Source organism: Pteronotus mesoamericanus, unplaced genomic scaffold (assembly GCF_021234165.1).
Source record: "Pteronotus mesoamericanus isolate MK-2021 breed Mesoamerican mustached bat unplaced genomic scaffold, CSHL_Meso_final scaffold_21, whole genome shotgun sequence".
NCBI classification, from domain to species: domain Eukaryota; kingdom Metazoa; phylum Chordata; class Mammalia; order Chiroptera; family Mormoopidae; genus Pteronotus; species Pteronotus mesoamericanus.
The window spans coordinates 5,499,907-5,636,336 of record NW_026555310.1 but is presented as its reverse complement, the minus strand read 5'-3'; the positions used below and the strand labels follow the sequence as shown (position 1 = coordinate 5,636,336).

General features: G+C 51.1%; 8 protein-coding genes across 10 annotated transcripts in view; 1 reads left to right on the top strand and 7 right to left on the bottom strand.

Annotated features, from left to right (window-relative positions):
• Positions 1–7,068: 7,068 nt before the first annotated feature.
• Positions 7,069–21,751, bottom strand: ARF3 (ADP ribosylation factor 3). Its single transcript, XM_054591164.1, has 5 exons — positions 21,614–21,751; positions 9,223–9,460; positions 8,270–8,380; positions 7,927–8,051; positions 7,069–7,460 (listed from the first exon to the last, which is right to left on the bottom strand). Exons 2-5 carry the CDS (start codon positions 9,368–9,370, stop codon positions 7,299–7,301), a joined length of 546 nt encoding a protein of 181 aa, XP_054447139.1. The 5' UTR covers positions 9,371–9,460; positions 21,614–21,751; the 3' UTR covers positions 7,069–7,298.
• Positions 21,752–26,677: 4,926 nt separating this feature from the next.
• Positions 26,678–30,387, bottom strand: WNT10B (Wnt family member 10B). The gene is made up of 4 exons (XM_054590866.1): positions 30,314–30,387; positions 29,919–30,181; positions 27,790–28,163; positions 26,678–27,136 (listed from the first exon to the last, which is right to left on the bottom strand). The coding sequence occupies exons 1-4, from the start codon at positions 30,385–30,387 to the stop codon at positions 26,678–26,680; spliced, it is 1,170 nt and encodes a 389-aa protein (XP_054446841.1).
• An 8,342-nt stretch (positions 30,388–38,729) lies between these two features.
• Positions 38,730–41,698, top strand: WNT1 (Wnt family member 1). The gene is made up of 4 exons (XM_054590865.1): positions 38,730–38,833; positions 39,562–39,815; positions 40,474–40,739; positions 41,210–41,698. The coding sequence occupies exons 1-4, from the start codon at positions 38,730–38,732 to the stop codon at positions 41,696–41,698; spliced, it is 1,113 nt and encodes a 370-aa protein (XP_054446840.1).
• An 11,820-nt stretch (positions 41,699–53,518) lies between these two features.
• On the bottom strand, positions 53,519–56,047 carry DDN (dendrin). Its single transcript, XM_054590864.1, has 2 exons — positions 55,839–56,047; positions 53,519–55,442 (listed from the first exon to the last, which is right to left on the bottom strand). Exons 1-2 carry the CDS (start codon positions 56,045–56,047, stop codon positions 53,519–53,521), a joined length of 2,133 nt encoding a protein of 710 aa, XP_054446839.1.
• Positions 56,048–58,988: 2,941 nt separating this feature from the next.
• PRKAG1 (protein kinase AMP-activated non-catalytic subunit gamma 1) lies at positions 58,989–71,868 on the bottom strand. 3 transcript variants are annotated; one of them, XM_054591161.1, is made up of 12 exons: positions 71,767–71,868; positions 67,253–67,301; positions 61,884–61,993; positions 61,606–61,687; positions 61,450–61,508; positions 61,261–61,306; positions 61,104–61,158; positions 60,723–60,849; positions 60,453–60,618; positions 60,260–60,297; positions 59,847–59,993; positions 58,989–59,709 (listed from the first exon to the last, which is right to left on the bottom strand). In XM_054591161.1, the coding sequence occupies exons 1-12, from the start codon at positions 71,773–71,775 to the stop codon at positions 59,605–59,607; spliced, it is 993 nt and encodes a 330-aa protein (XP_054447136.1). In that variant the 5' UTR covers positions 71,776–71,868; the 3' UTR covers positions 58,989–59,604. The 3 variants fall into 3 exon arrangements, with proteins under 3 accessions (XP_054447136.1, XP_054447137.1, XP_054447138.1); XM_054591162.1 differs by having other exon boundaries at positions 61,884–62,025; positions 71,767–71,843; XM_054591163.1 differs by lacking the exon at positions 71,767–71,868 and having other exon boundaries at positions 61,884–62,022; positions 67,253–67,275.
• A 147-nt stretch (positions 71,869–72,015) lies between these two features.
• KMT2D (lysine methyltransferase 2D) lies at positions 72,016–112,581 on the bottom strand. The gene is made up of 56 exons (XM_054591160.1): positions 111,949–112,581; positions 107,553–107,638; positions 107,163–107,289; positions 106,753–106,976; positions 106,518–106,627; positions 106,178–106,340; positions 105,676–105,841; positions 105,463–105,577; positions 105,165–105,322; positions 104,810–104,955; positions 102,995–104,671; positions 101,799–102,907; positions 100,951–101,064; positions 100,496–100,606; positions 99,786–99,890; positions 98,804–98,985; positions 98,461–98,625; positions 98,257–98,366; positions 98,107–98,154; positions 97,258–97,479; positions 96,902–97,021; positions 96,695–96,808; positions 96,350–96,480; positions 96,109–96,256; positions 95,844–95,909; positions 95,561–95,671; positions 95,230–95,367; positions 95,048–95,132; positions 94,555–94,796; positions 94,380–94,453; positions 94,123–94,173; positions 92,187–94,001; positions 91,901–92,083; positions 91,687–91,823; positions 89,611–91,466; positions 87,231–87,354; positions 87,005–87,089; positions 86,833–86,899; positions 86,491–86,723; positions 83,515–86,391; positions 83,238–83,378; positions 82,950–83,117; positions 82,633–82,792; positions 81,724–81,799; positions 81,358–81,533; positions 81,131–81,261; positions 80,292–80,424; positions 80,087–80,214; positions 78,792–79,932; positions 77,785–77,921; positions 77,555–77,685; positions 77,025–77,072; positions 75,609–75,894; positions 75,304–75,377; positions 75,070–75,178; positions 72,016–74,922 (listed from the first exon to the last, which is right to left on the bottom strand). Exons 2-56 carry the CDS (start codon positions 107,599–107,601, stop codon positions 74,830–74,832), a joined length of 16,890 nt encoding a protein of 5,629 aa, XP_054447135.1. The 5' UTR covers positions 107,602–107,638; positions 111,949–112,581; the 3' UTR covers positions 72,016–74,829.
• Positions 112,582–116,548: 3,967 nt separating this feature from the next.
• On the bottom strand, positions 116,549–118,556 carry RHEBL1 (RHEB like 1). Its single transcript, XM_054590863.1, is given in 8 exon segments — positions 116,549–116,658; positions 116,826–116,907; positions 117,253–117,300; positions 117,504–117,560; positions 117,650–117,732; positions 118,008–118,075; positions 118,441–118,523; positions 118,525–118,556. Coding segments are annotated over 8 exon segments (543 nt in total). The 3' UTR covers positions 116,549–116,568.
• Positions 118,557–133,399: 14,843 nt separating this feature from the next.
• DHH (desert hedgehog signaling molecule) overlaps positions 133,400–136,430 on the bottom strand; it is a 4,125-nt gene continuing 1,094 nt past the window's right edge. Inside the window, exons 2-3 of the mRNA XM_054590862.1 lie at positions 134,291–134,552; positions 133,400–134,025 (exon numbers count right to left, since the gene is read on the bottom strand). Coding sequence (XP_054446837.1) covers positions 133,400–134,025; positions 134,291–134,552 — 888 coding nt within the window. The remainder of the gene's footprint in view (positions 134,026–134,290; positions 134,553–136,430) is intronic.

Sequence of the window (136,430 nt, the reverse complement as noted above, 5' to 3'; positions counted from 1 at the left end):
GTCCTAACGTCATAGCCCAGTGCGTTCGTGTTTGTCGTGATGCTGATATAAGCTGACTGCACTCCCAGTCATATAAAAACACAGTATGTACAATTTTGTACAGTATATTAATACTTGATAATAAATGACTGTTACTGGCTTATGCATTTACTATACTTTTTATAGTTATTTTTTAAAATTTATTGATTTGAGATAGGGAGAAAAAGAGAAACATCCGACCTGTTGTTCCACTTATTTATGCATTCATTGGTTGATTCTTGTATGTATCCTGACTGAGGATTGAACCCAAAACCTTGGCATATCGTGACAATGCTCTAACAAACTGAGCTACCCAGCCAGGGCTTTATCACTATTTTAGACTGTGCTCTTTCTACTTATAAAAAAAGTTTGCTGTAAAACAGTATACTATGTTACACCAGCAGCAGCCTCATATGTCTCCTGTTTACCGCATCTCGATTACATTATTTCCTCTTGTGCATGAATTAATCTTGTGTTGTTGCGTACAGTAACATGCTGTACAAGCTTGTAGCCTAGGAACAATAGGCTGTACCATACACCCTATTAAGTGGCACATGACTATATAGCAATGCAAGAGAATCTGCGGGAGCTGTTGAGTGAGCTGTGCTAACAGAGCTAAAGGATCCAGACCAGGGGAAACAAAAGTCCTTGTCATTAGAGAGGCCACAGGCAGCCACATAGATTTTAAAGGAAAGTGGTATTTCTAAACAAGTGAGAAACGGGATAAAGGCAGTGAGCCACATATATGGGGAAAATGAATCAAAGCGTATGGCTAGTGTACAGGATATAGCTATGAGAGCAGAGAGAGGTAGGCAGTTGGAGAGGAAAATAAGAGCTAATTGTGGAGAGCCTTCAATGTCAGACTGAGGCAGTGGGAACCCATTGAAAGTTTCTGAGCAATGGGGTAACAGTACATACTGTACTGACATATACTAGCTAACTGGAATGGTGTCATGAGGAAGGAAGGCTAGTGTCCAGTTCTGAGGATCTGTTTGAGACTCTGAAGGGGATAGGGAAGTGGGGGTAAAGTGAAGAGGATGGTAGTGGGAATGGAAAGGACAAAACTAAAATAGCATCACCCACAGAGGGCAGCACAGGAAAGCCTTTTCTCCTTGGATCAAATTAGGAGGAAGGTGAAAGACAGAGAAAGGCGAGATGGTTCTGGCCCAACCCCAACTGAATATACAACTTAGTTGGAGAACCACTCCTGGACAGGCCTACAACCTCAAAGGTGTCTCTTTCAGTAAGTAGAGAAAACTCCACCACCGCCCCCTGCTTTCCAAAACTCATGGGGTACCCACCATACCCAGCTTGGTTAAGGACAGCGACATTCATTCATTCATCAAAAACGAGTGCCATTGTGTGCCAAATAGTAAGCAAGGCGTTGCTTTTTAAATGTTTTTAACATGTTTATTTTAAGCAGACTGTTAATAAATAAAAAGCCTGTGAGTCAGCATATGCAAATGTGGAATCAAAATATAATGCCATACTTTCAAGGGCATACATACCCTGGGGACTAGATGTTTTCTTTTTAGGTATGGCCGTGCACTCATCCATCCAAGAATGAAGTGTTGTCTCCCTCCCTGCCCTCACCAATGGCTGCTCTAGCCAGGGAGGAATCATCCTTTCAATGCAAGATCTGGCACAGGCGAAAAACAAGATGCCCCAATGCTTATCTATCACCCAAAGCAAAGAAAGCAGCCCTCTTTCCTGTATTCAGAACTCGGAAGTTAACACACAAATCCCTGTGGTCCAGAGATCCAAGCTAAATCCCCCAATACTTAAAAGACCTCATACTCAATTCTGTCCTAGGATGGCTCTTAACAATGCGTGGGATGGAAGGATGAAGAGGGAGGTAGGTAGGAGGAGGGTGCCTGGTAGACAAATTCATTCTGACACACCCCGCCTGGCCTGGACTGACTGGGCAGGCCTCCTCAGAGACAGCTCTCAACACCTGGTCTGGAGGAAGGGTGGTGGGAGGAAGGGTGCATGGGTAGAACTGTTCAGTTCTGGGCACAGATAGCCAGAGTTCTGCCGTGAGTGTCCTCTCTACTCCACCACATCCAGTTCAGAAGCCAGGTTTGCTCCTAGAGTCCAGGTCCTGTCTTCTGCAGCCCATGGCCAAAGTGACACACAAGCAAACACTCACCTCTTCAAGTCTTGATGGCGAACAGTCCTGATCCAAGTTCCTCACTTCCAGACCTCCAACCACTACCTTCAGTTGGCACTGCCCCCTTTACTGTGGTCAAGGCTCAGATTTCCTCAGACCCCAAGACTCAGGAACTCAGGGTCATCCTTACCCCAATCCCAGCAAACAGGGCCAGGAAACCCAGTAAGAATGAAAAACCTGAAGAGGAAGGCAAGTATCTGGATCCTATCACTCCCCAGTGACCAGCATGACACACCATCCCTCCAACGACCAGGTTAGAAAGTAGACAACTGGACTCTGGCCCTCCTACCTCATCCTTCAGAATTGGAAAAGAGCTGTTCTCAGTATTATGACTGCCTGCCCACAGACACCCCTCCCTGCAGCAGCAGGAGAAAGGATACCCCCTACAAAGTCACTACCCAATGTGGTCCACTATGGATACCCCAAAGGATTCTAGAGCACCCCATAAATGGATTCCCAGGTTTCTCCCTCAGTGCAGTGGTTTCACTCCACTCTTAGCACAGGTCTGGAAAAAGAAGGTACTAAAGAAATACCTGTCAACTTTCTGCTCTGACCAATCTAGGCCCTTGGACTGGAAGTGATACAACAAATCCCCAGAGCCTTCAGGACTTCTCCCTCTAATCTGAGAAACTCAAACATTCCCACCCTCATTCTCCCTATCACTGGGGATAGTATTGTTCTCCATCCCACCTGGACCCAACCAAAGCCTTCCTCTGGCTTTCTCCAGGTTCATTTTGGAAGCTCCCTTGCCCAGATAATCCTGAGATCGACCCTGGGCCCAGGTACCCTGACAAGTCATGACTGATGAGTTATTCACGTTGTGAGAAGATGGGGTTGCTATTGTCCTAAGAGCTGGGCGCTAGGCATTTGCCTTCCAAATTAAGTCCCCACCTCATTCCCCCATGTCACCCCAAAAGAAGCTAGAAGGTTTAAGCAACTGCCACAAGAAGACTCCTTCTACCTCCTTTCTGGCATCCTAAACTGAGTGCTCAGGGTCAGGAGGGACCTTGGGAAAGAGGATGACCTCTTTCCCAAGTTTGTTCAGGGGTCAAAAGACCCCCACTGGCCTGTCATCCGGCTGAGGTCCTCTCCACTATCACTACCTTATGAGGGGCTGTAGCTCCAGAAGGTATCTATTTATTATATAAATGAAGCACTTGGAAAAGGAGCTCCTACTTTATCAATAACCTCAAGTCACCACGCAGGACTTTTGAGGACCCTGGAAGAAGTATCATCAGATTTTGAGGGTTAAGTGGGTTATGTTTAAAGTTTATGGGGTTGATAAAGGCATGTCTGGTTGGACTAGTTTAAGGGTTTTATTAGCCCAGAGGCACTGGTCCTTGAGGTGATGGCTTATTTTAAGAACCGGAGAGGGCCTGAGTAGGAAAACTGGAAGAGGAACAGGAAGGTAACTGAATATCAGTAATACACTTCACACTGATACTTAGGGCTCTCAAACTTATTATATGCCTAAATCCTTTCCCTTTCCCACAGCACCAGGATGGGAAGACCTCCATCCCCACAACTTAAAAAAGTGGTAACAGTGGGGAATGCCTGCCTGGCTCACCTGGACCTTACCCAGCCCAAGAGCAGTACCACTCCATTCTTTGCCTGGAGCCAGACAACAGTAGTAGGAGAGGAAGACAGTGGGCTACAAATGGGGTAGGAGGAGGAAGACATTATGAAAAAGGCTTTTTTCCCCAAAAAATGTTTGTGGAATCTCTGGATGAGGCTAGAATCCTGACAGTGGGGAACCATATGCTTGAAGTAGAGGGGATGAGGACCGTAAGTTGTAAGGAGGATCAAGTTCATTCCATGACTCAGAACTTAACTCTTCATGCTTACTCGCTGCCAAAGTCCAGAACTAACTGGGTGAGGGGACTCCAACCTATGGACGAGGAGACCATGTTCCAACTAGAAACACCTGGTGTACAGGGCTGGGGAGATCTGAGAATGGAGGCAATATCCGTCACTCAAAGTTCCGGGCCCTCTAGCCACTGATGTCCCTAAAGTGATAAAGTGTCCCAACAGGTGATAAATATGGTTAAGCAACTGATATATATGGCAAAGTTCAGGGTTAAACCCTTTAAAAATAGAGCAACAAAGTCACACTGCCCTCACACTCCGGTGTCCAACTCACTTAGGCCTCCCTCTGGGGTATCATGGGGAGAAGCAAGCAGTGTGGAAATGAGCCTATAAGCTCCATAAGCTCACTCCCCCAACCTCCAGCACCCGCCCCCCCCCCACCCCCGCCACTGCCATCAAGTGCCCTTTACCCCTCTGCTGAAGGAGCAGTACGGAGACAAGCACCAGAGACAGAGCAACCTTCACCATTAAACCACTGTCCCATAGCTGCTGCACATCAAGGATGAAGGCCTGCGCCAAAGCTGCATAAAACATGTTTAATTTCCAACCATGGTCACAGTCATTGCGTATCCCACATTTGGAGCAAGGAGAGAGAAGGTGAGTTATTAAATGTATATAGTCTACATTCCAGAGGAGGAAAAAAGGAAGAGAAAAACCAGTTCAGAACTTCAGTTACCACTATAACACCACAAACAAACTTTGGGGGAGAAGTGGGAGAACCCCCGGGGAGAAGAAAGGCTGGAACAAAGGAAAGCATAAAATTAAACCCACCAGAGGAGACACAGGGAGGGAGTGGGCAGAAATGGAATGAAACACCCAATCCCAAAAGAACTTTTAGGTGAATGGGAATGTAGAAAGGTCCACCCCTGCCAAGGGCCTAGCAGCCAGGATATGAGAAGAACCCTCACTGCCCCCTGCTGGACATATCTTAAGCAGCACCAAGGCAACCTCCAAGGCTGCTTCCTAATACTCTTAGACCCATTGGTCCCTGGAGCCCCCAAAAGGATGTGGAGGTGGGCCTGAAATGAGGAAAACCTCATTTGGGACTGGTATCTAACTGGGGAAGGCCAGAGAGGGAGTGAGGCGGGAGAGGAGGCAAAGTCCTCATCAACCAGAAAGGTACAGAGTGGGGAATCCTAAGCAGGAAAGAAACAAGGAAAGGGGAGACGAACAGGCAACAGCACTGAATGAGTTAGAAGGCAAAGGAAAGAGTTCAGGGAGAGGGGCAGCAGGAGCAAAAAAAAGTCTGCGGAAGAGAGACAGAGGCAAAAAGAAAAAGTGGGGGGAACCATCTGTGGGGTCAGGGCAGTGAATACATGTTGAAATAGAAGCTCCAGCACCCCACATCTCCCCACCACCAAACACACATATACGTACACACAAAGGTTTAGAGAGCAAGAGAACTGCACACACCCATTGCATCCTGGGTAAGTAAAACATCACTAAGGAACTGGCACTGAGGGAGACACCCCTGGAACCTCTCTTTCACAGTTCAGTCGGGGTCGAGTAAGGGGTATTAATCTGCCTGTTGTAGACAAAGGTGACAGGAAGCCTGGCCCCATGGGATGGGGCTTGGGACAGCCCTTCTGGGAAGGGGGTCCTTCAGCCATGCTGCAGGGGGCCCTGGGCCCTGACCTTAGCAGAAAGGTATGGGCAACCATCTTGGGAGCTCAGGGTGCAGCCAGCATACACAGGAGCCCAGAGAAAAGCCAGGGCTTCAGACACTGTAGAAGTCAGGACCTCAGGAACGAGTGCCCCCTGTAGACAGAGAGATTCTGTAGCAGCAGCTTCTGAACAACTACATAGTACTGATAATAGGGAAAGGACCCTGAAGATCACTGCATCACACCACCAACCACCACCACTTCAGGGTTCTAGTACCTCCACTCCAACCCACAGATTCATTTATGTGGGCGGGTGAAGAGAGCAGGGGAAACGTGTTGGGATGAAGTTGGGAGGGACAGCATAGCAGGATGGTCTGAGGGTTTGGAAACCATAGAAAAATTTCCATCCTTCAGCACATCCTGGACTAGAAAAAGAACTGGAGAACACGGGGATTGATACTGAGGTCTGCTATGCCACCCCCACTCCCCCACTCCCCGGCCCACCACCCAGCCAGCCTGGGACTAGTAGGGTGAGGCAACTTCTGACAAAGGACAGATGAACCACCCAGCCCCCAAGATCAGAAGATTGGGGGGTAAGAAAGAGGGGAAGGCAGATATAGGACCAACCCATGCCTCACTTTCGCCTAAAAAACAATAGGATGAAGATGGAAAACATGAGGCCCTCCCCTGGTACCCTGGGACCCACACATACAACATGGTCTTGTATCTCTATCTCCCCTTCAAGCTCCTGAGGAACAGATCTAAGGATGAGGGGGAGGATCAGTTGAATGCTTTGAGCTGGTAAGAGCGAGTGGGTTCCTCTCTCTTTCCCACATACAAGGCAGGGCAGAATGGCATCTCCATGGGAACAGCCATCTAGCAATAAATGCCACCCTCTGCCCTAAGCAGGGTGAAGAAAGAGGTAACAAGGAAGATGGTGGTGGAAAATCCATCACCTGTCCTATCATCCAGGAAAACCTATCTGCAGAAAAGAGAGGAACCAGTGTAAGACTAGGGCAGCCTTCCCTCCGCCTTATTCCCTTTATCTCACCAACATGGGAGGGGCAGGTGACAGGCTAGAATGGGCAGTGTCCTGGCTCCGAGCCCTGAGCTGCACTCCACCCCCTCCACCCTTCTCCCTGGTCCCTACATACATATCTCTCTATACATGTATATACACGCGCACACATGCACGCACACAAAGAGAGGCCCGTGCAATTTCCACGTAGAACAGGGAGAGGGTGGCGAAGGAAAAAAAAAGATGGTAGGAGAGGGGCCTATAGGGAGAGGGAAGGGACTCAGATGCCAAGAGCACAGCAATCAGAGCCAAATGAAGCAAAAAGACAGACTGCCCCCCCACTTCCCAAACCTCAGAGGATGGGGGAGGCACCCCATGAAACCATAACAACCTTGTTTTGTTTTAAATCTGTTAAATTGGAATGATTCATCATCAGGACAGCAATTGGGGACTGGTCGTGGACAAGGAAAAGGTGGGGAGGCAGAAGAGACAGGCTCTTTTTGGGCATGCGGACGTGATCCCCGGGGCCCTGGCCACACCGGCAAGGAAGGGGTAGGGCTGGGCAGGGAGAGAGTAGGTATGTTAGGGGTGGATGGGGTGGTTGGGTAGGGCTGCCTGGCTCTCACTTCTTGTTTTTGAGCTGGTTGGCCAGCCAGTCCAGGCCTTCGTATAGCCCGTCCCCGCTGGTGGCACAGGTGGCCTGAATGTACCAGTTGCGATGACGCAGAGAATGCAGGCCCAATTTGTCTGTGATCTCAGCAGCATTCATAGCATTAGGCAAATCCTGGAGCACGAGGGAGACACACAAAAAGGATTCTCAGGATCTTTCAAAGGCTTCTAGAGTAACCGTTACCAATGAGGTGTATACCAGTACCCCCTCCTCCTCCTCCACCGTAGGGACCCAGAACAAGATCCTAAGGAGCTGCTTTGGATTTCGTCACCCCAGGACCCCAGATCCAAGACATTAGATTCCATTGGGTGGCGGGAACCAAATACAGGAACAGCAGGAGCCAGGACAGGTCCAGAGAAGTAGACAATAAGGAAGATGAAAGAGGGATTTGAGGTGAGGTCTACCACACCAATCCCTGAGGATGGAATGTTGCTAAGTAAAGCTGTAGTGTGGAACAAGCAGAGGAGCATAAAAAGCCAACTAATCCTATTTCCCACACTTCCAAAATTGAGAGCATAGTCACAGGGTTTTTCTGTATAGTTTGCCTTCTCTCAAATCCAGGGGTGGAGAGAAATCTCACCTGTTTGTTTGCAAAGACAAGGAGCACAGCATCCCGGAGCTCATCCTCTGCCAGCATCCTCATCAGCTCCTCCCGGGCCTCATTCACTCGCTCTCGATCATTGCTGTCGACCACAAATATCAACCCTAGGGAGGCAGAGTGTGGGCTGCACAGAGACGACAGATGAACTTCCCTCCCCACCACCAAAAGACAATACCCTCCTTATATCTTCCAAATATTTACAACATTTTCTCCTCTTCTCCCACCCATTGGAGCTACACCACAGCCAGACCTAGAATGACAGCCAAACTCTGCTCACTCCCAACCAATTCATGTGAGTCCCTGGGCAATTCACATGCCATACCTTGGGTGTTTTGGAAGTAGTGTCTCCAGAGAGGTCGAATCTTGTCCTGGCCACCCACATCCCAAACTGTGAAGCTGATGTTCTTGTACTCCACTGTCTCCACATTGAACCCTTTGGGAAAAAAAAAAACAAAACAAAAAACACCCACAGGCAACAGCTAGTTGGAATCAAAAACCAGGCTAGCAAATGATGCCCCAATGGGCTCATTTGTTTCCTTCAATCTTGCCCATGATTCTAGAAAGGGAAAGAAAGCTAAGGCTTCCTCAGACCTGCTATTCCTTGACCTTGAAGCCTAAAGGCCAAAAAGAAAAACTAAGGTAATAAGTGAAAGAGGATGAGGAGGGCCAATCAGGAGGTTCACAATCGCATGAGTAATGCAAGCCAACCTTCCCTACTCCTCAGGCTTTGGTTCTCCCTCCTACAAAGAAATGACTCAGCCCCACTCCAGTACATTGGCCACCAGAGTCTTTCTCGGCTAAGAACTGGGGCCTGTGAGGCAGAGTGGAGAAAAAGAAGTGAGCTATAGTCCTGGAGCCCCAAATGCAGAACCACCTACACATGATGATCTGGAGCCCCATCCACAAGCCAAATGTTCTCCCTCCCACAGGCCCGTCTTAACCAGAATCAGGGCCACTGAGGATCTAACTGAAGCAAATCCAGGCCTCTGGCAAGAACATCAAAGTCCTTCACCTGCTTTCCAAACAACACAGAGAACAAACCAGCTCAGTACCTGAGGGCAACTGCTGAGTGCCAGGCTGCATAAGTTCCTGCATCAGAGGTCAGGGTAGGTAGGCAAACAGCAGCCCCACACCTGCCAGTAAGCTAAATAATCATCCTTTCCTGAATCCCAAATTGCATGGACTTGCCTGGTGGCCAAGAGAAGGAATCTAGCAATAGGCTCCTTGCCTGGCTCAGCTGTTGCATGAAAACCTGCATCCAAGCCATGCCCTTACCAATGGTGGGGATGGTGGTGACGATCTCTCCCAGTTTCAGCTTATACAGGATCGTGGTCTTTCCTGCAGCATCCAGGCCTACCATCAGGATGCGCATCTCCTTCTTCCCAATCAGGCTCTTGAGAAGGTTTCCAAAGATATTACCCATGATCACAACAGCTTTCTGAGGACAGTAGGGCCCAAGTCGGGGCAGTGGCAATCTGGTTTTGGCCTAGTTCCTGGTATGGAGGACTTGATCCTAGGCAAAGAAATGTAAACTTATTACCACCATCTGCTTGTCAGGATTTCATATAAATGAGATTTGTCAAAGTCAAGGCAGGAGTCCATTCATGACAAACTAAGAACCTGAGGGGACTGTGAAGACGAAGGCCCACTCAGAGACATCCTGAGCCTTTGGGAGCAGGGAAAAAGCAGAGAACACTCAGGACCCCTGCTCTGCCAGCAATCTACATGTGACTTTGGACAATTTTATTTCACCTCTCATATCTGCACCTATAAACAGAAGGACGTTAAAACAGATGATTTCTAAAGTCCTTTCCCTTCTGACAATCTACACTATACCCCAAGGTGTTGCAACATCCCTGATGCACCTCCCTCCAACATCACCCTGAAACTTCTGGAAAGGGTGGGAGAGGAGGGAGTGGAATGAGGAGTGGCTCTTTGTGATTCCCAACAAAGTTCAGGCTTGCCAGTTTCCCAAGGTTTATGTTCTCTGCTCTAATCAAGAGACTGCTTCTGTTTTCATATTTCTGCAATTCCACCTTCCTTCTACACACCAAAATTACTGAAGAAGAAATAAGAAAACAGCACGCCTAAAAGAATCTCATCCTTCCCACTCTGTGAAATGCTGAGAAAATGGTGCCGAGAGTTGAGAAGTGGGGTGGGAAGAGACTACCCCTCACTCCTGAGCCAGGTAAATCCTAGGCTTGCCACGGCCCAGCCAAGGACAGCTGCTCCACATGGCCACCTGCACTGAGGCTTTCTCCCCTAACCCCCTTCAGTCTATTTTAAAATCAAAATTAGGTCATACTGCTCCCCTGTTCAAAACCCTCTCTTGGCTTCATATCTTCCTTTCGTTAAAACTGAAAGCCATCGTACAACACAACCTGCATTTCCCCTGCTTCTCTCATCAGATCTCCTACTACTCTTCTCTTTGCTTACTCTACTTCAATTTCCCAACACTTTTCTGCCTCAAAGCTTTTGTATTTGCTATTCACTCTGCCTGAAATGCTTCCCCTTCCAGACAGCCTTCATAGAGTACTCCCTCCCTTTCTCAGGTGTCTGTTCAAATGTCTCCCTATCAAAGAAGTTTTCCATAGCTACCTATAAAAACACACACACGGGGAACGGGATAGGGGGGTAAGGGGACTAAATGGTAATGGAAAAAAAATTTTTTAATCAAAACACACACACACTCTCTCTACCCCATTTATTCCACTTCTCTTCACCGCATTTATCACCATCTGACACATCACGTTTGTTTCTTGCTACATTGTTTTTCTCCTCCTCCTATAATGTCAGCTTCTCATCTACTTTGTTCACTGCTATGTTCCATGTACCTTGAATAGCGCCTGGCACGTAGTAATTGAATAACTGAATTAACTCCCAGGATCTCTACTGACCTCACTAGCAGCTCACTCAGATCAGATATTTATTCCTGGTACATAGTAGGCCCTCAACAAACACTTGCTGAAAAAAATAAAGGAAGCAGTAAAAACCACTATAAAGGTACAAAATGCCCACCCCAACCACTGTTTCCAGCAGACAGGATCATAAGAGTCACTTATTCCCTCTCTTGTTCCCTCCCTTCTCTATGCCACAGGACAGCCACAGAAATGCCTCTTAAAAACAATGAAATTGGGGTTCAGAATCACGCCTGCCAGCCAGTTCTCTGTGCCTGCAGGAGACATGCGTCAGCGGGCAGCTTATTCAGCAATCACCGTATGCCAGTGCTGGCACTCTCTCTCGAGTCTGGGAACCATAGACACACACACACACACATAGACACAAACCGGCAGGCGCAGGAACAGGTCAAGACAGAGTGCACCCAAACCCAAGAATGTGAAAAGTGGATGAGGAGGAATCCTATTTACAAGCTAAAGCATGGGGCTTTGGTGAGAGTTTAGTTGTTTTTTTCAAAACTATTTCAGGTTTATTTATTTGGGTTTTGGTTTTTTTTTTTCCTATTCTCCTCAGTTTGCAGCAAATTCCAGAATAGTACAAAGGGGCCAGATCAACAGCCCATGGAGGCCAAACTACTAGTTTGTCCAAAAAACAGAAACAACGAGTGCCTATGGAATGTTTCATCTTCAAAGTTGTCCCCAGACACTCACTAATGAGCCAGGCGTGGAGCTCCTGGTAGGTTCCCCAGATGAGCCCTGCCCTTGACCCAGAGGGCTCACACCCCAGGGATAGGACCTGGCTCAACCTTAGGGCTCAACTTCAGCCAAGTCGCCCACCAGCCCTCCTCCCTGCCCATCCTACCTCAGCACACCCAGGCAGACCAGCCAGATTCCCGAGCATCCCTGAGGCAGGTGGGAGCAACTGCCCAGCTTAATATGATCAGATCCCACCAACCTTGGCAACTGGTGGTAGTCATACTGCTGGTTCTGCCACTATCACCTCCAGAAACCTAAACCTTCCCCAAGTCTTCCTAGTTTTCATCTTGTCTCCTACTCAGGTAGCCTTTCCTTCAGCTCCAGAGAGTACTTTTCTTTAAAACCTGGGTAATAAGGGTTGGCCCAATTTCTGAACTGAATTTATACAATGCATTTATCCTGCTGGCCTTCATGTCTGAACTATTGCTTAAATGTTTACCAACCATGAGTACAGCAGTGGCTGAAAAATATCCGTTGCCTCAGAACATGCATACACTTTCCTTTGGCTTGTCTCTCTATGAGGCTATCAGGCTGAAGTCTTGGCTCAAAAGCTGATCCCAGTGTTACACTTAGTTCTCTTTCCTGGCACACCACAAGGCCCCTGAATTTCTGAACCATTCATGTGCCACTTAACCACCTTGTGGACCTTTTTTCTTCTTTTCTAAATCTGTGCATGGACTGTCTTACCAATTTAACTGTGCATTCTCCATGGGCAAGGAGTGTACCTTGTATTTTTATCTGTCCTCACTCTCAGGGTCAAACCCATTGCAGAAGTTCAATCAAGAGCACTGAATGATTTAAGTCTCACCTGAGGATGTCTTTATATTACTTCCTCTGTCCTAGCAGTACTTGGTATCTGTAGGTAATACACAGATAGTTGCTTAGATATCCTGTCAATTTGGTCATTTTCCACACATATCTGACCCAAGGGCTGGTTTGGGAACACCATGAAAGGACTAGAAGACTATAATTGGTAGACTGTTCTCTGGCCACTTGATATGCAATGGGGCTGATGGATAACTGATGAAAAATCCAAGTTACCTGCCATGTGTCCCCTGAGGCAACCCAGGGCCTTGAAATTAATGGACAGTATGACTCCTCTTTAATATAATCAGGAGCTTGATTCCTATGAGCATGCCCAAGTGGGTGTTGGCTTTGTCTTGGCTTTCTCTGCCCCTGCCTATTACCAGAAAGCATGCTGCCCCTACCACCAGGATGGTAATAACGTTCTGCTGTGGGCCATAAACATGAATCTTTGGCCATATAGCCAATTCTCGCTTTCACCATAAAGCATTTCTAGAAAATGCTCTGGGAAGCAGAAAGGCAAAAAGAAAAAACCCCCCAAAACCCTGGACTGTTTCCCTGTGCACTGTATAGCCTGTAGTTACTCTCCTCTACCACAGATTGTACTCCTGTGTGGATAGGGCAAAATGCCAGGGTTCCATGGGCTGGTGGAAACCAGCAATCAGCAGTTAAAATTGAAGGTGACTGGCTCAAGATGAAAAATGGAATACCATGATAATGGAATATCTCTATTAACAAAGAAGCTATCTCGACATTCTATTTTACAGTCACAAACTTTGTTTTCAGTGGTTAAAAAAAAATAGGAGCTCTAAAAATGTGTTTCCAGTACAATCTGTGTAGGACATTGCAGTTCAACCAAGGGCATTGGCTAATTTAAGCTTCACCTGAGGACATCCTCACTGAGGACCATTCCCTGTCCCCAATCTCTGCCAGCCCCCACCACCAGGAAAGGCAGGTTGATGCTGTAACTGGCTGCTCAGCCATCTTGGCATATGTGTTGGAAGAACATGTCTGCCTCACTCTCTAGGTGATTTTGAGAGCCATAGCTCAGCCTGCCCCTCTACGCTCCCCCCGCCTGACTCCAGTAACTGGCTCAGGCATGTGTTTTGAGACAGCTCTGAGGAGATTCCTGATCTAGCACCACCTCCTCTTCTCCAGGCTACATGAGTCCAGGGAAAGGAAGATCAGTCTCTCCTAAACCGTCTACTGCCAGGCTGGGTACACTAAAAAGCAGCTTTGTTCTCAGATAATTTTCAAATTGAGATATCACTAATAGAGATACTATTTTTAGCACAACCAATGGAGCCGGCCAATAAAATTTCAGTAAACAAAAGCAGGGTCAGCCTGTATTTAGTTTCCTTAGTGCAGCTGACTTGTGACTGACCTCTGTAAACTTTTCCAAGTATTTGTCTCAAGAGCACTGTAATCAGCACATAAGAACTCTTAGATTAGTATCACAACGACTTCGACTGGACTCAAAGGTTTCCCAAAGCCAAGACATCGCTTCTGATGTCAGCTTTCATTCATTCATTAAACATTTATTGAGCATACTGAACTAGGGATACAGAAAGGAAGACAGTTTCTGCCTCCATGGAACTCAGTCAACGGGAGAAAACAAAACAAAACAAGTGAACAGAGGATTACAAAACAGTGTGAGGAGAAGAGAATGGTAGGCACGTAGTATTATGGGGACAGAAAGCTGGAGCAGTTAATCAAGACCGGGGGGTAAAGGATGATTTCCAGACATGACATTCAGGTCACAACTGAGCTTACTCCTGAAGGAAAAATAGGAATAAGACAATAAAGAGGAGGGCATGGGGTAGAAGGAAACGCATAAAGACCTGAGTTACAGATGGCACTTTTTACTAGGAAAAGCCAGGTGCAACTGGGAGGTAGTTCATTTGGATGCAGCATGGAGAATAAAAAACATGGAGGCTGGAGAGATAAGGGTTAGATCATGAAGGGCCTCAAAAGGCCATACTGAGTAACATGATCAGATATGCGCTTTAGAAACACCATTCTGGCAGCAGCTTAGAGAATAAATTAAAAAGGGAAAGACTAGAGGCAGAGAGAACCCTCGGGAAATATGGTAATACAGGTGAGAAATCCTAAGTTCTTAACTAGAGAGGACATACTGGAGACATAAAAACAGCAGAATCCATGGGATTTAATGACTGATTACATGTAGGAAGGAAGAGCAGAAAAGTCAACGATGATTCTCAGGTTTCTGGCTGGGTGATTCAGTGGCATGTCTTTAGACTGGAAATAACAAGAGGAACAGATCTGAGAGTGAAAATGTTTGTTTTTGGATTAAACGCTGATTTTGAGGTGCAAAGGTATGAAGCGCAACAGAAAAGTCTGGTCCACATAACGGAATCATCTGTGCTGACGATAAATGAAGCCACAGAGGAACCACAGCGACCAATGATCCAGGATGGCTGCCTACCCAACAGCCATTTTCCCCCTTATTTCTTCTAATAGAATCTCTAGTTTGTTCAGATGTTGGGGCAGGAGGTATGAGATACCCTTCCCCAGCCCTCTGGTATGAAAACTGATCAGGCTAAGGGATGTGGGCATTCCATTTTCCTTGCCAGTGAATGAGTCACAAACGGTCATGTCCTAGTTCTAGCCAGTAAGATGTGAGAAAAGTCTTCAGGGAGCATCTGGGAAAGTTTTCCACGATCTTAAAAAAGGACATATGGCAATGTTCTTCTGTTCAGCCTTTGGGTGTTGATATAGAAGGATGAGATGCTGAAGTAATCTTGAGACCTTGAAGGGACAGACAAAAGAACTCTACAATGTCAGGAAAAAAATGGAGAAAACTCAGGTCCTTAAATACAGTCAATGCCCTGACTGGTATGGCTCAGTTGGCTGGGCATTGTCTTGCAAAGCAAAAGGTCATGGGTTTGATTACGGGTCAGGGCACATACCTAGGTTACAGGTTCAGTCCCCTGTGGGGGTGCATATGAGTGGCAACTGATCAATGTTTCTCTCTCATGTTTGACGTTTCTCTCCTTCTCTCCCTCTCTCCCCTTCCCTCTCTCTAGGGATAACTAAAATCTTAACAAAACAAACAAACAAAAAACACTATCGAACTGGTGAACTAAAAACAAACAAAAAAACAAGAAAGCGCTCTATTCCTAGATGACTTTTTCTGTGTGGTCAAAAAAATAAACAAAAAATGTACCATTTAAACGATTTTTTAAGTGTACAATTCAGTGGTATTAAGTACATTCTCACTGTTGCGCAACCAGAAACTTTATATCTATTAAAGAATAAATCCCATTCCCTCCTTCCCCTGCCTCTGGCAACCACCATTCTACTCCTGTCTCTATAAACTTGACTCTTCCAGGTACCTCATACAAGTGGAAGCACACAATGTTTTTGTGCCCTTTTGTGTCTGGCTTATTTCACCTAGACTGCTTGGTATTTGCTGTAATAAATCCTCTTCTTATTTGAGTCACAGGTGTGTTTTCTGTCTTTTGCTAGCTGATACATTCTAACTGATACATCTAGAGAGGATGTGTGTACAGCGAGACAGGAGGAAAGGCCAAAGGCAGAAACCTGGGGCACGTCAACATTTAAAGCAGTGGGCTGAAAAGGAGGCCAGGAAAGAGAGTAAGAAGCAACTTGAGGGATGGGAAGAAAATCTAGAGAGTAAGACCTCATAGATACCAGTGAGGAAAGAACTTGAAAAAAGGAAGGACGGTCAAAGGCTATAGAAAGGTCAAATTAAGATAAGGCCCAAAAGATACCTATTGAATTTAGCTACCAGGTAATCAAGGATAACCATGTTATAAATTAAAACCTAATCTAGCTAAAATTAGGCTCTACCCGCCCTGGCTGGTGTGACTAAGTTGGTTGGAACATCGTCCCATAAAGCTAAAGGTTGGGGGTTCCATTCCCAGTCAGGGTATATGCCTACGTTGTGGGTTCTGTCCTGTCACAGTGCCATGGGGAAGCAACCCGTCGATGTTTCTCTCTCTCTCTCTCAATCTCTCTTCCTCTGTCTAGACATATCCTTGAGTGAGAATTTGGAAAAAAAAAAAAAAAAAGAAAACCAAAAAAACTTAGGCTCCACTTAACTCAGTTAGTGGTGTTTAGGCTCAGGCCAGTTTACCGTCTAGTCCAAGAAGATGACTCCAGTACAGGACAACCTGAAGGCCACACTACAAACAAAAAGAATCCTAAATCACCATGTCTGATTGAGACCTTGGGAAGGCTCTGGTTTTTCCCATGGGCAACACTCAGCAAGTGAGGCAAAACAGCATCAGGTCTGTTTCAGAATACCCGGCCTATCCAAATAAAACAGTGATCAGATTTTTAAAAGCAAACAAACAAATAAAACAACACTCAATTGTTTCTTTGGAACGTTCTTTGGTACTGCTCTCTAACCAAAGCTTTCAGTTTGCGCTGTTCTTAAAATCTGACCAGCTTATGAATGCTCCATCTCCCCATATTCCAAGGCTTCTCCAACGCCCACCTCTATAGCCTTGAGTATTGAGAACATTATACTTTCCTAATTACAAAATCACTGGAATTCCATGAGTAGTCAGCCTAAAGCCCTAATAAACCTTTTTCCTCAATCTGCTCCCACAGCACAGGTTAAGATGGAGCTGCCAGCGAACAGGAGAAATAGGAAACCAGGCTTTGGACAAGGCCAACCATTACAGAGCGCCCTAAGGGTACAAGAAGACAGGGAACTGACTACCTTGGGGAATAAGAGCTGTGTGTGATCCCTTATCACCTCAAACACACTTCTACTCTAGGACTTATCACAGTATGTTTTATTCATGTTTGTCTGTTTCATTCTCCAGAGCTTAAAATTCCCAAATAATTTGCTTCTAACACACGAAGAGCACCTGGAGATACTGATCCTATCAGGACTGTACGGCCAGGCAAGGCTTAAAGTGACTAGAGCCCTTGCGCTAGCCATCTCGGATTGTAAGCAGCTGTGCCTGTCTCACTATTACCATTTTCTGTGGAGACCATGATGGGAACAGGTTTGGGAAGTACTTCACTAGACTAAGAGCCCCCTGCCAGCAGGGACCATGTCTTACTCACGTTTCATGTCCCCAGCATCCAGCACTACAATCTGTGGCTAGTGATTTGACATTTTTTTTTTTTTTTTGAGAAGCACAGTGCTACAGATGGTGGCAAAACATTTGTGATGATGAGGAAGGAATTATTCTTTAGGTGATCCCCAATCCTTTTCCTGTATCTGACAAACTAAAGAAGTGGTTTCTTTCTTCTCAGAGCCCTAGGGTTCCTTGGATGGTATTCAGAGCCTGCCTGGGGGAAGGGAGAAACTATGTGAGAGGCTCTAATTATGCTCCCCTACTCTCCACCACCCCCAGAACAGCCCCACTTTTACCCACTGTATGTTTTAGACTTCCAGTAAGATTTTACGTAAGGTAACATTTGATTGCTTTAAAAAAAAATGTGACAGGCGGGTTGATACAAAACAACACTGCAACAGAGAGCAAATGTTCTCCTGTATCCTCCCTAAATCATGTTAAAGTTTACACATTCATGCTGGACACCCTTGTGTATAACTTCATAAAGGAAAAGTTATGCCTCACCAGTAATGAGAGAGCTAAAGGTATCATGAGATCTGTGACACCTAGTCATCTAACCTTTCTTCAGGAATATGGTGATAATGGCAGATCCCTGAAATCTCAGCCATTTCCTTTCTGGTCCGTATGGTGCAGCAGATCCTTTGCAGAAGTCCATGACAAAGCTCTAACACATTCATAGAATCCCACCTCAGTTCTTTCCCAGACTATAATACAAAGCCTTCTAACACTCGTGGAACTCTTTCCACATGTTCCCTATGTCTTTTCATTGTCAAAAAGCTTTATCAGCACTCTACCTATATTTGTGACAGATGATGGAAAAAGTATAGTAGACAGAATTAGACAGATATCATAACTCTAGACCTTAATATAGTACATTCTGAAACATACTCAAGAGGCAGACGTTTAAAGGAGACAGGACTGAATGAAAAGTGGCCCAGAAAATGGAGGATATTAAAATGTTCGAGACCTAAATTAATGTAACCCAAGAATCTAAATCCTGACCTAAGTCAGTCAGGGTGCACCTTTATGGAAGAGTCAGCCATTACCTCAGAGTCACGCTGACTCTAACATGAACACTATTCTTCAGCCCCCACATCCTCACCCAAGCTGATGGCTCAGGGCCTCTGCCTTGCTCCAGCTTCACCTCCCACTCAGGCAGCAGGAGCTGCCTCTGTGAAGCTGATGCTGAAAAAAGATTTCACTGCTCATAAGCCTACAACCAGCACAGAAAGTCATGGTAACAATCATCCTTCTACACAGGCACCTCAGGCGGTAAGCTGTTCTTTTATAACCCTTTAAGGCAGCCCTGAGTGCTCATACTATTATGACCACTGCGATGATGAGTATTAATAGCAGTTAACATTTACTTGGGGCTTACTATGTGCTTTGTACAATACTAAGTGCGTTGTGTTTATTATCTCATTTAATTCTCATGCCAACTCTTATGAAGTTGGTACTGTCATTATCATACTCTTTACAGATGAGGAAAATGAAGAGGGGATAAGTAATTTCACCAAAGTCATACAACTAGTAATAGCAGGGGCAGGATTTGAACCCACTTTTGTCTGACTGCAAGGTCCACACTCTTAATTACTATACCGTTTTGCCTCTAAATTCACCTGCAAAAAAATGATGAGGAGAGCCAAACACAGCAATATACTTTGAGTCTCAGGCCTCTTGGCATCCATTTCTAAAGGAATATGGGGAAGCAGACTCCCCAATTTCCCTCAGTTATTTACTCAGCTTTAACAAACATGGTTTTAAAGAAGTTCCTTCTTCTAACCAACAAATCCCACCCACTGTCCTCTGAGTCCATTTCCTCTTAAGACTCCAGTGGAAGGGAGTAGCAGAGATGAACACCCACAATATGACCCTTTGTGCACTTAACACTTCACTTCCACTCTTGCCAGCCTGCTATCTGCCTGCCTTTATACTTGCATTCTGTTTAATAATAGCAGCTACGATTCACTGGTACCAATTCTGTGCCAGGCACCACATACATACATTGGCTCCCTCCTCCGTGAGCTCCAGGATTCCAATCTGCAGACGATACTTTTGAGGACTTACAGCTAATGAAGAGACCCCTTTGCCCAAAATGGGTGAGCAGGAGATCTGGGGTTTCAGATACATAATGACTCTGTGTTTTAAAAATAGTTTTCTTCTTGGGTCTTGGTTTCCATTATCCATGACTGTCTTGTCTCAGGAAGTTGGAGAGACCAAGACTTCTTAATTACAAAGGCTAAAGGCCTTTGTATCTTCGCTCAGCTATCTCCAGGCACTCTCCCTAACAGCCAAGCCATCTTTCTCCTTAAACTGCAGTCAAAAAGCTAGTTGAGTTCTATACATTCATATCCTGTATTCCTCACAAGAGCCTACTATGTGCAAAGGCTTGTGAGAGGAGTGAGATGAACTCCAATCCCTGCACTCAAAATATTTAGTCTCTTTAGAAAAACAAGACATTCACGTAAAAATTCTGACTATGCAAAGTAATAATTCTACGCTGGGAGGCAAGATGTATGTGAATCTGTGATACATGAGGCCCTTTCCCAGATGAATCCGACGTCAATGATTCACTCTGTGAAAAGGTGAACCCAATGGATCCACTTCTTTCTTAAAATGAGCTTTTACAGACATGTTATACAAACACATGTCTAGCCCTGACCAATGTGGCTCAGTTGGTTGGGTGTCATACCAAAAAAACGAAAGGTCAGTTTGATTCTGAGTCAGGGCACATGCCTGGGTTGTGGCTGGGTCTCGGTCTGAGGAGTGTGCAAGAGGCCACCGATAATATTTCTTCCCCCTCTTTCTCCCTCCTTCCCCCTCACTTTAAAAATAAACAGAATCTTAAAGAAAACCCCTCAGGTCTAATGTTCAATGACCAACTCACTGCCCCACTCCAGTCATAGCAAGTGGAGACACCCCAACAAGCTCAAGAAAAAATGGCAACAAATGAGGAACAAGGAAGGAAGTATGCAGAGCCTAGATTCTGGCTTGTTGCACTGACCCAAGCAATCAGACTCCTGCAGCAGATCTCCTACCAATAAAACTTTCATGCCATAGACCAGGGGTGACCCAATCCAACAGCAGCAGAGACAGGTTTTAAGTTTCACTTCTTCACCCGGATGACCTCACTATTTCATCTCACTCCTGACCACATACCACACTGCTCCTGGCCTGGCCAGAGTAAGACTGGCAGTAATACAACCCAGAAAGAAGGGAACTCCCCCAAAAGAGGAGCTACCACTTTGCTAATCAAGAGGACTGTTTTAACAGGGAACTCCACCTCCCCCTCCTTTCCTCAAACATTGGTGTAAGCAATGGCTCCATTTTCTGTTCCGGGAATCCTGGTACTTCCTAAAGAAAGCAAGCGGATTGGAAGACACAAACTCAGAGCCTGAGACAAGACGCTCCCTCCTCTTGTGAGACCGCCCCGCCCCCGCTTTGCCTAGGGGAGGAAGGCACCACCTCTCTCCTCGAAGCGAGAGGAGAGCCCCCCTCCCCCTTCTGCCTCCTCTCCTCCTGATCCCCACCTGCCGTCCTCTTCCAAGGTGCTGTTCCCAAGATCCAAAAGCGCAACCTCGTAGTGCCCATGGGGTGCTCCACTAGCTTGTCCTGTCGGCTACTCCCTAAACCCTTATGCACCCTTGTCCCATAAGAGGTGGGGGGGGGGGGTCACCACAACAAGGCTTCTCTGGGCTCCTATTACTAAGGTGGAGGGGAAGAAGGGGCAGAAAGCAGCAGCAGCATTCCCTAGCCCTTTTACAGGAAAAGGATACAAAACATCCATCACCGCCCCCGCATCACCTCTCCTGGACTGCTTTCCTCCTCCCCAATCCCGACCCCTTCAAAGCCCACCTTCTGCAGGCGAGGGAACCTCACTGCAGCCCAGGTCGCCCCCTTGTGCGAGGCGGAGGACAAATCTGTATGCGCCCCCCGCCCCCACCCCAGCTCCGCGTCCTTCAAATGCGGGGGCAGGCATGAGGCTGGCCCAGCGCCCCCTCTCCAAGCTGTCGGGTGGGAAGGACCACAATGCCCCAAGCCGGGCAGTGCCCGGCAGGGGGCTCTAAAGCCTCAGCCCCCACCCCGAGTCTCTCCTCTACCGGGACCCGCCTTCCCTCCTCAGCCCCTCACCTGTTCCTGCTCCCAAGCTTCGCCGCTGCGGCCGCCGCCTCCGCCCCCGCAGGTTCCGCTCGGCTCCCTCCGGCCCCCCCAGCCGATTTCAACGCGGCTGCTCCCCTTGCCCCGGTCCCTGACTCCCTCCTTCCTTCCCTCTACCTAGCACCGGAAGCCGCGACAGTGACAAGAGCTGCGCGGCGCACCCCACCCCCAGACCGGGATACTTCCCACCTCCCTGATCACGCGAGAGCCGCGCGGCAGCGAGCGGCAGTTCTCGCGAGAGCCATCACCATGGCAGCGGCTGCAGCAGAGGCATCCGGGTGCTAAAGCTGAAGCCGGTTGCCTTGGTGGGGGCTGAAGGCTGTGAGCGGTGGAGGCGGGAGTTGGGAGCCAAGGAATAAGGATGAAGCAGTGGGGAGTGAGATGACAATACAAAGCTCCGGGGCCATAACTGGAATTTAAGGACTGGGGCCGCCTGCTGGCCAGAGCGGAGACCGGTTGAGCCAAGAGCCCCGGGGGCTCCTTGGGGAACTCCAGGAGCATAGGCCTTGCTCTAGCTCACCTAACTCCTCCAGACCTCATCTTTCTTTTTTTAACCATGGCTAACAGCATCCCCCTGAGAACTCTGCTACATCAGTGTTGCTGCAGAACTCCTAATCTGAGACCAAGTTAGTCTGGGGTCTGAATCAAGATATCCTTTCCCATTGGGAAGAGAAGGGAGAGTGATGAATTTAAGAAAGTGAAGGAAGCAACTCTGGGCCAATTAGGAGGGAGAAACGTTGAAGGTTAAAACCTAATATCCAGAAGTGTGGTTTGAGGAGGTGTTCCTAGATGATTATGAATTTTAGTATCCCAAGGAAAATGAGATACTGCATCCATGTTTCTCTATTCCTGCCCTCCTTGACTTTTGTCACATCATTTCTGCACCTTGTCTAGACCTGCAAAGCTGCGTTGGAACACTCTAGGCCGTCATAGAAGGGCACTAGCAACACTAAGAAGAGAAGAAGGTGCTCTAAGTGCCCTCTCTCTGCATTTACAGCAGTATAAGGGAACACATGGCTCTTCCCTAAGCCCTGAGCCAAAATTGTTGCTTTTCTGGATTTTTTTTTCTTTGCCTTGTTTCTTGTCTCCTTCCAAGAAGTAGGCTGGTAGATAGCCACACTATGCCTGCCTCTTATCACCATCAACCCCTGGTGTATGCATTCACTAGTCTCTTCCTCTTATTCCAGTCTGTTTTCTTTTGTATTTTAACCTAGAGAATAACATGACCCTAGAATCTGAAGCCAAAGGGACCCTAATATAAGATGGTGAGGCAAGAGATGAATAACAAGAAACATGTTTCTAACAAAGAGAGTTGTATCTGTATGGGGCTGTTGCCATAAAGGGCCTTCACCTTGCTAAGGTGTTTTTTGTTGGGTTTTTTTTTTTCCTCAACTGAGCACACGCTTATTGCCTTTAGAGAGAGAGGAAGGGAGGGAGGGAGAAGGAGAGGAACATCGATGTGAAACAGAAACACTGATCGATCGGTTGTGTCTTGCAAGCTTCCCCCCCCCCCCCCCCCGCCTCCAACCACCACCAGGGACCAACCCTCGCAACCTAGGCCCTGACTAGGAATTGAACCTGGGACATTTTGGGTTACAGGACAATGCTCTAACCCACTGAAACACACCTGCCAGGGCTAAGCTTTGTGTTTTAAATGACTGAAGAATCCTCCAGTGTTACTACAGACTCGTAGAGTGGGCCCTGTGGCACTACCACATGATTACTTTACATTTCTTTTCCTAGAATTTTCTAGGAACACCCGATCAGGTTATGCCCTACACTGATCATGAAAATTATGCTTTACACCCCCCTTCCCTAGTACCCAGCCATACCAACATGACTTGTGGCAGCCTTACAGGAAGTGGAAACAGTTGATGTCACTGCCCAAGACTTGAGATACTCTCAAGGTTGGGTCTCAGGTGTGACAGAAGGATGGAAATGGTGTCAGCCTAATATGGAAAGGAGCAAGCACCATGGTATTTGAGTCAGAACTGATGGATGGGACTGGAGTATCTCCCATCCCTTCCGTCTCCTTCACCCCTTTGGAGTCTTGAGAGGAAAGTGTCTGTTGCAGCATCACTGGGTGCTTCCCATGGAGCAAAGAAAAGCAAACATGGGGGGCAGGGTGCTGCCCAGCTGGCAATTAGCCAACCACTGCCACTCCCCAGCTTCCCAACCACTTGAAAGGCTAAGGGAGAAGAGCTCATCTAGAGCTGAGGGAGGCAAAGAAGCCTGACTTACAGTTCATTGGTCATTCTCCCTCCCTCTGGCTTCCACTGGAGCTAAGTAAAAGCTGACATTGTAGCCACCCGCTCTGTGGGTTGCACCCTCCCACCCCTGCCACTGACCCCAGGCCTGGGCCTGAGCCCAGCGTGCGTGTGCCTAGAGGAGCAGCGGTGGGGAGGCGGGGGGGTGTTGGCCTTGCTGACAAAATCCATTTGGAATTTCTCAAGGTTGTGGTTTGGGGCTTAAGTTTGCCACAGAGCGTGTCTGACGAAAGAAGAGCGCTCTTTCGTCTAGAGAGAAGGAGCCAGAGAGAGTACAGAGGAAGGAAACCAGAAAAAGCTGAAATATTCTTACTGTGACTCTATTGGAGATTTTCCTCACTCTTCCTGAGTGTGCAAAATTCCCATTCTGGATATTCCTTATCATTATTCTCTCTCATATCCTATGTCCATTCGAGTTGCATCCTTCTCTCTCCCCCACTTTCTTCATATACTCACTAGACTCAGTCAGTGCCTGAAGTAAGGATGAGATACTTTCCTGCCTCCATCAAACTTCTAAACCCAGAATTCCCAATGCTCAAGTGGAAATTTGGGGCATACAATTTTGCCATAAAGTACTACCCTAACCCAACATTCCTCAAAATGTTCTTACTACCCTGGTGCTACCATCATTTCCCCCGACTTTGAGGGTAATTTGGGTAGCTGATACACCTATTGCCTAGAACATGATTTCCAGCCTCTTCATCTCAATGCGACACATGAACGAATTACTAAAATTCTTCAGCACACCAAAAAATATATTTTTTGCCAATTTGACAAAAAAAATATAGTATAATTTTGATCCATTCATACCGGATGGTTATTGTCTTGTTGGCCCACTGCCATTTTTTTACTTGACAACCTAAGGGAAAAGAGGTCAGTGTCTCTGACTAAATAGTCAAGTATTGCCTGGTTTAAAAATTCTCGTGGCACGCCAGTGCACCTCTTGCTGCACACCGGTTGAAAACCACTGGCCTAGAGGAGTAGAAAGAACTAATCTTCCGTATTCTACATTCTAGTTGTACATTCCTTGGCCAAGGAGATGACCTTTTAGAGTCAGCATCTTGCAACCCCATAAACCATCACTTGTAAAGTTCTAAATGTGTGGCGCATGTCCTTTTTTCCAAAGGAAAGATAATGATTTGTTTGCAAAGATATTGGACTAGGAATAGAAAGATTGTAATAGAAGGCATTCTGTTTTCTTTAGCTATGGTTATCTCCTAAAAGATAAAGGACCTATTTCATTAAGATTAAATGCAGAAGAGTTCTGAATAAGGAAGGACAAAATATATATGCAAATAATTCAGAGGAAGAGCATGCTGGTTTTGCTGGTTTCCAGAGCAAAAAACTTCCCTTTCAAGCACAGGAATCCCTTTTATATGTTTTTCATTAGTCTTGTATCTGCCTCCCAAGTTCTCTGATTTGGAGCCAGAGGGAAATGCACCTGTTCTTTTGGGTCCGGGTTCAATGCTGAGACACCTTCAGGATTTGAAAACCTCAGAACGGACATGACCTCATGGTGGGGAGCAAGGGTCAACAAACTATAGCCAGAAGACCAAATCTGGTCCCGCAGTCATTTCTGTGAATTAAATTTTTTTGGACATCCTTTTGTTTATGTATGGTCTGTGGATGCTTTTGATCTACACCAGCAGAACTGAGTAGTTATTGCAGGGTTGAGCAGTTGTTACAAAACCCACAAGTCTAATATGTTTACTATCAAGATCTATCTTTACCGTGGGGGAAAAGCCAACCTTTGTTCTAGGGCAGTGACCAAGGCAAAATCTAGAGTTGAGGCACGTAAAGAGTAAATAGAGACTATGTTTAGATCTCTAGCCCCTCACACCAAGAAATCCCCACTGGTTTTTCACACTAAGAGTTGCCAGCTAAGTCAGAACATTTCAAATCCTTTGCGGAACCAGGCAGGATACATATAAATAAAGTCATTGAGTGTAGGAGGGTAGGAGAATTCACTTGGAAAAGAAGCTATGGACTGGGATCCCAAGTGGGCAAAAATATCACCATCTGAATCCACCGGTCCAGTAATTTAATTTATTTTAGTTACAAACAGGAACCAAGAACAAGTCTCAGTACAATAAATTATCCATTCACACCCCTCCTGCTAAAGAAAGAAAGAGAGGCTCAGAGCTATAGGTAAAACTCTCCCTTTGGAGGGTCTCTTTTAACATCAGAATGGGAGGCCGACAGCTTCCTTAAGGGCCTGCACAGATGACTCTGAGGACTCAGCTGGGAGCACCCCCTAGCACTCTGTCCTGCCCCTAAGAAAAACTTCTCTACTACTCTCTTCCATTACCCCACAAGAGAGGGCTCAGGCTGCAGTAGAGGAGTTCAGGTACAGCAAATGGAGTGAGTGGTTTCTTTCTGGATTTGGGTCTCATGGCTCCACACAATGCCTGGGGCTTACCCTCAAAGGAGAAGAGTGGTCAAACTATAGGGACTCCCCAGCCAAAAGGGGTATGACAAAGGAGAGTTAAAGGGACCCCAGGGTTGGGGATAGGGAAGCAATACAGTGCATTTCCTCTTAGTCCATCCAGGTGAGAAGGAAAAGAAGAGGGGAGACATCTTCCCCTCAAGGCCCTTCAACTTGGGGGAGAGGGCCATACATCATAGACTCCACCTGACCCCCACCCCCCCAAAGCTGTTTCCAGGTAGATACTTTGAGTTTCCAGGGGCCAAGATTGACCTCGGACAGAAATTAGAGCAAAAGGCTGAAAAGGTACCCCTCCCCTTCTCCAGCCTGCCGTGAGGCTGACCCTCACTTACACACGTTGACCCACTCTGTAACCTTGCATTCATCACACAGCACGTAGCAGCACCAGTGGAAGCGACAATGGCAGCGCTCAACTCTTGTCTGCCGGAGCACGTTGTGCCCACGGCCACAGCACAGGCTGCCACAGCCATCCAGCAGGCGACTGGTCTTGTTGCAGGCCCGGCCTCGTGTGCCGGGGGAGCCCACGGTGGGGTCTCGCTCACAGAAATCAGGAGACTTCTCAAAGTAAACCAGCTCTCCTGAGAGGCGACGGGGACGCAGGCGGGGCTGGAAGGCTCCGGAGTTGCGGTTGTGGGTATCAATGAAGATGGCCCTGCCCAGTCGCTCCCTCAGTGCTGCCCCCACTGCCCGGAACTCTGGGGCCGCCCTCCAGCAGGTCTTGAACTGGCAGCTGCCTGACGTGCCATGGCACTTGCATTTCCGCTTTAGGTTTTCAGTTACCACCTGGAGCATTAGAGGGGGAAGAGGTGAAGGAAAGGGCAGCACATGGATGGAGCACAGAGGCACAGAAGAGGGGAGGGAACAGGGAGGCACAAGGAGGGACAAACAGAGGCAAGAAGGACTAAATGACCGTGGAATATCAGAAGAAAAGCAGGCGGGCTGATAGCCCAACTCCCTCATTTTATAGTTGGAGAACTGAATCCAGAACAGAAGGATTTGCCGATCGTCAGGCACTAGCTGGTCACAGAGACTCAGGTGATAACTAGCTGGTAACAGGACTCAATTCCAGTTGTCCCGACTCCCAGTCCAGTGCTCTTTCCAGAGTGAGCACTGCTAAAATGGGGAGTCTGCGCCCAGAGCACTCCTAACTTCCATAGGGAAGACAGCTGTCCTAATAGCTACCATGCAATGAGGACCTGTCAAGGACAAGGGGCTCCGCTGGGGGCCCTACTTGCTAGCCCACTCTTAATGGCGTTGGAAGTCAGGTATCCTCAGACTCTCCTTACAGAGGCAAAGCGAGGGTAAATTCATTGCTCAAGGCCACCCAGATGCTGACAATCACCCATCATATCTCATCCTCTTACTGTGCTGTGCCTCTCAAACTCTAGCCAGGCCTAGAAAGCTAGTGAGACCCGGGCCAAGTTACACATACATACCTGTCGCCCCACCCTGTTGTTGTGGATTCGCATTCGTGCCTGGATGTCCCGGGGAGCTTCCCTGGAATCCAAGAAATCCCGAGAGAACTTCTCTCCAAAGTCCATGTCATGGTTACAGCCACCCCATTCCCATGTGTCCTGGGGGCTAGGACTGGGGCTTGAGCTGGGGCCTGGGCTGGGCAAGGAGTGGGGGAAACTCTTGCCTCGCGACAGTGCCTGCAGCTGCAGCAGTTTGGCCCTCAGCCGGTCCTGCTCGCCACTGCCCTTCCAGCCGCAGCCACAGCTCACCAGCTTGCCCAGGCTGCAGGCGGTGGCTACCGCGTGCATGACCCCAGCAGCCAGCATGGAGAAGGAAAAAGCACTCTCACGGAAACCTGGGGATTAAAGGGTGTGATAGTAGGGGTAAGGGTGACAGGCAGCTGCGAGTAGGGAGGCAGGGGGAAATAAACAGCCACCCTCCAATTCCAGAAATTCCTAACTGAATCCTGACCCTGCCATTACTAACTGAGTAATTTGGGGGAACATAGGATAAGAAGAAAGGAAACCGAAAGGGCAGAGCCTCAGTTTCCTCATCTATAAAGCGAGAGGATGAGTTGAGATGATCCCCGAGGCCCGTCCCTGCTCTGTAAGTCTGGGATGCTCAGGTGAGGATGAAAGCGCCAGCCTAGAGGGAAAGACCCCTGGGGGTGGGAGAGGACTAAAAGGGAGTCCCTGTGGTCTTTGAAGATGTGTTCACTGAGCTCTACATCTGAAAGCCTTAGAAATTCCCCAGCCCTTCAGGGAGCTGGGGTGGGTTGAAGCAGAGCCATTGGGGTTTGTTTTTTTTTTCCCCTTTTTCTTCAGGGTTATTTTAATCAGCCTTTTAACAACATATCCTCTACCACCTCAAAACCCCAAAGCGCTGGAGCTGTGGAGCTGTCCTTCACCTTTCCGGTTTCTCGTTTTATATTTGTCCTTAAGATTGCCCTTTATGTTTATCTTAACCTGCTGTTACTCTATAAAATGTGGGGAAGGGTAGAGGGGTGGGGGTGATTTTCCCTAAGGCCCTCTTAAAATGTTGGCTCCTTTGTTTTGTTTTTGGGGTTACAGAGGCTCAGGATGACAAGCCTTTCCCAGCCTCAGATGGATGTGCTTCTCATTTGGGCATCAAAGCCTTCCCCTACAGCAGTTCTGTGGAGAAAAAGGGGATCCCTCACTTCCTTTTAGGCAGGGGCTCCCTGGAGCCCCGAGAGGATGAGAAACAGCAGCTCCTTAGGGGCCAGGCCTTTCCCACCCTAGGATGCAGGTCTCCTGGCCCAACCTCCTGATACCCCCCCAACCCCAACCCTCCAGGGGTGAAGCTGTTTGCACACGTCTTGGGAATTCCCCCACAGATGGCAGCTGCTTATTAACCCTGTAGTCCCCAAAGTACTGCCCCCACCCTTGAGCTGAGCCCAGGATGGATCATTACACCTCCAAGGAGTAAGCTCAAGAATGGCCTGGCAAGAGGCAGCAATGCTTCCCAGACCATGCCTTCCAGACCAGGCCAGCAGTGACCTGTTCTCCACCCTTCCAGCCATTCCTCACCTGCTCAGGTGGGAGCCACCTGGGGCCCCCACAGCACAGAGGAGGGGGCTGCTCCCCTGCTTCAAAGCCACCAGGGTCTTTGTTCCCAGCCTCAGCTCCTGGGAACCCCAGCAATTAGGAGAATAGGTTTAACCCTTAAACGGTTAGGGGCGGCACCCCACCTCCACTGAGGTTCTGGGGACACCAGCCTGGGCTTGTCCCTCTGAAAGAGAGGGGGGTGAAAATTGGGGGAGTGAATGGGGGGTGTTTGAAGCTTCCAGGGCTGGGGGCATCTCTTGCTCACAGGTGCAACCCAGATCCAGCTGGGTGGAAGCAGGAAAAAGGGGGGCCTTAGGGTAGGGGAGCAGAGACCCAGCTGCCTTGCCGGCAGCGAGCAGGTGGAAGTCAGAGAGCAGAGGCCCAGACGGGTGACCACCCCAGCTCCTAGAGGCTGGAAGGGGGGGGGGGAATTCCCGGAGAGGCCTCTCCCGAGTCGTGAACCCGTCCCTTCCCGCCTCCGCTCGCCTTGGCCTGCCCCCCATCCCCACCCCCGCGGCGGCGCAAATCCATCCGGCCAGGCTCACCACGCTTGAGGATGGCGCTGTGGTGCGGCAGGCGGCCGCCGCCCTCGAGCGCGGAGCAGTTCCAGCGCTGGTCTCGCAACTGGTGCTGACACTCGTGGACCGCGATGTGCAGGCCCTGAAGCGCGGATGCCGTCACGTCGGGGCTGCGCAGGCACAGGCCCAGCTGTCGCTTGCTCAGGCCCGACAGCGTCAAGCACACGGTGTTGGCAGTCAGCGGCGGCTCGCCGGGCAGCTTCAGGCCCAGAATCTCATTGCTTAGGGCCCTGGAACGGAGAAGGCGTTTCTGGGTCTGTGGTCCAGGCCTCGCGCCCCCTCCGACTCCTCCCGCCCTGGGGCGGTGCTTCCAGCCCGGGCTGGGTTGCGAGGGAGGCTGGACGACAGGGGGAACTGCTCACCGACTGCACAACGCCAGCAACAGAAGACCCGCGAGGCCCCAGGGCGGAGGCCGCGGCCGGGGCTCCTCAGGCATGTCGAAGCCCGGGCCCGAAGGCCCCGGTGGACAGATCGATCAGGGCCTGCGGGACAGGGAGACTTAAGGAGGGTTCCGGAATAGGGTGGCTCGCCTGGCCAACCAAGGATGCCCAACTTTGGGCTCCTAACTCACCAGTGTCACCCCACTGACCCGTCTCATCGCTCCCCAAACGACAGTTAGAATCACCCCTTGACTCCTAGAGTCCCTGGGCCCTGGAAGAAGAGTCGGGGCCTCGCAGCTGGAACTTAATGGATCGCCTCTGGAGCCGACCCAGCCGGACATAATGCCAGGCACACGGACACACTCACGTTCAAAGTCAGACATACGTACTCACAAACACCGCTCCACCACCTCACCCACCGCTCCCTCTTCAAGGGCCCCACGACTTCACGACTCGCTTCCTCCGCCCAACACAAGCTTCACGCCCTCACAACGCTAAGGGGTGGGATTGGGAGGGGGTTCCCCACTACCTACAGCGGGTGAGGTGGGGGTGGGGTGGGGAGAGTGTCTCCTCCAGGTGCCGTCGAGGGCAGGCAGCCTCCGGGAGAAGGGTGAAAGAATGGGTTCCCCACCGGCTCTACCCGCCCTTCCTCCGCAGTCGGGAAAGAGGGGAGCCTCCAGGTGCGGCAAAGACAGGGAGGGGACCTGGTTGCCGCCTGCAAGGGAACGCGCAGCGCAGTCTGACTCTTCCTCGTCCGCCACCGTTCCCAACCACACGTTCCCCACCTCCGCGCGTCGCCCACCTGACCCTCACAGGTCCTAACCTCAGTCCCCACCCCTTTGCTCTCCCGTTCAAATCTGGGGGCATTCCTTTATTTGCTGGGTCTTTATCGCTGGCAATATCTCTGGCTCTCTCTCTCTCTCTCTGCATCTCTGTGCCCCCGTGGGCGGATGCGTGTCTGTCTGACTACCCATGTGCGTGTCTCGTCCCCGTGTGCGCGTCCCTGCCCTCCCTGCTCTCCCTGCTTTCCCGGTTCCGATTACCTCCAGCTGCTCTGGCGCGGGGTCGGCCACAGGCGTGGGGTCCGGGGGGCCTTGGCTCAGGCTGCTCAAGCCGTGGGGAGAATGAGTCGGGCTCTGCCCCCTCGGCAGAGCCGCATTCTTCCAGGGCAGGGCCACTCCTCTTCGCCGCTTTCCCAGCGCCGCCGCGGCCGCCGGGAAGAAGGGAGGGAGGAAGGGAGGGAGCGACCGAGAAAGCTAGCGAGAGGGCCAGCAAAGAACTGGGGGCTCTGGCTCTACTCGCGCGGAGCGTACGGGCGGCTCTGCCGCGGCTGACAGAGCTGCAGCCCCTCCCCGAGCCCGGGGCATCCCCACCCCGCTCCTCGTTGCACACCCCCCCCCCTTGACCCGGGGAGCGCAGTCGCTCCCCCTCCTCCCAGCGTGTACACACACACACACACACCCTCTCCCCCGACGCCCGGGTTCAGGCTTGGCCCCACTGAAGGGGAAGGTGGCCAGAGTTCCTCTCACCTGCTCTGGAGTCGCCAAGGCTGCAAGGAGGGTGCAGTGAGCCCCCCTAGGGAGTCAGGACCCTGGTCCCAGGTGGTCATGTCTCTTTGCCTCAGTTTCCCCACGGAGCGCTGGATGGCCCTGGAGGATGCCTTTGACAAGACGAAGAGAGAGCTGAGAACCGACTTTCCTGTTTGGGCAGTTTCGTGTAGAGCCCTCAGCAAGAACGCACCGCAGGGCACTGGGAGCCAGCGGGAGTTCCCTTCTGGGTGGCTTGGCTTCTGCCCACCTCTGAGCCCTGCGCCTGCCCCTTGGGAGGGGTCAGCTTTGGCCGCAGAGTTTGGCCCTAGCAGAGGCTCCAGTAATCCTAAAGATCTTCAGCTGCCCCATCTTTCCCTTGGCTTGCAAGCAACCTTGCCGCGGAGATTTCCTTCCCCTTCCCGGTCTGCACTTTGGGTGGCCCATATTCCTGCTCTGCTCACAGACTTGCTTCCCGTGAAATGAAGAGGACTTCAGGATCCCAAACTGAGCTCAGCCTTAGGACAACCAGGGACAGAACCTGCTCTTGGGGGAGCACAGCTGAGGCAAACCACCTTAGGGAGCTCCAGTGGCAATGAAGGGGTTAGGTGCCACTGCACTGTTGCCTGACTCACCCTCCCAGCTCTAACCACCGCGGGCTATTTTTGCCAGAGAGGGGCCCCAGGCTTCCCAGCCGCCCCCCTGCCCCTGCCAGACCGCAGCCCAAGGCACGGCTGGCCCTGAGAGACCAAGGCTGGCAAGTTGACTCAGAGACAGGCCCCCCAGGGAAGCAGAGCCACGGGGCTGAAACCCACAGCCACAGTCATCTCTTCCTTGGTGGTGTCCGTGCAGCTCTGCTGGGCAGCCAACGTCCGCCTGGGCCGCTGAAGTCCTGCGCCGTGCTGCAGCGGACACTGCTGTCTAGGGGGCAGAGCCGTCTGCAGAGATCAATGACTTTCATCTGTTGGGATATTTATGGACCATCTTTATGTGCCAGGCCTTGAGCAGGCTGGGGAGGTGTAAGTGCCATGGTTCCTGACAATGGACAGCGGACCACAGAGCGCTGCCTTTTTTTTTTTTTTTTTTTTCCTGCTTCCCTACCTAGGGGAGGAGGGGGGAGAAAGTGCCCTAGAGATCTTGCTTCTTCTTCCCAGTTAGAGGCCAAGGACCAAACTATGTGTGGCTTTTGAGGCCACCAGAATCTGCAAGACCTATTCCATTATCTCTCATCCTTACACCTGAATTTGGTGATCCTCACCAGTATCCTTGTCCTCCTTCCTGAATGTCAGCCTGCGACTCCACCCAGGCCGCTAGAGGAAGGGGATGAGGTTTCCCACTCCCCTCTTCTCCCATAGGGACCACTTGGACATTTGTGTGTCTCCATGTGTCTCTGAGTCGCTCTCGAATTTTGGATTGTTTCTTCTGATTCTATCCTTGTCAGGCTGCAGTGTAGTCAGGTGCCAAGGAAGAGCCAGGTCAGAACCATAGATTCCCACTTCTCACTTACCCCGGCAGTCCCTAAGTTAGCTTGTCCCAAATCCAAAGACCCACACTGCTGGTCCCTCTTCCTGCAGAAGCCCAGCTCTGGGGCAGGAGGCCACAGGCAGGCAGACTGGGTGGCCTGAGCTGGCCCCCAGTGCCCTTGCCCCAGTGGCTGGCCTGAGCACTGACCCGCAGGCAGACGGCTGGAGGATGGTGGGGCAGGCGGGGCCTGGAGAGGGCTGCGGGTACACACCCATTGCCTAATACCCCAAGCACGCGGCCAGCTCCAGCAAAGGGGAGGGGCGGGAACCAGAGAGACCTTGACAAGGGTTGGGGCCTTGACTGAAGGGGAAAGTGGGGGGCTGTCATTACTTCAGGGAAGGCGTGTGAACTAGCTGGTCCCCCTTCCCCGTGATGAGAAGAGTGGAGGGCTGCCTTCCCATCACAGAAATGGAGGGTGTAACAGGAACATTCTGGGAAGAGCACTGTGGGGCCATAGAGGGCGGGGGTCAAAAAAGAGTGGGGCCCCTGGAGATTGGGGGATCGAGCAACTGAGGCGGTGGCTCTAAAGCCGAGAGCAGCCTCGGAAAACTCCTTCTCCTCCTCCCGCTGTGTTTGCCTTGGCCCTGGGTCCCGAGTGAGTCATCTATTGCTGAGCCGCTGATAGGGGCGGCCAGGCCCGGGGAACCCAAATTATAGGCCCGGGAGGGATGGATGCGCCCGCAGTGGTGAGCTCAGCTGCGCTGCCCACCCTCCGCCGCTCACGCCTTCTGCTGCAGCACCGTAGGCCACCACCTGGAGGCACCAAAAGGTCCAAAGCCCAACTGTGCGAGACCCTCAGGAAGCCCCTCGCATTCAGTGGTTAGTCCCAACCAGTCTGTGGGATTACCCTAGAGAGAACTTTGTCCCCTTCTCTACCAAAGGCTGATGCCTTTTCAGACCAAGGAAGCAGTGCTGCCTGCTGGTGCTTCAAAGGAAGGTAGGCTCCTCTGCCCACAGACTCAGCCTCGGTTCCCTGTTTCCTCCCCAGACTCTAAGATCAAAGTAAAGCCCCTCTCCCCACCCCACCGACATCTCTCTTCCCATTCCCATTCCAGAGGGATGGTTTGCTATAGATTTATACTTCAAGCCTTTAACGTTCTCTATGATCAAAAGTGATATGGAGAAAAATAAAGCAGGCTAAAGGAGATAGGTAGTGGGATCCCATTTTATAGAGGGGGAGGGAAAAGGAAAGGAGACAACAAACCTATAGGGATATCTGAGGAAGTGCATTCGGGAGGCAGAAAAGCAGGTGCAAAGATCCTGAGACAGGAGCTTGTTTGGCATGTTCAAGGAATTAGCAATTCTTTGGAGGGAGGGAGGAACCCACGGGGGAGAGAGCGGTAGGCAATGACGTTAGAGGACAAGGAAGGGGCAGGGTTCGATCCTGATGGGCCTTGTAGGCCTTCGCAAAGATTCTGCCCTTTCCTTTGAGTGAGATGGGGAATCCCTGGAAAATTCTAAGCAGGGGAATGATATAATCTGACTTTTGTTTTGGGAAGAATGGCTCTGGCTGTTGTGTGGAGAATAGATTGTGTGTGGTGGGGAGCAAGGGTAGAAGCAGGAGAGCTGTTAGGAGGCTTCTGCAATGATGCAGTAGAGGTGATGGTGGCTCTCACCAGTGTTGTAGCCACAGGGTGGGAAGGATGGATCAGATTCTGCGTGTATTTTGAAGACAGAAGGACAGGAGTTATTGATTGACTTGAGGTGCAGTATAAGAAAACAGATGACTCAAGGAAGACTTTAAAATTCTTTTCCTGAGCAACTAAAGGATGGAGTTGCCATTTACTGAGGTGGGGATGACTAATGACAGAGCAGGTTGGGGTGAGGGAAGAATCAGGAATTCAAGTTTTGGACATGTGCATTTTGAGATGCTTATTCAAGTGTTAGATGTGCAAGTGCAGAGTTCGGTGGCCAGAGATGTAAATTAGGGAGCATGAGACTGGATAGTTCACCAAAGGAGTGAGTATAGACCTAGAAGGAGCTGCAGATTGGAGAGGGGTGCAGTCCCAACTTAACTTCGAAACTGGGTGGACAAGGTGGAACCAGAGAGGAGACTGAGAAGGCGAGCAGCCTGGGAGGTAGGACTGGTGTTCCAGAAAACAAGTGAGAACATTTCAAGAAGGAGGCAGGGTTCAACTCTGTGTGATCTTCCTGGAAGGTTGATCAGGAGGAGCCCTGAGAGTTGACTGTAAAGCAATGCGGAGGTCGGGGATGATTTTGACAGGAGGAGTCGTGGGTTCAAAGGTGTGGCTAGGGTGAAAAGAGAGAATAAAGAAAAGAAATTGGTTCTGGGGATTAAAGCAACCCCCTTGAGTTTTGCAGTAAAAGAAAGCAGACAAATGGGACAATCTTGTGTGGTAGTATGGAGTCGCATGAAGTTTGGGGATTTTTAGGGGAAAAATATTACAGAATATTTATATGCTGAAGGGTATAATCCCAGTACAGAGAGAAGCTGATAATGCAGAAACGAAACAGAGAACAATGGACAGAGTGATGATTTGGTCTAAGTAGAAATTTGGGCCAGGTTATACACAATGTGACTTAGTCATATTTTGCTCTTCCTGCCCCTCCCTACTACTTCTTTCCTTTCTTCTCACCTCTGCTTCTCACCAGTGGTCACAGAGAGGGCTTCCCTTTCTTTCGGCCCGCCTCTCGCCTTCATGGGATTTTATCAATCCTCCAGGCCAAAAGACTTGATGAAGCCCCAGTGAGGAGAAACTTCTAAGGGATAAAGGACAAGCTGCCCATGGCACATGTCTATTCAGTGGTCCCCGTCCTTTTTGGGAAGGGACAGGAGGCGGAGCTCAGGCAGTAATTTGAGGGAAAGCCCACTGGCTCACCTCCTGCTGTGCAGCCAGTTTCCTAACAGGCCTAAGCACTGGTCCCAGTTGGGGTGCTGGGGGACCCCGGTCTATTTATTTGAGCTATCTGTTTTGGGTGCCTCTGCAGAGACTACTGGCTTTCGGACCTGTGGGAGGTGACCAGCCAGGATACATTGTCTCTCAGGGTTGAATCCTTAGAGGAACCAGGTGCACTGGCCTGGGCAAAGGGCCTGGGAAGGGCATTCCCCTCAAAAATAACCTCCGTCAGGCTTCATTTGGGTTAATACACATCTCATTTAAAATGCAAGCCCTCCAGGAAGACTAATTAAACTTATCAGACATTTATTCCTTAGAGTGATTTCCCTGCTTTGGAGGAAAGGCCTGGTCGTTTCTGATACTTTGAACTCCTTAGGATCGGCCTGGATACGTTACTCAGTGAGAAGGCACCCTAAAGGGCAAGGGGCACGAAAAAGAGAGGACCCAAAAGGGGGGCAGGAAACTCCTAATGATGATTTTTATTAACCCGTCTATTTTGACAAGGGCTCCCAGTCTGCTATTGCTGCGCAGTCACAAGCAGCTGCTCGGGTGGAAAGGGCATGGGCTTTGAGTTTTAGCCAGTTTCAGCCTGGCTCTATCATTTATTCATTTATCAGCTGTGTGGACCTTGGACAACTACCCAAACTAATTTTTCCTCTGTAAAATGGGAAAAGAGCTGTAAAGGAGGAGATCCTCCCTCCTTGCAGGGGCCACCTGTGTGTGCTGGTGGGGAATGATAGCCGGCTGGCAGCGCCCCCCGCCCCTCATATCCTATAGAGGCAACAGCAGCCATTTCAATAGGAGGCCAGGGTTGTCTTGAAGCTGCATGAGAGTCCCTGGGAGGGAAGAGAAAAGAGTACAGCAGGAGAGGTGGTTGCAGGTGCGCTGGGCCTCGCAGCTGGTGAGAGTGGAGAGATCTAGAATTTGGGGGTAAGAAAGAAAGTTGGCAGAAAAATCCAAAAAGAAGCAAACACATGGAGAGACATGTTCCCTATTCTGGGTTCAGTTTAGCCAAAGGCCCTTCTTCCCCACCCCCCGCCCTGTCCTCCCCTACCACACACACGCCTGACATCTATTCCATTGCCCTTCCTTTCTGAGCTCAGTCCTGAGAGTCAGATGCCCCAGGCTTTGTTCATCTTGACACCACCTTGGTTGCTGGCTCAGCCCTCTCCCTCAGTGACATGCACAGGTTGACACATACCACAGGGTGACACACCATCGGATGACACAAGGTACACAGGGCAAGGGTGACACATGTAGGCATATATAATCTCTCCCCACACACATTGATCCACCCTCCACCCACCTCCACACAGTCCCCGACATCCTCTGTCCCTCAGTCTACTGGGTCTCTCCTGACAGTAACTGTCACCTCCTTCTCAACACATATAAAATGGTGCACTGTCTCAGGTGGCGGCTGTGACAAGAGGACTTGATGATCCATTCCGACCTGAGCCACATTCCAAGATTCTTTAGAAAGGCTTCTAACATCCCACCTCAAAATATGGAGTTCCTACACAGAAGAATACACACGAGTGTGTACACTCAGAACACATTTGCGCACATTCTTACGTGGACTCACAATTGCGTTTGTCCCACATACACACTCCGCACAGACACAGCCACCAGTGTGCACCTTCCGGCCCACAAGCGCAAACTGCCGCTTCCTCAGATTTCTCTTCATGGCCAGGCTCTGTTTAGTTAGCTCACCCCCGAACCCACCCCCGGGATTTCCCTGACCACAGCCCCACCTCCACCCTCTGTCTCCCCCTTTTCCTTCCCTATCCAGCCATCGGGGTTCCTGAGAGGAAAGGCATCTCCCCAGAGTCGCTGCCCAGAACCACAGCTTTCCTTCCTCCACTCTGGAAGGAGGAGAAACGGGAAGCCGGCGGGGCCTGGGGTGACGTCTAGGGGATAGCCCCACGGCCGGCGGCAAAGCGGCTGGGCTCCCGTGTGTTCTTACGGAAAATCCAGAGAGCACATTATCGCTGCGCCCTCTGGCGGACGCCGGCCCCCGACGGGCTCCCGACGCCAACAGGAGTGAGGCTGGCGGGCGCGCGTGGGAGGGCGCCCTAAGGGGAGGGGTCGGCGGCCAGTGCAGGCCCGGAGGCGGGAGCCACCAGGCAGGGGGCGGGGGTGAGCCCCGACGGCCAGCCCGTCAGCGTTCGGCTCAGACGGGCGGGAGCCACGGCCCCGCTCGCTGCCCATTGTCTGCGCCCCTGACCGGTGCGCCCTAGTGCCACAGTGCGGCCCGGCGGGGCAGCCTATCATCACTTCAGCCAGCGCCGCAACTATAAGAGGCGGTGCCGCCCGCCGTGGCTGCCTCAGCCCACCAGCTGGGACCGCGAGCCATGCTGCCCATCGCCCGCCCCCAGGGCTGTTAGAGCCAGACTGCGAACTCTCACCACTGCCGCCACCGCCGCATCCCGTCCCACCGTCGCGGGCAGCAGCCAAAACCGCCCAACACAAGCGGGCAAGGCCGGGCAGGCCATGGGGCACTGGGCGCTGCCGCCTGGTTGGGTTTCTGCTACGGTGTTGCTGGCGCTGGCCGCTCTGCCTGCAGCTCTGGCCGCCAACAGCAGTGGCCGATGGTGGTAAGTGAGCTGGTGCGGGGTCGCCACTTGTCCCGGGGCGCAGAGCCAGGGGCCAGCCCTATCCAGCTCCCACGCTCCGGGATCCATCCGCAGACAGGCTCCCTCCAGCGCTCGGACTTTCCTCCGAGACACCGAGGGGCGCTCTGGATCGGAGTTGCTCCTGAGAATGCAGCTTTGCTGAAGTGGGGTGAACGGTCCGGCCGCCGCAGCCCACGATACTCCAGGCAGGGAGCCCACTCCCATCTAGCACCGCCCTTCTTCCTTGAGCCCCAAATTCAGCCTCACGGTGGTAGCCACACCACAGGTATCCTTGCTTCGGGAAGTGAAGGGCCAGGCGTGCGATTAGAAAGGAGGTGAGAAGAGGGTGGGACTCCTAAGCATTTCACGCCTTAGGTGGGCACGGACTGCAGGCCAGGATTTCTTCCCCAGACTGTCCAGAAGCGCACTCTGAGAGCAAAGGTGGACATCTTTCCTCCGGGTCTCCCGTGCTTCTCCTGTCCAGTGCCCCACCCCAGAGCCCAGAGCACCCCTCGGACTCCAGGTCACACAAAAGTCCGGATGACCAGTCCTTTCAATCTAGTGAACCAGGGAGAGCGGAGTCATTACCTGATTATTGATCTCCCGCCGCTCTTTCCAGGCAAATAGCCCCCAGAAAGAACAGGGTGAGCACGACCTTTTTGGTTAGGGTGAAGGTCCCCTTCCAGAGCCTGAGTTATGCGTCTCACCAGGGGCATCGTGAACGTAGCTTCCTCCACGAACCTACTGACCGACTCCAAGAGCCTGCAACTGGTGCTCGAGCCCAGTCTGCAGCTGCTGAGCCGCAAACAGCGGCGGCTGATCCGCCAGAACCCGGGGATCCTGCACAGCGTGAGCGGGGGGCTGCAGAGCGCTGTGCGAGAGTGCAAGTGGCAGTTCCGGAACCGCCGCTGGAACTGCCCCACAGCTTCGGGGCCCCACCTCTTCGGCAAGATCGTCAACCGAGGTGGGTACCCAGGAAGGCGACGCTTCCGGGACAAGGGGAACGCGGGGTCACCTCCAGGGCATGGGCGGGCGAATGCACGGAAGATGTCCCGGGTTCCTGAAGAGTCACAAGATCTGGACAAAACTCGGTCCACCAAGACGCTTTCACCTCGGCCACAAAGCTTAACTTTTCTGAGCCACTGCCTCAGAGAAAAGGGGCTCTGAGTTGTGGGCGCTGGCGGGCCGCGACTTCCCCCCAGGCCTTTCCAAAGGCGCCTGCCTGGGAAGCTGCTGTCCGCAGGCATGCGACTTGCCTCCAGCCCAGCAAGTGTTTCTTAACTGACAAGGGCCGAGTTTGGGCGGCGCTGAGGTCTTGGCGGCGCAGAGCTCTTCCGCTCCCCTCTCTTCAGTTTTTCTTTCTGGGGTCGCCCCACCTCCACTGAGGAGGCAAAATGCGCTCTGAGTCCCAGTAACGCGTGATTACAAGCGTGGACGTGGTGGCGTGCCCACGCACGTGCTTTCTCTGTGAGACCAGCTTCCCAGCACAGCCCCGTTGCCTGGCTCTCAGGACTCCAAGGGCGGAGGCGGGGCGTGGGACTCAAGGGTCCCAAGCCCTCCACTGAGGGTGCTGGCCGCACAGCGCGGGCCTCCTCGCTGATTCCTGATCCCTTCTCCCATAGGCTGTCGGGAAACAGCATTTATCTTCGCCATCACCTCCGCCGGGGTTACCCATTCGGTGGCGCGCTCCTGCTCCGAGGGCTCCATCGAATCGTGCACGTGTGACTATCGGAGGCGCGGCCCTGGGGGTCCCGACTGGCACTGGGGGGGCTGCAGTGACAACATCGACTTTGGCCGCCTCTTTGGCCGAGAGTTTGTGGATTCCGGGGAGAAGGGGCGGGACCTGCGCTTCCTCATGAACCTGCACAACAACGAGGCGGGCCGAACGGTGAGCAGCAGGCTTGAGGAGTGGCAGGGATCTGCGCAGGGGCTAACCTCGGGCTGGGAAAGTAACGGTCGGTGATAAGGCCAGGGCTTAGGTTGGGGAACCAGGAGAGGGCGCACTGAGGGAGCGGGAGACTTGGAAGGAAGCCAGAAAATGGAAGAGGCTCAGGGATGCCTGGGGCTGAGGACAGGTAGAACCAAATATCTTGAAAGTCATGCAACCGATGGAGCTTATTGCCTACAGCCCCTTCACTGCACAGATTCAAAAAGAATTTAAGCTGAGACTTCAAGACAGACTCTCCGGCTTGGTGTCCAAACCTCTGTGGACATTTTCTGCTTCCCTTCCCCTGGGCGCGGCTACGCCTGCCCCTGTGCTGAAGTCCCAGCGGAGCCCGGGAGAGGGCGGTATCTGGAATGGTGGCTCTGGTTCTGGCAGTGCCCTGGGACAGCACTTTTTCTCTCCCTTTCCCCCAGACCGTGTTCTCTGAGATGCGCCAGGAGTGCAAGTGCCACGGCATGTCCGGCTCCTGCACGGTGCGCACGTGCTGGATGCGGCTGCCCACGCTGCGCGCTGTGGGCGACGTGCTGCGCGACCGCTTCGACGGAGCCTCCCGCGTCCTCTACGGCAACCGCGGCAGCAACCGCGCCTCGAGGGCGGAGCTGCTCCGCCTCGAGCCCGAAGACCCCGCGCACAAACCACCTTCACCGCACGACCTTGTGTACTTCGAGAAATCGCCCAACTTCTGTACCTACAGCGGACGCCTGGGTACAGCGGGCACGGCGGGGCGCGCCTGCAACAGCTCGTCGCCCGCGCTGGACGGCTGTGAGCTGCTCTGCTGCGGCCGGGGCCATCGCACACGCACGCAGCGCGTCACCGAGCGCTGCAACTGCACCTTCCACTGGTGCTGCCACGTCAGCTGCCGCAACTGCACGCACACGCGCGTCCTGCACGAGTGTCTGTGAGGCGCTGCGCAGACTCGTCCCCGGGAGCGTTCTCCTCAAGCCTACCCCCCAGGCAGACTCGCTGGCACCTAAGACCCAGATATGCGCCCACCCAGTCCGTCCAGCCACACCCCCGCCATTCATACGTATTCCGTCGTTTCTTCCACCTCCTCCTAACTGGGGACTCCTGAAACCACTTGCCTGGGGCGGCGGGAACCTTCTTGCCATCCTGAAAGGACCTGCCCCGACCTACCTCCCTCCCTCACCGCGGGAGACTCCATTGCACTGCCCCCTGCTTGGCCAGGAGGTGAGAGAAGGATTCGTCCCCTCCCCCATGGAGAGTCAGCTCCAGACGCTGTTGCTCTGACTATGCCATTGCGCCAGGCCAGCGACCTCCCTGCCTCTCTCCCTCCCTCTTTAACTCCGTTTTCTCCAGGTCCCCCACGTGCCCCTGCCAAGGGTGCAGACCCTGAACACACACCTGGGCATCAGAGCCTTTCTCCTCCCCACCTACAGCTGAAGCCGGAGGCGCCTGGGTTGGATGGCAGCTGCAGCTGTGGTGATGTGGAAAATGAGGTTGGGGGACCCAGCAGAAACACCCCCATCCTCCCAGCCTCTGCCGTGGAGCCATTGAACAGCTGCGATCCATGCCTCCCTGGGCCACCTCCTACCCTTTCCTGTCCTGCCTCCTCATCAGTGTGTAAATAATTTGCACTGAAAACGTGGATGTAAAGCCACGAGTTTGGTTGTTGTAAATAAATCTATTTATTGTGCTGGGTTCCAGCCTGGTTTGCAGAGACCACTTCCACCCCAACCCGACCCCTCTCCATTCTTCTCTCTTTTGCCCTACGGCCTTTTCTGATCCCTCTTCTTCTCTCCTCAATTTTTCAAAGATGCCTTTGCCTACCGGAATCAGTATTTCCTTCCACTGTAGCTATTAGTGGCTCCTCGCCCCCACCAATGTAGTATCTTCCTCTGCAGAATAAAAATATCTATTTTTATCAATGACTTGGTGGATTTTCCTTGAATCCAGAACACAACATCATTTACCTCTCTCAAACAAATAGGGTGCATTGTTGGGGGACTGGTTTACTGACCCTGCAAGAGGACCACGAGATTCTGACCCTGGGTTGACTTTAATGAGGCCACTGGGGATCCAGGTCTCCAGAAGAACCTGGTCAGAAACCCAAAGACCCTGCAAGTTTCTTTTTCCTATTCGAACTCCAACTGCATGTGTGATATTGGGCAAGTGCATGGGCATGGCTGCCACAGTTTCTTTCCTTGCTGAATGGGGTGCAGACAAACTCTGAGCCTGCCTTTCCTATCTGGAAGAGTCAATATGAAAATAGCTACAACTGAGTGATAGCTATGACTGCGTTCTGAAAAGAAACCAAAGAGAGAAAAACCGAAGAAAGGATGCCGCCACCCCTGGTAGGAAGCTATTGGTCCCTGGAGCCTATCTGCTTCAGCTGTGATCAGGGCAGTGGGCAGTGGGGACTTAAGCCAACATAACCAAACCAAAAGGAAACCCAAGTGTGGCCTATAACCAAACCATGAAGCTAGACATTTCCATAAAGTGCCCATTAAGGAATCTGTTACTAACAACACCACGGACGCCTCTGTGTGCAAATTCACTAGAGTGGGAGCACTAATCCTGCCCACAGCCCTAAACCTAGCTCCAACTCTAATCCTTTCTCTGACCTTAGGTTTAAGTGTAACCTTAGCCTTAACCCTAACTTCAAACACTAACCCATTCCTAAACTCTAATGCCTATCCCTAATCCTAACACTTCCCCCCAAGGGAGGACCTGAAAGGCGGGGGGAGCTGTGAAGCCCTCCACCCCCCAAGGGCAACAACTGATCCCAGCCGACTGGAGAATTTCCCCCTCTCCCCAGGACTCTTTTGCTGTTGTTGCTGCCCCCCACCTCTCCCTCCATGTGTGAACTCTGACCCTGTTGGCCTTTGGGATGTGTGGGGGTAGAGAAGTGGATCCAGGAGCTACTCAACCCTGCAATGCCATCCTTTTGCCTTTCTCTCTGTCTGCCAAGCTAGCACCAGCTCAGCTCTGAGAGCAGCCAGGGGGAGGAATAGAAGCCTTATTGAGCCAGGGTAGGAGGTACCTGACATGCTTTGGATTTTCGGGAAGAAAAAAAAAAAGAAAAACAAAACTGCAGAGAATACCCAGTCTATCTTCGATGGCCTATTAGATTCCCCCAGCTCCTAAAACAAGAAGTTAATGGGCTGCTATAGGCAGGAGAGGTGTCTTACGCCCTCGCTGGATGATGTCCAGATTTAGGGAGAAGCAGCAAAGTGAGGAGTAGAAGGGTTGGCAGCTGGCCCCAAACATTCTCACCTAGCTCCCAACTCCCAGAGCGAGATCAGTATATCTGCTTTAGGCCCAGAAGCTGGGAGGCCCTGGGCTGAGCTGACACATAGGAGCTAGAAGAGCAGGAGAAAGCAATGAATCCTGATCTGGCTCGAACTAGCTTTTCAATGAATCTCTTGCTTTCTCAGCCTCAGTTGCCTTGTTTATTAAACAGGGGCGGCTATGGGTACTTAGTCTTCTTCAGGAAGATGATGAGGTTCAGAGGAGATCATGTGTGTGAAAACTCAGGTCATTTGAATACTTGCTGGTACTTCTTCTGTGCCAGGCATATGCCCAATGCTGGCAATACAGTGAGGTACCAGCCATAGTGCCTGCTTGAAGGAATTTACAGTCTTGCTGGGGTATAAAGCAGAACAACACATATTGTCTGTATGCTGGGTGGAGTACAACGAAGGCTCAGGGAAATGCAACACCCAGTGCACACACGTGAGGTTTAAAGACAGATTCCCACACTCAAGTCCTCAGCAGGGGGTCTTCACTTCCTGGGGCTGGGACTTAGAAGAGGAGGCAGGGGCATGTGCTAGTAAAAGGGTAAAGGAAGCCAAGGGGCTGTAGGAACTGCAAAGCGCTACAGAGGACATAATTATTTTGTGATTATGATCATCTGTGCCATCCTCACGCAGACCTTGAGCAGGTAAACCCTGGGGAGAAAAGCAGCCGTGCCTGGAGTGAGGCCTCACTAGGGTCCCAGGGCAGCTCAGGGGGGCTGTCATCGTTGGTCCTATCAGGAATGGCCCTGAGGCCTTCCCTGCCCTCTCCACTCAGGCTATCCTTCCACCCACCTTTGATCTTCAGGTGCCAGATGCCACACACCCAGGGCGATCTAAGGCTGCCAGGGACCCCGGCACATGGTTGACCTCACAGTGAGGGAAGTGCTGGTCTTGAAATATCCAAGGGGAGGGGGAGCGGAAAACCTGAGAGGACAGAGACGGCAGGCCTGCACCGTCCCCAGGGGGTCAGCAAGCCGGCACCACACACACCCTGCCACACGCACCCTGGAAAAACCCTGTCAGTGGGGCTGCAAATACCCCAGGGTCTAGCACCCCCCCCCCCCACCTCAGGCTGGTTCAGTCCTCCTTTTCAGGCCAAAGGGAGAAAAATAACAAAATGAGGAGAAAATAAGCTGTTTGGCTGTGGTGTGAGCAGGAATATCCATGCAGAGCTGCCCACCACTCACCCTTACTCACTCTTTCCACACCCAGCCAGGGCGCCCAGCATGAGACAGACCACCCCTCTGCCCCCTCCCCCGTCTGGGCTAAAAGCAGACGCTGGTGAGCGAGCAGCAGGTTATAAATATGCCTGGGGAACTGCCGCCAACTCGCTCCCTTGTCATCCCCTGGGAGGGGATAGGGTGGGGTGGCTCCTAGGGAGGAGCCAGGGCTGCCCTGCTCCCTGGGGCCCAGGAGGAAGTGGGGCTTCCAAGAGGCTACAGCTTTTTTTTTTTCTTTTCCTTTTGTCCTTTTAAAAGGGAAGGAACCACTGCCACTTCATTTTTTCTGGACATTTGCTCATCTGCTTAAAGGTGGGGAACCTGTCCTTCCTGGGCGATGGCTGGGAGCCCAGCGTGGAAGGGCCCAAGGCCACTCACTTTGAATCATGGTGCAACCCAGCACCATTTCTCTCCCTCACACTCATTTACTCTCAGCAAAACCAAAGTTCATTCATTCATTCAACCATTTATCCAGTATTTACTGAGGACCTGCTGAAGGCCAGGCCCTGTGCATAAGCATACAGACAAGCACACATATATGTGCCTGCACACACAGCAGCCTCCACTCCCATGTGTTCATACCAGCTCCAGCCCCCAGTATGGACTCCTTGGCTTTAACCTGGTGGCCTTATCAGGAAGGGTGAAACGTCTGGCTCCTGGCTCTGCCTCAGGGTGAGGGGTGGGGATGGGGAGCGTTGAGAGCAGGGGCCCTCAACATTCCTGCTTCCCCTATTGCCCTGATAAATGAGAGAGGATCCTTTCTCTCCTCCCTGCCCAATCTTCTTCCTAATGTAAGCACCATTCTAGGAAGAGCGAGCCACTCTGTGGGATGCTGGGGAGCACCTGCCCAGGTTGCCAGAGCCTCCTGCCTCCCAGCCACTGGCCAAGGAGGTGCCAAGCTGCGCAAGAGGGGGCAGTGCCACCCTGGGAAGCTTCCAGCTCTCCTCCCCCAGGGCTGAAACCCTCCCTCTCCCTCTTCCCTATTAATCCTCGGAAGTGAGGCCCCTATTGTGGCCCCTCGCCCTCCTCGGCCGGCGTCTAATTAACTCCTCCTGCCCCTGGTTTTGTGTGCCCCCCTTACCCCACCTTGTCGGCCCCGCCCCTCCGCTCCGCCTGCTCCCCCCCACGGACATTCCAGCCCGGCCGGGCTGCTGTGCCAGGGCAACCAGGGCCGGACCAAGACCTAATCCCCCTGCCGCCTGGCCGGGCTGGGGGAGCCCCACTCACCTCCCGGCTCTCTGGGGGCTGCCCGGCTCTGCTGTGGCGGAGACACACAATCAAGACAAAGGCGCAGCCCCCAGGGGGCTAACTCAGCCTTCACGCCCAGGTTGTGCGGCATTTGGGGAGTTTAATGAATTGTCCATCATGCCTTTCAGGGCCCGCCCGTCAGCCTGGATTAATCTTTGGAGCCCTGGTGGGGTAGGAGACACTAAGCCTGTATTTATTACTCTCCCATTGTCACTAATTGAGGTAATTATCTGTGACTCTGGCCTGGCCAACAATGCGGCATTCACTCCCGAGACCTCGATGGGCCTGGCTCCCACTCTCAGCACCAACCCTCCCTCCTCTCTCAGACCCACCAAGGGCTAAGTTGGGCCCTGGAGCATGTTGGGAAAGTGGACAATGTCCCACAACGCCTCACCTCCCAAACAGTTCTCCCACAGCCACCACTATGGAGTTGTAGTCAGGGAGAGGCCTTGCTCCCCCAAAGTCACTGAGAAAAGAAGGCAGCTTGTCAGGGGACAGGTTTGGCTGGCTGAGCCCTCAGTCCCCAAAGGGGCATGTTTCTGAGGTCTTTGGTTTCCTGGACCTTCCAAGTTTTCATCTCTGGGCTGGGGGTGCCAGGGTCTCACAGGGCCCTTCTCTGGATCCACCCTCATGTCTCTCTAGCCTCCAGAGCTCTAGGCTATTGAGAGGTCCCAACCCAGACCAGGTGTACTCTGGGGAGGTCCCTACAGCTGCCAGACCTGGCAGAGTAGCTGTGAGTATGACAGGGGAGGATGGAAGAGAATAGGAAAGGGCTCACCAGGGACTTAGGGGAAGGGAAAGAAGAGCCATTTAATGGAGCATCCAGGGGTCATACTAATGTGGCCATGCAGCAATCTTAGGGAGGAACAGGGATTTGAAGGGGCAAGCAGTGACGAAGAGTAAAGCTCACATCAAAGAGATGGCTTCCCAGGTCAAGGGGAATGGTCCGCAAGAGCAGGTGTGGGGGGCGGCGGGGGGGGGGGGGCGGAGAGCAAAGGAAGATTTGGTCAGGGCCAGATGGTGAGCTCCTTGACGGCAGGGACTGTCTATGTCTTAATCACTGCTGTTTTTCCAAGAGCCTAACTTTGTATCTGGCACATACTAGGTACTGTAAAATGAATCAGTGGATAGATGAGGCCTACGGTACTTGCGCTGGAGTTGAGGGTCTGCTGGCTCTTCTTTTCCATAGATGCACACAGGCTCTTCACTCTGTCTCAGGACTTGCTGGAAGGAAATGCCTAGGCCATCCATCCAGGGACGGTTCTTGGAGGGGCACTTCACCAAGCTGAAATGTTCAAGACCTTGGAGGAACTCAGAGCTACAGTTGGAACAGCGCCACCTTGTGGAATCTCTTGGAAGAGCTCCTGATGAGACTCCGGCAAAGAAAGAACGGTAATGGCTCCTAAAGGGGTGGGGAATGGGGGCCACACAAGGCAGGGGTCATCCTTCCTCCTATGTATCTGACCCTGAATGCTGTGCCAGTGTTCCTGTGGCACAGTTTTATAATCTCTTCCTTCCTCTGCGAGCATTTTCTGAGAGCCTGCTCCAGGCCAAGCGTGCAGGGGATACAGAGCTAAATCAAAGGCACTAAAGTGGCTCGTGGTCCACTGGAGAACTCCATAAGGTAACAAGACCAGCAAAGGCCATAATCAAGCAGCAGAGACACAGTCTTATAGGCATTGAGGAGGACATTCACAGCTCCAATTTGTCTGCCCCTCACCTCTCCCTCAGCTCCTTTCGCTAAAGATCAGATGTTGCGCCCTTGTTTTCCAGAGGTGCTTCATGACTGGGCTCCCACACATCATTCCAGGGCCCCATCCCTCTGCACCTCTGCATTCCCCAGTGCCTCTGTTCCCCGTGGAAGCTGTGTGCTTTCCCATCTGTCTACCTTTGCCCACACCCTGGAACGCACCTCATCCCAGTCTCCCTTTGTTGAAACCCATCTTGACTGTTCCTCCCTCCGTGAAGCTCTTCCAATTTTCATCGGCAAAGTTGTTGTGCCTCCTGCAGCACTTTCTTGGCAGGGCTTTCACTAACAGCACATACTGGCTGTCCCATGGGTGGTTATCTGTGTATGTCACTCATCTTCCTACTGGGCTTCTAGCTTCCTGAGGACATGGCCTCTGTGTTTTGTTCATCTTCGCATCCCTTGCAGAACTGAGCTAGACACCTCATATGCCCCTGTTAACAGAATAAATGGATGGATGGGTGGAGGAATGGATAGATGGATAAGTCAATGGTTGAATGACAGATTGGTTGGTGGATGAATGAATAAATGGGTGGTTGGGATGTATAGATGCACGCATGCATGCACAGATGGATGAACAAAAAGATGGATGACTAGAGGAACTGTTCTTTAAAAGGACTCACAAAAGGCTGTGTAGAACCAGGGAGGGACCCCCCACCACCACCGTGCCATGACATGCAGAGGAGAAGACAGTGTACAGGCTGAGCTTCCCTTTACTAACATATGCAGAGAGTTGTCTCCCAGAGCCCTGGGTATATTCCCATTCCCCAGAAGCCACAGTCTGGGAGCTGCTCCTTCCTTCTGGCTCCCCAAACCCTCTGGAATGCCTTCTTTAATGTATTAGTTTGTACTGCCTGCACTGTAACGGCTCTGTGGGTTTCCTTTCTACATCCCTTCTCCTATCTCACACACACCCTAGATTTTTGAGCTCCCTGAAGATAAGAACCACGTATGAATCTCTTGTGTATGCCTAGGGCCTGGCATACATGTTTAATGGGCAAGTGAACAAATGAATAACTGAGCAAATTCTGACTCATATCCCACAGACACACTTTGCACACTTCCCATGTATTCATGTTCAGCCATCTCTCCTAGTCCTTTCCTCCTCACACATATACAAACACTCCTGGCCCTGAATCCCCTAAAGTCCCAAAGTTATTGCCTGATTGTTTCCTTTCCTAATTTGTGGTGATTTAGGGAAGTCCCAGGTCTCTCCTGAGAGTCTGAAAGGGGAGGAGGCACTTGGCTCCTCGAAAGCTACATTAACTGGGCTCCATTTGGAATGAGAATAGGGCTTTCCTGGGAAGAACCTGGGTGTGGGGAGGGTAGTAAGGTCTCGTGGTAACCTGAGGGCTGCTGCCCCAACCTGACCACGCCCTCCTGCGTCTGCTGTCCCTACTCCTGACCTGTGACGCTGTCCCAAGGTGGGGGGTGGTTGTGGCCTTGAGGCTGGCTGGCTGGCAGACACAGCCAGATTTAGAAGTCATTTTCGCAGCAGGGAGCCTCCAGCCTGCCACCCACAGGGCCCTGCAGAGCCAGTCTGAGATATGGCTCATCAAGGACTGGCCCCCAGACCTGCGGTCACTCCTCCCCTTCTCCCCAGTTCTTTAGCAGCTGGTGCTGATTCCACTCTAGGCAAAGGTGGAGGAAATCCTGGGGGATGGGAGCATGTTACATTGACACCCTAACCACCCAAGTGCTCCCAGGATATTATTCACCCATTCAAGTGGCTTGTCTCCACCTCAGGGATTCCCTCTCCTCTCGATCTGGCCTCTGCTGCCTCCTCCTCCTCTTCTCCTACCTCTACTTCTCTCTTCACTATCCTCATGTTCCCATACCCCCAACACTAATGAAATAGCCCCAGAGAGAAATAATAATCGAGACTTAACATTTATATATCACTTACTAGATACCAGGCATTGTTCTCAGTGATTTACATAAGGGTGGCCGGTTGGATTCCCAGTCAGGGCACATGCCCGGATTGTGGGCCAGGTCCCCAGTGAGGGGGCACATGAGAGACAAACACACATTAATGTTTCTCTCCCTCCCTTCCCCTCTTTCTAAAAATAAATAAAAAAATATTTTTAAAAACATAAAAATATCCCAGTTTTATAAAGGACACCAAGACACAGAAAGGTTAAGTAACTTGCCAAAGTCACACAGCTAGTATGAGATAGAGGCAAGATTTAAACCCACGCCTCAGAGTTCTTGTTCTAGAACACAAGAACACCGTAGTTCTCTGACAATGGTAGCAGTGGAGGGAAGCTCTTAGAAACTGGCATCCCGGTGTTCAGCCTCCAAGAGGCTCAGGCAGCATGACAGAGCCCACCTCCAAAGCACCAGCCCCTCCGCTATCCCATGCAGCTTGCCTCGTCTACCAGCTGGCTCCGGAGCCCCGGAGGCCCTGGGCTGTAGCACAGTCCAGGCAGATGCTCACGCCCCTGCCCTGGCCTTCCTCTATCTTCCTCCAGGCCTAAAGCCCATCCTCTCCTCAAGCCCAGAGGTCCAAGGCACACGTTCCTCAGCTGGACCAGGCTCACACCAGCCTGGCCTCGGCTTTCATTCCTGCCTTTATCTTCCACAGCTCCCCTGAATGTACCCTTGGCTCCAGTCCAACCAGAGCATTGGCCCCCATCCACACCTCTTATTTTTCCTGTCCCCTCTACTTGGAACCTCTTTCCCCAAATTCAGTCTCCCTGGTTTGACTCCTTAATGTACTTAATACTCACTGCCTCAATACTGTCATTATTTGTGTGTTTTAACCTTCACTCCATTGTCAGGCAGCCCCCCCCCCCCCCCCCCCCCGTCTCTTTCCTGGAGTCCAGCTCAGTTCCTGGTTCCTCTCAGGTGCTCAGTAAATAAAATGCTCAGTGGTTAGAACCTGTAGTAGACAGAATTGTAGGTGAGGGAGACAGACCTCAGGAACCTTTGATCTCTGTCCAAGGTGACCCCCACTTCCTTTATTTCCTCTACCAGGAACTAACTGGAAACCTGGCAGTGTGGGTTTCAGGCAGTTTCTGGGGTAGACGGGTGGGCGACTCTGACCAACACTCTCCCTTCAGGTTTAGAAGCCCAAAGAGGAACTCCCTCCCCCTCCAATGAACCAAGGCAAGGCAGCGGGCTTAGCGTCCAGTCCCAGGGCCTCCCAGGCCACCCAGCCCCCTCCTCATCCTGCTCAGTCTCTCCGGTGCGGGTGGAGAGTGACCTCGAGATAATTGGAGACCAAAACTATAAGTGGTTTGAGAGCAGCGGGACTGGTGATCTGAACGCTGAGCCGGAGTTGGAGTTGGCGGGACTCGGTGGGGGTGGGGGCAGAGCTCGAGCGGAGGGCCCGGCCAGGGCTCCGAGACTGAGTCTGGGCGAAGCCCCCGCGCCAGCCGGGTTAGCGGCTAAATTTACCCAGGCTGACTCAGCCCTTGCCCGGAATGGGGGGTGGGGGGGAGTGCGCCGGGGCAGTGGGAAGAGCCAATGGGGGTGGGGTGGGGGGCAAGAAAGGGAGAGTCCGGACTGGGGGAGACAGGAGTGGGCAGGGAGTTTCCATCTAAGAAAGGTATTCCTCCCCCCGCACCACACACACACACCGCCCACCGAGCGGGAAGGAGCCGAGGAGCCCTGGGGGAGGAACGCTGTGGGGAAAGGGTCTGTGAAAGGAAGAAGAGGCCAAGGTTGGACAAAGGGAAGCTTAGATTTATTGAGAGCCTACTGTGTGCCAGGCACTGTGCAAGGCCCTTTACATACATTATCTCATTAAATCCTCACAACAACCCTGCGAGGTAGGTGTTTATATACCCCCATTTGACAGATGAGGAAACTGAGGCTCAGGGAAGTGAAGTGGTCTGGCCAAGTTCACATGGCTAGTAAGTAGAGAGGAGGTGTCCAACATCAGAGAGAGAAAAGGACGTCAGTGTCTGCGTCCCAAGCCGCTTGCCGTGGATAAGTACAAAGTGGGGCTCGGCGCGCTCCAGGTCTGGATTGCCAGAGGCCTGCTCCTGACCTCGCACGCCTGGAGGAGGCAAGGCGGGGCACCCCCGCGTGGTAACTAGGGCTCAATTGATTAACTGGCAGTACCCGGGTAGGAGCGACCCGCGGACTAGCTACTGGGGAAATCCGCGACCTGCGCGCGCCCCGTAGTGGCTACAGCGAGTATCACATCCCACACCTACAGGCTTTTGGGGACCAGCCTCCCTCTTGCTTCCTCGGCCTGTTCCTGGAAGAGGCAGAGGTGCAAGAAATTCTCAGAGTTCTTTCAGATGGGTGATACCACCTTGGTGGGAAATCGTGGCAATGATTCAAATCATCGCTAAGAAACACTGGGGAAGAGCAAAGGGGAAGGTCTGAAGAGGTCCCAAGCTGATTTATTGTCTGCCTTCCCTCTCCTGCTCCAACCACCGTCCTTCCCTGCCCTGGGGAGCCCTCACCTAAACCTGAGAGGCTGGGATGGGAGCCCTTGCCTATTTACTCAGCTCTTCTGTAAACCCTGGACAGTCTCTAGTCTCTTGAATTGAGAATGGCTATGGGTGACAATGAAGCCACCCCAGGGACCCTCAGACTCTGTTCATCTATTCCTGACTCTTTCTTGGCTTGTGAAGGGGAGGATGAGATAGATAAAAGCTTCCCCAAAGGTTTCAAAACATCAGGGATGGACGTTAGAACTCCTTCATTTTGCATATAAGGAGGACTGCAGCCGGGAAGTGGCTTGCCTAAGGTGCCCTCGTAAGCCTGTCAGAGCTGGGATTGGAACCTGACTTGTGACTTCAAAGTGAGCCCCCTCCCTGCTTTGCTGGCTGCTTCTGGGCCGCTTCCTCTTCTGCTAAGGGCTGTTCTGTTACCTGTTCACCTCAGTCCAAAGCCTCTCTCTCACTTTCTCCCTCCTGCCCAGAGGCCCTATCCTAAAGTTGCCCTCCCCTGACTATACCATCCCTGTCCTCCTGCCTGCGCTTGTCCAGGCCTCTCTTCTGAACTCTGCACTCAGTGCAGCCACCCCGGCTGAAGACCTCGCTGGAGTGACCTGAAAGGAGCAGGCATTAAAGTCTACTGTTCACCCTCACCTCTCCTAATTTAAAAAACAAAACAAAACAAAACAAAAAAATCCGATTCAGCATATGCTCCCTTTCCTTTCATTTGGGTGGCTTCTATTTGGGTTTGGGAACCTGTACAGGTAAAGGGTGCAAGGAAGTCTGTGAGGAAGAAAGGGGACCATTGGACCCAGGGATGTATGGGTTGGGGAACACAAATACAACAAAGGGCCTCTTACTGCCTCTCCCTATTTCCCTGTGGGGTCCTCTTAGCGTCCCTCTCCCCAAAGAGGACCTCCTCGGTTCGGCTGATGACATCCAGAATCTCTCGGATACCGTCGCCCAGCTGTGCCGTCTTCCGGCCTTCCCGGGGCCCGGCCCGCTCTTTCCGCCAGGAGGCGCCCGAGGCTTCTGTGTCGCTTCCATCAGAAGAGCTGCTGTGGGCGCTGAGCTCCGCAGCTTCATCTGAGTCCGAGTCTGGGGCGGTGTGGCGGCGGATGCGGGACACGGCTTCCCGCAGGGCCCCGGCGTAGGGCCCCGGGGTCCGCGCCCAGCCCCGGCCCGCATGCCGCGGGACCGCCGCCACTTCCCCCGAGCTCTCGGCACTGTTCGCGCCTCCCGAAGTCGCTGGGCCTAAGGCTGGGCGCTGTGGGCTACCTGGCTGCGTGGGAGCGTCCTGAAGGTTTACTTCACCCACCGGGAGCCCCAAGATGCGGGAGGCGCGCTCCTCCAATGAGGAGTCCACGGGCTTCCCGCCCTCAGCTTCAAGCCCGCGCCCCCCATAGGGCTGGTGTGAAAGGCGACTGCTCGACAGCAGCTTCTGGCAAGGGGAGGGAAAGACCGCGGTCCCCTCGCCCTCCTTCCTGTTGGACTTCGGTTGGCTGGACGCATCCCCCACGATGCGTGGCGCCCCAGCGGGCAAAAGCTGCACATGCTGGGTTCGAGGGGTGGGGACATACTGGGACCTTATCACCACGCACGTGGCGTCAATGACAAAGACACCTTCTCCAGCAGCGGTGCCGCGGGAAATTCGGGGCAGGGTGTGGGCGCGGCGGGTTGCCTTCCAACCCTCTGAGATTTCGTGTCCGGCCCCCTCCGTAAGACCCAGGGACTTCCTCCATCCCGTGCCTCCTGGAGCCCAGGGTCTGGGGAGGGTCTGGCTATGTCGGGGCGGCTGCTTTTTAAGGGAGGGAATCCAGCCTTTGGGGAGCCAGCTCTGCTCTCTACCTTCTTTCCCTCCTCCGGAGGCCTTGAGATGGGGCCGGGGCCTGGACCTGGGAGCGGGACGCGGGGGGCTCGGAGCCGCATTTGCAGACCCCGTAGGAGCTGTCGCCTTGCCTGGGCTCCCAGTAGCATCGGCTTGGGGGTGGCCGTCGCTACCACTGTTCAGGCCAGAAGCAGCCAGCCCCAGGCTTTTCTCCACGGCCGCGGCCGCGTTGCGGGGCTCCAGCCTTGACCTGGCTGTTCCACAGCCTGGGGAGCCCCCCAAGAGACCCCGCCCCTGACGGAGACCCCAAGCCCCGAGGACGTCCCGGTAGATCCGAGGATCCAGCCTCTTCTTGGTGCACCCTCCCTCTGTCCTGGCTGGAGTCGGAGCAGGGGCCGATGTGGCAGGCGTCTGGGAGGGCTCGGGGCCTCTTTTAGTCCCCAAAGTCCTGTGGGGGCCTTCATAAGAAGGTGGAGCCACATAGGGTGGCGGCCGGTCCCAGCGGCGTCGTGGCGCCGTCCCGGCAGCGCCTCTCAGCAGCAGGTGAGCCTCGTAGCTGGGGGGCCCTGGCCTGCGACCTCCCCAGGGCCCCACCCAAGCCACCCGCGGGTCGCTCTGCGGCTGCGCCGATGGACGGGGCGGTCGCCCCAAAAGTCCCATGTGTTCGGGCCTACACGGAGCTGGGAGCCCTGCAGGCTGTGCCACCCTGGGGGCGTTCCGAGGCTCCGGGCGAGGCCGACCCGGGGAGCTCCTTCGGGCCCCACCAGCCTTGCGCCTTTTTCTCTCGGTCTCCTTGGCCTCCCGCTCCTGCGATGCCGCTTTCCTTTTCTCTTGCTCCCGGACTCGGGCCTCGGCTGGGGGCCCCGCCCGCCAGTTAGTCGCCTCCTGCAGCACCCTGGAGGCCCAGGGACGGCGGGGGGGCGGCTCAGGGGATCCCGGGCGTGGCCCACACCTGGGACAATGAGCAGGAACCCTGGTGAGCAGTCTGTGGGGGAAGGGAGCCGAGGTCCAGGGAGCTGGGAGCACTGCAGACCACTTTGGGCAGCCGTGTGGAGGTGTGTGTGCGCGTGTGTGTGCACGTGCATATATGTTGGGGCTAAAGTCGAAGCGGGATTCCTCGCCATCTCTCCATGCACACTTTAACAGCGTCTGCCCCATCTCACCCCCTGCCCTTTCTCACACGCACTCCTGTTTCCCCAAACCAGCGCGAGAAAAAGTCAGGCCCCAGCTTTCAGGATGGGTGGGGGTGGGGCGCGTGGGGAAGAGGAGGGGGCCGGCGGGGCCGGCTGGGGCCGGGGGAAGTCCGAACCCGCCCCGCCACTCTACCCCCTCACCCGCCTTCACTCACGTGCGGCTCTGGGGCCCGCGGACCCAGTGGCTGGCCTGGAAGTCCATGGGCTGTCGAGGAGGGGCGCTGCGACTATAATGACAGGAAATAGTCTTCACTTGGATCACCAGCAGCTTGGATTTCTGCACCCAGAGGCAGCTTCCAGACTCCTCATCCTGGAGCTCCCGGGGGCTGTCGGGCCCCTCGGAGAATAGATGGCCATCCAGCATCCTGCCCCACCCCACCCCGGCCCCCCCCCCTCCCACCCGCCCCGAGCGCCCCCTCCCAGCCCAGGAAATCGGCGCCCACTGCAGAGCAGCGGGCCCAGCGACTGGGGACTATATATACCCAGGCACACGTGTATGCCTGTGTGTGTGTGTGTGAGCGCATGTGACATGGCGCGGACGTCTCCGCGCTGCTACCTCCCCCATGTGCAGGGCCGCCCCCTGGGACTGGGGATTGGGCGCCCCGTCCCACTGCTCTTGTCCCCCAAGCCTGATGGGACTTGCACGAGTGGGCAGGGAACTTCTTTTTCTTGCCAAGCTGACAATTCCCCCTCCCCTATTCCCATTTCTTCAACCTTACTGCCATTTTAACCCTTCATTCCCCTCCCTGATAGGGTGCTTGACCACCAGGGTTATGCCCTTGACTTCCTGCCTCGGACTTCAGTTTCTCAGACAGAGAGGTGATGCAAATGGAACTCAAGGTCTCTGCCTGCCACTCTCATTGGTTTCCATGGGGTTGGGGTGCAGGAGGGGCCGGGCCACGGATGGGGGCCTATTTTTAGCGACAGTGGCGTTGGGGTGCAGAGAGGAGATGAGTAACCAGCTTCCATGTGGTGGAGGGAGGAGGCGGTGGCTTTCATGAAGCTTTTGTGTGATTCTGGGCATGGGGAGCTCCCTTCCCCAAGCTCAAAAAGGGCGACCCCCATACCCTTAACTGCAGCCCGGAGCTGCGGGCACAGCAACATGCAGGAGTCTCTTTTGGCCAAGAAAGCTGCCCCGCACTCCCATTCTAGATGTTTGTCCTTGGGCACCCAGGGAGCCCTCTCCCCACTGCATGCTCCCCCACAATCCAGGAGCCAGGATTTGGGGGTCATACTGTTCTGTGCCCACACAGATCTGCATAGCCTTATGGAGGACAGACTAGGGTGCTTTCGCATCTGCACCCTTTCAGAAGGGATGAAGGAGGAATGTTGTGCTTCCTTGGCAAAACCAATGCCCGGGCAACTGAGATGATGAAAGCGGCCCATTTCCTGGCGTAGAGCTCCCCGTCACTGCCACCATAGTGCCCAGCTCACTCAGCCCCACCTGAAGTGGTGCTCAAGATGCTCACCTTTTAGGCGCATCCTGTCCTGGGGAGTTGTTGCTTACAACCACATGATTCCTCCCCCCCCCCCGCCCGCCCCTCAAGCCTATACCAGGTGTCCCCTGATTCACCATGGTAATGTTAGTGGCAACACAGCCCACGCGAACCCTTCCATGCAGAGACTTAGCAACCATGCCTGGCAACCATGGCAGCAGTTCCAGTGGAGGGGAGGGGTGTGGGGAGGTGGGGGAAGAAAATGTGCATGGCAATGGTTCCTGAGGAAGAAGGGGTAATTTGCCTCTCCCGAGTGGAATAGGTGAGAATAGAAAGCTATGAGCCTCCCAAATTTTGTTCCTTGTTCTTTCCTTCTGCTCCATCCTCAGACTCTGAGACTGGTTGGGTTTTAGTGAGGAATGGGAGAAGCGAGAGATCCCAATTTGTTTTCCACTAACATACCTGCAGCCCCCTGGGTATAGACCCTTGCCCAGGAGGGCTCGTTGTGGGGCAGACTGACTTAACTGAGAAACAGAGCAACCAAACTCAGGCCTCCTGCTCCCTAACATGGACTTTTAAAGAGAACCCACACACCCCTATACCGCCCACTGAGCCCCCTTTACACATACCAGCTGCACTGATGGCTCTTTGCTTGAAGGTGCTTCCTTCCACCCAGGCCCCACTAGAGTTCTAAGGCTTTTTAAAGCCCTTGCCTCCTCCCTAGACAAACCCTACTTCATGATGGAATGTGACACAAGGAGGCATCTGTCCTTTCCTCCATGCACTCGCCCACACACACACAAACATACCCTAATTCTAATAACTTGGAATGCCTCCCTCCCTCAAGTCTGGGAATGTGCTATGAGAGCTGTGAAGAGGTGAATGCAGACGCAGGGCTTCTTCAAAGCCATGATGTAGCACTGAAAGTTGCCTCAGTGTGTGTCCGTGTTCCATCAGGAAGCCTGGTTTGCAGGGAGCAGCGTGGAGCGGCCAGGGTCATTAGAGTTCTTAGGCACAGTGCGCGTAGGGGCAAGGTGTTACTCTGAAATTGTTTCTGGTCTTGGTATCCAAGATGGAAATCTTGGTATCTTACCTGTAAGGCAGTGGTGAGATGGTACCCAGAATTTGGTTCTTACTCAACAGTCTAGAGGTCCTTATGCTGTTTGGCGCCAAGCACTGTCTTGGCCTATATGGTCTGAGCACAGGGCAAGGGTCTGTTACGGTGACCAGTTCCGCTGCTCCCCCACCGCTTGCCCGCTTGAGTCTAACTCATTCTTATTTTGGAAGAATCACAAGGGATTTGGAGGTTCAGACATACCAGTTCAGCAAAATCCAAACACAGTCCAGCCTTCTGTTGGTGGCCTGTCTACCTGAAGGAGACACTCTGTCACTGCTCTCTGGAGACCTAACACTGTTATGGAATTTTCCTGGGGTGCCAGCTACAGTCCAGGCAGAGGGCAAAGTGGGGTAATGAGGAGAACTGCAGAGAACAGGGAGGGGGACAGCTATGAACAGAGATTTAGAAAGGTAATTAGTCTAACATAGTGATAAAGAGCATGAGTTCTGGAGACAGACTGCGTTCAAATCCTAGTTCTACTTTTTACTAGCTGTGTGGTTTAGGCTAGTTACTTAACCTCTCTGTACTGTAGTTTCTTTTAAATCTATAAAACTGGCATAACATCTACTATTGTTCTGAGGATTAAGTGAATGAATATATGTAAAGCACTGAGAATGGCAATTGACAGAGTTTTCTATAAAGTGTGCTATTATTGTTGTTATTGAGTTGAAGGAGCCATATGAAATAGGAAGGTTGGTGCAGTAGTGTCTATCAACTACAAAAAGCAAACACTGCAATATCATGAAGAGGTTCCTATCTTTTTAATTACATTTGCCATGAAAAGCAATAACTTCAGCTAACCACTCTACCATCCTCCTCCACCTAACCCCACCTCCCTTCATATGAATATAGCACAGGAACCCAAAGCCCTTCCTCCCCACGGTCCTCTCCATTTCCATTATGGGGAGACATGTCCTAAAATGGACTCAGCCTCCTCCATATAGCATGAAACAGAATGAATAAAAATATTTTTATAAAGAGTTGTGCTATTATCTTAGGGTGGAGGGAGTCAGGGGCAGAGACAGCGGCAAAGGCTGGGTGAGGTCTGAGATCTCTTAGAGATCAGAATTTGTCCAAGGGGCATACAGCCCACAGTTCACCCAGAATGAGGGCTATGTCTAAGAGGACAGGGGTTAGGATGGGCTAGGCTGAAAGTTTTCCTCAAGTGTGTGTGTGAGGATGGGACAGCTAAAAATGCATTCTCCCTCCCTCCTCGACACCTTCTCCAGCTCCCAGGTAGAAGGCTGGGGGTCTCCTGGGCAGGGAACAGAGTCACAATTCTCTCAAGGTTTCATCTGCAGTGCCCAGAGCTTTGTGCAGGCAGTGAGTGGGCATAACCCCTGGTGTCACCTGACCCCTTCCCCTAGTTTAGGGCTTCTCTCCACCTCGGAGCACCAGGGCCTGCAGGATGTCTGACAGTGAGACAATTCCCTTGACCACATCATTCTCATCCACCACTACAAGTCGGTGAACCTGCGGAGAGCAGCAAGGGAGAAAGGGATGTTTAGTGCCAGCTTCAGGGGGGAGCCCTTCAAGCCCCACCCTCCTCGCCAAACCCCCACTGCGAAGGCTGCTCCCCTCAGCTCTTCCTGGGTCGCTGGCCCCGCTACCTCTGCTTCCACCAGCCTGTTGATGATGGTCTCTAGAGTTTCATGCAGGTAGCACTTGAGGACACCCTCAAAGTAATGTGACCGATGTTGCAGGGCTTTGGTCACAGACACATCTAGGTTGTTGTAGGTCTTTTCTGCTGCCAGGTTCTGAGGAGAGAGGGGAAGGTGTTTGCAGAGAAGCACGGGAGCCAGACCCCAAATCCTGTGCCCACCCAACCCCAGAGCGATTGAGGGCAGTTGTCAGTTATGCCCACAAGCCACACTCAGCTCATTCAATTCTTTTCAAATAGGATTTGAAAGCTTGGAAGCTTCTTAAAACCCTTCAGTCCCAGAAGAGACTCTCTTCTTTTCCCTCTCCACATTCAACATGCCACCCCGCTTCCCTACCTCCCAGCCCCTCCACAATCACTCACGATAACATCAAACTTGGAGTAGATGTCCACCACACGCCCTAGGGGGACAGAGGCAGCTCAGCAAGGAGGGTCTGGCATCGAAGACTTTCCCTGCCCATAGAATCACCCTCCCGGCTGAGCTGAGGAGGCAGATTTTCCCAGGGCCACCCAGAGTTCCCTGGAGCCCTCCCTCTTTGTTTGCCCACTCTCTCACCTTTTTCATCCACCACAGGCAGGGCAGAGACTCGGTGCTGCACAAAGATACCCAGGGCCACATAGACAGGGGTGGTAGTGCGGACCACAGCAATGTTTGCATAGGTGCCAATCTGTAGCTCTTCCAGAGACTTAGACATGAACTCTGGCTTGGGGAACTCAGTGATCTGAGAAAGGAACCATCACTTTGATTTTCAAGGTCCCCCATACCACCTTTGGATACCCTTCCAACTGAGTAAAAGAAGTAAAAACTGGGCGGAGGAGCACTTACAAACAATTTGAGGAACTTGAGGATGCGCTTATGGGTGAGGATGTACAGGGTGTTGCCCGATTCTGGGTCAATAACTGGCAGCCTGTGAATCTTGTTTCGAATTAATGAAGAGACAGCATCAAACAAGCTGTGGGAAGGTTGGGGACAATGATAAGTTCCATGGTGCTGGGACTGAGGGTGGTTAAATAGCTCCTTAGAATGTGTATATAAACGGAAAACTGGTGGCTGCGGGAGGGAGGGAAGGGGAGCAAGTGTGCTCGTGTCTGTGTTTGGGAGGAATGTCTTCTCTCTTCTGCCCCTGGGTCTTTGAGTGTCTAGTGCTTTAGCAGTGCTGATAGCAAGGTTCTTTGTCTTTTGGACAAATGGGTAGCAGGAACTCACCTGGCATTAGGAGAAATGCAGACAAGTGGTTTGAAGGAGTCCTGCAGGTACACCTCTGAAGGGAAAAGGAGGTTCACAAAATACCACCATGGAGAACCATTTCCCAGGAAAACTCTCTATCCCTTTATCCTTCCACATCCCCTAATTCTCTGCATACCTCTCCAAGTTTCTATCTTGTGTTCTTCCAGCTCATATATCTGTACCTGGAAGCAGAAGCAACAGAACTTCAGACTTGATCTCCCTGCTTTATAATAAACCCCTTGTGGTTTGCTTGGAAGAAAGTAAATGAGAATGAGGGGCTTTGAGCAGGGAAAGTGGTTTTGGTCATTGGGCTAAGGTTCCTTACCAAGGCTGATTTATAGTAGCGGTGCAGGATATTGATGAAATCAGTGATGGTCAGCATGCCTAGAGGCCAAGACAAGAGCTCTCAGCACGGCTCAAAGCTTTTCTCTGTGTCCAACACAACATGCCAGTAATACCGTGTTCAAGAAACTTTGCTTACCCACAAAACTTTGTTTCTTGCTATCCCACAAGGGGGCAGCTCGTACACCATTAGTCACCAAAGCAAAGAAAGCTTTTTTCACCTGTAGCCAAAAGAGTTATATTCACAAAGGGAAATTCACAGGCAGGGCTTTAAAAGAACAGGGGTTGGGTATGTTGGGGAAAACATGAGACTAACCCTATGGAAGGACAAGGATTATTACCCTTGGGATGAGATAGGATGAGAGGTATTGAACCAGAGGCTCCAAGGAAGTGGGAAAGAAAAAGGATTTCACCCACCTGGAGGGAAGTGTCAAACACAACCAATTTGGAGCTTGTGGGAATCAGGTCATAGCAGCGATGAGACTTCATGAAGGAAGTATACACGCTATTGTTGGATTCTGGGGTCTCTGCATAGGGTGGGATAGTTAGTAGCTTCCTTCTAAGCAAAATTCACAATCAAAAAAGGCAGAAAATATAACAGGTGTTGTAGTTGCTCAAATATTCAGAGCATGACTTTTTATAAGGCCCTCTATTTTAACTGTTTTTCCCCCCCTACTGTTCCATTAGGAATAAACCTCTTAGAAATCATTTCATCCAACCTCCATTTCCAGGTAAGACTGTATCTATTGGTTCCTTAGGAAAAAGATGGCTGGCTAAACAGAAAGTCTATAATATCCTTCATAAACCTGTTCTAATCTAAAAGTTTTTTTCTCATCTTTAACTCAAGTTTTCCTTTCATATATTTAGCACATTTTTACATATCTTTTCTCAATTAAGATGTAGTTAAGCTTCTTAAAATTCTTCTCAGACCCACAGAGGAGAAAGTCATGGACAAGATGGGCCATTTCAGATCGACATGAAGTTGGAGCCCAGTGCTCCAGGTGACCTGGCCAAAAACACCCTGAAAGCCCATCTTGGGATGACCCTGTAAATGAGAAATCATCCCACCTATTCCAGACAAATGGGAGACCTTGGTTGTGTTTACCTTTCCAATCTTCTGATTTTAACTGCTTGCTCTAAACTGGAGAAACAACCCCCAAAATAATAGCCCAAATATGCTCATTACTATGCTATGTGGACTTAAAAATACTACATCATTTAATCTTTCCAACAAATCTCGGCAAATATTGTCCTCATTTTTCAGATGAAAAAGGTGGAAACAGTTCAATAAACCACGCAAGTTTCACACCATTAGTAAATGAAATGACAAGACTCAAACCCGATCCCAAAGTTCATGCACTTAAATCTATGCCTGTTGTTTGTCTGTAATTTTTAATTTTTTACCAAAGTCAAAATGTTCTACAAATTTTGCCAAGAAAAACTGATGTCCCTGGGACCCACTTCCCTATAATACACCCACCCAGACATAAGACCTCTTTTAGCTGATTATTTTGGTGCTTTTTTGCTTCTTATTGATTTTCCCATTTTGGGAATCAGGTATTATCATATAAGGAAGATGAGAACTTTTTGTTCCCTTTCCTGCCAGGACCTCATCACAAACATGCACAACCCGTCTCACCCCAGTCTTCCAAAAGTTAAAGTGTAATGTTGGTTACAACAATATTTAAATAATTTTGACTAAATATTCATTATTGACAGCTAGGCCAAACAGTAAACTCTGATTTTTTTCTTTCACAACTTTATTTTCCCTGGAGCTAACAATTTTTCTTGTGCCTTCATTTGCCTAACTTTCTATGTATAGTATTTATAACTAATTCAACCCCCAAACTCTTCACCAGTTCTCTAAATCTCCTTTTAAGAAGTTCAGAAGCATGAGGTAGTCCATTACTTTAAACTACACAAAGAAGTCTCTCTGGAGCCTTCTGACCTGCTCGAATCTGGGCTGGTTTGCCTGGTGTACACTGCTGTCATCCTGAGATCTTCCTTCATCACCATCAAGGGGACGGACCCCTGTCACGACTCCCCTGTATTGGCTCTCCTTGTGTCCTGTATCCCACGCTTTCATCTGACTACTCCCTTGTTTTGGTGAAACACATCTTCCAGTAGCTTCCTGAGAAAGGGTGCAAGGGAGGTCAATTTTTTGACACCTTGCAGCCTGCAGATATCTTTATTCTACACTTACCTTTGGTTTAGAATTTGAATGGATACAGAATACTAGACTGGATTTTGTTTTCCTGCAGGAAATTGAAAGCACTGTTCCCTTGCGTCTAGTTTCTGGTGCACTGAAAGTCCGAGGTGATTCTGATTCTTTGTATGTGACTTGTTTTACTGCTCTGGAAAATGAGGATCTTCTCTTTGTTTACAGTGTTTCAAAATCTCATGGTGACTGTGCTTTGGGTGGGTCAATTTTATCCACTGTGCTGAATATTCAATGAGTCCTATCAATATGGAAAGCTAATGTCCTTCAGTTTCAGGAAATGTTCTTCAATTATTTCATTGATAATTTCCTTTGCTCTGTGTTGCTCTTTCTGTAACTCCTTTTATTTAGATATTAGACTTCCTAGACTGACCATGTAAGATTTTATTTTGGGTTTTTGGTGAGTTTTCGTTGTTGTTTTTAAAATCTCTTTTCTCTCCTCTTTTCTACTTCTTTGATTTTTAGTTCTACTTCTGGAGGATTTCCTCAATTTGATATCCAAATCTCCTACTTAGTTTAAAATTTTTGCTATATATATTTTAAAAAGAAAGATTTTATTTATTTATTTTTAGAGAGAGGGGAAGGGAGGGAGAAAGAGGGAGGAAAACATCAGTGTGTGGTTGACTCTCTCATGCCCCTAACTGGGGACCTGGCTCTCAACCCAGGCATGTGCCCTGGCTGGGAACTGAACCAGCAACTTTTGGTCCACACGCCAGTGCTCAATCCACTAAGCCACACCAGCCAGAGCAATTTTTGCTATATTTTTTAATGTTCAAGAGCTCCTTTTTGTTTTCTGAAAGTTTAAAAAATACTGTTAACTTACACTTGTTTCATGGCATTAACATATTATTTATTCGTATACTGTTAACTTTAAAAGTTTCCTTTCTTATGCATTGACTTTTTCCCTCTGTCGCTTTTTGTTTCTTTTCATAAGGGGGGCATTTTGTATCACCTTAAAAAATTTTTTTTTCTTTTATTGATTCTAGAAAGAGAGGGAAGGAGGGAGAAAAAGCAGGAGAGAATCATCAATGTGGGAGAGCAGCAGTGATTGGTTGCCTCTTGCATGAGGTCTGACTGGGGGTGGAACCACAAATCAGGCATGCGCCCTGACCGGGAATCCAACTGGTGACCTTTTGTTTTGCAGGACGATGACAAACCAACAAAACCACACTGGCCAGGGCTTTTTTCTTTTTAAATTCTCACCTGAGGATACACTTTTTAATTGATTTTAGAGATAGAGGAAGGGAGTGATAGAGACACAAAAACCTCAATGTGAGAGACCAACATCTATCGGTTGCCTCCTGTATGCGCCCCAAATGACTGGGGTATGTGAACTGACCAGGAACTGAACCCACAGACTTTTGATACAGGGGATGATGCTCCAACAAATTGAGGCACCTGGCCAGGGATGGATCACCTTTTTTTTTTTTTTAAATGTTAGAAGCTTTATTTAGATGTCTGATAATCCTTGGTTTGTTTGGTTTTTGTTGTTTTTTAAAAAGATTTTTTATTTTCAGAGGGAGAAAGAAAATGGTATGTGAGAGAATCAGTCGATTGCCTCTCGTACGCCCCCAACTGGGGGACCTGGCCTGCAACCCAGGCACGTGCCCTGACAGAGAACTGAACCAGGAACCTTTCAGCTCATAAGCCAGTGCTCAGTCCACTGAGCCACGCCAGCCAGGGCTGATAATCCTTGGTTTAAAGGAGGATTAAAATCATTTTAAGAGTGGAGTCTTTAAAGCTGACTGGAAGAACGAAGTGTGTAGGCCAGCCTTACTGACTGTTAGCCATTTAGATGGGAAACACTCAACACTTAGATTTGTGGGGCTTTTCCCTCAAGAGGCTTCTGGAGAGAAGGATTACTCATTCAAGTCCGTGCCTGGAGGGTGAAGTGTTTTCTGTAAGCATTCTGGAAACTGGAAGGGGAAAAGGACTGGGGTCTCAGTCCTATTAAGTATAGTTCACTTCACCCTCCTGTGTTTAGTACAATACCTCAGTCGGGCCTAAGCCTCTCTCCAGACCTCCAGTTTGTCAAAGTCGGAAAGGGGAGTTGCCCAGCTGCACTCAGTGAACAAGGGAGTCTTGGGATCTGACTGCTTCTCAGACCGTCAGTGCTTCTTGGCTTTCCCCACTGTTAGTTCATAATTCAGTTTTTTCAGGGCTGCTAAGTCATTTACCACTCGTTTGCCTGCTTTCCAGCTTCCAAAAACTCATTACTATTGCATCCTTACTTGTTCTTCCTATTTTGGTGGGTTTGTATCTTTTTTTAAAAAAAATTCCTTTATGGTTTTTTTAGTGGCTTTTTGTGAAGGAACGAAAGTAGATGCATGTATTCAATCCACCATCTTTTACTAAAAGCTCACCATTGTTTTTCAAATTTGAAAACCCAGACTCCCAAGAACATGTCTTTTGACATCAGTTTAAGACACAGTACACTGATAGTTAAATATTATCATTTTAGGCTACCGGCCTACGAACATATTTGATTTGGCTTTCCCAGTGTTTTAAAATAAATCAGTTGCCAAATTTAAAAAATCTGGAGATTTACATACAAATCCAAATTCTTAGTTTCTTTTCAAAATCAGAAGATCTGACAAAACTAGGCCTTGAATTCCAAAACAGTAACAACTGACCAGAACTAGACAGTTGCTACCTCCTTTTAGATGTGACAAGATCTACCACTGGTTGTTGTGTCATATTCACCCATCACTGCTTGGTCCGTGTAGATAATATGAGTTTTTGACCCCTGCCTTGGTGTTAGTGAGGAAGTACCCAGAAACAAAATAGGCACTACCATGTGGCAGTACTCAATTATGAAGAGTCATCCAGATAATTCAGAACAACACTGTAACAACTTTTTTGGATACCAACAAAATGAAAACATAAAAAATTCCTGTGGAGAACTCATAGACCCTTAATAATATGTCCTAGGATCTCAGCCCATGTTTCAATTCTCTGAGAAAGTGTGTACTCTTAATTAACGTGTCCTTAGAAGACTTATGTGTATTCCAAGGCAAAATCCTTTACCTGAGATGCCTGTAAATTCTACCTCTTTCTAGATGACTTAGAGTTGAACCATTTCATTCTACCCAGGTATCTGAGCAGGTGCTGGAATTGCCTGGATTTTAGAGTTTGGTACCTCTATTACTAGATTAGTGCTAAGGGCTTTCAAGGCCTTTCTATGATTTCTTGTGTACACTTAGTGGCTTTAGTGAGCTTGCTGGATAATAAAATCCCAGTGGCATGACTTCTGGGCTACTCATAAAATACCAGGGACTTTTAAAACTTGGTTAGCCAGCCTCAAGTTGCCTGTGGAAGTTTCCCTGTACTCCAAAGGTTTCCCTCAGGTGATCTGAATATTGAAGATATTGATCATCCCTACCTTGCCCAAGATTTATTCCTGGGTGACTTTGTCAAATTATTGTTCCTGGTTTGTATGGTTTTGTACATTGTCTGGCCTGGCTTTGATTTTTCCAGGGGGGACCCTGGGAGAGGTTCAAAAGCAATTGCTTAAGTTAGGGTCAAGCTAATGCTTTCATACCCAACTTCCTTTCTTCAGTACACTTACCTTGAGGATGCTCATTTTCCAGAGCCAGGGAGCTATCCGAAGAAGTGACCTGGAGAGACAACAGAAACAAAGATTTAGCCTATCCTAGGCTCCGTCCTCTATAGTCCAGCATTAGGAGAAGGGCTGGGGAACTAACATCTTCCTTTAAAGTGCTTCCTTTAAAGATCTCATGTAATCTTCATAACAACCCTGAAGTAAATATTACTGTTAGCCTTATTTTCACAGATTAAGAAACTGCGGTTCCAGAAATATTAACTTGCTCAAGGTCACATGGCTGGTAAGGGACGGAACAGGGATTTGAACACAGATCTGTGTGGTTCCAAAGCTTATGTCCTTACATACTATCATGCCCAGTGAGACATTAGGTCTTAAAAGCTGAGACTAGAGAATCTGAGCTTAAGGTTGGCCCCATAAGACTCTCACTGGTCTACTTAATAAAATCACAGACGCCAGAGACAATACTACTTCCCCCCACTCACTCACTAAGCATAACTGTAGGCACTAGAATCCCATTCACACACCTTACCATTGAGAGGGCCAGTCTGGGGAGGATCCCAACAGCTCACTGTCAGAGAGTCAAAGCTTGAATAACTAAGGCATAGATGAGCAGCATAAATGCTCTGAAGTGGAGGACCTGAGTTCTCTTAGCACCTTTGTGAGTGGAAGGCTGCCACAGCCCAGAGGAAGCGGGTTTTCCAAGTTTCCTTGTCAATGACAGCCTGAGATTAGAGTACTTTGAATACACAGAAACCTTTAGAACCATCTCTACGTTTCCTCAAGTGGCAACATTTGGAAATTTCATTGTTATCTCAGAACCCAGGAGGGGTCATCACTTTCATCCATTGGAATCAAGAGTTTGGCTTTATTTGCTTTGGGTAATATCCCCAAACTAACTTAAAGTCAGTCATACTTCACCTTACATAGCTGCTGTAGTAATATGAAGTTAAAGGCCTTGGCTTGAACCTGGTAAGCAGGGTCAAGTTGGCATGGCAGCCCTAAACTTATCTGCCCCAGTGGGCCAGGGTGGGGGCAAGGGAGAGGGGGTGGTGGGGGGAGGGGGATCAGCTCTACCTCTGGGCTGCGTAAGACCATCGACTTGGCCTGGCATTTTGGCAAGGCTATCGGAACAACAGCCTCATCACTTATAAGTGGAAGAGAGGGCTGGCTGTTCAGCAGCAAAGATACACACATGGTATACAACAGTCTTACAAAGATCTATATACAAAGATACAAAACAGCTACTTATACACATTATTGTATCCATCATATAATACATACATACTGTGCTATAGTTATTTTGTTCATTATCGATCCAAACAGATTATAAATTTCTGGAGTTTATCTTATACTTCTTTGTATCCTCCATATCGTCTCACATGTGGTTTTGCATATTGTTTTGTTTTTTAACTTTCAAATTGATACTGATATGAACTAAGTTACAAAGAGAAAAGAGACATCCTGCTACATACATCCATAGTTACACAGATACCTACAGAAGAGAGTCAGACATAACTGAGTATGATTTTATCTTTCTGCCTATTTCTCTACACAGGAGTGGGGATAATTATGTCCATTCACCTCTACATTTATTTCTTTAATTCTCACCTGAGGATATGGTTATTCATTTTTTAGAGAGACAGAAAGGGAGAGAAAGAGAGGGAGACAGGGAGGAAGGGAAAGAAACATTAATTGGCTGCCTCTCGTACGCGCCCCAACCAGGGATTGAACCCATAACCTTCTGATGTACGGGATGACACTCCAACCAACCAAGCCACCTGGCCAGGACTGCACTCTACTTTTAGTAACATAGGGGATCTGAGAAAGTACCATGGTACTACGTAAATTCAAAATATTACTAGAGAGACACAGGCTAGATCTGACACACAGACTCACAATTTCTTTCAAACTGCTGATCCACATTTCCAATTGTTTTTACACAACCACAGATGTTAGACTCCTTGAATGCTTCAGTATTAAACAGAATAGCATCTGTCCCTCCAATCCTATTATCCTTACTGAGGTTTCCATTTTTGTTTTTGGCACTGCTCTCCTCCTAGGTGCTTAAGAACTGTAGTCTTCTTTTTAAAGATTTTATTTATTTATTTTTAGAGAGAAGGGAAGGGAGGGCAAAAGAGAGAGAGAGAAACATCAGTGTATGGTTGCCTCTTGTGTGCCCCCACTGGAGACCTGGCCTGCAACCCAGGCATGTACCCTAGACTGGGAATCTAACTGGCGACCTTTGGTTCACAGGCCAGCACTCAATCCACTGAGCCACACCAGCCAGGGCCAGAACTGTAGTCTTGATTCCTCCAAGAATGAGTTGTGCCAATATGTCTGCTTAGAATTACAGAGCAGGGCATGACCTAAATTTGTCTTGAACATCTGTCAGCTAAGCTGGTATGTCAGAAATGCCTCAAATCCATCTCTCTCCTTTACACTTTCACAGCTTTAGCTTAGGCTTTTACATTTCACTTCTGCAACATTTTCTAAACTGGTCTCCCTGCCCTAAATCTATCTCTTCTTTAATTCTTCTTTCATGCTGTCACCGAGTTCTATGACCAAGCATCTCAGGTTTGGGAGGGACTTTCATCTCTAGCAACTAGGAACTCACTACTTTCTGAAGTAGATCCATCCATTTACAGAAAGCTGGTAAGAACATTCTTAAAGCACATTCACTGCCCTGCTCACAAATCTTCATGGGTTCCCTCATTACAAAACAAAGATCAAACTTAACGAGATATGCATATGCAATACCTTCAACCTGACCTGAGCCTACTTTCCCCATCTTTTCTCCCACGGCGACCAAAATCCAAAACTCCTGCAACATTAAGCCACTGGTTCATCCCCAATTAATCTCAACATACCCCACTTTCTATGCCCTTGCTCACACTGTTTTCTCAAACTGCAATGCCCTCTCTGAGGTTCACAGTAACTTCTCCCTCCCCTATGCTTCCACAGTCCTTTCTTTGCATCCTGATGATAGCATTTGTTAGAGTCTAAACAACAGCTGTCACTGGCTTGCCCTCACCCTTACTCCAGTTAGGCTGAGCATTATCTTTTCTTGAAAAAAAAATACACACACACACACATATTCGAGAGAGAGAGGAAAGGAGAGAGAAAAACACTAATGTGAGGAACATCGATAGATTGCCTCCCAAATGCACCCTGACTGGGGGTTGAACCCACAACCTAGGTATGTGTCCTGACCGGGAATCAAACCCACAGACCTTTGGAGTATGGAACAATGCTCCAACCAACTGCGACATACTGGCCAGGGCATCGCCGAACATTTTCAAAGCAAGGGTTTTCTTTTTTATTCTTTTAAAAACAATTTCTACCCCAAGAACCTAATCCAGTACATAGAGTATAAGGGTTCAATTAGAAAACCTATATAAAAAATACTTTGTAAACCATGATACATTTATAAGTAAAAATTTGTGTGTCATTGTGAATTTATGGAATCAGACCTTTTATCCTTGCTTAAAATTCTCTTTAAGAACTGACTACCTTGCCTGGGTGACCAACTGCAAATCACTTTACTACTTTGGTCTATTTTCTTCTTTATAAGCTGAGGGACATTAGCTCTCTACAGGTCGAGAAAAGATACGGTAAAATAATTACGGTGGGCAGGTAACTGGCGCAAAGAAAGGTGAACCTGCAGCCTGTACACAACTACAGTAACAAATGAAAACCAAGATAGGAAGAATTCCTCCGCCTGACAGAGGAGATATGGTTAAAAACTCTTGGAGAGGGAAGTGAATGGGAAGGATTCGAGTGCTAGAAAAGTCTCCCAAGTGTGAGGGTGGGTGCATAGAGCAGGCAGTCGGCGGCATCTCAGAAAGGATGACAGAGACCTGCCACAATGGTCAATGCCTGCTCGCCAAGAATGAGTTTTGCCAACAGGCCTGCTTAGATTCACAGAGCTGGGCATGACCTCAAACTTACCCAGGGACACAGAGGCCTCTAACCACTGAATGATCCCTTCTTTGGGGAAACCCCACTTTTCAGTCTTATTAAGGGAATATGACCTCGCTGGACACCTTGAGGCAGTAGAAAAGTCTTTCAGGTGTCCCTCCTGCTAGGGATTGCAGGGATCACACTTAAGACAACCAGGCCCAGGTGATAATTGCAAGCGGGCGGGGCGGGGCGGGGGGGCCCCTTGGAACCTCCTGCCTCTCCCAGGAAAGCCAAGTCACAACCTGTGAGGGGCCTAAGGTGCTAAGACGAAAGGAGTCCCGAGATCACTAGGGTGTGTGCGAGGCCCAAGAAGGGAGCTACGTGTCACCTGTCACTACCCATTGGGACTGACAGTACGTCGGACGGAAGGCAGGCACAGCGGCCCTGTCCCAGTAGGTGTGACCCGCAAAGAAGCAGAGAGGCAGGGTCACGGGCAGGACAGACACCCAGCTTCTCGTTTACCAGGCACCAGCCTCCGCCCCTGCCCAGGCCTCCCGGGTCCCTAACGGGGGCCTCGGGCTCCACAGCGCCCCCCGCCGCCCTCCCGCGCTTCTCACCGTCTCCATTGCAGGAGGCGCCCGTTGGGTGCGTCCGCTTTAGGAAGTTGGCCGGTAAGTGGGGGAGGCCTTGCCCCACATCCGGTACTGCGACGCCACTTCCGCCTACGTCAAGACAAATGCCTGCCAAGGGCGGAAGGCGCGGAGTTCGCTTTTCCGGCGCGAACTGACCTGGTAACCGCCCCCCCCCCCTCCGGCCTCTCGGACCTCACGTGTCAGCTGACGGCGAGGGTGACGGGACGGAGCCGCTTGTTATTTAAAATGTTCTTTTTTTATTTGTCGTTTAAAAACAAACTTGGAAGAAGCAAAATCCAAAACTTGCCCTTTGCCTCTTGCAACATAAATTATGTACAGTTCAGAATGATCGCTGATACAAAACATGCCAAGGACAGGGGAGCTGGGGGTGGAGGGAGAGAGGGCGCTTTAAAAAGGGGAATCATTTCATCCGCTGTTACGAAGGACCAACCTTGCTGTACAGGATACACACAACACAAAATAAAGTCTTCACGGGATTCACACTTGTCAGCGATTTATTTTTTAAAAAGGGGGAGGGTCCTGGAGGTGAGGGGAGAAGACTGTAAAGGGGAAAACTGAAAACTGAATATGTGCAAGTGTAAACCAACCCAAAATACAAACATGGGGGGGGAGGAGGGAGGAGGGAATTCTGATGCAATTATACAGGCGGGGTACTTAAAAAAAAAAAAACCAACAACCAAAATTCCAACCTTGTAGCTTGGGTCTGAGTTAGTTTATATAAAAATTAAAAAGTGTATAAGGTTTTTTCACTAAATTCTACAGGACTATTGGATACCTAGCATATGCTTACAAAGTCTGCCCCCTCCCCTTTTCCCAGTCCCAGGGCCCAGGCCCCAACCAGAGCCTGACTTACAGGAGCCAACCTCCCCCTCCCTGTAGCCTAGACCTTTTGCTCTTGGAAAAGGAACATCCAATGGCTTTGGGGGCAGCAGCCCAGTCTCCCCACTGTCTGATTTAATTACAGTGGTTTCTGTGAGGGTGGAGGGATGTCATTCTCTTAACATTTGCAGCTTGAAACAGTTGAGGAAGCAGCTTAAAAAAAAATCTCCCTACCCCCATCAATCCGCAACCCCCCAAATTCAAAAACAAAACAAAAACAAACCTAAAATCACAACAGCGACCGTGCTCCCCCTCCAGCAGGCCCGCCCATCCACCACCAACCACCAAGCCCATCCTTACACTCCAGACATTTGATTCTTGAAAATATTAATTACAAAATGCCCTTTGCCCACAGCCCCTAGGAGAGAACTGCATATAAGCTTCATCTTCATCCCCAAGGCTCCCTACCACACAGGGGTCTGGGGCCTCACCCACCCCCTGATCTACCCCTATCCCAGGAAGAGGTTCAACTGCAGCACAAGCTTGGGCAGAAAGGGGAAGGAAAGGGAGGCAGGGAACCCATCACCCTCTGGCTCCCCCTGGGGCCAGCTCACTTTTGTGCGTTATAACATAGTCCAACTATACAATAGGGGTGGGAATTGCCCAGCCTCTTATACCCCCACCTTACAGCAGTCACAGCCAGGGGGTGGGGAGGAGGGGGTGAGGAAAAGGGCGGTAGGTTGGGTAATGGAGGGGGCCCCCCCACAAGGGGAGCTCCATGTGTCCGCCCCACGCCCCCCTACCATTTATAAACTGGTTTTGTAAAAAGAAAATAGATATATTTATATAGAATATATAAAGCACAAAAATTAGTAGTTTTACATTTGCTCTCCCCGGGGGTTGGGGGAGAGGGGAGGGTTCTCACCTCCAGCCGGCTCCCCCATGCCCCACAAGACTATGTACAATCCCATGTATAAATAGATAAATACCCCCCACCCTCCCCGCGCTGACACTAAGCTCCCCACCCCCACATCACCACCCCTTCCCACCAGACCAGCAGCAGTTTGGTGACTGAGGGAAAAGTGGGAGCTCTGGGCCACACCCTGCCTCACTGGGTATGGGCATGCCACTCAGGGATAGCCCTCACCCTACCACCCACCCACCCCATCCAGGGGCTGGAGGGCAAATGGGCTCATGATGGGGTTGGGAAAACAGGAGGGTGATATCCTGGTCCTAGGTTTAGCACATCCCTCCTGCCCCCATGTCCAGATGGAGAAGGAAGTCCTAGAGCAACTAGGGGCCAGTCATCCCCAATCTTCATCATCATTAGCCTCAACCGCCATCCCATGCCCAGAATTAAAAACAAAGATGGATTTTTTGTTGTTGTTTTTTCTTCCTCCTCCTACCCCCCTTCCACCCACTCAGAAGAGGGCAGTGAGGTGGGGGAGAGGGTTGGGGCAGTAGGGGGCTTGGAGAGGGTCTCACATTTCAAAACAGCAAAAAATCCAACACTTAAATGAGGTAGGTGTGGGTGCGGGGTCTCCTTGCCCGGCTTGCCCGGCTTGCCTGGCTTGCCCTCCTGGGCAGCTGGGCACCTCTTTCCCGTTCATGTTGCATTTGTCAGAGTGGAAAACAAGGAAACAAAACCCATAGAGAGACAGAAACACAGAGGAGAAAGGGAGACAGAGACAGACTGAGAAGGAAGGGGGATGGGGGGTGAGGGTGGGGGCAGGACCCGGCAGGCAGGGCCAGGTGTGGGACCCGGCCTTTGGGATTGTCAAGCTTAGTCAAGTCTCTTTGCAGCCTTGAGTTGGGCCGGAGAGGTCGGTGGGAGCAGCAGGGCTGTGAGGCCCGGCCACACATCCTCCTCCCCCCTCCCTGCTGCCTCCCAGATGCTTCTGGGTAGTTCCCGGCCCATATCCCCCTCAAACCTGAGATGCCCAATGGCTGCTTCTGTCTGGCCCCTCCTGGAGCTGGGGGCAGAGATGCCAGCCTGGGGGCCGGTGGCGGGGAAGAGGGTTGTCCCTGGTGCCCAGGGTGGGCTTGGCCTAGGGCCCTCTGCCCCAGCCTCCTGCTCCAGGGGCTCCGGTCAGCCGGCAGCCCCAGCCCTGGGTCCTGGCTCTGGCCGCTACCTCTCTTCCCCCTCATCCCTTTCAGGGAAGAGGTTGGGGGTGGAGGGACTCCCCTGCCTGGTAGCCTCAAAGCTTTTTAGTTCATCCATTTCCGACAATTCCAGGCTCCACAGTGGCAGGGGATCTTGTGCTGATCGTCCTCAAAGTCAAACTGATAGTCATAGGTCAGCTGTTAAGAGAAGAAGGCAGAATCAGTACTAGCCCCCCAGAGGAAGTGGAGAGGGCAGAGATGATCAATTTGAAGGCAGAACTTGGCTCTGGGGAATGGTAGAGAAGAGAGAGCTGCTTTTCACTCACTCAGGATGCCTCCTCTCACCTCCTCTCCCTTGGGGATTCGCCGGCTGGAGATGATGATGATTTTATCCTCCTTGTCAAATGTCACAACTTCCGCCACACAGTTAGGGGCACAGGAATGATTAATGTACCTAGGCAGTAAGACAGAGTCAGGGGTGCCAGGTGACTGGGTTGGATGATTTTGGCTCCCTGCTGGCTCCCTCCCTGCGTATCCCTCTCAGGGACCCCTAAATCCCTCCTTCCTAATTCCTCTCACCTGGCAGGGCCTCCGGTCAATGTAGCATCAATCACATGCTCGTTGTTTATCCGGAACATGTAGATGCCTCGATTCTAGAAAAGCAAAAGATGCAGAAGGGGCAAGAGCATCAGAGAACGGCGTGGTGTGGCAGTGGGATCAAGCAGCAGACTCAAGCAGTGAGTGGGCTTCATTTCTTATTTTTCCTTTCTCCTGCCTCTCACCTCCTCCTCCCCCCGGTTTTCCTCCTGCTCCCTGGCCCCCATCCTGCCCTTTGCTCCTGGGGTGAGTGTGGACCATGCACCAGCCCCTCTGTCAGCCCATACCTGCTCCTCATAGATTTTCTCCCGTCGGTTGGCCACCTCATTGCGAATGATGGTGCCAATGTACTCAATAACCATTGTGTGCTTTTCTAGGTCCTTAGCTGCATAGAGCCCCAGGCCCTGGATGCGGGAGCGAGCCAGGTACACATTGTTCTTCCACTCAGTGCGCAGCCGCCGGTACTGAGATGACTTGGAGTGCACAAACTGCTTGCTGTACGGGGTGTTAGTCTCGCCTGTGAAGGTGCTCTGATATGCCTTGGACATGCTGGTGCTGTTCAGGGTGTGGGGCCTGGGAGGCGATACAGTGCATGACAAGACAGGTCTTCCTCAGACCAAGCACACACCACCCGCCTCCTCCCTGGGATGTGCAGCATGCCAGTTAGGGGCACGTGCTGCTTGGGAATGGAGTGGAGGCGTCTGGGTCTTGGTTTTGGTGAGGCAACAACTAGCTATGGGGACCCTTCCAACACTCTGGGTGGCACAGAGAGCCCAGGATGGGGGGTGGGGAGTGGAGGGAAGGGAGGCACCAATTCCCCTACACTGAGCCCGCTCTCCCATCTCCCTGCCTTCTATCACCCTCCTGTCAAACCGTACTCAAGGCCATGCTCCTCTGGGAGGAATTCCCCAAGCAGCCCAGGCCTGGAATTTAAGCTCACGGTTTGCTAAAACATCTGAGCCCTACCTCCTGCACACACTGGAAGCCCTGAAAATGGGGGCCATGTCTACCACGTTGGACTGGACTTGAATTAAAACTGGCTCTGAATTCACAGCCGAAAGGTGGTTTCCTTTCCTTTCTTCAGACTATCCCCTTCTCTGATGTAACATTGGGCTCTGTGCAGATGGCTCAGTGCAGGGGAATGACTGCTGCCAGGCAGGATGCCTTTCACCACCCTAGGGCACCGGCCAAATTCTTCCCCATCCCAGAGCAGTGGTTTTCAAACGTTTTTTAACTTTTTTATTTTACAGAAATCTTTTTTTCCCTTATCAAAATGTTATTGGAACTCCAATACATAAACTAGATGAAAACGAAACTCTTCTGGTTGAATTCAATTTGAGGAAGGGGTAAGTTACACACAAGGAGGGCCAAGTTCTGCCCACTCAGTTTGTGTGTTCCAGGGCTTTCTGGGACACACAGAGTTTGAAAACCACTGTTTTAGAGCATCAAGGACTAGGGCTGATGGGGGTAGAGTCAGACACTCTACAACCAAAGGCCTTCACAAAAGCCCTGCTGCCATGAATTCTGCCTCCCTCTACCCAAGGACCAAGGTCGGACTACTGTGGCACACAGAAGGAACAGGAAACCACAAGTCAACAGGTAAGGTTCTGGTCCCAGCTGTGACCTTTGTCTAGTCACTTAACCTTTCTGGGTCTCAGTTTTCTCAGCTGTAAAATGGGGGTCATACCACCTGCCCTACCTACCTCATAAGGTTGTTGTGAGGATCAAATGAGATAATGGATGTGAAAACGCTTTGAAAAAAAAAGTATAAAGTGCTATACAAATTTAAGGTTTTATTATTTTTCTATTATATTTCTAAATATTTACCTTTGAAACCAACTCAGCCTGGGAAAGGGAAGGTGACCCTAGCACCCATGGGAGAATCACAGGCCCCCTGGGAGCAAAACAGGAGAGGGAGGAGGCGACTGGGTCCCTCACATAGTTCATAAAATTTCACCACTGTCTACCCAGAACCTCCCAGAGCCAGCCATTCCCAGGATGCCCAAGGTAAGTCTGTTCTAGACCCCAGGTCAACCCAGGACACCTGAGCAGGTTGGGGAAGGACAAAAGGGATACCCTAGTAATACCTGCATACCCTCTAATCAGGAGGCCTAGAGTGAACCCCGAGTCTCTACAAGGGAATTCTAATCTGTAACCTCAAACCCTCAATTGGCCAGAGGGTCCCTACCAATCCCCACACCCACATCCTTTTGCCCCAGCCCCACAAGCTCACCGTTTGTAGTGTGTGAGGATTTTAGGCTCTGACCGGGCACAACCAGTGGGGTTGATCATGAGTGGTAGCTCCATTAGGGGGTGGCGTCCATAACGAAATAAATAGTTTTGACAGCTCTCCACTCCAGGCAGCTGTGGGCACAAGTCATGCTCACCTTAGCCTGAGCACTTCTGGGGCAGGACCAAAGTTCTCAGTGCCCACTTGGCCCCCAGCCCCCAGCCCTTCCTTACTGATTCAGCTATGCGCAGCACAGCGTGCACCGTCAGCCCGAAGAGCTCCTCGCCTTTCAGATACTCAGGGAAGAGCCGCAGCATGTCAGCCTCTTTTCTCATGGCAGCCACAGGTTCAATGATGCGATTCCACACAGCTAAGAGGCAAGGAAAGAGAGTAACCCTCAGAGGGAACTTTTGCTCAGTAAGCCCAGCCCTAACCTTGATCTGGAGCTACAGTTGCTTCCTGTAGCCTGCATACCTCCCTGTCACTCATGGCCTCTCAGTCCCACTCTCCCTCAACAAGCCACGCTTCCCACCCCCGAGGGGCATCAGAGTGCCTTGTAACATAGAAACAAGAACCCAAGGTCGAGGAGACCCAGCAGAGGTCACGAGCCTTGTGGAGAGCCAAAACAGGCATGCTTTGGTGGTGGGAAGACTTGGGTTCAGGTTCTAGTACTCACCATGGGACCTTACGCCAAATATTTGAATCCCTCTTAAGACTCAGTTCTTTATGTATAACTGGGGCATAATAATAGCACTTACCTCAGAGGATTATATGAACAAAATAATCTATATAATCACCTAGCTTAGTTTGTGGCACATGTCTAAATATTCACTAAAAGTTAACTTCTCTTATTGTTATTTTTATAATTAACACTAAAACTAAGATCAAAAGAATATTGTCCAGAGAACAGTAACCAAAGGGAACGCATGGTTAGGATCAGGTTGGGTGAGCCAGATGATAAGGTCTCAGAACTGTATCCTTTTGTTCCACTGAGGATAGAAAAAGGGGCCAGAATGAAATTAGACAAGCAAAATCTCTTCAATTACAAGGGAATTTAAGGTGAGTTGAGAGAGGTTAAAACATTTTTGGGGGGGGATCTTCAAGAGATCTCCGCCTACCCAAGGTAGAGGAAGGAAGATCAGTCACGAAGACCCTGCAGATCCTTTTTTGACACTGTAAAGGTGATTCCAGGAGAAACCTGCCCAACTCCACATTAGCATTTCCAGGGCCCAGTGCTCACCCTGGGGAGAGGCGTCGATGAAAACCAGGTCCTCCAGGCCCTGCTCGATGACTTTGATTACGAACTCTGGCCGCCCGTTGTTCTCACCGATAGAACAGCGATAGCAGCAGCGGCGGTTGTTGGTGCGGAGGCTCCAGTAGATGCGTGTGGCCTCGTAGCCCACTGGATAAAGGGCAGTGGCACTGTGGAAGTCGGCCATCTGGTGAGGAAGCAGCTGTCCAATGGCGTGGAACACAAGGCCTCCCACCCGGAACATGTGCAGCCGCTCTCCCCGCTGGATGATGCTAGCGATTTGCTTCACCTCATCCCGCTCAATGTAGACCCGCCGGAAGACAGCAAAAGAGCTCAGCTCTTGCTCACAGGGCCCTTTGATCTTATGCATTGGACACAGCATGGTCTTGTCCTTAAAGAACATGCACTTGGCGCGGATGGCGCAGGCAAAATGGTAGACGTTGGGACAACGCATACGATTGCAGCTGCTGGTGGCACCGGTGCGCTGGCACAAGGAGCACTTGGTTAGCAGTCCTCGGTGCAGGGCCACCTCCACATTCATCAGTGCCCCGCCCTGGGTCTCATAGACCTCCGTGGACCACAGGGCACAGTTGAGGTGCACCCACAGGTCCAGGTCCAGGTTCAGCAAGCGCGCGGGCCCATCAGTGGCCCCATCGCCCTCCTCATGACAGAAGCAGCAGCGCCGCATGTCCCGAGGCACCTTGTCAGGTCGCAAGGCTGTGCCAAACTGTTCCATAAACTCTGCCACTTCCCGCTCATCCTCCTGCTGCCCACTGCCCTTTTGGATGGTCAGCAGTAGCCGCAGCCGCTTCCAGCGCACCCCTTTCCACTTCTTGAGCCGAGGGGGCCGGGAATCTTCACCTTCCTCAGGGGGCCGGGCTCGGGGCTTGGGCCGGGCAGACTCAGGGGATGAGGCCAAAGGCAAAGGTGAGGGGACTGGTGGCTCAACTAAGGGTTCAGCTGGGAGTTCAACCAGGGGTTCAGCTGGGGGGCTGGCAGGAGAGGGTGCCAAGGGGGATGGGGGAGGGGAGGGTTCTTCAGGAGGCGGGGCTGAGAGCTGTCGAACGTCCAGATTAGAGACATTGTAGGTGTAGCTGTGTTGGGTGGGTGGCTCTGGGGCAGGGCTCTCCTATGGGAGGGGGGTACAAGCCCTGTATGGTTAGTGCCAGATCCTCGCTTAACTACCCCCCTCCCTTTTCCCACCCAGATCCCACCGTCCCAAAGCCCTCTCTGCTATCTCTGTCCTACCCAGAGACCCATCCCTCTTTCTCCCCCAGACCCACCTGTTTCAGGAGGCTCAAGATGTCTAGCTGGCTCTTGAGAGTATAGCCAGGCAACACTGCATCAAACTGCTTCAGCCAGTCAGGGCCTGCTTCTGGGTTCTTGCCTCCCAGACCCTTTTCCTTCCCACCTGCAGGAAGGAGAGGTTAGAGCCTTCTACCAGAATCATTCCCCTTAGGCCCCAAGGTATTTTCCTGCCACACTCACCAGGGCCCTCAGCTTCCCCCTTCTTAGGCTCAATGCCTGCCCGGGCAGGACTCTCTGGGAACAGCACCTCATAGGAGTTGGGAATCTTCATGCTTAGCAGCTCCGCCACTGCCACCATCACACCATTCAGGTTCTGCCAGAGCAGGGGAGGGGAAGGGAGAGCCGTGTTGGCAGGGTGTGTACAGTGAGCACTATCACCAGCTTGGCAGGGACAAGGACACCTAGAACTCCCCAAGTGGCTGGTCAGTCCAGCCCTTGTGCCTTCCAGCTCTTCTCATGTACTTGCTTTATAGCGGCCTTGCCCAAACTGCTGTGAGCATTAACAGGAGCTTCACAAAAAAGGGGCCTGTGTCAACCAAGTTTAGGAAACGATATGCATTGTATCCACAGCCTGAGAGATCCGTGACACATTAGCAAATTAAAGAAACTGAGGAGTCTTATAGTAAGGAACCTTGTTTTGTTGTTTTAACTGGGATTTCCCCTTTTCATTGACAACAAAACACTGTTAACATTTAAGAAAAAAAGTTTCACCAAACGTGACAGGGACACTCTGTCTTGTCAGACATTATATATGTTGCATATTATATATGTTGCAGAGTATATATGTTGCATTATATACTCTCCTTATCTGTTGACTCGTCTTTACCACAGGACTGTGAACGTCCTGAAGGCAGGGACTCCTCATACTTCATATACTCCAATCTCACAGCCACTAGCCCAGGCTTTCACACACAGTAGGTCCTCAGCACACAGTTCCGAATGGCCGAATTTATCCAGACAAGCTGCAGGGACTGCCCTCCGATAGCATCCCGCAGGTCTGAGGCACCCCCAGGACACACCTTGGCTGCAGCAGCAGAGACTGTCAGCATGACTGACACCTCACTTCCTTTGCCCTTTTCCCAAGCTGTGGCAGGCAGTTTTCCAGGGGCCTCCAGGTCCAGGGCCCCATACGGTTTCGTATCTGGGAAGACTAAAGGAGAGAGGGACTTGTGTAAGCCCCAGCTGCCCCTCTGCCCCAGCTCTGACAACCTGGCCAGGCCTGGTCCATGTGCAGGGTAGCCCCTACCTGGAATGCTGGCCCGAGGAATGATGGGGATGACAGGAGAGAGCGCCCGGTCTTCCTGCTCCCATCGGCCTGAGCCCAGCTGAGGGAAACGAGGTGCTTCCTCCCCCAGGATGCTCTCAGGGGATGAAGCTGGCACAATGCTGTCAGGAGAATCACTGTCGTCATCACTCTCCATCCTGTGGGCCAAAAGTAGACATTTGTAGCTACAGCCCTGCAGATCCCCAATGCCGGCCCCCTAGTCCACTTCCAATGTAGAGATTAGTAGATATAAAGCCTTACTTAAAATCTGCCATTAGCCAAAGAAAAATATGACACAACCTGTCCCCTACCCTCATTCCTCATCCTCATTTCCGGCCCAATCCCCACCTGACATCCTCAGTCTGATTGTGAGGGGGTGTAGGCAAAGCGGCCAGCAGGTCTAGACTCTTCACCTCTGAAGCATCTGAGGGGTAGGCAGGGAGAAGAAAAGTCAGACTGAGGGTCACCAGAGCTGATGGTGTTTTCTCCACCACATTCAGGCCTAACTAGTGTAAGATCCAGCTTAGCTATCATGATCACTGTCTATGCGTCCACCCACCTACCAGTTTGGAGCACATGAGCTATATTTGAGCATTTCCAATGTGCCAGGCCCTGGGCTTAAGGTAGACTCTATAATATTTTAACAACTCCTGCCTCGACTGGTGTGCCTCAGTGGATAGGGTGCTTTTCTGCAAACCGAAAGGTCACCATTTTGATTTCTAGTCAGGGCACATGCCTGCGTTGTGAGCCAGGTCCCCGGCTGAGGGCATGTAAGAGGCAACTGACTGATGTTTCTCTCCCCCTCTTTCGCCCTACCTTCCCCATCTCTAAAACTAAATAAATATTTAAAAAAAACCACAAAAACTTAAGTCCATTAGGTAAGTATTATAAATACCTATTTTACAGTGAGGAAACTCAGGCTCACACAAGTCAATCAAGTTACTGGACTATAGTAACAAGACTACCTGAACACAGGAACCAGGATTCATACCAAGATCTGACAGTAGTTCCATACTCACTAAAGCTGTCTGTTCATGATAAACAAAAGGTTCATTAACTTTCTCCCTGTCATCTACCTCCCTCACTGCCTTGGCTCTAGCTTGCCCAACAAATCATTCTTGAAGAGGCCCTTCCTATCTCAGGCACACATGGCAACATGCAACCATTCCTATCTCAAACTGTATGATAAGGCACAATGACTGGCTTGGACCCGAGCCACCAAATCTACTACAGAAGCCCATTACACTCTTGACTTACCCCTCAGTGTCCCTTCAGTATCCCGGGCAGAGGCAGTGTCCTTGGGGTGCTCCCCCAGCTCTTCAGATGGAGTGACACCATTCACCATCTTCTGCTGCACCGATGGGGGTGGGGTGGGGGGCAGCGACGAGGGTGGTGTCGGCGGGTTACTCAGGTTATTCTGGGGGTGGGGTGGGGTGTTGTGTGCAAGAAGGCATAGGGAGACTGACATAATCTCCTGGCCCCACACTACATCAGCAACTTCCTCAAGTCTTTCATTCCCACCTCCACCTCCCCAAGAACCTCATTATCCCCAAAAGATGTTGTTATTTTCTGACCTTGGTAAGCAGCTGGGAATAGTAGTCAGGGCCAGTGGGCAGCACCCCACTTCCAAAGGCCCCCCTCAGCTGGCACTGTCCATTGATTGGGCAGCCACTGCCAAAGGGAGCAAAGAGGCTAAAATTGGCGGTGATGGTAGGCTCCGTTAGGGGCAGCAGGGACAGCTCCTAGGGGGCAAGATGACAAGGTTGGAAAGCTGCAGCAGGTACATCTCTATCACCGCACAGCTGGGGGCCAGGGTACCCCCATCCTGGGTTGGGACCAGGGGACTGGCTCCTGTGGGTCACCTGTTTTAGCTGTTTCAGCAAGGCCTCGCTGGCCCTGACCCCGTCCTCCTTCCGCAGCTTCTTTCGGGAGCTCACCAACCTGTCGCTTGCCTTCTGTACCCTCTTGGGCTTCGGTGTCAAAGGCTTCCTGGCTGCCGTATCCTAAGCCAGATAAACCCACAATGAAGACTACGGTCCTCCTCAGAGTCCTCACCTCTTCTATTTGACCAAGAGCCGCTCATTCTGCCCCACAGTCCAGGTCCCACTGTATCTGCTCCACGCGGGCTGGAGTACTCACCTCCTTATTGCTCGGGGTACCCTGTAGTTTCTGCTCCAGCCCAGCCAACTTGCTGTCAATGTGCCCGTTGATCTCCGCTCGCAGACCCTCAGGCCCCCGCCCAGTGCTGAGTTGCACATTCTTTGCCCGTAGAAGCTTCTGCAAGAGCAGATGCCCAGCCTCTGAGCGGGGGCCTGCCAGCAGAAGGTGGTTGCTGGTACCTGGTGCCCCTATTGGCTCCCCATTGGCCTCCCTCTTCACCACCTGGGCTCCCAGGGCACACGGCTCTTCCCGAGGCTCCTGCTTGATGCTGAGCTGGGATGGCTCTGGCACTGCCTGTCCATTCACCTGCTCCAGATGCCCAGGTGCCAGGCTGCTCTGCTCCGGCTTCTGGGCTTCTGCTGGGTTGTCTGGGGGATCCCAAGGTCCCAGCCCCTTGCCAAAGAAGGTCTCTGCAAGCTGGGCAGCAGCAGGTGAGACCCTCCCAGGAGGCAGCTCCAAGGGTGGCCCCTGGGGTTTTGGGGTCCCTGGCTGGGTAGGAGGAAGCTGGGCCTCAGAGGGGAGCTGGGAGCTGGGGGATGGTAATTGTGAAGGTCTCTTTGGCTCTTGTGGGCTGGATGGTGGGGGTGTGGGATGGACAGGACCAAGGACTGGTCCAGTTGATAAGGCTCCTTGTGGGGCAGGGAGCCGGGCTGGGCCCTGAGGTCGAAGCCCTGCCCCTAACTCCTGGAGGGGACCTGTCTGCGATCCAGAGAAGCCCCCAAGTTGGGGTTGACGGCCTAGGAGGCCCTGGAGGGAAGAGGGCTGGGTCCCAGGATCCTGATAGGGTGGGGTCTGGCGTACTGCCTGACTCTGCTGTAGCTGCCGCTGCATGAGGAGTGCCTGTAGCTGCTGCTGCTGCTGAGGACTCAAGTGCCGCAACTGTGGGTTTTTGGCCAAAACTCCTTGGAGCTGTGCTCGAAGCTGACCCACTGTGGGCATGACTCCAGCCCCAGGCAGGCCCTGCCCAGATTGGGGGACAGATCCCAGTTTGGCAGACTGTGGCCCTGCATTATTTGACAAGGGCCGCTCTAGTCCAAGGGGCTGTTGTGAGCCCAGAAGGTTCTGAGTCATGGGCCCAGACTGCTCCCCTAAGGAAACAGAGGATTGGGCCAGCAGGTGTGGCATAGAAGAGGCCTCTGAAGATGATCCACTGTTTGGTTGCCCATGGCTTCCCACACCTGCTGTGTGGAGCAAGTTTACTTGCTGCTGCTGCTGCTGCTGCTGCTGCTGCTGTCCTGGGAGCCTCAGAGGTGGCTGCAGCGGCACAGAGTTGGGCTGAGGCTGGGCCTGGGGTTGGACAAGCAGGAGTTGTGAGTCCCCCGAGAGTGAGGGCTTTACTTCCCCTGGTTCAACGGCTACTGCCTCAGGTACAGTCCCTATTGCTCCTGGCCCTCCCTGATGTGTGGAGGGTACCTCAGTGGCCTCTGGAGGAAGAGCGGTCTCTACAATGCTTTGCTCCTTGCCTGCCAGGAGAAGGGTTGGGCCCAGGGCTCCAGGGCTAGAAAAGTGTTGCAGAGGCTTGGCTGGCATTCCAGGACCAAGTGTCACCTGCTGCTGCTGCTGTTGCTGCTGCTGTTGCTGCTGCTGCTGCTGCTGAGGAGACAGTAAAGTTCGACTTGGATTTAAGAGGCCTATCTGCTGCTGCTGTTGCTGCTGCTGTTGTAGCTGCTGCTGCTGCTGCTGTTGTAGCTGCTGCTGCTGCTGCTGCTGTAGCTGCTGCTGCTGCTGTAGCTGTTGCTGCTGCTGTAGCTGCTGCTGCTGCTGCTGTAGCTGCTGCTGCTGCTGCTGTAGCTGCTGCTGCTGTTGTAGCTGCTGCTGCTGCTGCTGTAGCTGCTGCTGTTGCTGTTGTAGCTGCTGTTGTAGTTGCTGTTGCTGTAAGGACGACATTGGCTGAGAGCTAAGTTTGGGCTGCCCACTATGTGGCAACAGACCCTGCTGAAGATGAGAAAGTCCTGCCATGGATCCCTGCTGTTGGTGCTGCTGTTGCTGTTGCTGCTGCTGCTGCTGCTGCTGCTGCTGCTGCTGGGCTGTGACCAGCCGGTGTCCCATAGGGCCCTGATTCTGCTGTGCCAACTGAGGGGAATTCGGCACCCGGGACTGGGTCAGAAGCACCTGCCTGTGAGGACCTTGGGAGCCCAAAGCTCCAGGATGCTGTTGCTGCTGCTGCTGCTGTTGCTGCTGCTGCAACACTGCTACCTGGGCAGGGCCCAGCATGCCCTGGGGCCCCTGGGGTGGTTGAGGGGACAGCTGCTGGACCAAGAGGCCCTGATGGCTGCTGGAAGGCAGAAGCCCCTGGGATTTGGTACCCAGAGCCTGGTTTGCCTGTACCCCTGGGCCCTGCTGCTGTTGTTGAACTGCCACCTGTCCTAGGAGGTGCTGCTGCTGCTGCTGCTGCTGCTGAAGTTTCTGGGCAAGTTGCATGCGCTGTTGCTGCAGCTGCAGCTGCCTTTCCTGCAAAAGTCTCGAGTCAGTTCCCAGGCCACGAAGAGCAAGATTGCCAGGAAAAAAGCCCCCTGAGGGGCCAGCTAGGGCTCCAGCCCCACCAGAATGTTGCTGTTGCTGCTGTTGGGCCAGGGTGGTGTTGAGGAAGGGCCCGCCAGGCTGGCCAGGTAGTGCCATGCCCCCTGGGGGCAGGCGAAGACTTGCAGCTTGCCCGCCGGGGGGCCCCTGTGGTGGCTGCAGCGCATGGCCAGGGAGCAGCTGACCAGGGAGCTTGGTGAGTAGCCGAGGACTCTGGGAAGGGCTAAGGGCCAACACGGCTGAATGTTGCTGTTGCTGCTGCTGCTGCTGCTGTTGCTGCTGCTTATTCCGATATTCTGCCATTAGATTCGTGTGCTCCTTCTGCTGCTTCCGGACCTAACAGGCAAGGGTTGGGGACGTTAGCCTTGAGTCTGCCCACCCATACCATCCCTCTTCCAGGCCCCTAGTTGCTAGGCTGAAGTCTGCTCTCCCCACCTGATCCAGCTGTTTCTGGATCTTGCTCTGCTGCTCTGTAACGAGCTTGAGCTTCTCAGCATCAGCCTCTGGGAACTCCCGGCCAGCCTTTTTGGCAGTACGCTGCTTGGCACATAGAGCCTTCCGGGACTTGCGGTGCACACCAATCTGCTCCTCTAACACCTTCAGCTGCATCTGTAGGAGCTGTTGGGTATGGAACAGCCACTCCTCATACTGCCGCTGGTCAGCCTCATCTGGAAAAGAAAGCTGGGTGTCAGTACCTACAAATGGTGATCCCAATTCCTCTTCCTTCATCTGCCCCCAGCCACTCTCTTGTAGGCTCCTCCCCATCCCCATACTCACTGATCACTCCCTGGGCAAAAGTGGGTGGATTGGGACGAGCCTGGGAGGGATCACTGGCATTCCGCTCCTGCAGTGAGAGAGATTGCTAAAGGGCCATCGTTCCATACCAGCCCCTAAGAAGGGTAGCCTGATGGCATGAGACATAAGTTTTTACTCCCATCTGACCATTTACCTGGCTACTCCCAGCTGCCACGTGGTTCTGCAGATCACTGCCGGTCCCCCCTGAGAGCCTCTGGGCTAGCAAGGACACTTGCTGCCTAGAGTTTGCCGAAGCAAAGAGGATGTGTTGGTAATGGCAAAAGTTGAAAGGCAAAGAGATGGAACAAGTAGGGAAGGATAGGAGGAAGGAGAGGGTAAAGACTGGGAAAGGAAAGGGCCAACTCTTATCCAAGTCTTACCTGTTCATACCAGGTGCCACTCCAATGCTGCCCTGAGCCATTACCTTCTTGATGCCTTTCAAAGCTACCATCTTGGCCTTTGCAATGGGATCAATGATATCTTCTGCAGCAAATTTGTCCAGGTCTGGAGAGGGAAGAACCAAATGAGCTAGGGCATTTGGGTCAATGCTCCATTTTATGCCTGCTGTTCCTTACGACACCTTGACCTCTACCAAGCCAAGCAAAACAATGGCATGGCGTGATGGAAAGACCAGTGGACTAGAAGCAGGCAGCCCGGGCAACTCAGATCTATCATGCACAGGACATGTAGTCTTGTTTTTACTTGTACTTGGTAAACATTTGTTAAGCCAATCCATCAATGTTGTTTCGCCTGTTTGAGCCTCAGTTTACTCCTCTATTTGACAAAGATCATGACTCTCTTCTCTGCCTACCTCATGGAGCTATTGAGAAGATCACATATGACAAGAATGTAAGTGCAGTTGACCCTTGAACAACATGGGTTTGAGCCACAGGGGTCCAATTATATACAGACTTTTTTCAATAACATAAATGTATTTTTCTTCATTATGATTTTCTCAATAACATTTTCTTTGTAAGAGTATAGAACATAACTCATAAAACATACCAAATATGTGTTAATTGACTGTTTATGTTAATCAGTAAGGCTTCTGGCCAACAGTAGGCTATTCACAGTTAAGTTTTGGGGGCAGTCAAAAGTTACGGGGGGGGGGAGCCAAAAACCCCGAATTTATTTATAAAAATTGCTTTTTGTTCTTACATGTTTAAACTTCAGTCACCTTCAAAGTACTCTCCATTTGATGGAGAGTACACCTATCGAGAAGTTTTTTCCACTGTTCAAAACAGTTTTTTGAACTATCAATTTTGATGTCTTTTAGTGCTTCTGCCATTTTCTGTTTCACCTCTTCCTCACTGGCAAAACGTTTCCCTTTGAGGACTTTTTTCACCCAGGAAAACAAAAAAAAAGTCACTCAGGGAAAGATGACGTGAATAGGGAGGGTGTGGCATGGGTTGTGCTGTTTTTGGTCAAAAACTGCTAAACACACAGTACAGTGTGGGCAGGTGCACTCATCCAATCACCCATCATGAAATGGGCTAAGGCGTTCAAAGAGTCTTCAAAAATAATTCACTGAAGCCAAACACAGACTCTCATAACAATGCCAGCTGGTACACTGATACAGACGGGTTGCTAGAATGCTCACCTAGTGGGGGAAGCCTGGGGGCTTGCCCTCCAAAAAGATAATTCTGGTTTTTTTGGAGGGTCCCCTTTGTATATGTAGATATGACTACATGGGGGTCAGCACCCCTAACCTCATGCTGTCCAAGGGTTAACTGTTCACTTTATGACTTAGAAAGCACTCTTCAAAAGTACTGTTCTTACAGTAAGTAGTGCAGCCCAAGAACCCAAGATGTAAGCCCTGTAGCAAGGTCCTAGATGTCAGAGCTGTCACGGGCCCGACATGGACCACCTATGGCTCACTCACCCGCCTGTTCAGTATGCCGGGTGAAAAAGGAGACATAAGCTTTAATCTTCCTAAAATCATGTACACTGTATAGTTCTCCACCCCTCAAAAACTTAACTGACTGCCCACTTTCTAAAGGACTAACCAAACTCCCTCCCTTGGTCTTTTGAGGCAGTAACACAATGAAGAGAATCAGAGTCAGGGTTCAAACTCTAGCAGTTAGTAGTGTGATACTGGGCAAGTTACTGAACCTCCATGCCTCAGTTTCCCTTTCTATAATCAAGAATAATCATAGTACCTGTCTAGTAAGTCTGTGATTAGATAATGAATGTAAAGTGTACAATACACTGATTGTAAATTACTCAATAAATACTATTATAATTTGAGGCCTTTTTCAATCTGGCCCCGCTTCTTACCTCTCCAGAATTATGGTAGTACCCCCTCCCTTCCCTCCATACAAAGTCTACTCCAGGCTAACCATTTCACTTAGTCTCCAGATATCCACGACTGGCTTTCCTGTTGTTCCAGGGTCAATTATACTCAAGTCTTTTCACCTACCTGGAGTGCTTTCTCTTGTACCACTTCTATCCAAGTCCTAATCTTTTGGTCTCATGATAGCTACAAAGCCTTTGCTAACCAGGCTTCATGCATTCATCCCATTCAATCACTCAAATATCTGAATGCCTGCTATATGCCAGGCAATGTTCCTCCCTTCTTAAAAGCTACAGTGTTTCTGCCTACATCATCAATGTGGTAACTAGTCAAAGCTTTGTGTCCCATACTATGTCCCTCTGTGTCCCTTAACTATGAATTATCTTAGGCCTGCACCCTCGGTGTCCATTTGTTGGTGACAATGATTACCCTTGAGTAACTAAACCAGTGCCCCCAGTGGAGGTTACCTGTATCTGGGAAGAAGCTGTTAGCCAGCTGCTGCTGCATCGCCAACTGCTGGGGTTTCATGCACATGGAGGGTGGCATGGTACCCATGGGCTTCTGTGCCAGCACTGGCTGTGGGCTCTGCTGGGGCACCAAGCCTGCCTGCCCTCCATGCTGCCCACTTAGCATATGCCCTTGGTTTGACACCATGGCCATGGATGGGGCCAGGCGCTGCTGAAGGGCATGTGCTGGGGGCTGGGTGGGCATCAGTGGTTGGGCTAAGCCTGGTTGTCGGGAACCTCCAAGTCCCAGGGCAAGTTGTTGCTGGGGCCCAGCCAAACTGGAAGAAGAGCCCTCATGCGGCAAAGACATGGCCTGGGCAGGGCCTGGTGTGGATAGTAGAGAGTGCTGCTGTTGCTGCTGCTGCTGGGCAGGCTGCAGCTGTGCTGAAAGCTGCTGCTTCTTCTGCAGCTCCTTCTTCTCATGCTCCAGCAGGTCCTCAATGAGCAGGGGTAACTCACTGGCTACCAGTGAGCTCTCCATCTTGTCCAGCTCATCCCCAGATGCTGCATGTCCACCGGGCAAGGTAAGGGCCCCGCTCTCTATCTCAAACTTTTCCAGCAGGGAGGACCCTCCTGGGCCACTCAGTGGGCTAGGGGTCAGCAGGTGAGCTGGCGGCCCTCCTGAGGCTCCAAAGGGGCCCTTTTCAGCTGTGTGCCCACTGCTGGAAAAGGGTCCTGTGCCCATCCGTGCGTCCCGGCTGCCCATCACACTCTGTCCGGGCTTCAGCCCCAGGCCTAGGGAAGTGGTGGCAGGTGCTGGCTCGACCTTGGGGGTGGTGATGGTGAACTGGCAAGGGGAAGGGTGGCGCCCACCCTCCTCCACCTTGGGCTTCACCTCAGGGAGCACTGGTGCCAGGCGGGGCTCAGATGTATCAGCAGCAGGGACAGGGCGCTCCTCCGGGCCCAGGACCCCTGGCTCTACGCCCTGCAACAGGGCCTCCCGCTCAGCCTTTTCATTGGCTGACTCGACCAGCCTCAGGTGCTCATTGAAGATGTCCTTTTTGTCCCCGGTGTCCAACTCAGGGTCAGTATAGGCCAGAAGGTCAAACTCATCCCCATTGAGCAGGTCATCCAGGTGGGGATCATTGGTCTCCAGGTTTTCCAGGGTGCCCAGCTCATCATCTCCCTTGGCCACATCCACACCCAGGCCCAGGTGAGCAAGCTCCTCGTCATCCTCTAGGGCCTTGTGGGCATCAAAGTCATCATCCAGCTCAGGGTCCTCACAGGGTAACTTCCCAGCTTCCAAGGCCAGCGGAAGGGGGCGGCCAAGCTCAGTGCTCGAGGGAGGCCGGCTTACCAGCTCCAAGCCAGTGGGGAGGGTGGGAGCCTTGGTGTGGGATGCTGGATGGAGGCTATTGTTCAGTTCCGTTGGGGCTGAGGGTTTCTGCGGGGGAAGGCCTGATACTGCCAGACCACGAAGCCCTTCAGGAGCCAGTCGGTGGGAGTCCTCACTCACAGGGTAAAAACGGGGTCTCTGAGGGGCACCCTGACCAGGAAACGGAGTCCCCCCAGGTCCTAGTCCTTTCTGTACATTGTGCCGCAGCTCAATGAACTGGGCAGGGCCAGCTGGACCAGGCACTGGCTCGCCAGGGCCAGGCAGGCGGGTGGGAAGTCCTGCCAAGGGGGAACCTAGGGCCTGGCGGCCAAGTTCAGGCCCAGGAGTTGATGTAAAGCGAGTAGACATGGCAAGTCTCATGGAGTTTGCTGCTGTTGCTTGCTGCTGCTGCTGCCACAGGTGTTGCTGCTGCTGCTGTAAGGGCAGGGACCCAGGATAGGGTGCTCGCTGATAGAAGGCTTGGGAGCCTCCCACCAGTTGCCTGAAAGAATATGCAGTAGTCAGTAACATGACATTGAGATAAAGAAGAACTAGAACATGGGCCTAGGGCAGTAGGGAAGGATAAAACTAATGTGGCAAAGTGGAAGGAATGAAAGAAAACAGTAAATGAGAGAGGAGAAGGATTAGAGAGATAGGTAAATCAGAAATAGTACACAAAGATGGTGAAGTCTGTTCCCTTGGAGAACCCCCTGGAGCCTCACCTGCTATTCACATCCATAGAGGAAGGGGTGGCTGGTGGAGGTGGCCGGGAGAGTCGGTCATCACTGGGGAAAGCCCCGGGCCCTAGGATGGGGCCACCCAGCTTGCTTGGGGGCAGCCCTACAAGGCTGCTCTTATCCTAGGAGAGAGAGAGGTAGTTGAAGATGGGACTACCTTCAGTATCCTGGGCCCGACGCACCTTGCCACCCTACCTACCTGGGTCCCAGTGAAGGGGGTCTGGCCTCGACTCAGCTGCTCAAAGGCAGGGCTGCTGGGCTCAGCACCCCAGCTGCCCGGGGGGCCTACTGCTCCTGCAGCTGCTGCAGCTGTTTCCTTCTCCTGCCGCAGGGTGTTACGCTGGATCTGTTGCCGAATCAGCAGCTCCCGTAGTCGCTGGCGCTGTGCAGAGAAGAGAAGAGGGCTAAGTCTGTCCTACTCCAATTATAGGGATAGCACAGGGACCGTGGAGATATGAGGGCTCAGCTTCACAATGTCTACTGACCTGCCGTTGCTTCTCTAGCTCTGTCTGGCTGAGGCTGGAGACGCCTGGGTCTTGGGTACCTGGAAGTTCAGGTGCCGCCAAAGAGCTGGCCATTCCAGCCCCTGGGTCTTCTCGCTTATCGACTGGAGAGGTGATGCCAACCCGCTGTGAGGCTCCGTGGGGTGGGTAGGAAAGGGACCCATCGGGTGCAGGTGGTGGTAGAACTGACGGGGGGCGCAGCGGGGACAGCCCATAGCCCTCTCCTGTGGACCCCGTGCTGGGTCCCAGGGGGCTACCCGATGGGTGGAAGTTTCCTGTGGCTACTGAGTAGTTTGTGCTTTGAGGCTTGCCCAAAGTAGGGCCGGGCCCAAAATGGCTGTTGATCCCGTGGGGTGGAGGGAGACCAGGCTGAGGGACAGAAGGCTTTAGGGAAGAAGGCTCCCCTACTGCCTGAGGGAAAGTGAAACGCATGGGAGAAGGGGTGCCCACAAACGCACCCGTCCCAGGGGACCGGGCGAAATTGGGGGGCTGCCCACTTGGGACCTTGGCATGGAGCTCACCTGCCGGCCCTGAGGGCAGGGCTGCTGGGAAGCCCCCAGCCCCCAGTGGAGTGTGGGCTAGAGGCCCAGACTTAAAGGCAACTTCAGGGGGCTGGGGTCGGGGTGGCTTATGCAATGGGGCAAATGGGTCACGGGACTGAGGGCGAGAGGGCGGGCGGGAATAAGGGTCAGGGGACTGGAAGCGAGGAGTCACAGGGGATGGGCAGAAAGCCTCAGCAGACAGAGGACGGGGTGTCAGTGGGGACTGGGAGCTGGATTGGGACTGGGGACTAGCAGGCACTCGGGAGAAAGGGTCAGAGGGCAGTGATCGAGGGGGCAGGGCACAGCAGCTCTCAGGGGGTGGGGGTTGGGGGCGAGGGGTCAATGGGGGCTGAGTGTAAGGGTCAGGGTAGGGGCCAGGGCGAAAGATATCCGAGTGGCTAGGGGGAGAAGGGGCCAAACCCTGGGCAGGGGATGGCTCCTGGGGCCTTAGGCCCAAGCCTGGGCTCTGGGGCTCTACCTGAGATGCCCGAGGGGTCAGGGGGGCTTTGAAGACATCAGGTGCCTTTAACTCCAGGCTGCCCAGGTGGGGGCCTGAGGAGGGTGAGTCAACAAAGCCCAGGTTTGGGGGCCCATAGCTAGGAGAGGATGCCCCAAGCTCTTCCTTCTTCACCTCTAGGGCTTTCCGAGACTCCCCAAAAGGTGGGGGTGACAGCAGGGGCTCAGAAGCCTTGCCACCCCCTACCCCAGGGCTCTCAGGCACAGCCAGGTTGTCCAATGAGGGGCAACGGGGTTTGAGAAAGGGGTCGGGTGTGGAGGGCTGGTGTCGGGGAGTGCCAGGAGGGGTAGTGTGGAATTCCCCTGGCTGGCCAGTCCCAGGACGAGATGAGGCGCCCAGCGTTGGGGGCTGTGCGGGGGCCCCAGTTGGACTAGGAAAGGGAGGATAGGTGGGTGGTGCCGTAGGGAAGCGGGGCTCCAGAGTGTAGGCAGGGGCCAGTCCAAAGGGGTCCTGCGAAGGCACTTGGGCAGGCACCTGGGGTGGGAGCTTGAGGAAGAGCTCACCGGGCGAGTCGGGGCCGGGCACTGTGCCCGCCGGCGGCTTCAGGAACCCGTCCGCAGAGGTAGACAAGCCGGCGGGGGTAGTGGGGCTGCCAATGAAAATGGTGGGGGCCGCAGCAGGGGGCGGACTGCCCAGTGCCCCTGGCTGGGGGGGAATGCGGAGATGTAGGGCCGGTCGGTCAGTCTTACGGGCCATGTCGCCCGCCTTGGTCTGTTTGTTGATCTGGCTCTCCGCCTGCTACGGGAGGAGACCAGGCACAGAGCAGTCAGGCTGCTGTGCACAGGACCTACACCCCACCCTCACAGAGGCCCCCCGCCACAGGACATCAGCGGTGCAGCTTGGTGGGGCCCTCACTCACCTTTTGCACCTTGTTGATGCGGTGAGCTGCCCGGTTATCTTTGGCCTTTTGCTGAAGGATAGAGGACAAAGTCTTAAGCCTAGGGCTCAGTCTCATGCCCAGCTCCCAGCCATCATGTCACTCACACTCCCTTCCCAAAAGCTGATCCCTTCTGGCCCAGTTGCTTTAGGAGTAGGGAAGGGGAAGAACTGAAGTGAATTTCCCCAAAACACACCCCCCTAGGTTCCCATGCTGACCCAGGTTTCCTTCTGTCTCACCAGGTAGGGGGCTTTGTCAGCAGCTGGAACTTTCCTCCAGAGCTTCATTATTTGTTTGCAACGGCTAGACCAGTCTGGAGGGCAGAGGGATTGCATGAGGAGGCTTGGCAGGTGGTGTACCTTGCACCCACCATGTTACTGGTTGTCGTCTCCCATGCCCTTGTCCCACAGGTACCTGGGTAATCTTGCTTGAGATTGGGAAAGTTAATGTTGGCATAGAGCACAGGCGAGATGGTGGAGAGTTGGCCCAACTCCTCATCCTTCTCCCAGCGCTGAAGACTCCGCTGGTTATAGGACAGCCCATCGCCCTCACCCTCTGTGGTGGGTGTAGTAGGGGTGGAGGGCGTAGTGCCCCCTGAGCCTGTCCAGGGGCTGTCTGGTTCACCAGGTTCCGGGCTAAAGAAGCCCCCGCGCTCCCTGGGGCGCAGGGGCAGAGAGTCACAGGGGGCAGGGATGCCACACCCCACCCCAGACAAACTGCCCAGAGGAGCCAGGCCCATGCCCTGCCCCAGCAGAAAAGGGCCACTAACAAGGAGGTGGAGAGGAGCAGCAGGAAGTATTGGTACAGCAGCACCCAGGAGTCTGAGAGGTTCCCTCCCTTGGCATGGGCCCAGCTGCAGGGAAGAGACAATGGGGACAGCCCACGAAGGTTAAGCATAGATACCAACCTAGAATCCAAGAATGGGGACTGGCAGAGGCCCGGGTAGGAGTCCATTGGGCTGCTGGAGGGGAGATTGCCCAAAGGAAGTCCACCTATAAGAGGCACAGGATCAGAGAAAGGGAGCAGGTAGCCCATCTAAGGGCAAGTTTGGCCATACCTGCCCACCAGTCTTCAAACCACCCATATCACCTTGAAGAAAGGGCCTCTGCAGTGGTGTGCGGCTGCCATCTAGGCCAGGGGTTCCACAACCCAGATGCTGCTCTCGTTCGGAACCCAGAACATCCTTAAAGAGCTGCTGCAAGTCCTTGGATTCCATCTTGGGCAGCTCTGTGGGGGATTGATGGAGGAGGATGCTGAGGTGGACTGGGGATCTGAGGCAACACCACACACCCACAGGCAGTCATGGCTGGGGAAGGTACCCATTAACTCCCCGCTGTACAGGTGAGAATCCCGCAAGCAGGACCTTCTCCTTCTCCCAAAGAGGACTCTTATAAATGAAAAGTGCAGGTCACAGCCTTACCTTCTGTGGGAATCCTGTCTAAGTCTGAGCTAAGCATCCCCTCTCCTGGGGTGCTTGGTTTCTCGGGGTCACTGGGCACTGGGGATGCCTTTACACCCCCATCCTCAGGACCTGCAATGGCCAGGAGAAACCCATGGGTCAAGGCCAGCATGGAGGTATCACACTGGCCAAACTAAACCACAGCATGGAAGAGTTTCCAGTCTCCAACCCCGATGGTGCTCAAGGGCAGAACAGGTTGACAGGCAAAACTAAGCTAGGACAAAGTCCACCCAACAGCCCTCACCTGGGGTATCAGCTTTGCCTTCAGGGCCACGAGATTCTTCATCTGCAACCTCTGCACCATCATCTCCTATAAGCAACAGTTGCCACTCTAATGAGAGATGCCCTATATCTGACATTCAGAATGTGTCCCCAGCTCAAAAGGCCAGGGCTCTTGGCCTACCCTCAGTTACTAGACACTAGCCCATCCCCCACCAAATTCCCTTACCAGCTCCTAAGCACAGAGGAAAGTTGGATCCCTAAAGACCACCTCCCCCGCCATGACTGACCTTTCTGTAAGGTGGGGAGCTCCTTCCTATCTGAGCCTCCATCCCCCTTGACTTTCGGGGTTCCGAGTGCAAAGCTTGGACGGCCCACTCCAACAGCAAAAAGGGCTTTTCGGCTCAGGTCCAGCAGCTCCTTCCCAAAGAAGGCCTCCTGTGGGAAGAGGCAGGGAGAAATAGGCTTCTACAGGTCCTGCAAGGCAGACAGCCCCACCCCATCCCGCAGCCTTCAGAGCCTAAGGCCCACCTGCAGGTACGCAGGAAACATGTCCTCTAGTTTGCTCTTCTTGCGCCCTCGCCGCTGCTGCTTCTTTTTCTCATCCACATCAGCTAAGCTCTGGTCTATAGAGCCCTCTACTGGCAGGTCAGCAGGCATCGCTAGGGACAGAATAGGGGTTGGCTCCTCTGGGGACACTGAACATGTTGCTTCCAATTTAGCCTAAGGATGTCTTCTGCCTACTCTCTCCCCCAACACCAAATGGGCCCACCACCCTCTCAGTCCTTGGCGTGAGCCACCCCCACAAGCCTCCCTGGCAGTCCCCTGTAGGTCCTATGATCCCCACCTTCTCCCAGGCCCCGCTGGAGCCCTCACCCGTCTCACCCTCGTCGGGCTGCCCATCCCCACTCAACACCTCCGCCTGTGCAGCAGGCCCCTTTTTCACACGTGTGTGGGATTTCCGCTGTCGCACCATGAAGCCACCAATGCCTATGAGGGGGCAGAGCGGAGGCTGAGAAGCTGTTGGGGATCAGGGGAGCCTCCCCACCCCACCCCACCCCATTCCCCATCCCAGGGCCTCACCAGGCCTATAGGGTTTTCGTTTGCGTTTTTTGCTCTCCTCTGTCTCTTCCTTGCCAGGCTCCACGTCGGGGCTGACGGGGCCCTCCAGTTTAATTTCACATTCCATGTGCTCCACACCAGCTGCATATTCAAACAGAGCAGATAAATGGGAGGCAGAGCAGAGGCATGGGCCGTTTAACTTTGTTATCCTGCCACCCAAGAACGGAGAGCCAAGTGCCTTGCCAGAGCCATTTGAACAAGACCGACAGTGGCTTGAGGGTGACTGGGAGTGGCAACGCTGCTCCCATTCAACACCCAGCTCTCACAGGCATACCGCTCCCGCCACTCTGTCGCTCCCTGAGATTCTGCAGCCTAACCTTCACCCTTGAGTAGCTCATCGGTGTCCAGGTCCCCGTCCTTCTTGTCATCAGGACCAAGGGCATCTGAGGGCTCAGAACCTTCCAGCCCAGCCTCTCCTGGGAGGCCAAGCCGTCCTCGCCGCTGGCGCCGCTTGTGTAGGGGTGACATGGTAAGGTTACGCAGGACAGCCATGCCAGTTTCTGTCAGCCACACACCCTCGAAGCGAAAGTACTGGGGCTCTGCACAAAGGGAAGAGCATGTGACCCCCGGGAAACCAGAACTCCAAGTTTCAGCCTAAGTCCCCTGCTGGGACAAAAGCAGTGAGAGAGATACCAAAGTCCAATCTGGGGCTTGAGGGGTGGAGAAGACAGGCCACCACAGGAGGCTAGCGAAGGTCCCAATTCTTCATCCACGACCCAAGGGGATTAAGAAGCTGCTACTGCAGAAGCATGACTTTGCTCATGATTAACCCTAGGCTCACCAAATATATTCTCTACCTGTCTGGGGCTAGGAGTGCCCCTACTTGCTGAATGCCAGAACACAGGGCCCAAGATGCCAGGAGCAACCCCTATTTCATAATGGAAAAGGAGATGGCCCCAGCCCCATCATTGAAGAAACAGAGCAGGTCCTGTGCTCTCTGGTAGCACAGAGGCCATATTTCCTGGTGGAAAGAACTCTGCCTGGGAACTTGAGGCCTTGGTTGCAGTCACTAACTTTGCCACTAACCTACTGGGTGATCTTGAACAAGCTACTGAATCTCCCCAGCTCTTAGTTTCCTCCTCTTCAAATGAGATAAACGCAGGGAGTTGGAGCTGGACTAGACTGTAAGTTCTCTGGCTTTGGCATTCAGAAATTCTGTGACTCACCTGGCTCTTTCACCTTCATAGGCACCAACTCTGGAGGTGCAACAGGAGCTGTGGTGAGAAGGACAAACCAAGGCAGTTTGAGGCCCTGTCTCAGAGCAAGGACACTCGAGCCCTGACTCCTGCTCCCCATCCCCAGCACCTGGTACTCACCAGCAGGCTTTACCACGTAAGGCTGGCAGGAGACACAGTCAAAGCCCTCATCAGCTGCCTGCTCCACATCATCCTCCGTGAAAAGGCTCTCGCAGCCGGCATGCATCCACCTGGGAGAAGGGACACGTAAGGAGACAGACCCAGACATGCAAAGCTGAAAACAAGGGAAAAGGAAGCCAAACAAGGGGAAGGGTGCACCCTCACCGTTCACAATGGCGGCACTGGATCAGAAGGTCCTCTTCCACATATGGGGCATGACAGATAGGGCAGGTCACCAGGCTGGCACAAGGCCCACAGTGTGTGTAACTATTCTGCCATTCACAGTGGAAGCCAGGGGAGGCGGCCCCACACTGCATACATGACACACACCTGGTGGGAGCAGAAAGACAGACCCTCAGCCCCTAACTTACCCAAGGCATCCAGAGGTGCTCGCTGAGAACCATGTGACCAGATGGCTTTCTAAAACAGCCTCTGTCATGCTCTCAACATCACATCCACCCTGACACCTCAGGCCCAGGGCCCCTCTGAAGATCGTGGGTCTCCTTACCACTTGCACTTCCAGCCGCCCTTCGGCACGGTGAGCAGTGGGGGGTCCAAGCAGTACGTGTGGTAGCTAATGTCACAGTCATCACAGAGCAGCAGGCGTGAGGGGTCTGAGGCCTGGCCGCACACCTCACACACGATGCACTCCACGCAACGCCAGCCCTTTAACAGCATCACCTTGGTGATCTGGCGCAGAAGAGGAAATTTCTCAGGGTATGAGGCAGAGGGAAAGGCAAGCTTATATGGGTGCGGCTAGAGGTCTGCCCAGGACAGACCTCCTTTTGAGCATAGAGAGGCTGTGCAGAGCATCCTCACCCCGTATGTTAGGGTTTATAGTTGCATGTGAAAGTTTATTCTTGTATTATTTAATTATTATACTGTTTTCCATACAAACAACTCTAAACCTACTTTTGCCACACCCTGCAGTAACTCTTAAATTTAGGCTCCCAGGGATCTCTGCTGTTCAGAGAACAGCCTGACCTGGTCACTGCCTCATTATGAGAATGGAATGGCAGTCTTTCACTAGTCAAGCCCCCCAAGAAGCTTGCAGATAGATTAGGTTGCATTAACCCCATTTTCTTGAACATTTAAAGCCTGCTTCTGCTCCAAGTTAGGGAATATTAGCATTGGACAAGTTCTAAATTAACATTAATGAAAACATAACCAAATGATTGTGCTTGGGTCAAAAGCACTCTCCTTATAGACCTTTGCATATGGTTTTCCTTTTACATTTTATCTCCAGACTTTATCATGTTTTCTACTAGTAAAGTTCTCACAGTTTCTATGATAGACTGAGTTATATTAGCAAGTCATGGTCTACCACCAACAAACTATAAGGACCACCACCACTTCCAAAATGTTTTTCCCCCAAGATGAGCATGATCGATGACTTCCATGACCAATGGCCCCTTTAAGTAGTGTGGGGCTTAGAATAAGAAATAAGTGACCCCATTCCCCAGCCCAGGCCTCTTGGGCCATGAACTCACCTTGCTGTTGACACAGTATGGATGATAGCACTGTGAACACTGGGAACAGGCAAGGAGGTGGCCCTCTGCCCCCCGGCCAAAGCTGCCACATACCACACACATGTCCTAGGGAAATACACAGAAACCCCAATGTCCACCTAGGTCTCCTCATCCCACTCAGTCCTGACAACCGACTACAACTCTAATCTGAGGGAGGAAGTCAGGGAACCAAAAGCCGTGACATCACACTGTGAGCCACCACAGGACCCTGTTCTTTCTTAACATGCCTTGCTCATCTAATCAGGTAATTTGAACTGAAATAGCCTGACGTAGGTAAAGTTAAGAAGTGAAAAGAAGAGCAGAAGGTTAAAGACTAGTCAGGCTGAGAGTAACACATGTGCCAGTATTCTATCAGCTTTGAGATTATTCAAGTGAAAACATACGTAAGCTCCCTAGAAGATAAACTTCAACAGGGCAGAAACCATTTCTGCCTTTTCACTGCTACATCCCTAGCTCCTAGGTCAGTGCCAAACTCAGAGACCCTCAAGAAAAATTTGATGGATGGACAAACAAATAAACAATATGATTCTGATTCACTGTTTTCTAATTAGCTGAGTAGCAAAGTACGTCCTTGGTTTTCTGCATCTCCTTTCCCACCTAAACACACACACCCAATGTCAATCTGCCAGTCTCACTACTAAGAATGGGACTACACCAGTCACATGTGGTACCTGCATTAGGACAAACTTGTCTGTGTTGGAGAAGAGAACCACAGTATTTTGCATGGTGTCGTCATCATCATCTTCTTCTTCCTTGCTGGGAGAGCTATCGATATCAGCAACCTTATAGGCAGAGAGTTGTGGAAAGTGAGGCAGCTAAATGTGCCCCAACTTAAGCTGCTTTCCTTTTTGGTGTTGGGGGAAAGAGGTGTGAACCCCTGGCTAAATGAAGGCCAGAAGCCAGACTAAGCAGCAGCAGAACACCCCAGCTCCCAAATTGGGCCTTGGCCCAATAGCAGAGATTTCAGAGAAGCCTGGGAGCCTAGTGGACAGAAGGAGCAGAGCCAGACAGGCCCTAGGCTAGCAGGCAGGCAGGCGAGCGTGCAGGGGACTGACAGGATTAAAGGGTGTTTAATCTTGAAGGGACCAGCTGAAGCATGTTTAGGGAATGGGAGGCCTCTCCTTACTACCAGAGTCTCAATGGAAGAAGTGGTTGATTTTAGCCGGGCCCGTCCTCTCCCACGTCCTCCATGTGCTCCTCCACGTGGCCGGCGTCTTCCTGGGAAACTACTGCTGCGACCCTGAACGAGAGAAGTGGGTGATTACAGGGACAAGTAAAGGGCCAGTGTGTTAGGTCTACAGGCTTGGAAGGAAGAGAAGAGACTAATGGATAGAACATGACAGGTAATAAAGGCCAGGAGTCCCAGGCAGGACAGGGGAAAAGCTAGCATACAGATAGCAACGTAAGTAGCTCTTCTCCCCAGAAAAAGTGGCCAGGTGGTACAACTGGTGCGGGGGGAGAGGGGGTGGCGGTGGCAGGGGGAACACTGGCATTCAAGAACTGCATTTCTAGCCATTGCCGGGCCAGTGTAGCTCAATGGATTGCATGCTGGCCTGCAAACCAAAGGGTCACCAGTTTGATTCCTGGTAAGGGCACAAGCCTGGGTTGCGGGCCAAGTCCCCAGTAGGGAGTGCTCAAGAAGCAACCACACATTGACGTTTTTCTCCTTCTCTTTCTCCCTCTTCTCCCCCTCTAAATAAAATCTTAAAAAAAAAAAAAAAAAAAAAAAAAAGGACAGATGTGAGTTTCTAGTCCCGATTCTATTATTGAGCAACTCTATTACTGAGTAACCATGAAGCTGGGCAAGTCACTTCCCACTCTACTTATCAGTATTCTCCTTAATAAAGTAAGAGGATGGACTAAAGGATCTCTGAGTCTAGAATTCAATAAACCATATGGGAAAGTATTAGTGACACAGAACTCTACCTCTGACACTAGCATGAAGTTGACCACATCCCGTGAATAGCCCCTCACCTGTTTAATGCGGGAACGAGCCGGGGAGCTGCGCCGCCTCCCTTTGTCCCCCTCAGCTTTGCTTCCACTGACAGCTGTCCCAGTATCACACAACAGCGAGTCATCAGTCTCTGGCAGAGAGTCAGTACAGAGCCGAAGGGAGCCTTCATCTCGGGCAGGACTAACATCTGTAGATACCCCCAACTCCATAGATAAGGAGCCACCCCCCTCAGGGTCAGGAGAGCCCAGCATGGGCTCCGAACCAGGGAAACTGGCACTGGCATCGCCCTGGCTCAGATTGGAGATCTCATTAACGATGTCAGATTTGATGAGAGCAGGTGGAGTAGGGGCTACTGGTGCATGTGGCTCCTCTTGCTCTTCACAGGGTGAGCCCTGCCCTGTCTGCTTGCATTCTGGGCCATAGACCTCCATAGGGGTCACAGGGGCCAGCTCCTCGGGGTCCAGGAGCACAGGGGAACCCTTAAGTTCACTAGCCAAACTGCCAGGGGTCTGCCCAGCCTCTGGCTGGGAATCAGGAGTGTCAGTCCCATCCAGAGGGGCTGTGTCTTCACCCAGGCCAGAGAAGTCATCCAGGGCTGGGGCAGGGCTGGGCGCAGGGCAGGAAAGGTTCTCCAGGGGGGAGGGGAGAGGACTAGTAGGGCTGGGCTCCAAGGCTGGGCATTCAGGTTCAGAGACTTTCTCAGTCTCCATCTCAGGTGGCTCAGCCTCATCTGAGACCTCCACTGCCTTCTCCATGGGACTCAGTGGGGAGGGGATGGACAGTGGCAGAGCAGGAGGAGAGCACTGGGAAGGAGGGGAGTTCTGGGGAGGCAGGGAACGCTGGAGGAGTGGAGAACACTGAGGGGGAAGGGGCTCCATCAGGATGGGAGAGGTCAGCCCCATTGGGGAGCCTGGAGATGGGGGAAGGATCATAGGGGGCACAGGCTCAGGGTCGGTGCAGTTAGCTTCCGGTGGAGGGCTAATGGGTGTCTCTAGGATGGGGGCTGCCAATGGTGACTCAGGGTCACTGTCCCCCTTGGCACCAAAGGGGTACTCTAACTCCCCCAAAGGAGAGAGGGCTGGTGGAGCTGCAGCTGTGATGATGGGTGAGAGCGGAGGAGGAAGAGAATCTGGAAGGAAAGAGAAAAAGGGGGGGCTCTTAGATGTACCATAAAAAATTAAGACTGTCTGAGAATAAGAAGATATTATCCCCTTACCTGGTGGCATTAGCTGAGGTGACAAGGAAGGCTCCCTAGATGGGGACAACGGCAGCTCCTCAGGCAGAGGTGACAGAGGTGGTTCCCCAGGCTCAGACAGGGCCGGCTCTCCAAGCAAGGGGGATAAGGGTGGCTCCCCAGGTGGGAGGAACAAGGGCAATTCCTCACGTGCAGAGCATAGGCCTGGCTCCTCAAGGGGCTCTTCAGGTTGAGGGGACAGGTGTGGTTCCTTGGGCTGAGGGGACAGATGTAGCTCCTCAGCCTGGGGGGACAGGTGTAGCTCCTCAGGCTGGGGGAACAGGCGTGGTTCCTCAGGCTGGCAAGCCAGGCGCAGCTCCTCAGGCACCAGAGATGGCTGTGGCTCCTCAGGCATGGGGGACAGGTGCAGTTCCTCAGGCTGGGAGGACAGGTGCAGCTCCTCAGGTGCAGGGGTTAGGCACAGTTCCTCAGGCTGGGGCGACATAAGCAGTTCGTCTGGTGCAGGAGACAGGCGCAGCTCTGCAGGCCGGGGGGACAGGTACAGCTCCTTAGGTCGGGGGGACAGGCGCAGCTCCTCAGGCCGGGGGGACAGGCGCAGCTCCTCAGGCCGGGGGGACAGGCGCAGCTCCTCAGGCCGGGGGGACAGGCGCGGGTCCTCAGGCCGGGGGGACAGGCGCGGCTCCTCAGGCCGGGGAGAGAGATGAGGCTCCTCAGGCTGGGGGGAGAGATGAGGCTCCTCGGGCCGGGGGGACAGGCGCGGCTCCTCAGGCGTAGGGGATAGGCGTGGCTCCTCAGGCACTGGGGACAGATGTGGCTCCTCAGGCAGTGGCGACAGGGGGGACTCCTCCAGCGGTGCAGACCTGAGCAAGTCCTCTGGTGGCGGGGAAGCAGGTGAGTCTTCAGGTGGTGGGGATGTGGGTGAATCCTCAGGTGGTGGGGATAGGCGTGAAGCCTCAGGTGGAGGGGAAGTAGGAGACTCCTCAGGTGGTGGGGACAGAGGAGATTCCTCAGGTGGTGGGGACAGGCGTGACAACTCAGGCAAGGGGGATAGGCGTGATACCTCAGGTGGAGGGGACATAGGTGAGTCTTCAGGTGGTGGGGACATGGGTGAGTCCTCAGGAGGTGGGGAAAGGCGTGATGCCTCAGGTGGTGGGGAGAGGGGAGACTCCTCTGGTGGAGGGGACAGCGGTGATTCTTCAAATGGTGGGAACAGACGTGATGCCTCAGGTGGTGGAGACATGGGTGACTCTTCAGGTGGAGGGGACATGGGTGACTCCTCAGGTGGTGGAGACAGGCGAGATGCTTCAGGTGGTGGGGAAGTGGGCAATTCCTCGGGTGGGGGCGACAGGGGAGACTCCTCAAATGGTGGAGACAGGGGTGATGCTTCAGGTGGTGGGGAGAGGGGTGTCTCAAGTGGAGGAGACGGGGGTGACTCCTCTGGTGGAGAAAAGGGCGACTCCTCCAGTGGAGAAAAAGGTGATGGTGATTCAGGTGGGGGAGACAGAGGAGACTCCTCAGGCGGTGGAGAGAGGGGTGATTCCTCAGGCGGTGGGGACAGACGCGATGCCTCAGGCGGCGGGGATGTGGGTGATTCCTCAGGTGGTGGGGACAGGGGTGACTCCTCCGGTGGGGGCAGCAGTGGCATCTCCTCATTTAGGGGGGCCTCCAAATGGGGCTCAAGTTGGGCTCCTGCTCTCCCTGCAGACATAACATACTATGCTCCTACCTAGCTCATCTCTACTCCACAGAAAGTGCAGGGTCTGGAGCAGAGCAGAAACTGTCTCTTGCCACAGAACACAAGGGGATTACCTTCAGGGACCCTCAAACCTTACTCACCTAGTGGTTTGGCTTCACATTGCAGGGGCCCCGGTTCCTTGGGTTGCATAGAGGTCACGTGCCCACCCTTTGGCTGCCCTTGGCATGCAACGTACAGAGCATCGGGCTCATCAGTGGGGGGATCGCCAGGCTCTGGGGGTGAGAATCTGCAGAGGGTACAGGGGAGCAGGCACCGTGGCTCTCATCAGCTATCAACGCCTAGAGAGTGCACTGGGGCTAGGCATGAATGCTATGGATTGTACTGCCCACCTTAGGGCTCCCGTCTCAAAAGTCAGCTTGCTTTAACGCGGCCCCTGACAACCTCAGCACTTCCAATCCCACAACCCCCACTACTCTTCCAGTCCGCACTACTCACCTACAACAGACAGCAGGATGCTGCTCAGTAACGGAACTGATAGGCTGTCCTCCCTGGGCTTTGTGACAGCGGTAACAGATTGAGTAGTTCTCAAACCACTCAGAGTTAGGATTCAGCTCTGCTGAGCCTGCCCCACAGGCCCGGCATACCCGGCATGCCTAGAAGAAGGGAGAAGGCACAACAGGCACTGGTCAGATAGCAGAGACTGGAGAGAAGCATGGAACTTGTCACAACAGAGAAACTCCAGATGTTGTAGGAGGCAGAATTAGAAGACTAAGGCAGGGTCAAGGACCCTCACCTTGCACTTCCAAGAGTGAGCAGGCAGTTCCTCCATAGGTGGTTCTAGGCAGAAGGTATGGTATCCTTTGTCACATGTCTCACAGACCAACATCTTAGAGTCATTCCCAGGTTTCCTGCAGAGACAGGGCATACAACAGGGTCCTCCATGACCTTGTTTTTAATCCTAAACTATGCTTTGTCCAAGGCTTCCCTCCTGCCCTTCCATTCTTACCTGCAGGCTTGGCACACTTTGCATTCAGGGCACTGCCAGCCAGCACGCTTGCGGGCAGTCAGAGCAGTGTCCAGGCAAGCCCCATGATAGTGATGCCCACAGCTAGTACAGAAGAACAGGTCACACAATTCCCCTGGCCCCTCACATACTGCACAACGAGCCTCCTCTGTAGTCAGAAGGGACAGAGAACACAGATCAGCTATGTATTCTTTACAGGACTTAGCACAGTACTGTCTACATAACAGACATTCCATGGACCAAAATGAACAAATAAATACTTACTAAGTGTCTGCCTAATATATGCTAGGCATTATTCTACACACTGCAGACACCATGCTAATAAACAAGATAGGCAAAGCCCCTGCACTTTCAAAGTTCACACCTATTTTAGTGAGGCTGACAGTAAAAAATTACAGACTTCGATGAGTGCTCTGCAGAGTAAAAAACCCCAGGCACACTTGGCCCCTCGTCTGCCCAATGTCCAAAGCACAGGACTTCTCACCCAGATGTGCGGCACCCTCGCTGTGCTCCGGGCATAGCAGCTGCAGTGTTTTCATGGATAAGAAGGAACCGCTGGCAGTTGCACAGGGGAAGTGGTAAAGCCGTGGACATCCAGGTGAGCGGCAAGGGATGGAGGCACCAAGCCTGGTGCAGTGGGAGCAGCGCTGCCAGGGTGGAGACAAAGCCTCAATGCCAGCCGGCTTCACCCCAGAGCAACCGCTCAGCCACTAGCTCTGCCCTAGTATGCCCACTATCCTTCTCCTTCTACCCTGACTCTCAGAACCCCACCAGCCCTGCCCACCCTGCCCTTTGCCTATGCAACCCCCTGGCCCCAGCCCCACCTGTGAGATCCCTGAGAAGATGGCCTTGTCCACACCACATAGTTCTGGGCCTTCCTGCCCCCATACGCCAGCCGACCACGCAGCACACCAATGGTGAGCCCAGCAGGACCCTGGATGTGTGGAAAAGGGCAAACAGAAAGGAAAGAATTAATAAAAAGGTGATCATTGGCTCAGGACAACCTAGCCCATACCCTCTTTCCTGCCCAGGTCAGTTACCCCACCTCCCCTCACTTACCTCCAGGTTCTCCTAGGTGGGCAGGTGTCAGGCCCTCAGGGAAACCAATCTGTGATAGGTCCTCACTGGGCAGTGCTGCCTCATTGGGCCCTGGGTTCCCCCCAGGGGACACCACTGGACACCGGGGCCAGTCAAATGGCAACTCAAAGCGCCGTAGCTCCCGCTGCCCATGCAGACTGGGCTCCCCGCAGTTACAGAGAGCACAACGCCGCACTGGACCCCCACTGTGGACACACAAGCGTCAGCACCATGCCAGATCCCTGCCCACAGGCACCCCTGACAACCCCACGATTTAACACGCCTATGATTCCCAAACATTCAATGTTCCTAAATACTCCTTCTTGAAAGTCCCAGACTCTCAAATCAAATACTCATGTGCCCTTATATCCTCATTTCCCCAAACTAGTTACCTGCAGTCCTGGGGAGGCTCCTGAAGCCTGGGACCCCCAGAACTGGGCACAGAGACCTCCACCACATGTGGGTTGGGAAGGTCTGCCTCAGTGGCGCCTGACTCCTCAGAGGCTGCAAGTCCATCAGCTGAATGAACAAACAAACAGAGAAGCACTGATCAGCCATCATCCACTACTTAATACCAGTCCACTCATCAGATCCATGAGATTATCTAAAATCCTTGGTGGATCACCGTGATGTCGCTTTGACTTTTGTCCCAAAGAACAAAGTCCTTCAATTACCTGTCTATTAGACAGACTTAGCTCCTGTCCTTGTGCCAGGACCAGAAATCTAAGGTTGTCTGAGATGAGCAGAAAGCTGCCAGCAAACCCAGAATTTGCCCTACTCACCTGCCGGTTCTGAATCTTTATCCTCACCAGGCGGCTTCTGGCTGTCCATCCCTCTCTCCGACTGGGCAGGGCCCTCTCGGGGAGACCTGTCAGAGCCAAAAAACATATCTATATGCCTAGTATGTCTTTCCACTAAACACTTTCCCCAGAACCCTAGGAGAAAAGCAGCAGCTAATGGTACTTAAACCCTACAGAAATCAGAACAAAGCCATACCTACAAACTCCTGTACTAATGACCCCAAAAAAAAAAAAAAAAAAAAAAGCCTTCTCCCTAACGTTTATCTTACTGCCTACTTCCTCCCCAGATAAACACAGACCCTCTTCTCCAACTTGGGATTTTCAGAGGATCCCCTCCCTTCTCCCACTTCGTTACTCCTGTCTAGAGTTCCCAGGGCAACTGTATCCAACTAGAAGAACATCCAGTCTACATCTAGTCCCGCCCTTTGCCTCACGTCTGAGTTCTGGGCTTCTGATGGGCCCTATCCCTGTCCTTCTTCCTCAGGTCTCAAGTCAGCTATCATCCTAGAGGTCTGTCAGTGCCAACCCATGGACAATCATAACCCAGGAAGTCTGAGTACAGCTGAAATTTCTCTCCCAGAGATGGAGTCAGGGGTCTTGGAGGATGTAGAACACATTACTGAAACTAAAGTCCAGATATGGATGGATCTTCCCAACCTCCACTGTTTTCAACCATGATATCCCAATCACAACATAAGAAACTCCCCAATTTCTACCCCCTGCCTATCCAAATCCAGCTCAGGCCCAACTCCCTGGCCACTGCAGTGACTGAACTCAGGATCTCACTCAGCCTGAAGTCCTCAGGTCGTTGCCCTCAGCAACGCCAACTGTCCTTACTCCTCAGATATCCCTAGTAGTTAACAGAAGTGGGCCTTAAGAGTTACTGAGCATGTGTAGCCAGGCCTGAAGCTAGGCATGCTGGGAGTTGTAGTCTCAGGAAGCACACTGCCACTTGGAGGAGTTCTAAACAGGGCAGGACACAGGCGAGCAGAAGAGCTTCCTTCCTCTTCCGTCAAACAGGGTTTCCACACGCACTATGGGGGTTGGGGGGGGGGTAACGGTCTCCTCTTCTAAAATATGCCTGCCTATACCAGCACCAAATATAACACACTAAAGTAATACCTAAGATGGTTGAGATCCACACCTTTGGGCGTATTTTCCTAAGCCTCAGAGGCAACTAAGCATAGTCCAAAAAAGAGAGAAGTAAAGAATAAGAAAAATTATAGAGGTGAAGAAGAGAAAAGAAATTCTACAGAAGGGAAAGGAATAGGTGCCAGCAGCTCTTAGAGGGAAACGTAGGGGCTTAAGCAAAGAAAGAGAAGTACAGTGTTCCCAGAAAAGGGGGGATGTGGGAAAGCCCGAAAACAGAACTTTAAATACATTTTCAGAAGTTTATCTCTCACCTTTTCCACTCCTTTTGTTTAACTCGAGGGACCACACAAAAATCTGAGCAAGGACAAGTCTTTCTTCTCAAAGCAACTACCAAATAAACTTGTCAGCTACTTGGGCTTGAATGACTGGGGCAGATGAAACAGGGGGAACCCTCAAAGGTGCCCAGGATCAATAAATCAATTACTTAAGAACCACAATATCAGTTCTCCTTCCCTGAACTCACATTCTATTTTCAGAGATTGGTAATGAGCCTCCTGTGACATGCCACGGGAAAGAAAATTTTATTTCACTCCCCCCTGAACACACACTAACAGAATCTACTAGATTAGGAAACTGAAGTATCACTTGACACCTGTTACCTCCATTCCCAGATCATCTCTTTCCAAAACCTACCATACAATCACCCCTGAGAGGAAAGCAGGGTGGTCACCTGGCGGGCCCATGGAAAACCTGCTATGGAACTTCAAGGGGCCCTTAGAAGCCACTTACGGGAAGCAAGAGCTGGAGGTCAGGGCACTAGCCAGGCCCCTCTTTCTATTCAGTCATTCAAGGTTGGACCACACCCAAAAGCCTTCAAAGTTTTCTAAACCTGTGCATCTAACTGTGTGCCCCTAAAGATCCTCCACTCACTCTGTTCTCAAAGTTGAGTCCAGAGGATTCACAAACAGTAAGAAATAAAAAGTAACAGTGATAATACAGTGGGTGGGAGGAGGGCTGTCTCACACAAAGCCAGAGGGACAAATTCCTCGGCCCTCCCCCGAGCACAGCCCTCTCAAACTGGTAAGCTCAAGGAGGTACAGAAGCTACCTTTATCCAGCCTTGAGAAACAGAGTACCAACATCCTCCAAAGCTGGAGCCTAACTCATGGAGCCATGGAAAATGAGAGATCAAGAAGTGAGAAGAATGTCCTCCACGCTGTACCAAAAAGAATCTAAGGGCACCTCCAAAAAGCCTGAGCCCCATTTCCCTACCCCTGAAGTCTAGCACTGGACCCCGATGCTGAGTCCTGGCTATCAGGCCTCTGAACAGATCTAAACAAATAAAGACCACAGGTTCCCTGTCCAATCATTCACAGCCAGAAAACACACACACACACACCACCACCACCACCACCACCACCACCACACCCACCCACCCACCCACCCACCGGTTTTTTCCCTAGTTCTAAACTGGGCTAATGCCTGGCCAGGCTTCCTCTGGGGAACTAGAGATCCCCAAGAAGTACAGATCTAGGGAGTAAAACTGTGTTGGCTCCTCTTAGTCCTGGGCCTAAGAAGCCCAAAACAGCAAGGAAGAAGGCAGGGAAGCACACTCTCCTCCGTGCCTCTATGTCAGACCAAAAGCTTTAACTCCATTTTCCCAGCCAAAGGGGAAATGGAGACTTGGAGAGGTGAAAGGCTGAAGGAGGTTCTTGAGTGAACAGCTCTTCTGTAGGACTCAGGACTTCCTGGTTCCCAACCTGAGAATCAAACCACACCTCTCCCCACCCCCATTTTGGGCTGGCCCTCCAGAAAAAATTCAAATGGCAACACACGGGCCCTGTAGACCCTCCGGATTGTGCCTGGGTCATCCTGGGGTAAACCGCAACTAACAATGAGAGGCTCCTCCTAAGGAAGTTCCTTGGGGACAGACAACAGGAGGAGCCCTTCACAGGAGGCAAGGGAAGACAGCATGGGTGACAGCTAGCCACACTCTACCACCCCTGTGCCACCTCGCACCTTGGGGTTACTACTAAGAAAGCTTTCAAGGGCAAAGCCCCTATTTTCCCCTTTCCAAGACCAGGCTGAAAGAGATCTGGCTCATGTATGTATGTTGCAGGGGGTGGAGTGAGGAAGCAAAACAGACCAGCAAAATCCCTGCTGGGCAGCATGACAGCTGGGAGAGGGCTTGTCCTAGCCCAGAGCCCATAGGTGTAAGGCTCATGCTGCACCCTTCATATACTCACATGTACACCCCTTCTCCCCAACACCTCCAGCCAGGGCTGGAGACACTAGCTTCTGCAGAAATAGCTCTGATCAGGTCGTTTCTCCCCCAAAGAGGCACAGGCTACACTATTCTATAGGGTTGGGACAGGATCAGAGGGCCAGTTAACATTGCTTGATCAAAAAGGGTTGGAGAGGTCAGGAGGGGCCTGCAGGATTGGCCAAGGACTTATGGGCAACTCGCTCACCACACTAGGCCTACAAGAAGCAGGAGACAAAAGCCATTTTTTTGCAGCCCACATTCGCAGGGAGCAAATCTCAACTGCCTCCTCTATAATCCCCTGGAGATTATGTCCATCCTGAGAGGAGGGGAGGCAAAGCAGGCTAAGACAGCACTAGGCCTTGCTGCGGTCACTTTGCCAGGCAGAGGTAGTTTAAAGTTGAACAGCAAGGCCAGGGCTGCCCTCGGCCCCACCTCCTTCTTGCCCCAGCCACCCCCTTAATCACATTAGTTAGTTCTCACATCTCCCCTGTGCACAGTGAAATAAGGCCTGGTGAAGGATGGAGGGTTCCTTGAATCTCCCTGAGATAGCTCTGGGTGCCCCGATGGGCAAGACCACCTTAAAGTCCAACCTGGTAGAAAGTCTGACCTGGCAGTGGTACCCTACCCACCCTCCCAAGTTGTCCTGTTCCCAAGGCCCACAAGGAACCCTGACGGAGAGGCAGCCTACTGGAATTGGTGCTGGCATCAGGGCCTGGGTCCTACTTTAGTAGAGCTCCCCCCAACATAAAAATAAACAGGCAGAGAGGCGATCTGGCCAGGTTCCCAAACTCCCGTGGTTCCCTGAACCCCCAGTCTTTAAAGAGGCACACCCCAAGATACCAGGCCTCAGTTCTGCTCCAGCCACTGGCTCATGTTCCCTTGACAGACCCTGCCAAAAGAACCCTCCTCAGCCCTGGCACCCCTTTCTCCAACCTAAAGGCTTGCTGCGGCCAAGATAGTCCATCTGGCTATGCCCCCAGTCCAACCCTTTCTGGGCCTTGGCCGGTCGGACTTCACTCACCTCTTCACAGGGCGATCCAGAAATCCTCATCCGAGAACATGGCCAGAGCCCGGGCCGCTCCCCGACCTCCAACCGCCAGAGCGATCACAGCCGCCCCCCGCACGGGGGGGCTTAAGGGGGCCAAGAACGGTAAATCCAGGTCGGAGTGGCCACCCTCCCCTCCAAAAAAAGCAAGAAGCCAAAGAGGGGTTCTATGCTTCAGGTTCCAGCAGTTTAGGTTTCCATGGACAGCCCGAGGGCGGCGAATCTCGAGCGGACACAAAGAGAGCACCGGTGGCTTTGATCTTGGGCGAGCAGGCTCCGCATCCGCGTCGTCGGGCGGCCTCTCAGTCCTAGGGCCAAGCCGCCCGCGCTGGGCTCGGGCGGAACGTCGAGGTTCTCCAGATGGAACGTCGAGGCGCCTCCCCAGCAGCCCGGAAGGAATGCCGCGCCGCCCCGCGCCGGGCCCGGATGGAACGTGAGACCCTCGCAGGAGCACCGAGCCCCTCTCCCCGCCCGGGCCGGCGCCCCGGGGCCGCGCGAGCTACGACGACGCGGAGACGGCGGGGCCGCAGGGCTGAACCTGACACACACCCAGCGCCGGGCTCCTCGACCCCGAGCGCTCGCCCTCGGCGGCTTCGAGCCCCCCACCTTCTGCTCCCCCCGGGGAAGGGAGGAGGGTAGGTGGGCGAGGAAGAGGAAGGGGCGGGCGGTGCGAGCCCTCTGCCCGCTCTCCTCCGGCCGCTCCAGGCCCTGCGCTCGCCTCCCTTCCCCTCTGGCCTCCGGAGCTGCCCCGCCCCCGGCTTGGCCGGCTCTGATCGGCGGCACCCCTTCGACCCCCGGCTGGTTGTGATCGCGGGGGGCCTAGAGGTGCATGGCCCAACCCCAGCTCCCGGCGCCGGGGGGTCAGGAAACTGAGCGGAAAGTGGGGAACGAGGCAGCCATTTGCAACCGGAGAGGAAAGTAGTGCAGCGCGGCGCCGCTCCGCCTCCCCCCCTCCGCCTCCTGTTCGGCCGGTAGGGTGGTTCCTGCGAAGGGGCTATTTCCTGGCCCGAGATCTCGGCAGCGGTCGTGGAGATTCAGGAAACCTCCGTTGCGAGACTCGGCGGGGACCTTTTGCCTGGGGAACCCCACTCGAGAAGGGGAGAAAAGAGAAGGCTGGTCCTATTTTGTGTTGGAGCGGAGCGGCGGAGGGATACTGCCCTCTCGGAGGAAAGGCTGTGACTCTGCAGTTCTACGCACACGCTGAGGGATCCCTCCGCCAGGCGTTAACCCCGACGGCGCCGGGCCGGCGACGGGCAGACACGTGGGAATGAAGCCCCCCTACTCTTCGCCCAGGTCCTGGAACTGCCTCCTTCAACGTCCAGCTCAGGAAACTAAGACTTTGGCCACTTCATAATTCCGTTCTCTTAGAGTTATAGGTCCCTGAAACTGAAACTGCCTCCTTGACTGTATCAGGGGCAATCTTTCCCGGGAGGGGGATGGAAGAAGAGCCAGGAGATTGGCCGCTGCTCTGCATCCTGGGAACTGGAGTCCTCAAATGGAGAAAGTGAGGCACGGCGTCTGGCGCTGCAAAGGGTGGGTTCTTGCCACGTTCGGGCCCCGAAGAAAAGCGGAACGAGTCGTTGCTTCGGACTTTCACACCCCCTCATGAAGGAAAAGGACTGCTGGTGACTGCCCACCAAATTAACACACACACAGCCCCTATCAAAACATAAATGTAGTTTTCCTTCCTTTCCCAGGTGCCCCTACCCCCAGTCTTTCTCTTCGTATCTTCAGGGCCTGTGTCTCCTTTTTCAGTAAACGGGCTGTACCTTGGAGCCTAGCTGCTACCTGGCTGGAGTACTGTTAACTCTAGACAAGATCCCAAACGCTCTGCTAGCTAACTGCCGCCGCCCCCCCCCCACCCCGACCCCGGCCCCCGCCCCCGCCATAAGTCTGGATGAGGAATGGAGTGGCTTTTCTGTCTTAGCTCTACCCAAGGGATCGTCAGGAGGAGACAAATTAACTATGTGCCAGATACTTTATATATTCTCAGTTATTCCTCACCCTTGTTATGCATTAAGTGGAATTATGTCTGTATTACAAATAACGAGATTGAGGCTAAAATGGGTAAAACTGTCCAACGAACCACATCTAATGAGAAGTAGAGCCACGATTCAACCAATGGCCGTGTTTTTTTTTCCTAGGATGGAGATTTTACACACACACACACACACACACACACACACACATTCACACACACACTTTTTTTTGTTGGTGGGGAAGATGTGGAGGGAGGCAGGCAAATCAGGTGCGGGGCCAATTTTGTGGGAAAGGATTTACAGTGCTATGGAAAAGACTTTTCTGCAATGATGGCAATGCACTATAACTACACTATCTAATATGCACTGTATCTACCCTGTATAATATAACTTGGCCACATGTAGCTATTGAGCACTTTGAAATGTAGGTGATTCAAGTGAGGAACTTTTAATTTTATTTCATTTTAATACTGAATTAAACTTAAATAGCCATGTGTGACTTGTGGCTTCCATATTGGACAGTGCAGGAGATCTAAAACCCTACTCGCCAGTCATTGGAGGGATCAGAACTATACCTGTGCCAGCCACACACTGATACCGTGCCCTGCACTGACCGTTCAGGTCTATTTCAGCAAAAAATTCAGCAGTGACCCCACACCTGTCCCAGCTATAGTGGAATTAATAAATCAAGAGACAGAAGTTAGAAAATGGAAGGCCCCTCCCTACTATCTGCACCCAAAAGCAGGGAGGCAGGCTCTCACCAGAAAGACCTCCAATAACACAGTATCATTTCTTAAGTGTTTATTATGTATGAGAAACTGTGCTAAGTATTCCGTATATCACCTCAGTTTAATTCTCACCTCAACCCTATGTGGGTTTAACTATACTTCATAAATGAGAATCTGAGGCCCAAAGAGGTTAGCACAAGACTACACAGCTAAGTGGAAGAGTAATCCAGCCATTCACCACTATTCTTTACTATGATCAGGCCTTAAGACTGCTTGATACACTTCTGGAAAATCTCAGGCATTTGTAAGTCTATACCAAAACTCATGGAACAGCAGCAGGAGGGTAGGTAGCTGTAATGAGTATTCTGGGTGAGATGTGCAAAAAGACCTAATTTAAGGAGAAAGGTGATAACCCTAAAGAGATTCCTAAGTCACTAAGACTGCTGTTTTCAGTATGCTTCTTCCAGCAGCCCTTATTTCTTTTTAGATTTTGGATCAGAGATGCCAAAGCAGTAGGCAGGACTTCTGAAAACCAGGAGGACAAACCATTATCTCCAACTGTAAGCCCAACTAGCTTGGAGCCAGGTACTAGCAAGGTCACAGCTAAAAATCAAACCAAGATTTTGTCCATCCTCCCCAACTAAGAATACCTTAATCCACCCAGTAGGCAGAAGTCTATGCCCTCCCCGTGAAGGATACCATTTAAGTAACTCCTCAGAAGGTATTGGTCAATGAGATCCTAGGAGGGGTGGGAATTGGGGGATGGGCACAGAAACTAGAGGTATATAGGACCAAACCTTCCTAGCAGAAATATATCCATCTTTCTACTGAGGTAATGTAGTGGGTCATTAAGGGCAGAAGCTATAACCTTGACACCTGAAAAAGGGAGCACAACTCCAAAGGTGTGAAAGCTATCAAAAGGTCACCAAAGGTGTGAAAATAACATAGAAAATCTATTTTAATGAAAGGCACTGGGGAACATGGGGCACAGGGGACTAATAATACACACCAGGGGCATTATTTATTATTTAACTCTCTGAGAAAGACAAAATCTTCACAACAGTTTAGTCATGCTCCTCAATTCTTACATCATTAGGAATGAGGGACTTCCTTCCTCTTCCCCAAATCCTACTCTGAGTTCCAGCAAATGCCAAAGCCCAGGAGAGAAGCTAGGTCAGCATGTGGCAGCTGGCCACTAGAGGGTGGTGTTTCTGTAGTAAACAGGCTCTTGAGAGCCTACAAACTTGGATGGGAGTGGCAGCCAACTGGTACCTGTATGGGGAGAACCCAGTAGAAGTGAAAGCTGGAAAAGTCCTGTAGTAAGTGTTAGGGTAATGGTCCTGAATGAGTGAGTAGGGAATTGGAATGAGGTAGGAGGAAAGAAATTAACCCTGATTCCCCACCCAAGACTATAGTCATCAACCCTTGGCAAAGGAGACATTGGCCCCGAGTTCTTCCCATATACAGAGAAGTCAACGACAAAAAGATTTCTGTTTATTTGAATATATACATTGTCACCCCAGGGAGCCAGCTCCACTTCTGGAGGCCCCAGCTCCCTTCACCCAGACATTATCCAAAACCTACATGGGAGACTGGGTCCTGAATAAACAGTACCCAGGACTCACATCGCAACCCTGCAGGTTATGAGAATTCATTGAGCAAAAACAGAGGCCAGTGCCCATAAGACATCCTTGCCCCTTTTGTAAACATTGACAACCAGGCCACTGGAGCCTGGGGAAAGTGTGCAAACATGAGGGTACCATACTGTGTGCCCAGAGGACCAGGGACACAGCTGGCAACCATACCCGTGAAGTCCTGAGAACCTGCCCCAACTGGAGTCTGGCAAGTGCCAGCGAAAGAATCAAGGCAGCTACCCCATGCCTGAGGGCTCACATGAGACTGCAGCGGCGCTCTTGCCCATAGGAATTCTCCACACGGGCAATCTCCTGGATGACTTTGGTGAAGATGCCTTGAGTCAACTGCACGGGATAGAGATTCAGGGCAAAAAGGTGAGTTAGTTTACTGCCAATACCACCATCCAGCTCTGAGGTGAACACCCCACTTGTTCACCATCCGCACCACTAAGCAATTCCATAAGAAAAATACTGCCAACCCCGCCCATCTTCCTAATCTTCAGGCCCAGCACCTGACTTTCTCGAGCAGATGACTCCATAAATGTCGCACCCCAGGATTCTGCCAGCTTCTTCCCTTCAATTGCCTGGACCTCCCTAGAAGCAAATTTGGGATATGAAGATGGAGAATAGTAATATCCTCATGTTCTCTGCAAAATCTTTATAGAATCTAGATTTCTTCTAACCCATCCCACTTTCAAGGTTTAGATGGAGGGTTGGGGAAAGAGGAAATATAAGTAAAACAAAAGAAGCCTGGAACTGAGGCTTGAAATATGAAATTACAGTTTTGCAACAAAAGGGTTATTTTGTTTTAACCTTCAAGTTAGAAACAAAAAGAGGTGAAATGATTTGTTCAGGTCAGTGGCAGAGCCAGGACCAGAGCATGACTGATTCCTAGTCCAGCTCACTTTGCTTTGCCTTGAGCTGCAGAGATTTCCATACCTCTCTGGAGAGAGATCTGCCTTGTTTCCCACTAGCACCACCGGCAGCCTATGAGGAAACAGCAGTTACTACAGGATCCCCTGCAACTGCCCATGGACCCCAACATTCTTCACATCAGGGCTGGAAAATTCCCTATCAAACCAGGCAGATCTATATCCTGGCCTCCTCCCTAACTAAAGCCAATATTCCTCTCTGCTATCTCCCGTGCTATAGTGTCCACACTTATGTCTCTATCCTCTAGGCTTACTTACCGGGTTTTCCCATGGCCTTCATGTAGTTTTTGGTACAGACTCTCAATGACTTGGAAGCTTTAAACACAAGAAATGGAGCTATAACCTTATTTTGGGACAGCCCTCAGATCCTCCCAAGTCCCCCACTTACAACTTTGGTCACTTACCTATGCAGAGAGGTGACAGAATAAACAAGCACATAACCATGGACCCCAATGATGAATGAATAGGGAAGAATGCTGTACTCATCCTGACAAGAAATAGAAACATCAATACCTAGATTCATAACACTCATATGTCAAAGGTTGGTGGGCTGCATCCTGGGTACCCTCCCTAGGGCAGTCCCTATTCCAGTCACTTTTATTCAACAAGTATTTATAGAGTAGCTCCAATGAGTGCTAGACATTACTATATGCTAAAATATTTTTCTTTTAATACTATTTTACAGATGAGCCACAGAAGCTACGAGACTTTATCTCCCAGGACTGAACTGTCACATTTAGATACTCTGTCCCAATCTAGTACCTGCCCTGCTGTGTCCACCAGGTGTAGGTGAAATTCATCTTTTCCAAGAGTCACTATCTTGCTGTAAGCTGAAAAGAAAAGAAAATTTGACTGTGAGTGCCTTGTAAGGCTAGCGACATGTGGCCCAATACATTTTTTAACCCTAGGGGAGAGAGACATAGGTGGACCAGGTCCAGGAAACTCTCCAGGAAACTGGAGAGACAATGTTAAGGTTCTTATTGTCTACATCTTCACCATCCTGGACTCAGTATCCTCCATAATCCACACTCCAGCGCCACTCACAGAACAGGATTGCTAGAGAAGAGTTTAGATTTGATGTCTAATTAAATAATCTAATTAAATTATTCCTTGGCATCAGGGAAATCCCACATTATGGAGGTGTGTAGGGCACCCAAGCCCTCCCTGACCCATCCCTAGGGAGAAGTCCACTCACTATTCTCCACTGTAGGATCATAGCCTTCCAAGAACTCGCCCTCCACAAATTGATGTGCCAAAGATGTCTTCCCTGTGGGAAGCAGTGGTAGTTGTATCTAAATCAGCTATCCACATTTACACTCTGTCCTTTTGGGCTGTGGCCCAGGAGTAAAGGGGACCCCAAATTAGCACCCTAGCTTGTTAGTGCCCCATGAGATGTTTTCCCTTAGCCTACCCTCGCCCTCTTTTCGCCCTGGGTCTCTGCACCTTGGTCACCAAATGCTTTCAGTAGCCCCGCAGGAAGCCTTTCCCGCCGCCTTTCCCCACTCACTCCTGGAATGATTAGAGATTCCCTAGGATAAAGTCTGCTCCACACCCGGACACCTGCGACTTGCCCAACGCAGACCGCGCCCTATCATCAACCGTTGACCCCACCCCTACCGCCCAGAGTAACACTGGAAACCACTCTGGCGTTCCAGGCAGCTAAGTCCACTTTAAGCCTTACATATTCTGCTTCCTGCAGCCCTCCGCACACTATCACCACCCCAGGCTTTCTTCCAACATCCTTTCAATCCTCGTTCTACATCCCCATTCTAACGATGCCACCATTCCGCCCGGGTCGCGTTCCCGCGGCAGCGCGCCTCCTCTGGCCACAAAGCGGCGGTGCGTCCATGCTCTCCCCAGGGCGGAGACTCACCTACAGAGCGGTACCCGAGGATGACCACCTTCCTGTAGCGGACTAGCGGCATGGCAGGAGCCGGCCCCGAAGGGCTTGCAGAACTGCGGGCTGAGAAAGCCCTAAGAAGAGGAAGTCACAGTGCAGACAGGTGCAGCAACGGACACAAAAAAGCGCTCACCCCAAACTGCCAGGGCAAGCTAGAGAGAAACCAAAACAAGCGCCGCGCCCGCAGCTCGCCACGTGATCACAACACAGCAAGTCTAAAGCAAGGGAGCGGCGCGCTGGAGGAACTACAGAGCCGCGCCGCTGCGGGCTCCGCCCCCCAGGCCGTTCGCCATTGGTCTATTAGAAAGGATCGGGGCCGGGCCAACAGCAGGAAGAAAGGGTGGGCCTCACGTGTAGCGGGAGAACCAGAAGCTGCTCATGCGCAGACTAGAGCCGGTTCATTCATAAAGAAACAGAAAGGAACCCGGGGTCCTAGAGGTGTTTGCACATTGCAACCCAGCAGAAGTGGCTGCAGAAAATCGTTGATAAAAAATACCCATTGTGTCTGATCTGGAATTTCTGATCATAAAATTTTAGGCCTCCCTTCTCCAAGGTCTCTGGGGTCCTTAGGTAGGGGGGAAAAAAGGCCAAATTTCTAATGCATTCCCAACGCTTTCCTGAGCCTTCAGCCCCAGATCTTTACTGTGATGCTTCCACAGTCTTCCAGGATCTAACTTCAGAACTGCAATTATTATTCTTTGGAAAATTATTAGAATTTGTGGCCAGGACGTCTGAGGTTTCCTTTTCAACATCATCATAATCAACATATTTATTTATTCAACGAAGAGTTATTAAGGGTATACTTTATGTTCCAGGCATTACTCTAGTTTTGAGGATAGAGTGATCAACATGACAAACAAGGTCTCTGAATTCATGAAACTTAAAACCTATTTGGGATGAGACAAACATACAAACAAGGAAATATTAGGTAGTATTAGGTGCTGTAAAAGGTGGCGTTATAAGAAATGACCATTTTATGTCCTGGCAGGGTAGTTCAGTTGATTAGAGTGTTGTCCCAAAATGCCAAAGCTGTGTTGGATCTCAGGTCAGGGAACATACAAGAATCAACCAATGAATGCATAACTAAGGGGAACAACAAATCTCTCCCCCCAACTTTCCTTCCTCTCTCTAATCAAAAAATTAAATTAAATTAAAAAAGAAATCACCATTTTAGACTAGTGATACTTCCTCTCAAAGGAAGTCCTGTTTAGACTCAGGTCTGAATGATAACAAGGAGCCAACCAGCACACAATTCCCACAGAAGAATCCATCAGTGTCAGTGTTGTGGTGTGAAAATGAAAATACATTTTTTTAAATTCCAGAAGAGAGGCAGGCACACAGACAGACAGACAGACAGACCAGTGAGCCTAAAGCAGATGAAGCCTGCTTTTGGCAGGGACCAGGCCATGTAAAAGGAGTTTGGGCTAATTCTGGTATCTAGAAAGCTGTCGATGATATTTAAGTTGGAGCAAGACATAATCTGAATTGTTTCTTAAAACGTCCCTCACTGTGGAGAGTGGATTAAAGTTTGAAGGGGACAGGAGCAAGTGGGGAGGCAAGGAGATCAGCTGAAGACTGTTACTTGTAGTCCAAATGAAAGGTGAAGGTGGCTTGACTGGAGTGGTAGAGATGAATGAAGTAAGAATTTAGGATATGTTTTGAGGTTGAGGTAAAGCTGACTTGCTGAAGGATTGGGTAGAAGAGGTGAGGGAAAGAAAACAGGTGCATTTCATTGTTATCTCATTTAATATTCACAAAAGCCCTAAGGTTGATAATTGGAATTTTTCATTCATTGATGAACTAATACTTAATCAAACAACCACCATGTCCCAGGCACCCTTCTAGGTTCTGGGAAAAGAGCGAGGAAAACAGAAACAAGTTCTTTGCTCTATAAGGAGCAAGTACTTTTTTGGGAGAAGACCAACAATCTACAAATAAACAATAAATAAGATACAACAAAAAAGTTATAACTGCAATGGGAAAAAACAAGATATTAATGGGCTAAAGAGTAAGTTGGGGTGTGACACTCCTCTTTTTTTATGTGATATCCTAGAAAGCCTGAGAAGGCAACATTTGTACGTGAGGCTTGAATGATGGTTAGCTCTTACCTTACAAATGTGGAAACTGAGAGTCATACAGGCAGCACACAGAAGTTATTTCTTCTGGAAAGCCCTGGTGAAGTGGGTATTTAGGAATTGAATTATACTGAAGGACAAGCTTTGTAAAACTATAGAACCACCTAATGCTTTAAAAATCCAGATCTATGAAAGCTGTTTCAAAGAGCCATTTCTTAATCTGGCCTCAGGAAGAAACCCAAGAAATACATTTTCTACTGAGTAAAGGAAATTCCTTGCAAATTAGCAATTTTGTTGGATAACTGGGCCTCAGTAAGGTTGGTGGTGATTCTAATTCAGTCTTAAGCACTGTAAAATAGAACAAAGAACTGGATTCAATTAAATTCAATAAAAATGTATTCATCTTCTTCTTTGTTATCAGGCACTTATTGTGCGTTGCATAGCAAGGATATAAAGATATATAAGAGATGCCTTATATACTGTTTGTCTTTCTACTCTTTTCCAGCCAGATTTGTGTCCAAGGGGCAGACGTTGCCCCCTAAATCCCAGTGGGGTTCAATCAAAGAGGAGCACTCACGGGAGACCAAATGGAGGGAGGACAGTGTCTACATCCCCCACTGAAGGTCACAGCACTTCTTAAGGCATGTTCCCCACCCCACACACATCTCTTTTGTTCAGTTTCTAGTAACTCCCTCAAGCCTGCCATGGTAACAGCCTTTCTGATACTCATCCTGGGGTACTGTTCTACCCTTTGTGGTTTCTCTACACCCTGCTCACATACTTGTAAATAGTCTCTTTATCAGATCATCCTCAAATTCTCTTGTTTTCAATCAGGAAGAAAACAAAAGGGCTAAGACAAAGGTCTTTTTCCTCTTGTGGCTTTCTATATAAGAGAAGACCTCAGCTGATTTTCAGCTACAACTCCTTGAACAAAACTGTATCATGTGGTCATTTCTAGCAGAAAGGGAGCCTGCAAATTTTAGCATTTTGTTTTCTACCCTTTATAGTGAAGGAAGGGGAAAAAAGGAGACTAGGAATAAATGTTTAATGAACCACTCTACAATCTCAGGACCAAGATATTTGTTTATTAAATATCAATCACCTAAAAAAGTAATGCCTAAATGGTTACTTTTTAAAGATCAAAATATATAAAGATCACCAATATAGGACCAAATAAAGGAAGTATATTATCCTAACATTAGGCAAATGGGCTTGGAATAAAGTTTCTTGCAACAGCATTATATATTGTTAATGCTCAAACAACTGAGACAAAATAAGATGAAATGCTCCCAAAAAACTGTTAAGTATCTCTATGAAAAGTGAAAACATTTTTACTATTTTTGCATCAAAATTATGGGTTCCATTGCATAGGTCTTCAGGTATTCTTGGTTTTCCACAGCTTTGGTGGAGAGACCGTTATGGGTTCACTTCTCTGTTGATGTATCAGTTATTTATTGTTGCATAACAAAATATATAAAAACTTGGGGGTTTAAAACAACAGTGTCTTATTCCTCATGATTCTGTGGGTTGAACTAGGAATTTTGTTCTCTCTCCTAGACTCGCTCATGTGGCTACTAGAGGACACAGGCCCTGTTGGGTGGCTTCTCCTTCAACTACAGCAATAGTTACAGCTCTCTGTGGGTTCTTGTAACTCTTCCCTTGCCCCTTCAGGCCTAGGAGTTACCACCTCTATCAGCTCTCCACTGATGCCAGACTCAGAATGCTTTACCATTTTTGTAGATATTCCTTCACCCTGGCCACATCTTTAAGAACAGACCTTTCATTATAGTCTCCTCAGTTCCCCATTTGGGTATACAGACTCTTTCCTCCAAGGATTCTGCATGATACACTTCTGAATGTTAGAGTAAGGAAAACCATCAAGTAAAAGATTAGAAGACAAAATTTTATCGTCTCATGTCACAGTATAAATAGCTAGAAGCATAGAGTAAGCAACCTTCTTCAAAAAAGAAAAGTAAAAAAAGAAAAGAGAGAAACAGGACAAAGTTGATTGATTCTGTCTGAAAGGATCAGAGATTTCACAATGTAACTGACAATTGAGATGAGCCTTACATCTTGAGAGGACCCTAAGAGAAAAAGCAAAATGCTAAGGGAAGAGTGAAAATAGTGTATCTGGAAATAACAAGTGGACCCTGTACATGGAGCATTCTATATGTGTGGGCTGTGTGAAAATTAAGGCTGGAAACTGGGCTGGGATCAGATCAGGGATGGCTTTGAATGCCAGCTTTAAGAACTTAAGCTTTATTTCATTCCCCAAGGTTCTCAAAATACACCGCTAATGGGTATATAACATGACTTAGGTAATAAACAAACTTAACAAAATTGTTATGTAACTTTAATGTATAGTAGAAAAAAACAGCTATAATGTCAAAACTATGAGTTCATAAATATTCTTGCTTAAAAGAGGCTAAAGCTGGTAGTAAGAAAAATCAGTTGAATTAGAGAAAAACATTAAATAATTATATGGGTGAAAAGGGACTATGCACCTCTTCGTGGGAAAATCAAGGTTTGGAAAGCACCTCAATAAGCATTGGAACCTTTGCTGTTTTTTTGGTGGGGTGTCGTGGGGACGGCAGTGCCATGAGGAGAGCTGGGCTTTGTAAGGTGGCCTTGTGGGGGAGAATGTAGAGAGAGGTTGGGGCTAGAGGCAAAAAGCCCTATTAGGAAGCCACTACCATGAAGGGAAAGATGAGAGCCTGGACCAGGATAGTGACAAAAAGGATGGCGAAGACTCATAGAAAGGGTACTCCAGGTAGAAGTTATGAAATTGATGACCTGATTAAAAGACATACAGTGAAGAAAGATGGCAAATTCATTTATAGACTCAGAGGACATGGGAAGAAGAACAGGAATTTTTTAGTGAGGGCATGGGGAAATAATTGAATTAATGTATTTTTTATTTAATCTTTATTGTGTTTTATTGTATAGTCCCCTTATATGCCCTTCCACTGTTGTATTTATTTTTGACACGTCGATTTTGGGGCACTTCTCAGATGTTCACATGTCAATGGGCCAATTAAGGACATGTGTTTCTAGGCACGCCACAGAAAAATAACCAGGATACACATACAGGCATCTTCTTGCATGTTCCATTCATTTACTTCTCCCCTTACTCTTACACCTACTCTTGACTTCTGTTAGCATATAATATGATAAACACCAACCCGTTTTAGGAAAATGGGGAGTACTTAGCTCCTCTCAGGAGATCTTGCTCAATCCAGGGACCACAACCAGCAACTTACAAAATAACCTATTAGAGCTGGAGATCTTGGTGATAAGCTGGTATAGTTGTTTTCAACCTTGAGGACTCATCAGAGTCACCTGGAGGATTTGTTAATGCAAAGATTGCTGGGCCCTGCACTAAAGTTTTTGATTCAGTAGTTCTGAGTAAGACCCAAGAATTTGCATTTTAAACAGGTTTCCAGGTGATACTGAGGTTGCTGGTCTGGGGACTACACTTTGAGAATCACTGATGCAGCGCAACTTCTCCAGACTACAGGCTGGGAAACTTCGGCCTGGAAAAGTTAAGTGCTTCACAGCAGCCAAACATAGTGGAAAGAACATGGACTTTGCAGTTACACAGACCTGGTTTCAAATCCTGGATTATTCACTATATGATCTCAGGCAGGCTACTTAACTACTCAGTTTCTCAGTTTCTCTTCTATGAAATGGTTAGAACAACAAGGTAGATGTTTGTCATTCTTTTTGGCCGCCAGCAGAAAGATGGAGTTCCAGGGTGGAGAGTGGCAGCAGAGACAACAGTGCCTTCCAGCTTCTAGTGTCAGGGCAAATTGCAATTCCTAGTGTTTTGTGGCAGTTGCCAAAGTGCCCCGACTATCTTGGTTCTGTAATTTAAGGCATTGTTTCTAACTGCATAGCTTTAGAACCCAGACCCTCAGCTCCATGTGTGACCCATTTAAATCCTTCTGGAATCAAGCACTTATTTTGCACTGTTGTGAAAAGCAAATGAGATCATGTATGTGATATCCATATCACTCTATTAAGAAACAGTTGGTACTCATTAAATTGAAGCCATAATAATAATTATCATTATTAATTTAAAAGTGAATTCCCGCCCTGGCTGATGTGGCTCAGTGGATTGAGTGCTGGCCTGCGAACCAAAAGGTCACCAGTTCAATTTCCCGCCAGGGCACAGGCTTGGGTTGTGAGCCAGGTCGTGTGAAAGGCAACCAGTCGATGTTTCCCTCACACATCAATGTTTCTCTCCCTCTCCTTCGTCTTCCCTTCCCCTCTCTCTAAAAGAATAAAAATAAATAAAATCTTAAAAGTGAATTCCCACCTTAGCCAGAGAGAAATGCTCAGAGGAAGGCAAATGGTCTGGCTGCCTCCCTGGACGTCACTGAGAACGATGATCCTGGGAAGAGTACTCAGTGTAGCCAACTTGGGAAATGGACTGGCTCATAACATCTCCAAATTCTTATGTGCTAGGGAAGCCTCACCATAATTCATGAGCACCTGATCTGGGCCCTACCATGTCAATATATACATTGCTTTCTCTTCTATCACCCAGGATGGAAGCCCTAGATTCTAAGCCCTATCTAAGTCCTAGATTCTAGGGCATTACCTTTTCCGGTGAGGTAAACATAAGCATAAATTCAGGGTAAGAGGAAAGAACTTGCTTTGTGGGGTATTTCAGTCAGGTCATATGGAGGCCTGAAAAACCACCCCTGCTCCACCAGTGACCACATTGGGCATTACCCTTCCGAAGATAATTCTGCACACATGTTAATGATTCTGATTGAGTTGCCCATTTGCCACATTCCATTTGGGATTAATAGACTGATACTGGCTGATCAATTACTCTTTAATTTTATTTTTTTAAATATTTTATTTATTTATTTTTAGATAGAGGGGAAGGGAGGGAAAAAGAGTGGGAGAGAAACATTGGCTCGCAACCCAGGCATGTGCCCTGACTGGGAATCAAACCCATGACCTTTCAGTTTGCAGGCCAGCGCTCCATTTACTGAGCCATGCCAACCAGGGCTAAGCTTTCATTTTACATATATTAATATCAAATAGATAAAGCTGAAAGAAATCTTTTTCTCCTACTTTTTACTTCTTCCTTTAATCAACTACCACATCCTATCAATCCCACAAATACAAACATTTCCTGAAACTGTCCTTTCTTTCCATTTCCACTGTAACCTCTTTATATAAGCCAACATCATCTCTTATCTGCACTACCACATTCTCTTTTTTTCCTGCTCTTCTCCTTGCACTCACTAACTCCCTTCTAATCCATCTGCCACTCAGCAGTTAAAGGCCTCATTTTCTTTTCTTTTTTTCTTGTATTGATTCCAGAGAAAGGGGAAGGGAGGGAGAAAGAGAGGGAGAGAAACAATGACGTGAGAGAGAAACATTGATCGGTTGCCTCCCGCACATGACACTACAAGGGACCAAACCCACAACCCAGGCATGTACCCTGACCAGGAACTGAATCCATGACCTCTTCAGTCTGCAGGATGATGCCCAGCCAACTGAGCCACACCAGCCACACCAGCCAGAGCTAGAGGGATCCTTTTTTTTTTTTTTGTAATTTATTTTTTAGATTTTTATTTATTTATTTTTAGAGAGAGGGGAAGGGAGGAAGAAAGAGAGGGAAATATCAATGTGTGGTTGCCTCTTGTGTGCCCCCAGCTGGGGACCTGGCCTGCAACCCAGGCATGTGCCCTGACTGGGAATCGAACCAGCGACCCTTTGGTTCGCAGGCCAGTGCTCAATCCACTAAGCCACACCAGCCAGGGCTAGAGGGATCCTTTTAAAGCCCAAAATTGATTAGGCTACTTTTCCAAGCAAAAACAGTAATTAATTTAATTCATTTAAATTACTGCTTGTCTCTGTAGAAAAATATCAAAAATCATTAGCATAGGACGCCTATTAGTACTTGCCAGGGCTTAATAAATATTTCTTGAAAAGAGGGAGTCAAGTCTCTGGACCTGGGAGGAACTGCCTTGTACCTTTGTGTATTAATTTGCCTTGCTATGTTTAAATCTCAGAGCACCTCCTCATTTCTAACCTCTTAGAAGCACCTCATTGCAGTCTCTGGAATCTCTTACGAAATGGTTTCCTCAAGGCCACACAGCTGGTGCATAAGCACCAAATAGAATATATAGCTCTATTGTTCTTAACTGTCAAATTACAGTTAAGTGAGAAGCAATCACAGTTTAAAAGTGACAACCACTAGTATGATGCTTGATCCTCCTGCAACACTCCCACCAAATTTCTAGGCCTTAGTATAGAGTCTTCCAAAGATAAGGAAATCCACCTCCTCACCCGATCAAAGAAGCCCCTTCATCTTTAGACAGTTCTAATGGTTATTCCAAATCAGACATTTCAAAGAATAATCTATCCTAGCCAGTTTATAAAAGGATAGAGACGAGAGAAAGGAGGCTATGTGTGAGAGAGACCCACACCCTCCTTCTTCTGGTGGCCCTGAAGTGTTTTGGGTCAGCTGCCTCCAAGAGAAGAGAAGCTGGGTGACTTTGGCTTCAGCTTCATTCAGGGATAGATTCATAATATCTAGTCTCAAATATTCTGTGAGATACTATAGACTCACCAGGCTATATAGACTCACCAGACTAGAACAAGGAAGGGATGTGTGTGGAGGAAATGTGATTAATCTCAGCTCACATGTTGGGTGGAATCCCAGCTGCTGCAGCTGCTGAGGGCTTAACCAGCTGTTCCCTGGGCAGCTGCAACATTCAGCCTAGACCTGGCTCTCAGGGTGGCAGCTCTGTCTCAGCTTAGGGCCATCAGGTCCAAGCTAAGCCAAGGCTCCACTGGAAGAATCGCTGGAAAGCAAAAGAGAATAGCAAACAAACAAACAAACAAACAGAAGTCCCCATTCCAAGGACTTCTGTTTGGACATCACATGGTTTGAAATCAGACAAATGTATTCTTAGGTTATGTGGTCCCAAGGAGAGAATCTGAAGGATGGTTTAGGTTTAGGTTTCAGAGAAAAGCAAAGCCAGGGCTAGAGGTATCACCTTCAATTTTGTTCCTGTCCCCTCCTGTCCTGCTCCAATATCCCTACACCGCTCCCCACCATCTGCTCCCATAACATGTTCCGTGTGAAGATGGGGGTATTTCCTACCTGTGATCAGAACTAGCAACACTCACATGCTCAGATGACAACAAACTTACTGAGGGATAAAGTCAACAAAAAAGTCTGCCCAATTGCCAGTTTACTTTTTAAAATGTAAGTTTGGTTCTTTTTTCTAAATCCTACAATTGCTTTTCACCATCAGGACAAAATTGAAAATCTTTGAAGTCCATCAGTCTCCCTCTGGCTATACTGAACTTTTCGATGCTGCTCAGATTCATCTTGCTCTTGCTCCCCAACTCCAGGCTTTTGCACTGCTATTCACTCTGCTTGAACAACTCTTAAACATATTCTAGGTCTCAGCTTAAATATCAATTCTCAACTCTTTCATCACACTCAACAACCTTCTAACCACCTATGCCTGTCTTACCAGATGGGATCTGTAAGAGCCATGCTTGACTTTACTGTCTTATCCCCATGGCACAGCACAATGTTTGACACACTATACAACCTTATTGAAGATAGCCCCATCTCACCCTCTCACAGGAGAGGTTCATTTGTACACATATATGTACACAGAGTCATATGCAGAGACAATAAAAAGGAGAGGAAGGTTTGAATGTGTTCATTAGCCACAAAATCCCCCAAATCCCCTAACCAGCTAGAGCCTTCTTCTCATAGACAACTTCTTCAATCTCCCAGCCAGAAAAGAAAGTTTCCTCTAATATAGCAGGGACCACAAAAGCACAGTCAGGAATAAACATTTCAAGGAGGCTCTAGATCACAAATGCTCATTATGTTCAAGCAGAGCTGATTATTTTCACTAAGTAAAGACCCTGTCTTAGCACTGGCCTTTCCTTACTTCAAACATTTCTGAAAGCTTGTATTATTAGTCTGCTAGGGCTGCCATAACAAAATACCATAGACTGGGTGGCTTAGACAGCAAACATTTGTTTTCTCGGTTTTAAAGGCTAGGAAAGTCCAAGGTCAAGGTTCCAGCCAATATGGTTTCTGGAAAGAGCTCTCTTCCTGGTCTGCAGACAGCCACCTTCTCACTATTGTCCTGGCATTGCCTTTCCTTGGTACGTGCGAAGAGAAAGGAAGCTCTTCTTTTAAGGACATTAATCCTATTAGATCAGGGCACCATTGTTATAACCTCATTTGACCTTAGTTACTTCCTTAGAGGCCCCATCACCAAATACAGCCACATACACATTACAGCTTCAACATAATTTGGGGGGGGGGGGACACATGCCTTCAGTCCATAGCAAAGCTCAACTCCTCTCTTCTTTAATCCAAAAAAAGCCAAGAGTCTTCTCTTCTTATGCTTTCTGTGTTCGTGTACCAGCCTGCATGTATTCCTGCCAGAAACCTGTACCTATGTATATATATTTCCTTAACTGGTGGCTAAGTAGCACTAGTTAGGGAAGCCAGCCATCCAGGCAGGAAGAAGAGCCAATGAAAATGAGAGAGAAATAAATGTCGAAAAGCTAGAACTTATTAGAACTCAAGAAAGAAAATGAGAGTCAAGAAATAGTTTAAATTCCATAGGATGTGGCCCCATCCATCAAGGCAGTCTAATTTCTTGTTATTCCTGTTTCAATTCCACCAGTTGTTGGCTGCAGTAACTTGGGCAAGTGACTTAAGCCTCTCTTAGCCTCAGGGTCCTCATCTGTAATACAAACTCATGGAGTAATAATGAAAATTAAATGAGAATGCCTATGAAGTGTTAGAGCAGGGCATGGCATGTCATAAATTATCAGGAAACATTAAGTACATGTAGTTACACTTGCCCATCTCCTGCTCTAACCAGCTTGCACATCTTCATCCCAGATTCCAAGTCCTTGCTTATGTTGTTCTGCCTGGAATGCTGTTTCTGGTCTCCTCCACCTACACATGCTTCAATATCCTATTTCTCCACAAGGCTTTCTCTGTACTAGTATGATATTTACTGCCTATTCAACTCAAGCTGATTAAGTAAAAGTATTGCTGTAGTAGTTAACCATCTTACACCTTTAGGTCTATACCTCCAGGGAAAGAAGCTGTTCCCCAGTGTTCTGTGTGTTTTTCAGTGCCTTATACAGTGCTACATTGCAGATGTTCAGTAAATTCTGCCTAAAGAAAGGTAGGGGGGGGGGTCTGGATTCTGAGCAATAAAAAGGTCACCTGAACCTTGAAGCAGTGATTCTCAATTATGGTTTTCCAGTATGCAGAGATGTCTTGCTGCCAGGATTATCACAAAATGCTCTGTAAATTCTCAAAACAAGAGTACTTTTAATTACGCTTTAGTTCTAAAACACACCCAAATGGGTCACACAGTGCCTTCTGAAGAAAGGAGTGTTATGAGATCAAATAATTATAGGGCCAACAACCCTTCTCCCAAAAAAAAGTTTGTGAATCATTGATAATGCTTCTAGAGGAGTGGTAAGAAGAGAAGCAGACAGGCATCAGAAGCAGAGGGAGTGAAATACGGATGCAGAGCACAGAAAACATTTACTGAGCACCTGCTCCGCACTAGGCATATACACTGACTTTGTCAATAGCCCTGTCAGGGAAGTATCATCATCTCTGGGTTGGCCTGACTTCCAAGCCATGCCTTTTCTCCAATCCTCATTGCCTATTTTGTTGATGAAAAGAGGTATTGCAACTGGAGATGTGTGACAAAGTGAATATGCCCTCTCGGTCAGCTTCCTGGAGAAATACAGGCAGGTGATGAATTACTATTATTATTTTTTGGAAGCTGGAGACCCTCCAGAGGACGAGGATAATGAGGGATGGAAGGGGTGTATGAGAGAGAGAGATGAGTCTCAGGCCTGGGTTGACAGAATGCAGTCTAAGAGAAAACTTGCCCTCAAATATCTCCCTACCCAACTTATTAAGGCACAAAGAAGTCTGTCAACATAAAAAGACTAGTTTATCAGATTAGCCCTCACCTGATGTATCATGGCTGGAGGGCATCAGGATCTGAGAGAGGGTGACAAGGGTAGGTTTAAAAACAAAGTAGAAAAGGTCCACAGCTTGAAGTGCACTTCTGAGGTAAAAATAGGCACCTGGTGTAGACTGAGAGAAGGTGGGTGGAAAGGCACTAAAGATAAAGATAAACTTAGCCACTTCCAAATGTTGCCTTTATCAAGCACCACCTGGAAACCTAAGTATGCTTTCACCTCCAGACATTAATTCAAGGGTCACAAGGGTGAAGGAGATGAAGGGGCAACTAGGATGGGCATGGGAATCTGGACTATGCAGGCAACAACTATACCTCCAGCTTCCAGGAGCCACAGAGTTAAATCAGGCACAAGAGATGCATTAATGCCACAGTTTGGAAGGGCATTCTCAAAGATAGGCAGGTGGGCTTCTAGACAGCCGCTGACACCTGTGTCTCAGCCCCGGAAGCTTAACAAGCCCCGAGCCCCACGTACCATCTCCTGTCTCCTGCAAAAAGTCTCTTTCGCGCCGGTCCAGTCCACCGTTTCCACCGATACAGTGGTAATTTCCGACTGCGCGGGAGGTTGGCGCTCCTAACGCCAGCGTTGGTTCAAGGGTCAACTGCACAGAGTTCCCGTTCCTCTGGTCTGTAAGGGAATTGGTCAGGAAGACCACCAGAGGGCAGTGTATAGCAGGGGCCCGGCTGCGGGGAAGACCCGGCCCCACCAGGGAAGGGCGGGCTCCGGCGGTACCACCCACCTCCGCCCATCCCCTTTGCCCTAGACACTCCCCTTCCCAGTACAGTCCAGCTTCCTCAGACCTTCCATTCCTCACTCGGGGACACCTGCCTGCCTGGATTCCAGGCGTCTGCTGTGTTGGAAGCCAAGCCAAAAGTTCCAGAAACATTCAGGCCAAGGAAGCAGAGCCGGCAATAATGGGAGAGGGGAGAGAGAGAAACGATAAAGGAAGCCAGTGGCAACAACCAGGACAGGCGATCAGGAAGGGCGCTAGAGTTTTAATACCCAAATGCCCTTGCTTGGAGCACCTATTTCCTCCCATACACCAGGGCTGAAGCTGTTCTCTACCCTCACAGCCCTTCAGAAGGAATAGGTTCGAGCCTTCTTCTGTCAGGGTTCTTTGTCTTGACCAAGAGTGTGGGGACTATCAGTTATGACTTAAGTAGGAATTCCCACGGGTCACCGGTTGGTCCAATGATATCCCAGGGGGAAAAAAAAAATAAAACAAAAAAACTTCGGTTTCATCCAGACCCCACACCAGGGGAAGGGTAGGAGGGGTCTAGGCTGATTCATGGCTTTGAGGGAGGGACCAGGACTACAGGCTAACAACAGGGGCCCAGAATTCTTTGAGTATCGGTACCCACAACAGTCGCAGCCCCACCGGAACCCCTATGAACAGAGAAATGACGCGCATGGGCCCTCTCTTTCCTTGGACACTGGCCTCCGCAACAGCCATTATACCCGTATGACCGTGCGCGCAGGATACTGTCCTCTCTGGTTGAGAAAAGGGACTAGCAGCCTAGAAAAGGGCACGACATTTTTGGTCTCTTGTTGATCGATTAGGGCGTCCCCTCTGAGGGGAAGAAGCCGGGCAGGAAAACCTGCTGGGGAAGGAGGGAAGGAAGGAGGATGTAAGGTATTGACTCTGGGTAGGTCCCCTTCCTCCCCACTCTGGAAGTAAATCACCCTCGAAATAGAGATATTTTCCAATGATCTCCCAGAAGCTTTCCCTTTATTAGCCCACCTGTAGGAAAATGTCAGACGTCAGATTGGCTGGCTGTGTAAGACAGTGTTAACGCTGTGCCCCAGCCCCTCGTCTTGCCAGGCTAGGCAAGCAGATCATTATATTATGATTTATAAATAGAAAATAAAATAAAATAATCGGTTGGGGCTGAGGCATTAGGGAAGAAAAGGCGAAATAGTCTTTGTCAAAAGGAGTACCCACTATCAACCCCACCTACCTAGGACCCGGGACCACCTCGTCAGCGGGAGGTTGCCCCTAAACTAGACAGTTCCGCAGAGCCTCCATTTTTTTTCTCCCTATCCCTCCCTCCCTCCCTCCCAATCAACATCATCCGCTGCCCACATCCCTAGATCTCGGCCCCCAGCCCTCCTTTTGGTGGGCAGGCGCCTCGAGGTTTCTATGCCGACAGCGCTCAGCCCAGCAGCTCCTCCGCCAACCGATAGAGGAACCGCGAGTACCAATGCATGCCTGTCGGCTGGACAGCCCCTCCTGGAAGCAGCGCCCCCAGCGCGTGCAGGAGGCGCAGAGGAGCAAAGGCGCGGTGCGCCCACTGGTGACTCTCCAGAACCGCGTAACACGAGGCCAGGACGTCATTAACCAGCAGAGTCCCATGCGCTGTCAGCGGTGCGAACACGCCCACGGCTTCCTCTCGAGCCACACGGGCCACGCGCGCCGGCTGCAGCGCGTCCCCGCCGGGCGCCAGCACCGAGTCCCCTGCACGCAGCCGGCGTGCGAACACCGGTGCAAAGTCGCCTGGCGCTGGTGCTGGCCCTCGGGCAGCGAACACTAGGTGCCAGGGTGTGAGCAACAGCTTGCGCGGAGGCCGCTCCGTCTCCACAGCCACGAAAGAGGCCCGGCGCTGCAAGTCGCGGTCCAGGAAAAGCAGCACCGGGGTCGGCACCACCCGGCCTGCCGAGTCTGCCGCCAGCACCCAGTCCCCGCGATGCAGTTCCCGCAGCCCCTTCCGCTCGCCACTCCGAAGACGCACGGTGGCATTTCCCGGAAAGCAGCCGCCCGCCCTGACCGCCAGTGAGTTATCTGCAGGGAACAAGCATAGAGAGCATTGGATGAAAAATATTAGTACTGATTCTCAAAGATGTGGGTCAAGCCCAGCGCAGACCTCAGCAGTCTCAACACAACTGCAGTTTCCCACGGATCTGATCCCAACCTGGGCAGACATGGAAGGGGAGTTTATAAAGCTAACGCCCACCTTGGTCACCCCTAGCTTCGCAAAAGGGCTGTGCAGCCTGTTTCCCAGAGAGACCCCCTTTGGGCACACCTCACCACCCACACCCTACTGTACCGGCTTTGACCGACACGTGGACGTGGTTGCGGGACTCATAGTAGACCCAGTCGAAGCCAGCTTCCACTGCCAGGCGCGCTAGCAACCCATACTTATTGCGGTCGCGGTCGGACGTGGTGATGTCCAAGGCACGGCCTTCGTAGTGGAGTGAGTCCTGAGCATGGTGGCCATCCTCGTCCCAGCCCTCGGTCACCCGCAGGCGCACTCCTGGCCACATGTTCATCACAGCAATGGCCAGAGCGTTCACCCGCTCCTTACAACGCTGTCGGGGAATAAAGGAGTCAGTCTCCTCACTATCACTACCACCACTATGGGGGCACAAGGGACCTGGATGGGAGGGTCGATTCTTCTGCTTTCCCGTCCCCACTTGACTCCCTTCCAGCTTTTGAATGCCCTGGGGAAGTGAAAATCTGCATAGGTTTCGCCACCAGTCAGCACCACCTTCCCAAAGCAACGTGGGAGAACTGTGGGGTCAGGTCTGAGGTTGAGAAGGGACACCTATACCTAGCTCTTCCTCTATTTTTAATGCCCGCCCCTAACCCCTGCTCGTCCTGGGGTATTGGCTCAACTTGAGAGACAGCAATAGTTGAGAGGGTGGGTGGAAGCTTGGTCAGGGAGTGGTCCAGCGGCCTGGCTCCCCAAAAGGAGCCCCTGTTTGAGCCTGGCCCCCCGCTGCAAGCCCTGGCTGCCCTCCCTCTGCCTGATTCATCTTTTGTTTCGTTGCCTTCCCTGGCACCGGGCATCGCTTCCTTCCTTCCTTCCTCCTCCTCCTTTCGGCCCCTAGCATTAACCCCTTCATCGTGCTAGTGCCCCCCATAGAGGTGCCCTAACGGGGCTGTGCGGGATCAAGGCTACTAGAAAAAGGGTTGGGGTGGCGGGGGCTGCATGAAGTACAATGGCCATTCTCCGGGATGACTTAACCAAGCGAGAATCCCGGGCCGAGGCCGGGGACGCGCCGGGAGAAGCGGACTCAGCAGCTCCATCCACAAAGGCGCTTTTCAGCCACCCCGGCTCTGGGAGAGGAAAGGGCAGAAAGCCGCGCCCCCCCATCCCTGCTCCGGCCCCGCCAGTCCCCTCCCCCAGCGAGGCCAGCCCTCCCGGTTCCAGCTCAGTCTCTGCCAGCCCTGAGAGCTGCCATCTCTCTCCATCTCTGGTCCAGATGCAGCCCAGAGAGGCGTGGGAGTAGCACCTGAGAACGGCCGGAGCTGCCCTTGTGCGGATCTGGGGGGCCCCCTGCAGGGTGGGAGTGGAGAGGAGGAAAAGCAGCCTCGGCTGGAAGCCTGCACCCGGGGGAGTGAGACCACGGTTATCTTGGCCGCTCCAATTTGGGAGCCGGAGACCTTGGCAAGCACCATAGCACGGACACCGCGGGAGGAGGCGCAAAGAGGACAGCTTCCTTTTCTTCTCCCCCTCCGACCTCTCACCTCGGACTTCGTTTTCTCCTAACTGCCAGAGGGACAATTTTCCCCTGCCCTTCTTGCAGGGTCTTCTACACCTCCGCAGGGTTGGAGAGGAGGGGAGGGGAAAGACAGGAAAAGTGGTAACTCCTTCCAACTTTTTTGTCGTTTTGTCCCCTATGGAGGCCTTGAGGCCTTGACCTGCGGGGGCAGCAGTCCTTTGCAGAGCCAACTCAATGGAGGCCTTTTGCAGCCAGGGTGTGGGAGATAAGCAGGACCGAAAGGGTTCCCAAGCCTGCCAGGGCCCCTCCTGGGCCTGTCCCTTGTTCTGCCCCCTCTGCTGCAGGTGGCAGCCACAGGAAAGGGCCACAACATTCCATGACCGAGGAGGGAAGGAGTGTCCCCTTCTCAATCTGAGGGTAGGAGGAAGGCTTCAAGGCAGGAACAAGAAGGGATTCTTTCTCTCCTGAACAGGTTTTCCTAACAAAGTAACCTGGAAAACTATGGCAATTAATCAGAGGAAATCCGTACCCCTCCCTCTCCCCCCACCTCCTCACTCCATACACAATTAGGTGGTGTAATGGAAAGTGTATAGGACTTAGAATCAGGAGTCCTGAATTCTAGTCCCAGCCATGCCACTAATTAGTTTTACGACTTTGATTAAATCGCTTTTCCTCTTGGGGCCCTGCTTTCACTGTAAAATGAGGGGTGGGGTGATGGTGAAAGAATGTGATGTCCAAGTT

What these genes read in the sequence shown, in the direction of transcription:
- PRKAG1 (XM_054591161.1), bottom strand. An exon ending in GGAAAATGAGCATCCTCAAG is followed by an intron (nt 61,994 to 67,252) that starts GTAAGTGTACTG and finishes CACCCTATGCAG; the next exon opens with AGACCCCAGAATCCAACAAT. An exon ending in GCTACTATAAATCAGCCTTG is followed by an intron (nt 61,307 to 61,449) that starts GTAAGGAACCTT and finishes TTCTGCTTCCAG; the next exon opens with GTACAGATATATGAGCTGGA.
- WNT10B (XM_054590866.1), bottom strand. Translation starts at nt 30,387, where the DNA reads ATGCCTGAGGAGCCCCGGCCGCGGCCTCCGCCCTGGGGCCTCGCGGGT. An exon ending in CAGCGCCATCCTCAAGCGTG is followed by an intron (nt 28,164 to 29,918) that starts GTGAGCCTGGCC and finishes TTTAATCCCCAG; the next exon opens with GTTTCCGTGAGAGTGCTTTT. An exon ending in ACAACAGGGTGGGGCGACAG is followed by an intron (nt 27,137 to 27,789) that starts GTATGTATGTGT and finishes CTAATGCTCCAG; the next exon opens with GTGGTAACTGAAAACCTAAA.
- WNT1 (XM_054590865.1), top strand. Translation starts at nt 38,730, where the DNA reads ATGGGGCACTGGGCGCTGCCGCCTGGTTGGGTTTCTGCTACGGTGTTG. An exon ending in AACAGCAGTGGCCGATGGTG is followed by an intron (nt 38,834 to 39,561) that starts GTAAGTGAGCTG and finishes GCGTCTCACCAG; the next exon opens with GGGCATCGTGAACGTAGCTT. An exon ending in CGGCAAGATCGTCAACCGAG is followed by an intron (nt 39,816 to 40,473) that starts GTGGGTACCCAG and finishes CTTCTCCCATAG; the next exon opens with GCTGTCGGGAAACAGCATTT.
- ARF3 (XM_054591164.1), bottom strand. Translation starts at nt 9,370, where the DNA reads ATGGGTAATATCTTTGGAAACCTTCTCAAGAGCCTGATTGGGAAGAAG. An exon ending in CACCACCATCCCCACCATTG is followed by an intron (nt 8,381 to 9,222) that starts GTAAGGGCATGG and finishes TTTTTCCCAAAG; the next exon opens with GGTTCAATGTGGAGACAGTG. An exon ending in CTACTTCCAAAACACCCAAG is followed by an intron (nt 8,052 to 8,269) that starts GTATGGCATGTG and finishes CTGCCTCCCTAG; the next exon opens with GGTTGATATTTGTGGTCGAC.
- DDN (XM_054590864.1), bottom strand. Translation starts at nt 56,047, where the DNA reads ATGCTGGATGGCCATCTATTCTCCGAGGGGCCCGACAGCCCCCGGGAG. An exon ending in CGCGGGCCCCAGAGCCGCAC is followed by an intron (nt 55,443 to 55,838) that starts GTGAGTGAAGGC and finishes TCATTGTCCCAG; the next exon opens with GTGTGGGCCACGCCCGGGAT.
- KMT2D (XM_054591160.1), bottom strand. Translation starts at nt 107,601, where the DNA reads ATGGACAGCCAGAAGCCGCCTGGTGAGGATAAAGATTCAGAACCGGCA. An exon ending in TTACGTGGTAAAGCCTGCTG is followed by an intron (nt 98,155 to 98,256) that starts GTGAGTACCAGG and finishes TTCTCACCACAG; the next exon opens with CTCCTGTTGCACCTCCAGAG. An exon ending in GTGGCACCTGGTATGAACAG is followed by an intron (nt 87,090 to 87,230) that starts GTAAGACTTGGA and finishes GGCAAACTCTAG; the next exon opens with GCAGCAAGTGTCCTTGCTAG.